The sequence below is a fragment of the Pseudopipra pipra genome, chromosome 6, assembly GCF_036250125.1.
Source record: "Pseudopipra pipra isolate bDixPip1 chromosome 6, bDixPip1.hap1, whole genome shotgun sequence".
Lineage (NCBI taxonomy): Eukaryota > Metazoa > Chordata > Aves > Passeriformes > Pipridae > Pseudopipra > Pseudopipra pipra.
Window position 1 is genome coordinate 61,302,310 of NC_087554.1, and position 143,659 is coordinate 61,445,968.

The 143,659-nt window shown below is 43.8% G+C and overlaps 2 protein-coding genes across 3 annotated transcripts; one reads left to right on the plus strand and one right to left on the minus strand.

Annotated features, from left to right (window-relative positions):
* Positions 1-27,797: 27,797 nt before the first annotated feature.
* On the minus strand, positions 27,798-36,715 carry AP5M1 (adaptor related protein complex 5 subunit mu 1). The gene is made up of 8 exons (XM_064659548.1): positions 36,435-36,715; positions 31,964-32,609; positions 30,571-30,798; positions 29,977-30,116; positions 29,179-29,264; positions 28,965-29,080; positions 28,620-28,716; positions 27,798-27,964 (listed from the first exon to the last, which is right to left on the minus strand). Exons 1-8 carry the CDS (start codon positions 36,500-36,502, stop codon positions 27,882-27,884), a joined length of 1,464 nt encoding a protein of 487 aa, XP_064515618.1. The 5' UTR covers positions 36,503-36,715; the 3' UTR covers positions 27,798-27,881.
* Positions 36,716-36,769: 54 nt separating this feature from the next.
* On the plus strand, positions 36,770-63,721 carry EXOC5 (exocyst complex component 5). 2 transcript variants are annotated; one of them, XM_064659546.1, is made up of 19 exons: positions 36,770-36,916; positions 41,241-41,332; positions 43,946-44,093; positions 44,486-44,680; positions 49,516-49,580; positions 50,015-50,043; positions 50,182-50,291; positions 50,749-50,793; positions 50,893-51,033; positions 52,114-52,196; positions 52,636-52,845; positions 53,081-53,116; positions 53,984-54,131; positions 56,179-56,287; positions 56,994-57,114; positions 57,521-57,607; positions 59,967-60,075; positions 61,071-61,286; positions 61,430-63,721. In XM_064659546.1, exons 1-19 carry the CDS (start codon positions 36,890-36,892, stop codon positions 61,616-61,618), a joined length of 2,160 nt encoding a protein of 719 aa, XP_064515616.1. In that variant the 5' UTR covers positions 36,770-36,889; the 3' UTR covers positions 61,619-63,721. The 2 variants fall into 2 exon arrangements, with proteins under 2 accessions (XP_064515616.1, XP_064515617.1); XM_064659547.1 differs by lacking the exon at positions 53,081-53,116 and having other exon boundaries at positions 36,771-36,916.
* The last annotated feature ends 79,938 nt before the right edge of the window (positions 63,722-143,659 follow it).

A 143,659-nucleotide genomic window follows, 5' to 3' on the forward strand; every position in this document is an offset into this window, starting at 1 on the left:
CATTTGGTTTACTTGCTACAATAAGTGGGGTGATGGTAAAAAAAAATTGTCCAAATCCATCTTTTGCTGGAAGAGGCAGTTTGGAACTGGGAAGCCTGGTCAGAATATGTTCCCCAGGTCTGCTGCACCTCAAAGTAGAGGAAGAAAACATTGAAGAGCACACACAGAGGACATCAACCACCTCCCCTTCATGAAAGGCCCACAGAAACAACTCTGATAAGTTAATACAACAAAAGGTATTCAAAATCAGCTTATTTGAGAAGCCTGATGGAGGGAGAGCCAGGAAACTGCTGCTGCTCAAATAGCCAGGTAGCTTCCAAAATATTCTCTCCTCTCACGTTCTCACAGCATGAACATTCACATGTTCCAACCTCCCACCTATGTGTGTAAGAAAAGGTGATGTCAAGAGCAATGGAGAGATAGGGCAGGTCACTAGTCCCGTTTTGGAGTGGTCAGACAGTGGACCAGGAGGTACCCTGGCCTTCAGATGAGCAATATGTCAGCTGTGAGCAGTCTTGGAACCAAGTGTTTATCTTGGCTGTCTTATTTTGCCTGGATCCCATGCGGAGAAATGGCTGTGTCCAAGTAGGCTGATGCAGATGGCAACTGCCAGCAGAGTTAGGTCTTCATTTGCAAATGGAAAATGACAGGGAGCCATTGCCAACCCGAATCCATCTTCCCCATCGCCTTTGCTGGGAGGGAGATCAGCTTTGCATCAAGCCCAAGACTTGGCAGTTTGGCTTGATTCCTGCAGTGGCTCCCAAACAGCTCCATCTGAATATCCATGGACGTGGGAGTGCTCGGCTCCAAACCAGACCTCAGATATGGGGCTGGGTGCTGTGAATGCTCTCAGCCCTGTGGAGGTCAGCAATCACTTTTATCAGTTTGGTACGTACAGCACCATGAATTTAAAGGCACAGAGCTTTGCTCTGAAGCCCCTGCAGACGAACCCCTCTTGCCTGTGTGTTGGGCCTTGCAGCTGGTGTTGGCTGCAGAAGGTGCCCATCTGTGCGGAAGGAGAAGCCACAAGCACTGACTCACTGCTCCACCACCTCCTACTTTTGGCAGTAACCAGCATGAGCTGATTCAGAGGACACTGGCAAAACAGAGCACTTGCAGTAAGAGATCGGAGTAGATGCTCAAATGATGTGAGATCAAGCCACACTCGGAGCAATCACTGCCAGATAAGTGAGTGATACACAGACGTGAACATGGACTCATGGACTCACTGCGTGGACTCACTGTACCCTCAGTAAGTTGATCTGCAGGAAGGCTCTGCAAGGGGGTCTGGACAGGCTGCATCGATGGGCCAAGGCCAACAGTATGAGGTTCAACAAGGCCAAGTGCTGGGTCCTGCCCTTGGGTCACAGCAACCCCCTGCAGTGCCACAGGCTGGGGGCAGAGTGGCTGGAAAGTGGTCTAGTGGAAAAGGACCTGGGAGTGCTGGTGACAGTGGCTGAACATGAGCCAGAGTGTGCCCAGGGGGGCAAGAAGAACAACAAAATTCTGCCTTGTGTCAGCAGTAGTGTGGCAGCAGGACCAGGGCAGTGATTGTCCCCCTGGGCTGGGCACTGGTGAGGCCACACCTTGAATCCTGGGGTCAGTTTTGGGTCCCTCACAACAAGAAAGACACTGAGGTGCTGGAGTGAGTCCAGAGAAGGGCAATGGAGCTGGGGAAGGGTCTGGAGCACAAGTCCCATAAGGAGCAGCTGAGGGAGCTGGGGAAGCTCAGCTTGGAGAAAAGGAGGCTCAGGGGGGACCTTTTCACTCTCTACAATTCCCTGACAGGAGGGTGGAACCAGGGGGATATCAGGCTCTTCTCCTAGGGAACGAGTGAAAGGACAAGAGGAAATGGCCTCAAGCTTCACCAGCAAAGGTTCAGGTTGGATATCAGGAGGAATTTCTTCACTGAAAGTATGGTCAACCATTGGAACAAGTTTCCCAGGGACATGGTGGAGTTACCATCCCTGGAAGTGTTCAAGTAATGACTGGGTGTGGCACTAAGTGCTCTGGTCTAGTTGACAAGGGGGTGATTGGTCAAAGGGGTGACTCGATCTTGGAGGTCTCTTCCAACCTAAATGATTCTGTGATTCTGTGAAAGCAGGTTTCAAACAGCAGCAACGAATTTCCAAGTAAGTTTTGGCTTCCCTTAAAATAATCCCATAGGTGATACCTTACCCCAAAGTGTCATACAAACACAAAGGATCATATCCAGACAGTGGAGCTGAGATTTGCAGGCCAAATACAAAGTCTACAAGCGCTGACACTTAGACATGGACTAGACACCCTTGACTCCCTTTGTGTGGACCAAACCACACTTTTTAATCTTGCAGTCCACAGTCATCCTCCAGTCACTGTCTGAAGCAGTTCAGATGGATCTTGCCCTAGAAATGCCTATTCATAATAAAGAACTCAAGCAACCAGCTCAGATCGTGGAAATATAGAATCATTAAGGTTGAAAAAAAACTCTGAGATCACCAAGTCTAACAATTAACTCAGCATTGTCAAAAATGAAGTTGGAAGTTAGGAAAACACTTCAGTGTTGGTGAGAAGAACCCCACCCTCCCAGATGCAGGGGCTCTTCTCCAGAGTGTACAGCTTTAAGGAACATTCCTGATGCCCACTGCTATATGCCTGGAAATAAAAATATCCTTGGACAAGAAAACTCCTCCCCAGACACATAACAAAACACAGTGCCTGCTCCAAAATCCTAGTTCTTCTCTCCAGCCAAGGATCATGTTTGGTCCTTAACGAGAGAGGGAGGGGTCCTGTGTGGGTCGGAGGGCAGTGCCAGGACCCTTCTCTTGCAGAGGAGGAGAGGTTTTAACACCATTGCAGGAAAATGCTCACATTATCCCAAAACTGTGGTCCAGGCACACTCTTGTGGTTGGACAGAGCTAGTGCACGTTTGCACGAGGCCATTTCTGCACCCACCAGCTCAGGGGAGCCGAGAGGGCTTTGTGGCTTTTCCTGCCCCACAGAGAAGGCACCAGCTGACACATCCCAGCCACTGCATCCATAATGATCCAGGCTGTTGTGGTAACCCCCAAAATGCTTTAAAAGCCTGCCTGAGTGCTTTTATCCAGCCTTGGCTCAGAGCATGGTGTGTGCCTGAGGCAGTTAATAATTTAGCACTGCGGATATTAACCCTTCCAACAGGGGTGAGCCTGGCTCTGGGAAAAGGGGCACCCCAGCCGCTGGTCTGAGGGGTGAGGGTTTGGGATCCCCAGTCTATTAAGAGAATTAGGATTCATGTCACCCCCCCTCACAGGGCATCCTGTATGACTTCATTTATCCTGGGAACTGCCTCCTTGTCCTCCCCAGGTGAGCAGCTTTGGACACTCTCCATCTCACGCCCTGCAGCCTTGGCAGTTGGCTCTTGGTGCTGGACCTCCTTGGCCTCTGCTGCTTGGGGTTTTGCTGAAGGAGCAGCAAAACCTTCCTAGCTGGCAGCCTGGGTGAAGCCCATCAGCCCTGCTCCTACCTGAGTGAGGGAAAAGGTGTTGGCACTCGGCTGTAAAAATCAGAAAGTCACAAAATGAGGCTGAAAGTGGATTTTTGTGGTTTGTTTTCCTTTTTTTTTTTCTTTGCTGTCAGGACATACAGATCTCATCCAGGAGGTCCCCTGCTGTGCATTGTCTGAGGTCCTGGGATCCACCAGAGGCACAGCATCAGTGACCCCACTGAGTTCTTTGTAGTCTGAGCAAAACTTCCTTTCCCCCTGTTTTTTGGAGTGCCCAGGGTCAGGAGGATTCCCCTTGGCTTGTTCCCTCCTTGTGACCTGCTTGCAACATCTCCCCACCGTGTGAAAAACACTGTGGCCCTTCTGTACCAACTACATGGGCTGTGCCCATTGGGAAGGAATTCTCATCCTACCCAAATCTTTCCCTTGCTTCCCCACTCCTTCCTGGGTCTGGAGCTGCGCAGGTAACAGGACAGATTGTCCTGCTCTGGTGCCATAGGCATTTCTAAGATGATTATCACATGGAAACAAGAGAGTCACCAGGTCCCACTGCTTATGGGAGGTGCTGTCAGAGTAGCACCCACATCAGAGGGAAAATTTGGGTTCCCCTTAGCTCTGTTCCATTTCAGACCTGATCATTGTGATTGCAGCTCTGGCTGGAGTCACCTCCCCAGCTCTTCTCCCTTAGGATTGTTGCTGAATTACAAATACCAGCATCAGTTGTCTGCTTTGGATATATTAAGATATGTACTTCGACAGCACATTGTTGTCTGAGAGATCCTGGAGTTGTTTCCCTGGATCACCTTGTTTCCGTTCTGCCCTGGCACTGGAGAGATCATTAGAGAAAATTACATTTAAACATCACCCCAAAAATAAACTACCCAAATCCAAACGAGCCCTGAACTGTTTGGTGAGGGTGTAGGATGGTGTTACAGGGAAGTGGTTTGAACAAACCACTGGATTGGTGCCTTGTCATGGTCCTGTCAGAAAATCCCGGAGACCCTGGATCATCACAGAATCCTTGGAATGGTTTGGGTTTGAAGGGACCTCAAAGACAACTTAGTTCCAACCCCCTGCCATGGGCAGGGACACCTTCCACTAGCCCAAGTTGCTCCAAGCCCTGTTCAGCCTGGCCTCGAACACTTCCAGGGATGGGGCAGCCACAGCTCCTCTGGGTAACCTGTGCCAGGGCCTCCCCACCCTCCCATCCAAGAATTTCTTCCCAATATCCCATCTAACCCTGCACTCTGTCACTGTGAATTTATTCCTCCTTGTCCTGTCCCTCCAGGCCCTTGTCCCAAGTCCCTCTCCAGCTCTCTTGGAGCCCCTTCAGGCACTGGAAGGGACTCTGAGGTCTCCCCAAAACCTTCTCTTCTCCAGGTGAACAGCCCCAGCTCTTCCACCCTGTCTCCATGGCAGAGGTGCTCCAGCCCTCAGAGCATCTTTGTGGCCTCCTCTGGACTCAATCCAGCAGATCCACATCCTTCTTAAGCTGGGGGTCTCAGGGCTGAACCCCATACTGCCGGTGGGTTTCTAAATATTAATTTTTTTATTTTCTTGCTGATGGGAAACATGGCATATTTGCATTTTTGAGCCTGAATAGTTTTAATTCAGTTTTTTATTTTACAAGCTCAAGAGGAACATTTACTTTGTTTTCACTGATTAGTTATACAATTATTCCTTTCAGATACCACATGAACCATGAACCATAATATTGTATTCTTTGCTAATACATTTTGGCTGAGGTATTTACATGAAAACACAATACATAAATGTAATGAATTTTTCAAATGAACACATTGGTAATATAAAGTAATCTTTTCTTTTCTTTTTTTTTTTTTTCAGACACCAAAAATTCATTAAACTTTTTCTCAATTAGCAAACTGACTTTTCTAAATAAGCTGCTGATTGAGCACGAGCCAGTCACGCAAACGAGCTGGATTTGATAACTCTGGATGGTGTGTGTCACTGGGGAGAGGGAGATTATCTCCACCAGCCCAAGGCAGGAATCTTCTGCTGGATCTGACACAGGTTGAAGGGGGTACCACTTCCAGCTGCCCCCCAGTCAGAAGTCAGTGTTCTTTAATACCTAAATGACAATAATCTTCTGTCTAGGAGGTGAAATGAAGTCCTGAGCCACATCCAGCCTGCAGGCTTGTATCAGCATCCATGCTGTGGCCAGCCAGGTCAGGGAGAGGATGAAGCTGGGAATGAAGGAGGAGAAAACCTGCTTTGTTTTCAGCTGGTTGAGGGCACAGATGTGGCTGCTCACGTCCCTGCAGCTGTGCCAGGAAGAATGAGGCCCAGCTGCACTGCAGACAAGTCACATGTGCTGCAAAATAATTTTTCCTGGATTCAGGAATCTGTAGAAGTGTTGGGATTTTTTTTTTCCCCTCATATGAGTCTCAAACACATGATCAGCTGGATCATCTCAGGTTTGCTGGGCTGGGCCTGGCAGAGCAACAAGTGTTGTGGGAGTGTCCCAGGCCAGGTTGGACAGGGCTTGGAGCAGCCCAGTGTAGTGGAAGGTGCCCCTGCCCATGGCAGGGGATTGGAATGAGATGGTCTTTAAGGTCCCTTCCAACCCAAACCACCCCAGGATTCTGTGATTGTGTTCAGCGATGACATGAACTGTTACAGCCTGGAGAAGAAAACTCACCCTTCTTTTCGAATCAGCACTGCACTCTAGTTTTCATATTCTATTTATTTCACTAGTTTTGTTTTTTCCATACTTTCCAGAGGCGGTAATTCTTTTTTGTGGACCCCTTAAGTATTCTCTGCAGAACCCAGTGAATGATGCTGGAATCTTGGTCTCACTGAAGTTAGTGGGCAGCTTGCTCCTGTCTTTGCTGGGGAGGTTTGACTCTGGTCAAGTCTTTTTGTATGAAGAGGAATAAATTTGTCAGGAGAGGAGTGTCTCAGCACAATGAGCACCTCCCAGTGCTTTTTACACAGATCATAGTTACATCATGTGCCTGACCTACTTTGCTTTAATAAGCTCCTCTGTGTGCAGTGAAAGATAAGCAAAACCACTCTTCCAACACCAGAAATCCATCCTGTCCATCAATACCTGTGTGTTGCCACGGGTGGGGGCTGATCCTGGGTTGATAAGGGCTGGTTTTCCCTCTTGAGCAAGCAAGACTTCCACAGGCATTCAGTTAGACTCAGTCTGGGAGGACTGGCACAGGTTGCCCAGAGAAGCTGTGGCTGTCCCTGGATCCCTGGAAGTGTTCAAGAACAGGCTGGATGGGGCTTGGAGCAACCTGGTCTGTTGGAAGGTGTCCCTGTCCATGGCAGGGGGTGGAATGAGATAGTCTTTAAGATCCCCTCCAACCCAAATCATCCTGTGATTCTATGACTGGACCCCTGGGCAGCGGTGGGAAGGACAAACAGTCAGCTTTGGGGCCTGGGCATGGACTAAGAGCAAGGAGTGGGATCAGTGATGGGATTTAAGAAATACAGCAGGGTGTTCCCTGTGTTGGGGTACACAGGCCTCAAGAGGAAGTTTGGAAAGACCCCAGGATCTGTGTCCACCTCCTCCTGGATGGGCCATGGAGCTGTTTCTCTTTGAAAACTTTATTTTCAGGATACAACTCCCCAGAGCCACCATGGGGCCTCCCAGGGTTTCTGATCCCATGGGACATTCCAGACTCTTGCTCCTGCACACCATCTACATGCTTGGGTTTCCCACCAGGCTCCAGCTGAGCACAGGCAACCCCCAACTCCAGCATCTTTTCCTTTGGATGGGCAGGATCATAGAATCACAGAATATCCTTAGTTAGAAGGGACCCACAAAGATCATCGAGTCCAACTTCTGGCCCTGCACAGGACAATCCCAAGAATCCAACCATGAGCCGTGTTCAAACACTTCTTGCACCCTCTCAGGCTTGGGGCCACGACCACTTCCCTGGGGAGCCTGGATGTCCTATCCTACCCAAACATACTACGTGCCCTCTGAAAATCCCAGCCTTTCTTTGGGAAAGCCTCCTCCACGAACTGTGCTAGATATGTCAGGGTGGGTGTTACGGCTCTCGTTGTCAGAGGCATCCCTGAGACAACTCCCCCGAGTTCAAAGCATTTCAGCAGCGGAGAAAAGCTGGTTTGGCTCCCAAAATAGCTCCCGCACGCGACGTGGGGAATGACAAAGCTCATTACCTGGGTCATGTTCTGGGGCGTAGCTGGTAAATTCCTTTGTGAGACAAAATCCTGCCTGCTATGAAATGCCCTTCACCAGCTTTTCCTGGGCTGGGAAGAGACAGGAGCACAGCCATGGCTGGCTGAGCAGTGTGGAGGTGAGCAGGACCTTTGTCATAAGCAAGAATGCAGAATCAAGATGCAAACTTCTCGTGGTTCCCTTCCTCTTTCTTTTGTTTTAGCTTTGCCAGTGAATCCAAGTCAGTATTTTTTTATTTCTCTCTTTTTTTTCTCTGTTTCATTTTGTTTTCTTCTTTACTTTTTTTTTTTTTAAAAAAAGATGAGAAAATAAATAAATAAAGGTAGCAGTGTGGAGGAGAGGGATTTGCTTTTCACGCGCTCCCTATTTTGGAGGCATGGGGATTTTCCAGGTGTTACTTTGATTGCCTCAGCCTTGAGGACAAGAGGTGGAAAAAAGAGCATCGTTTCACCACTGACAAACATGATGGTAGGGGTCTGCATGAGCTTCATGCCAGCTCTGATCCTGCCTGACTTACACCCCAACTTACCTTTATTTATTTTCTCCACCCGAGGTGGCCTTGGAGCAGCGGGATAACACAATGCTCCTGTAACACTGGCTCAGGGCCTGATCCTGGCTCTGTTGGGACCACTGGATAAGTTCCTGTCCTCAAGCTGTTGTAGGAGGATGCTCCTCCAGCCTGGAGAGCTTCACAGCTTGCACTGACCACAGCTTTTTTACAGGTCTGAGGCTGCTGCTGATCTGTGAGTAAACGCAAAGAGCTTTCCTCTGGATCAGGGGACAAGAGGAGCAGCAGCTTCTGGGTAGGAAGGACACAGGGACATAAATAAGGTCTCTGACAGCCTCTGGTGGAAATAGCTGCTTGCAGGGTGTCATCCACAGGAAAGCTGCTTCTTTGAGCCACCTGGCAACAGCAGCTGTGGCCTACAAGCTGCTTCTGGAGCCCAGCAGTCCAGTTTGGGAGGAAGGATCAGGTTTATTCATGCCAAACCAGTTCAGTGGTTCAACAAAACCCCAAAACGAGACCTGAAAATTAAGCACAGCTCTAAGTGCTTTGCTGGGTGGGGCTGGAATATCCCACCTCACTTACAGGCTTTGATGAATCAAGACCTCATTTTCTCACCCAGCTATGGTGGAAGGTAGTGTGCCATCTGCCTGGTCCATTTTTGGTGTTAATGTGCTGAAGCAGCTCAGAAGATGAGTTTAACCCTTTTTGTGGCAAGATGAGACATTCCAGAAACCACGAGAATCCACAAAGGTTGGTTCTGACTCCTGGGAATGAGATCCCAACATGCCTTTAGGGTCAGCAGCGCCTTTGTTTGCCGTTACTGGTGTTAATATTTGGTCCTGTGGGACATCTTGGGTTCATGTTCTTTCTGGTTAATCACAGCCTTTGTGTTGTCTCCCCTTTGCTGGGGGGGGAAAGGCTAATGCAACACTCACTGTGCTCCAGCTGCTGGCTGGGAATTGTCAATAGGTCATAAATAAACCTACCACTGCACAGGAAAGACAATGAGATTATACATCCTCCTACTACTGCCAATTACAGTAAGAGCAACAATTATAAGGTAGCACTCCTACAGGTACCCTGGGGAGAAAATGAGAGGAAAATGTTCCATTAGCCTAATGAAGAGAGTGTGGCGGAGCTGCAGTCAAATTTTCTCACTATTAGCCCTGCCTGTGTGCCACTAACACACGAGGGAAGCAGGAGTCATAGGGTAACAATTAAACTTTCTGACAATTAACCCCTACAAGGTGCATGCCTCTAATCTGATGAGGAAATTAAAAAGAGGCACGGTCACATTTTCTCACCATTAGTCCCCGGAATGTACAATGTGGCATTTGCAGGTGACAATGAAGGTTTCTCACCACTGAGACCTGGGAAATGCCCTGTGTGTCGCAGATTTGGTGTTAAATGCTCTTGGGAGCGCTGGGGTGACAAAAAGCCGTGTGGAGATGGGTTAAACCCCCTCTATTTAACACAGAGGAAAGAGTTACTGGTACATTTCCTCATTAGCTGGAGGAAAGGATGGATTCGCTGCGGGGAATTCTCTGGTGTCCAGCCCCTGTGATATCCCCAGAGGAGGAAAAAGATCAACTGTGGGAACAGCAATGGGAAATATAGCAAATATCCTGCTGGTTTTATATTGGCAAAAGCACAACTTGAACCCTGACTGGCAGCACCCACAGTCTGCGCCAAGAGCTGCTTCATTTCTTGTGGGGTGATTTGGTCATTGCAGCCCAATATTTTGCAGTTTTACCCCAAATATTGCTGTTTCCAAGACTTTTTAAGGCAAGGGGAAAACTGTGGTATCCTGAAAACCCACCCACTAGGTATTCTGTTGTTTAATGGCATGCTGTAGATCAATTTTCCCACCAAAAGTCCCGGGATAAAATTCAAACCCTTCCCCAGCGTGGACCCAGGCCCGCTCTTCACATTTTTCATTTCTGCTGTTGCCTCTGTGACAAGCTGATATTAGCTCAAGGATCACAGTCAGCAGCCAGATTGGCATCTGGCTGGGGGATTTGGCCTGGGATGGGGATTTGCTTTATTTCCACACCCCATAAAATGTGAGAAGGGGAAAACCTGTTTTCGGACCTCACACAGACTTGTGGTGTTCGAGTATCTCGACACCACTCAAGCTGTAACATAATTATCCTCAAAGAGCCCCTCTGAGGAGGATGTCAAGACCTTCTTGGGATCACTTACAGATCCTTCCCCTCAGGGGAACAACAACCACCCCTTTACCACCAGTTCCTGGCTGGCAGGACTCTGGGCACCTTCAGTCTGGAAGCCACTTATGGAGCAGGAGCAGGAATCAGTCCCCTGTGTTGTCAGATCTGTGGGGTCTTGTAGCTGCCTCCTGCTTAGTCTGCTCAGGATTAGATGCATTAAAGGTCTTGCCCCACATCCCAAGAAGGTTTATGGCACTTTTCCAGCACAGGCTTTTTGAGCTGGCCCTTGCTGGGAGGGTCAGCTGAACCATCCTGTGTCTGCCATGGAAAGAGTTGTACAGGAAGGAAAATGAGCCCCTTGTGCTTGAGCTGGACACAGTTCCCAAGCACAGCCCAGTCCCTGGATCCCTGGAGTCTGCCTGTGGGTCTCCCCATACCCTGTTTAACACCCTGGGCACAGGCTGGGGCCAATTCCCCTTTCACTGACGGTCCAAGCAGTGGGATCTGCAGTGCCAGCCCCTTCCTCACTGGGGCCGAGATAACCACCCTGAGATGGCTGCTGCCTTGCCATTTTGGGGAGTAGCCATGGATTAAGCCATGCTAATTCCCTTGTACAGCTTTAGATCATCCTCCCCTAAGCTACACTGAACTACAGTTTTTGTAGCTTGCTGCTCAGCAGAAGGGCAAAAGCAGTTTTTGCAGAATTGTCATAAGTTTTTGCTGTGCCTACAAACACAAAAAGACTCTCTATCCCTCTCTTTCCCTTTCTTTCCCACTGTAAGTTCTCTGCCTTCCGAGATGTCCATCACTGCTGCAGATTTACTGTATTTTTGGTAACTCATTTCTGAGTGTAAAAGAGAACTTGGCATCCATTTATTTATGTGACATTGGGAATGAGAAGCAGGATGGGAGCTTCAAAGCCAGCAGAGAGGTTTAGAAGCACAAAAGAATGACAGCTAAATCCTAATTACCTGCTCAGAGAGGATGCCCCAGCATAGCCCCTGCATGACTTGCCACCAGAGTGAGACCTGCCTGAGCACAGCTGCTCTTGAACCTCATTTTTCATGGAAGGAAGATGAAAATTTGTAAAAGAGGTCAGAGCCAGGTGTTCCTTGAATTTGGCTCACTGTGGGTGGCAAGGATGACCATGGCACAGCACAGAACATGGGGGAGTGCAGGTCCAACCTGTGGAATCAGCTGGTTTTGGCCAAACTAAGAGCTCCTCTTGCTCTGTGGGTGATGCTGTTGCCCCTCACCTGCTCCTCAGGGCTAATACCTGGAATTTGGGTGCTTTAGAGAAAGCTCTGTTGCTTGACTCCCAGTACCATGGAGCAGAGGGATTCATTGTGAGCAGTTGGAGAAGCACTGAGGCGGAAAAATCTCAAAGACCCACCCAAATACTCCATTCATTGACAAGGAAAATCATAGCAGGATGGGAAGCTGGAGCAGGAGGGAGCTGGAGGAGGAAGATGAGACCATGTTGGACTCCTCCAGAGAATCCTTTCCCCACTTTCCATGAGTTAGAGGCAGCGGGGCTAAAAACTTCACTGCTCTGAGTGATTTGTGTAGTAATTTCAGAGCTGACAGGCACTACATGGCAAATCTGAATTCCACTTTTAGTCCTGTTAAGAGATAAGGAATAGTGATTATTATAATTACGACGTGGTTACTTTATTGGTTAAATTAACATTCCGTTGTTGGGGTTGCTGTGCAATATACAATATTATTTTACCTACTGTGCCTTCAAAGTCATCTTGTCACAGCAACAGCATGGCAGCATGGAAAAAGCCTTTTAACAAGTAGGTAAATACATGCCTTTGGGGAAGTCAGAGCGATAATTATGTCAGCTTCAGTACATTTGATAGTGAAAAAAAAAAGAGGCTAAAAATAAGTTGAAACATAAAATGACAGAAAATATTGAATGCTTGGAATTAAAAAGGTGCAAAAGTATTTAATACACTGGGCTTACTCTTTGGACCAGGTGTCAGGAGTCCAACTATTCAGACAGCTGGGTTGCTTTAGGTTTACAAGTGTGTGTAAAGGGATCTTACAGCCCTTCTCTGGGGATAAAGAGAGATTTATTGCTAATTCCGCCTCAGTGGAATTCTCACAGAATCACAGAATGGTTTGGGTTGGAAGGAAGTTTAAAGATTGCCCAGTTCTACCCCCTGCCATGGGCAGGGACATCTTCCACTAGGTCAGATTGCTCCAAGCCTGTCCAACCTGTCCAGGAGCACTTCCAGGGACAGGGTAGCCACAGCTTCCCTGGGCAACCTGTGCCAGGGCCTCACCACCCTCACAGGGAAGAATTTCTTCTGTATATCCACCTAAACTTCCCCTCTTTCAGTTTGAACCCTTTACTCCTTGTCCTATCACTACAGTTCCTGATGAAGAGTCCGTCTCCAGTGAGACCATGTTGTTCCACACACAACCATGCTTTTGCAAAAGAAAGCCAGGGGACACCTTTCCTCTCCATCCATCCTTCCTTAGTGCATGGGGATGCCCCAAGTTTTCCTGCAGAATCCAATGTATCTGGGCACTGACAGGAGCATCTGCAGATTTCTGCATGAGCAAGTTGTTTGGTTGTGTTTTTGTGAAATTTGATGGTAGCGTTGCACCAGACATGAAGCAAAGCTGGTCCTGGCTTTGGGGCTGCATCATCTCCCAGACACAGGAGGGGAAGAGGGAACATGGAAGGGAAGTGACAGAAAGGATGTTTCATGCCAGTTTTGAATCACCAGAAGGAAAACAAAGCTACACCTCCTTCTAGGCACATGAGTCTTGCAGCAGTAGCTTTGCTGGCCAGAGGGGTCTCCTTGCAGCTCAGTCTGGTGCAGCTTTGGAGATCAAGATGGACCTTGGCCATCACCCAAAGGCTGACTGAGTGTGACATCAACCTCTCAGCATGAGCTGGAGTTGACATGGCTCATTCTTAGTGCTTACTTCCCGGGAAGAGCCAGAGTGAACACCCGTGTGTTTGCTGCAGGATGCACCTTGCTGGGTTGCTTTGGGACTTTCCTGCTGCTTCTGGAATGTGGGGCAGGAGAGATGTTGTGGAGTGCTCCTGTTTGGGATCTACAGGCAAAATATCATCCAATGAAATGCTCTTGTCCTTCTAGAGAAAGAGGTGACCAAGAGGACCCAGCACAGAAATCCTACCCCTGGGGTCTGTGCTGAGCCTGGGACTGAGACCAGCACTTTCCTGACCCAAGGATTAAGGACTGGCTGATTCCCTTTCCCTTGTCTTTCCTGCCACTCTGCCCCCAGATGTCAAGGAGAAGGAAACTACAGAAAAATTGGAAAATTCTCTCTGTGAACAAGCACTCCCTCAGCTCTTGTCCATGGGCCAGCAGGCACGAGCAGCAGGAGAGAGCAATGGGATTTGGGGCTTAGCTTTCCCAAATAATTGACAAGGACAGAGCAGGATTGGAGGTCATTAACTGTGAAAAACATCAACACCAGACCTGCTCTCTGCCGTGTGCCCGTCACACAGGAGCCCAGGAGGAGAGTGGCAATGGGAATTGTCCCTCCACAGCAGCAATCCCAAGATTTCTAGGGCAGAGTCCTGGAGATGGTGCACCCTGCTTGGACATCTGAGGTCTCCTCAGAAACACAAGTGCTGGTGTGGGACCTGCTGCATCAGAGCCAGCACTGCCACACGAGAGGCACTTGCAGCTTAATCACTCTGATTATTCTTTCAGTTGAAATCATTCACTTGGGTCCCAACTGGGCATACTCCCCTTTTCTTTCCCCCAACATTTTATCCTACAGGTGCATCGGTGCTTTATTTAAGTAAAAGCTGTGACATAAGTTAGAAGAGGGAAGGCTCATGATGTGCATGTGATTTCCTTGCTCATCTCCACTGCCCCAGCACAGTTTCCCCTCCCTCTCCTTCTCTGCTGCTTATTGAAAGTGAAAAGGTTCAGCGGAAATTGCAGCACCGAACATGCAATTATTCTCTTTACAAGCTAACGAGCATATATGATCACATATATTCAATTACACAGCCACACACAATTAAACAATACCCACACACAAGTTTGCATCTGTATCAAGCTTTGACTGGACACCTTGAATGGATTGTGCCCTGGTCTCCATGAAGGAAAGCAGCAGGACTTTTGCATAAAGCACATGATTCATCATAATGAATGATCCATTATGCATAAAATGACATTATTTTTCAAGAAAACTTGATTTGGAATCACAAAAAGTCCCCCATAATGTGCTTTTTCCTCAAAGGGGTCCTGGGGGACAAAAGCTTTCTCCTGAGGGCAATCTTCAAAATCTGAGTTTCCTGTTCATTAGCCTGGGAGAGGGAAATATGATTTTATTGGGGGTTTTTTCCCCCCACAATAAAACACTTGTTCCCACTACTCTTCCCTGCAAACGGTGCAGCCCATCCTGAGAGGCTGGAGATGAGACTAATCTGCCTCCAACACTCCAATAAATAAAATGTAAATGTTTGTCATAATAATGCCCCCATTGTCAGCACCATCCCGGGATTTTTCAACCTCTGACTCCCGGCAGTGACCGGCTGAGTAGCAACAGCCGAGTGCTGAAAGAATTTTTCAACAGCAATTTGCTTGTTCCAATTTGCTTTTCAGGGCTGCTGCTCAGGATTGCTGGCCAGGCTGTAAAAGGATCTCGTCCTATTAATTTGGCCCAGCTTCTCCTCTTGTTCCCGTCATATTCGGTTTCTCCGGGAGTTCCAGTGAGTAAGTTAATTGAATTGGAAGTGCCACCGGGAGCCCGCCCGCGGATCTACGGTTTCATGTAGGAAAGCGGCTCCCTTCGCCCGCAGAAACGGATCCGTGCACCTGTTGAGGAGGTGAAGAAATGTCTGGAGATGACGACTTATTCCCCTGATTCTCCTCTCAAGCTGGTCAGACAATAACACTCCCTTCACCTGGCACCGGTTATTCTCCAGCCGGTTCCTTGGACAAACGAGACCGAGGAGCACATTGGGGCAGGGACTGGGAGCGCAGAGATTTGAAAAGTGATTTTGTGGGAATGGGTTTATGTTATTTCACGCTGCTTCTTCCCTCTGTGTCTGTTTTAGCCGTGCAAAGTGTTATTTTTCTAAGTGCTTAGTCTGCAATCTCAGCTCACCCTCTGATGTCAATAAATACAATGGTACCTGGCCTGGATTGTACCGGCTTTCAGTTGAGCTCAGGGTTAAGTATGGACACAGTTTTTCTGCCAATAAGTAGAAAGACGGAGACAAAAATCACAGTTCATGCTTACTATTGCATTTTTAGTGAGGTTTAGGGGTGAAAGGTGCGTATTATTGCACTCCTGAGTCTTGAAAATTCTTCTAAAAACTGGGAGAAACCTTGGAGAAGCCCTGCCAGTGGCAAAGTGATTCCACAGCAATTTGCGGAAATAATTCTGAGTCCGTTTCAAAGCTTTGCCACCACTTGTTGCAGTCACTGGAGGTTTTCTCAGCATGATGGACCTCTGCTCACCTGGAACACCCCAGGGAGCTGCTGTGTCCTGGGATGAGGACAGGTCAGCTCCAGGCTCGGAGGGGAGCTGAGAATGAGCCCAAATATTTGCAAAGGCCAAGCTGTGGTAACAAAGTGATTCCCAGCCCTCTTCCATCCCCAAAATTAAGCTATCCCCACCCAGACCCTGGGGAAATGTGTACCTGGAGGAGCAAAAAATGACAGGATAAAATAAAAAGAGTGAGGACCAGGATGACAGTGGATTCAAGGCAGCAGAGCAGAGGTGGTTGCAGTGCTCACACCAGTGCAGCAAATCAGTCACACCAGTGAACCACAGAATCAGAGAATAGTTCGGGTTGGAAGGGATCTTAAAGACTATCTCGTTTCAAACCCTCTGCCATGGGCAGGAACACCTTCCACTATCCCAGATTGCTCCAAGCCTTGTCCAATCTGATCTGGAACATTTTCAGGGATGGGGCATCCACAGCTTCTCAGGGCAACCCGTGCCAGGGCCTCACCACCCTCACAGGGAAGAATTTCTTCCTTATATCCAATCTAACCCTTCCCTCTGTCACTTTGAAGCCATTCCCTCTTGTCCTGTCACTCCAGGCCGTTTGTGAAAAGTCCCCCTCCCGAAAAAAAACTCCGTGAACCAGTGACCTGCAGACAGCCCAAATACTACATAAATAAATGACACATCCGAAGCCATCCCTTTCCTGCCGGGCTGGTTTTGGAGCGGGAGCGCTGGTTTGGTGCCACCACCGGGGGGCAGAAACGGCCTTTGGAGAACATCAGCCTTTCCCAGGAAAACTGCAGCAGTGCTGAAGTAAGGAAAGTTCTTCCTTTACTAATATATCCCTGCCCTTTATTGAAATTGGGAGGTTGACCTACTGTCCACTGCATTTAAAACAGAGGTCTCTGCAGTGGTTTGAGGTATTTCTCCTCTAGAAATACTGCTGAGGGCTGAAAACCAGAAATTATCTGCACTTCATGGATGTTGGAGATACCTTCTGGTTTTGAACAAACCTGTATTTATTAAGAAATTAGGCAATTAGGCACCAGTTTACTATTATTAATCAGTAAATAGTTTTTAACGTCATCAGAATAGACTCTCATCCTGTGTTATGCATTTGATGAAAATTTGTTATTGCTCAGTTTGGGAAAAACAGCCCACAAAACTGATAAATATCATACAGATATTTTGCCTTAAGATACTTCCCATCTTATTTATATCCTTATGTATTGTATATACAGGAGCACAGACTCACACAACCACTACAAAGCAAGAACACCCCCTCCACATTTTTCATGTTGCTTAAAACATGAGGCATTTTTTTTATCTCATATAAATACAACCCTGTCTTTCTAAATAATTTAATGTAGCCATTAGATAAATCAAGTCATCAATTACCACTGATGAGGCAGTACAGAGATCAACATGGGCTTTATGGGTCTTTGCTCTAACTGCTTACAGTCCCCATGTTTTATTTATTATGCTGCAAGATCAGGCAGACAAGAATTTGGGCTTATTTTCAAATATAAATTTCTCTCCCTCGCTGGCTTGTCATGGAGTTCATATAGCAAATATAGTTTATATAGCAAATATAAACAGCATTTTAAACCCCTCCCTTTTTATTTTTACCAAGTCCTAAGTACGTGTAACATTATGCTTATGAGAAAGACCCTAAAGCCTCGCAGACTATCACGTTACTCCAGATTTTGGCATTTCTTAAAAGGGATTTCTCCCTGAAAGCCACTACACTGTAATGGCTCTTGAGAAGCTGTTACTGTCTCGAGTGCAAATCCTTCTTAGTTTGTGTATTATTGACCTGATCAAGTGTGATGGGGGCCTTCCACGAGCCTTCGGGGGGATTTTGCGGCTGTTGCGGGCGAGGAAATATTCACTGGAAATTAAAATTTCCCTAAACGTGGCGGGGGGGGGGGGGGGTTGGAACTGGATGAAATTTAAGGTCCCTTCCAACCCAAACTGTCCTGTGATTCTGTAAAATGCGAATAAACAACGAGGGGACTCAACTGGAGTGAGGAGACCCCAGTGCAGGCTCAAGCCCCTTCCAATGGATCTTCCTAAAAATCTAAATCATTTAACATTTTCATAAGAAAAACAATCACAAGATATTTGGATGATTTACAGTTTGTCCGTGGAATGTATAAAACCCCAAATACAGCCCCAATTCCGCAAGGATGTACAGACACAGTCATGCTTCGGGAGGTTGATTTTAACAGATCCTACGCGCAGGGAATTTTGTTCAAGTAACAGCCTGATATCTCAGGAAACGGCAAAGTCCTAAAAGTGGAATAAAATAATTTTCCTCCCCTCCTTCAGCCATATTTACATACAAACAACCTCCCCTAAAACCACTGGGTTTGGAGTGAAAATCCTGGCAGCCACTTTAACCAGGAAAAGGATCCCACAAATGATATTGTTCCGCCTCTCCCTTTGCTATAAGAAAATACAGCTTTATGCCCAATCCCGTAATCAGCTTCTCACGGGCTGACCCAGCTAAGCCCTGGATCAGGACCGTGCTCCCGTGGTGCTGTCTGGGTTGCTGCAGCATTTTTGCAGTTTAGGCTTCCACAAAATGATGTCATAATTCAGCAAAAAGAAAACACAAGCAAAGGAAAAAAATATATTATTTCAGATGTCGGGCAGCCCTGGAGGAGCTGCCTGATTTTTTTTTATTTTAGGGAATGACTTCTGTCATCTCTAGTGGTGTGTTTTCCTTCATGAATAGGTACAAAAATGTTGTACTGCGTCTGCTGGAGGTATAAATATACATTTAACAGTATAAATCTGCCCAAAATGATCCCAAAGAGCCCCAGGTACATCAGCAGGTGAGAGCCGGTGTTCCTAAGACAAAGGTCAAATAAAAAAAGGGATGTTAATAAACAGCATTCCAGTTTAAAGGGACTTTTTTTTTTTTTTTGAAGGATTACATCTTAAATTCCAATAAATCAGATTTAGGAGCTACTGAAAGTGAAATGGATCCAACCCTCTTCTGACTTCATTTAAATGGCTGCATTATCAGATTAAAAATATGTAATTTTATAATATGTACAATATTATATGTATTTATAGAATATATATTCTATATTTTCTCTCTCTGTATATAAATGTATTTAAATAAGTATAAATATATATAAAATATATAAGTATATGTATAAAAGTATATATATAAAATATATATATGTAGTCACTGGAGAAGTAGAGAAGGGTTTTCTTTTTTAGCAAAAAGCAAGGTGAATCCCAAGGAATAACACTGAACAGCTTAAAACTGGAAAATATCGTCCCTCATCTGCTTTTTCAAGAGCAAAGATCTTTCACACACGCCACGTGCTAATTTGAAATAAAGAGGCATCTTTGGAAGAGCGAGGGAAAAGCAGGTCCCGGGAAAAATCCCAGGGGGTGGGAATATCTCGGGTTTGGAGGCGACGTCCGCGCCGCGCGTCCCGTCCCATCGGGACCGAGCAGCATTTGGAATTCAATTGACTTTCTAACTTGGGAGACAGGACTTTTCCATCTTCAAATGCTGCAAATAGATTGCATTCTTGGCCCTTCCCTTTGAACGGTTGGGGAGAATAAACGCACACCCTGGTCGTGTTCTAGTGATCTCCCTAATCTCGGTTGCACTTTGTCAGGACGAGGTAACTGGTAGTTAAGTGAAATACCTTAGATCAAAGGGGGATTAATCGCCAACTGAATCCTTGCTGAATAAACCTGTCATTCAAGAAAATTATTTCCACTGAACTTAGCAGAGGATTGAAGGTATTTGCATAACAGGGACCCAACGTACTTCAGCCAGGTTAAAAGGTTCCGAATTCAGGCAGTGTTTAGCTTTTTGGCTCCTTTTCCTTTCAGCGGCCCTGTACAATGGTTTTTAATCTGATAATACAGCTAACTATCTAAATGATGTCAGAACAGGAAAGTATTGCAAAGTTTGGCTGAGGGATGGATCAATTTCACTTTCAGCAACTCCTAAATCTGATTTGTCGGAATTTAAGATGTAATCCTTAAAAAAAAAAAAAAAAAAAGAAAAAAGAAAAAAGAAAGAAAAAAGTCCCTTTAAACTGGAGGGCTGTTTATTAACATCCCTTTTTTTATTTGACCTTTGTCTTAGGAAAAGCGGGTCTTGCCTGCTGCCATACCCGGGGTTCCTTGGGATCATTTTGGACAGGTTTATACCAGCATCCACCAGTGGTGCCCATGGATTCGTGTGCCCACGGATCTGGGCAAACACACACACACACACACACACAGATTTTTCAGGGGTTTTTTTCCCCTTTTTAAGCCCATCTTTCGGAGGTCACGCTGAATTTGAATGTCAGTGAGAGGGAGATAATTAAATAACGGGACCCAACAGGCTCCCATCATTTCCCAGGATCAGCCTTGGAAGAGATTTAAGCGCCGCAGCCTCGCTCGGGGTTTGTTTTGTGGTTGTGGCGAGGATTTCAAGCCACATGAATTGTCCCTGTTTTATGGCTGTGAGTTTTAACGGGGAATTCATTTCTCCAAGAGTGAAGAGGGGCTCTTCCAGACAACGGCTTTTTAATCTGTGCTATAAAAAAATGGAAAGAACAGCTAAAAATACACGTATTTCTGGAGGATGCTTCACGCCACCTCCCTCCCCAGCCTTCCCGGGGTTCATTTGCGAGCGCTCCCACCTCTCCTACCTTTCAGGCATGTGGAATGATGTCAAGCTACATGGAGGACGTCAGGTTTCATAATCAGATTTTGACAATAAATGGAATTTAGGCACTTCTGCATCCAGCCCGAGCCCGACACCATTCATTCCTTGGGTGGGTGCAGCTCATGTTCGTCGCAAACTCAAAGCATCTTTCAAGTCAAAAAAAATCGCAAAGAATGGTTATCAAAGAAAATGAATAAAATCCATATTGAGATAATTTTTTAGAAAATGATTGAAGTTTTAACCCAAGAAAGGACTCTTAGAGTTTCTTATAGCTTAGAATAAGAACGTGTCAATCACGATTAAGCTTCTGGAATTGGAATCCCTTTGAAATGCAGCTGTTTCTTCTTTAATTGTGGCAGCGGACTCAAAAGAAAAGAAAGGTCCAGCCTTAAAGATGAGTAAGGAATACAAAATAGCTCAGGATTAGTTGTGGAGTTCAAAGGTCGCTAATTACACTAAGGAGTTCCCAGACACAGGGAAAACATTAAACAGGTCACCTACCAAACGGGAAACAGACTTTGACTTCAAAAAAATAAAGAAAAAAAGGGAGGAAAAAAAAAGATCTTGAAAAGATTGGTTTCTAGAGAAAATCAAAAGCGACCAGCTGATCTCATTGGGAAGAAAATGGGTTGGGTTTAGTTCTTTGCTGTTACTACAGAAGGCATCAGGCTTTCAAAAATTCATCTAGAGCTCAACCAGGTTTCAAGGAAGCAAAGCAAGAAGGGGAAAAGGGGGCAGGCCTGTGCCCTAAAATACCTGAATTTCAGTCGAATTGTGGGTGGGGAGTCCTTGGAAAAAAGCATCCATGAGAGTAGAGACCTCCCTGTGGTATTTAACTTGGTTTGTTGAGGATGTGGCATCTTGGTGATCAGGTGCATCTTTAATGGGAAGCCTCTTGGGAGAGTCTTATGGCCCCTTTGTGGGCAGCGAGGTGAGGTTTGGGGTGCAGTGGGACATCCCACTCCCCTGGGAGAAGCACAGCTCCTGTTTTCCAGCTCCTCCCTGGCCTCATTGACTTGGGATAGACTGGTGAGGCTGCTGTCCTTCCAGACATCTCACACATGCAGCAGCTCCTTATGGACCAGCACTGAAGTTCCTAGGATGCTCATTTCCTCTGAAATCCTCCTGGGAATATGCAGCTGGTTGTCCTGTCTTTTGGAGGGCTGCTCTAAGCTATGAACCTCTGGTCCTTTAGATCTGGCTGTGGGTGGAGAGAGGCAGTGGTTTATTGCCAGCCTGCTCACAACAGAGAGAATTCCCATTTTTGGGGGGGTACAAAGCCTTTTTTTCTCTCAGATCCTGCTCCCCTGCATGAATTACCAAGTTATTTCTGCAAAAAAGTCAGCAAATTAGTGCATCTTAAGGCAACATGGGATTTGTGGAAATAAGAAAGAAAAATTTCAGAAAATCAAGGAGATGCACTATCCAAGTGGCCTGTGCTGGGCCCATGCAGGATCCTGCTTGTGCCCCTGGAATTTTTAGCATTGAAACTGGGAGCCACTGAGAGTTAAAACTCTGTTCTCTGTTTCCTGCCCCTGAATAACTTCGGGGTGTTGTACTGGGTTCGTGTGGCAAGGCTTTGGTAGCAGTGAGGGGTTACAGGGGTGGCTTCTGTGAGAAGATGCCAGAAGCTTTCCCTGTGGCCTGGGGAGCCAATGCCAACCACATGCAGGACAGACCTGCCACTGGCCAAGGCTGAGCCCATCAGCAACAGCGGCAGCAGCTCTGGAATAACACATTTTAGAAGGGAAGAAAAAAAAAACTTGGGAACCTCAGAGGGAGAGAGGAGTGAGAATATGTGAGAGAAACAGCTCTGCAGATCCCCAGGGCAGCGCAGAAGGAGGGGCAGGATGTGCTCCAGGCGCTGGAGCAGAAATTCTCCCACAGCCTGTGGTGCAGCCCATGGAGAGGCAGCTGTGCCCCTGCAGCCCATGGAGGTCCACGGAGCAACAGAGATTCACCTGCAGCTCCTGAAGGAGCCCGTGCTGGAATGGGTGGATGCACCCAAAGGAGTCTGTGACCCCATGGGAAGCCCACACTGGAGCAGGCTCCTGGCAGGACCTGTGACTCCATGAAGAGGAACCCAGGCTGGAGCAGGTTTTCTGGCAGTACTCACGACTCCATGGGGAACCCACTCTGGAGCAGTCTGGTCCTGAAGGACTGACCCTGTGGGAGGGACCCATACTGGAAGAAGATTATTAAGAACTGCAACCCATGAGAAGGATCCATGTGGGAGAAGTCCCTCCTCCTGTGGGAGGGATCTCATGCCAGAACTGGGGAGCAGAAGAGATGACATTGTGATGAACTGACCACAGTCCCCATTTCTCATCCCCCTGTGCCACTGGGGGGAGGATGCAGAGAAACTTGGAGTGAAGGAAATGTGGGGCAAAGATCTTTTAAGATTTGGTTTTATTTCTCATATCCTATTCTGATTTGACTGGTAGTAAATGAAATTCATTTCCCCAAGTCGAACCTGAGTGATCTCCCTGTCCTTATGTCTCTTGTCCTAATTTTCTCTCCCTGTCCTGCTGAGGAGAGCAATGACAGAGCTGCTTTGGAGGGCACCTGGTGTCCAGCCAAAGTCAACTCACCACAGGGGATGTGAAGGGAATGGAGTTTAGGAACAATTCCAAGGTGCCCCTATGGGATTCCCACTGACAGTCCTACAGGGACTATGACAGCTCTACAGGGACTATGGCAGCTCTTCCAAGGAAGCTTGCACTTCCCAGACTGGGATCCACAAAACTCATCTAATGTCCTCTTTAGGACTGAGGGCTGCAGGGATTTCCTGTCCTGGTGCTCTCAGGATGGACTCTCAGGATGGCTGGGCTTGGTTTTCTCCATTCAAAAAGATGCTGGAAAACACACTTGTATTTTGTCCATCCTCTAAGGGATGAGAGAATGAGGTGGTGGTGAAGGAGTCAGCAGGAGCAGTGAGGGACAAACATGGACTTACTCACAAACTCTCATGACTTAAATCTCAGCAGGGCTTGTACAAAGACGACAAAGTGTGGGAAATTCCTAGGGCAGTGTGAATAAACAGAGGACAACTGCCGTTGATTGTTTAATATCTTGTTGTTTCAATGTTTACTGTTAACAAGGGGCCAAAGTAGTTAGTGCTGGGAAAAACAGTGAAAAATTGCAGCAGAGAGAAGGGCTGAATTATGTAAAAAAAGTGGCTGCTTCCAAATTATCTGAAGGAATGGGGTTTACCCCAAATACTTGAGGGACTGGCATATACCATCTTGGGGCTGTCACCAAGTGCCTTGGGATCCTGGGGGAGGGAAGAGCTTCCAGAAAACTGGAAAAGCACCAAATTACTGATTAGTGATCAGTAAGAGCCGGCACAAATTTGACCACACGGAGCCATGTTAGGTGGACTAAATCCCTCCTGTGGTGAGAGGAACAGGCCCTGGGAATTTGGAGGGGAAATTTGTGTCACACATGGACACTGGTGATAGTTTGACTCTGCCTCCCAACTTGACAAGCAAACTCAGGAGACAAATTGAGGTGACAGTGGAGGGATGGTATTCCCAGGGGCCTGGGAAGCTGTTCTCCCGCAGTAGTTCCCAGTCAGGAAAGGTGGGCTTCCTGGTCCTGTCTTTCTTCTGGTACAGCTCAGGATTTGGAGCAGGAAGAATGCACATGAGACACCTGAAGAGGTTCTTCTGTGTCACCTTGGCACCTTCTGTATCATCTTGTCACCTTGTTCACTGTGGCACCTTGGTACAACCCCTTGGACTCCACGCTTTGAGGGAGAGGCAGGTTACACCAGGGTTACACCAGGGTAGTGAGGGGGTAGGGGTGAAGAACAAGGGAGACTTGGAGATCTTGGTGAGCTCAGGATTTCTCAGGAGCTTCAGGGTCTAGATATTTTCCTAGAAATAAGGGCTGTTTCAGCTGGTGAGGATCACACCAGTGCCAGGTACTCCAGGAGTGATTGCTCTGGTCCTTCTGGCCACAGCAGTGCCCACCTAAGCCACATATTAGGTATTTTTGACACTCCTTGGTCCCCTTCTCCCCTCACCATGTATCATGTATCTTCTTGGATCCACACTTTGGCACCTGCTTGTGCTGGAACATCTATTCCCCCCCCAAAAAAACCCTCATTCAAACCGTGATGGTTTCAACAAGGTTGAAATGGTTTCAGCATTGGCAGAAGCTGCTGCTTCTCAGCCACTGCACCTTCTGGGACTTTCAGTGCAAATTCCCTGATTCCTTCCACAAAGTTTTAAGTAAAACTTGGGGGCTCCAAAACGTGTTTGATCCCCCTCACCACTGGATTTGGAAATCTCAGCCTTTTTTACTGAGATTTGGTGGGTTATACATGAATTTTGCATTACTGTAATTTCTTAGAGGTCTGTTACATCAATTCTCGTTGCCAATTGAACATTCAATCTAAAAAGCTTGATGGTCTGTATTTGCTTTAAATTAATTTTAATTGCCATTTCTTACATTACTCTCAAATTTTAATGAAATGAAACAAATAAATAAACTAATGAAGTGAGTTACATAATATCTTCTAAATATTTATACACATTATTTTATATGGGAAAATGTCAGGTTGGCAACTCAACGTTTATTTAAGTCCCTACATTTCTTGTTTTCAATTATTTCCATCTTAGTTTTCTTCTGGCCCTCTGAAATGCAACATGAATTCTGGAGAACTCTTTGGCCACTTCTTTTTGGAAGTCTTTGAAGTTATCTCCATAGATCTCATACAGTCTATACCTGTGAGGAAACTATAAATAGAGGAAATTATAAATAGAAGCAATCCAAGCAGCAAACACTCTTGTAGAAGAAACAGCACTCTGTACAAAAGAGAAATACTTTTTTTCCCCCTTTAACACATTTTTAAAGAAACTGTTGTGTTAAAAACTAGCAGATTTTATTGAAGAGTTAAAGGAATACCACTGACACTTGATGACCTTTGGAGCCCACCAGAACTACTGTTAGATGCCAGCTCTGCCATGGAGTCCCCAGGCTCGTATGAGCCCTCAATCATATTAATCAATTCCTGATTTAAGTTTTGAAGGTTTTGGGGTTTTTTTTTTCTCTCTCTTAAAACAGGAAAAGTGATCAGACCATGTAGAGAAACAGTGAAATTGTCTGAGCAACTACCAGGGAACAGAGAGAGAGAGAGGCAGACAGGTTTAGTCATTTATAAATCCTTGAACTCTTCCAGTGTCCCCTCTTGTGCCTGAGTTGTGACACACCTGAGCTGTGATCCATCCCATTTGCCAAGCCTACTAAGTTTAGTACAGAGCTCACTTTACCAGATTTCTACCTTACAAATATTTCTGAAGTATCCATGGGAATGGGCCCTTCCCAGAAATGTAGCCAGCAGGACACGGGAAAGGCTTCCTCTGACTTCCCTCCCCGCAGCGTGGGTGTCTCACACTTGTTGCACAAGGCTTTTGGATGAAGGTGGGTACCTTTAACCTGGTTTGTTTTGCTGTCTGACCCGTCCATGGTGCTTCCCAAAGAACAGGGCACGCTGCACACTCACACCTGCCAGAGACAACTCAGCCACTCTCTTAAAACAGGCAGACAGAGCTGCTTTCCCCACTTCTCTCACCACAGAGCTGCCCCAGAGCACTGCAGGAAGGGTGTGCAGGATTCTAATCCAGGGGTTTATGGAGCAAACCCTGATAACAAATCAAAACAGGTGATGGCTTGCATGAAGTTGTAAAAAACTGCTCAGGGCTAGAAGAGAAACATCACCCACTCCCTCTCTCTCTCTCCAAACCTGCACTGATGGGTGTGTGTGTGCAAAGTGACCCAGAGCCACAGCCCTCCCTTCCTGAGCACTGCAACTCCCTCAACCATGAGAGAGCTAGAGGGAAACAAAAAGGAACAGGATTTGGAAGAACCCCCTGCTGTTAAGTGCAAAGGGTCTCCTTTTCTAACATACTGTGACTTTTGGCAGCCCCATTTCTTCCCAGTGTTTTTTTTTGGGTGGCACTTTTTGAGCCAGAAGAGCCATCCCTCCCCAGTGCTGCTGTGCAGAGCTCCCACCTTTTCTCACAGGTAGGTGAAAACGAAACATGAGTGGCCTGGTGGACAGAGCATGGTCTGAGCCCTTCCAGCAGAGACCACCTCTCCCCACTCACATCCTGGTGCTCAAACACACGGACAACTGTAACAGGTAGGGGCTGGATCCAGGGCAAAATCACTAATTCACCTGTCACCTGCTGAGCAAAGCAGACACCCCACCTGTGTGAAGCAGGTTGCAGCACAGCTCTGTTTCCTAAGTTCTGTTTCCTGAGTTTGCACAGCAGTTTCAGCTGGACGGTGTTTCACATGGATTGATCCACCCTTTTTAGAACATTCAACCAAGCAATTAGATCACTATCTCAATCTAAGTATTTTTTAAATTATAGCTTGGAACTTCTCTCCTTATGTAATCACTAATCTGATTTATCACACGGTGTACAGTGAAGCAGGAGGTAGGGCAGGAGCAGCTGGTGCACATGGTTATTACTCAGCATTCTCTGCTTTTGTGCTGCTCTCCAGGCTCTGTCAGCTCTTCACCAGCTTTCCAGAATCTGCACATTTCCTGATGACTCTCCAAAAGTCCATTTCCTGTGTTCCTGCAGATATTATTCTCAAAATCAGAGATCTGTCTCCGTAAATTGAGTCCTTTTCCACCTGTTTTCCCAGGTGAAACAGCTCAGTGATGTTTTTTGGGACCTCCAGCAAACTTGGCTGATTTTGCCTGCCCAGAGCTAGTCTTGTGATTTGAAAAAACATGTTCACACCTCTGAGCAAGCAGCTCACAGGCATGTGGGAAAGGGAGTCACCACTTCTGCTGACAGAGGCAATAAAGACTCTTGTGTCATCTCCACTTTCAGAGGTGCTGCTCATGCCATGCTGCCCTTCTTAAAATGTGGCAAATCATTGATAATTTATTGACAATTTATATTGACATATAAATTATCTATGTATTCTGTAGGCATTTTGTGAAAATAACAGAACTCCTGCTTTTAACTGTCCTCTTAGTCTGGGGTCTGATCAGATTCTTGTGATTTCAGGACAGGAATAAGATACTAAAACCTTTCCCATCCTGAGAGCTCTCTGCTTTACAAAACCAGTGAAGTAACTGGAGTCCTTTGTCTCTATCACCAGGTGCTTATATTTTGTACCAGTTAGTTTTAGAAGGGAAAGTAAAAACAGCCACAGCAAGTACATTTCAAATTGTCTTCCCTAGGGTGTCATCCAGGACTAAACAATATAAAAACCAACTTATGTTTTTAAGAGACTTATGTTTTTTAAAAAAACCCTCTTTTGTTTTTCCTCAACAGAAAATTTTAAGGACACACACAAAGCACAAGTGCTGGAAAATATTTATTTTCACTGTACCATAATCTCATTAACTATAGGCTTTGATTAAATACAAAAAATTATTTGCAAGCAAATTAGTCCAGTGAGGTTTTGTACACCATGGGTGCTGGTGCTTTGGAATTCCAGAGGTAGTAATCAGAAGAAATCAGTTCCCGGGCTAAAGGGGAAAAAAAAGGCAGGAAAAACAAGCATTACAGGATGCCTTACAATCAGACATTCCTTCATCCAACTTAAGTGATTACTAATCCATCCTTACTAGTTTACAGAAAAGGTATAATGGCCTCTTTAAACTGTAAGACTCTTATTATTATTTGAAAATCGTTTCTGATAATGAGACATTTAAAGTCTCAGCTTCAATTACCTTTACTAATGTATCAGTCATGAGCTTAAAATTCAAACAGAGGTTAAGTCAAAAGCAGGTGAATGGCTTGGATTTTGCTTGATGAATATAAATTGCACACTCAGTATAAAACACACAGGAAGAAAACGCTGCTTTTTCTGCGTTACAATTTGGGGCAGAATGTGCCCTGTCACAAAATTAACAGTGCAGACCACAATTTTTTTAAGGCACTTACAGACTTCTGACTTCTGCTGACATGACTGGCAGAAGTTGCAACAGACAGGCAGCTACAAATAAAAATGCTTCCATTAGGCAGAGCTGCTCAGGTTTAGTGAGTGCCTTCTGTGCCCCAGCTAGTGTAATTTTGGAGAACAAAAGTTCGACGTTAGCTCCATAATTTTGGTCATTGTCACCCAGTTCATAACTTCAATATGCAGTTGCAGTTAAATAAATGGCATTTTTAGCAACTCACCTGCAGTAATTTTGGGTTTCCCTGGTACAAAGATCTGAACAGAATGCTGGTCTACGTAACATCCAGTAAGTGTAAAGTCTGGGATCCTAAAATGCAGCTACAGGAAGAGAGGGAAAACATGATCAGGTGCATGTTGTCACCCTTGCTGTGCAAATACTGGCAATCTGTGCTACATGCTCTTGGTGTGAAACAAACTCCAAAGGGACAGGATGTCAAATCCTCCAAGCAGGAAAACAAAACTCCATGCTGAGAATAAAGATTTTAAACCAATGTGTCTTCACAGCCAGCTCAAGGCAGTTAAAAAAGTGCCTACTGAGGCCTCTTTTTCCAGAGCCTGTGACTTACTTTGACATAAGCAGTGTTCCCAGTGCACATGTAATCAGTAGGGTGCTCTTTGCTTGCAGGGCCAAAAGACAAGGTTCCAGTCAGAGAAACTTCCAAAGACTTGGGGAACTTCTGTCCTAAAGCCAGAAACAGGATCTGTTAGAAATGCTGCAGCTGTGCCCACACTGGAGAACTGACTGGGGAGGAAGGAGAGGGCACAGGGTGTGTTTCTTACCGATGACCCAAACCAGGAGGCTCTTCTCCCGGGACAAATCCAGTTGGCCATAACTAACTTTGTACTCCAGCTGAGCAATTGGGCCCCTACGTGGGACAGAGGAGACAGAAAACCATTGGAATAACTACGATTTAATGCCTATTTTGTTAAAGAAAGCAAGCAAATGATGAAAGGAATTATTTATGTGCATAGAGACAAACCACCCCTATGTGAGCACACTGCTGATTCAGGAGGAGAAATTACAGAGCAGGAGGGGATCACCGTGGTCTCAACCCAGGAGTCACAAAGGGGCTGTTGCTGATCTTTCAGCTCACTGATACTGTTTTACTAACACTATGATCAGCATCAGCCACTTTGTATCATCTCACCTTTAAATTTTCATGATGATTATGTGCCAGTGCAGATGTCAGAGAGGCTTAAGTGAAAACTATCGTTTTAATTTGAAATAGCTATGTTTTTGATAAGCTGATCTGTAGCTGGGATTAGCAGCCTTAAGGAACAGGTAGCCCTAGGCTGGAAGTGATCTCGAGGCTTAATCCACCTGGAGGATTGTGGCACGTGAAAACAATCCCCCAGGGAAACAGGATGAGCAAGAGAAGTATCTGGAATGTTACCAAACATCCTGGTACAATTCTGTATTCTGGAAATTACAGGAAATCCAACGGGGCTTCCCAGCATTTGCAAGGTCAGTGTCTGCTGGTGATAGAGCATAACCTGTTATATTGAATCCTCACAAGTTCATTTCGGGAAGATCACAGAGCAATGGAAGGAATTTATTTAGGATTTCTTTATTCTCACCTGTTGAAAAAAGGTATCCGAGCTTCGCAGTACTCAAAAGAATTCTTTATGCTTTCATGGAGCTTTAAATTAACTGTTATTTTTATCTGTGGTCCCTCTTCAACGAGTTGATAACATCCCAAAATTGGTGGAACAGGAACCTGGAGAAAACTGCATTCATTCTCAAGATATATTAACACCATCATCATAAGATCAGTTATATTACTGTTTACATTGCTGAAGTACTTTAAAAACCAAACATATTAGTTACTGACTGTGCCAAACTCTTCAAGGCTGCTTGCAATGCACAGATTTGTGGTACATGCACTTGACATCTCAGCCTGGATAGTTATTCTAATTCAGGCATTTAAGTGGTTCATTTAAAGTTAGAGCAGTGTTGTCAAGAAATCAAAAGTAGCAGCAACTCCTGAACTCAGGCAATTCAAGTCCTGAAGTGCCTTCCAAGCAGTCAGTTATATAAAAAAAAATTTAATTATGTAAAAACCATTTTACTACTTGTATTGGACTCAAATTCATCCCCACAGCTTCAACAACACAGGGGTTTTTATTCCCATTTGAAGACTCAGAAACAATGAGGGTAATGGATGTCCTTACCTGGGAAGTGTAGTAACACAAGTTGAAGGAATCTGAAGGAGGAATGAAGGGAAATTTGTAAGGTCCATTGTACACAGAATCATCCAGTGGCTCAGCACTAAAGGACATGAGCATGGCAGGGTCAATGGAGGTCACACAGTGATGGATCACGATGTCCTGGAGAGGAGGAGCGTTGGTTGGGAGATTCAGGGTGAGGGTTACTTTTGGTGCAGATCCCTCTATGTCACACTTGAAAAGATAAAGTCGAGAAGTTATTCTAAAATACCTCCATCAAGTCATAATTAGATGTTCAAAAATATATTTATAGTTTTAAAAAAATAAAAACCACACTCAAAGTCTTCACCTTAGTGCTGACAATCAGTACTGAGACATTAATATCACACACTTGGTGACAGTCTAACTAATTCAGTCACTTTTACAACATCCACTTAATGGATTCCAGCCTGCTATTAATGGTCATTGTGAGATATTTTAATATTAAACAATGCCCAGAGAAGCTGTGGCTGCCCCATTCCTAGAAGTGTTCAAAGCCAGGCTGGATGGGGCTTGGAGCAACCTGGGCTAGTGGAAGGTGTCCCTGCCCATGGCAGGAGTTTGGAATTGGATGAGCTTTAAGGTCCTTTCCAACCCAAACCATTTTGTGATTCTACATTGAAAACCATTGTCACATATAAAACCATTCAAAATAATTACACAATCCATTTCTTTCACCAGATTCTTTATCAGCTGTTCTTATGTCAGCCAAACAACCAACATTTGTGCATTCAAAATGGTGTTGTAATAGCATAAAGTAGGATAGAAGATTAAACTTTTGTCTGGTAGAAAAATTAATTAGAAATGTTCACGTAAAGATACTTGTGGAAGATATTTAGAAATGCTGTTTCTAATCATTATTTAACACATTGCTTATTAGATAGCTGGAAATAAACTTGGTGTTAGCACCACCATTTCTTAGTCTTTATATGCCAATACTATATGAAATTATTTCTCCCTGTTTCCTTTAAAATAAGAAAAATTTGGGAAAATATATGCAATGTAACTACTGCTGGACACTTAAGTCCTATAAGTAGTTAATGAAAAAAAATGCATGAATTGTAGAACTATAGAGTGGTTTCAGTTGGGAGAGACCTTAAAGACCATCTAGTCCAACTCCCACTGCTATGGGGAAAAAAACCCACAGTAAAAATCGAAATAAAACTAATGCATCAAATTAATGTGTAATATTGGTACACTCTGAAATATTACAGTATTAGAAACTTGCTGGTGAGTATCTTAACTTTACTGAGGAGTAAATAGCCATTTCACTTTACTTTCACATGTAAAATAACAAGAGTATTTACTTTCCCAGTGTCCCACAAAAACTACTTCGGTCTTGCACACCAAACACCCTCACCTTGCAGTTTACAGCTCCATAAACCTGCCACGTGTCCACCACATCCCTCTGGTCATACTGCATGCACTTGACCTTCTCAGTGATGCAGACATTGACCTGAGGTTTGCCTTTGTAGCTGCTGGATCTCCAAGCCGGCTGATCCTTATCCGCAGGCATCTCCTGGATGTCCTCGAAGGAGCTGTTCAGGCCGCGGATGTTTGTGTTCAAGGGGGTGCCCAGGGGGCAGGCCTGGATGAGCAGGTTTCGGAGCTGGCCCACCTTTGTGTTCATCTCAGTTTCGTTCTTCCGGCTGGGAGAGATGTAGTCCATGATTCCCAACAGAAGAGCCAGTCCCTGGGAGAGCCCGCTGACGGTGAGGGAGGGAGGCCGTGGCTCCAAGGGCCCCTCAACCAGCGGAAGACAAGCGTAGATCAGCCCGCTCTTCTGGAAAGCAAGGACAGGCCAGAGGTCCCCTGAGTCGGTGGACACTGAATACACCGAGGAGTGGTCGATCCGAGTGCAGGTGTCCCGATGCTCCACAAAAATGTGGTCGTCCACCAGCCTCAGCTCAAACAGCAGGGCCTTCAGGAAAGCGCCGTCTGAGGGCACCGGCACGTGCGTGGACCCGTTGAAGGTCTCGGCGCGCAGCTCGACCGTGGGGTAACGCCTGGGACAAGGAAACAAGAGCCTCTGATTTACCTGTTTATTTATTTATTCACCCAAAATGTCATACCAACGGAGTTGCCAGGAGCAGAGCCCTCCAATCCCTCTTCTAGCTGTCAGAGAAAGCAAAAACGTTATAAAAATCTTTGGGTTACTGTTAAAATCAAGGATGGCTTTCTCTTCTCTTCTCTTCCTCTTCTCTTCTCTTCTCTTCTCTTCTCTTCTTTCTCTTCTCTTCTCTTCTCTTCTCTTCTCTTCTCTTCTCTTCTCTTCTCTTCTCTTCTCTTCTCTTCTCTTCTCTTCTCTTCTCTTCTCTTCTCTTCTCTTCTCTTCTCTTCTCTTCTCTTCTCTTCTCTTCTCTTCTCTTCTCTTCTCTTCTCTTCTCTTCTCTTCTCTTCTCTTCTCTTCTCTTCTCTTCTCTTCTCTTCTCCAAAACCCACCGGTCCTAAAAATAACCTTGTGTACACGGAAGCCAGAAGCAACTTGGTAGAAACACTGATGGGATCAGAATCCAAACCAATAAAAGTATTTAATGAGTAATTAGGATTCATTCTAGCCCGTGGATTTTTACTGGAAAATTTGAGCAGCTACATTCACTCATTTTTTTAAATAAAATGTGAATCTGCCCCTGCCTGTTGCACAAAGGCACGGGATGATTAATAAACACTAATGAATGACTCCCACCAGTGCAGCAAAACTTCAACACCCAAATATTTCTAAGAGGTGAGATCACACTGAAAACAAGTGCTCAGATATTTAAGAAAATGGAAGTTACTTATATACAGGTTTCCCGTTGGTGTTCTGAGCTTACATAACTGATCAACAGATGAACTAAAAATCTTTACAATATTATAAATCCAAAAATATTTCACTGTACACATGTCCAATTTTTCCAGCAAGGCCTGTATAATTTGGGTGGATGGGGCACAAAACTGATTTCACGCTGCACATGCAACGTATGTGACTTAAAGCTTTTATGCCTATTTCATTTTTTTTCAAGTATTTAAGATGTAATCGTGTCGCAGACACAAGGTACAGCATATTTTAAAACTGCTATGTTGCACCACGTTGCTTTCATTTATTCTGCTTTTTATACCATCTTTTTAAGGTCACACTGACAGTCTGTTTGTTAAATTGCCACGGAACTTGCAACCCCAGCAATGTGGTACTTTGTTATATCTATGACCTCCATCTGTAGCACTTCCCTCCTGCTTCTGAACACTTCCATGGATCTTATCCTGTTGCTTCCAAGTCCCACCTACACCCTCTTTTCTTAACTGAGTAGCAGAGTCTCTGGCTGGAGGCAGCTACACTTCCTCAGGCTTATTTTCAGTGACTGTGCTTTTTTTCTTTGATTCCTAATCAGGCATTTAGGGCTTTTGGGTTTGGGTTTTTTTCCAGTAAGGAAAAAGCAAGCACAGGCAGGGCGAAGCCAGAGCTACAAAATCCGTAAACAGGATACAGATGACAGTAAAACACCTCCCTGCAGTCTCACATCTATTCTGGAGAGCCAAGCAACAGAGTGCTTGGCTTTTGCAGCTCAATAATTTATGAGGCCTTCCAGAGAGAGGTTGCTCATAAGAGGCTGTGTGTAACCTTGGTGAGCAGCTCTTATTTTTGGTGGATGTTTCCAAAACAAGGCAAGAGGAGATATTTCAGTCTGGTTTTGTCTTGCTCAAGTCCCAGTGCCTCTGCTCTGTGTGTCGATGTTGCCCCCACACCTCAGCAACCTTCTCCTCCTCCCACTGAATTTTCCCAGCTGTTGCTGAGCCATGAGATGATTAATTAGCCCTTCAGATCTCCGTTTTTCAGTATTCCCTTCCGGAAAGCGAGGCAAACTTAAAAAGATGAAAGTTTCCAGGGACTTGGCGATTCAAGAGAGACACCATACTTGTTGCCTGAATTAAGTTATGATCAGCTCAGGGGAAAAAAAAAAAAAAAAAGGGAATGCTTTGATGTCCCCGATGTCTTCCCCGAGGTTAAAGATCAGGGCTCACGTATCTCCAGCTGAGTGCGTAAGTCCCGAAACCAGCAGCTTCCATGTGATCCTGCATTCTTTATATTGTCTGTGTGCTTTGTTGAATTTAAGGTCAGTTAGGAGGATAAACTTGGGGCTTCCACGGCCCTATTATTGCCTCTGGGAACTTGAAAGATCTAAGTCTGGAAATCACTTGAAGCATCAAGTATAGTTTGCCCTTTCAAAGGGCAAGGGCTCCTTGTCTCTGCCGCTCACTGTGTGACAAGTTACTTCACATATCCCTGTCACCAGCCCCCCCTTCCTCCCTGGTGATTACACTCCCTGCTTTTTTGGGACAAGGCTTTCTCTTTATCTGTGTTTGTAGAGGGGAGGCCTCATCTCTAGTCCTGTAGGTAATACAAGGACCATAATACTAATCCTAAAACAATCAGAGGAATGTCCAATGTAGAGATCTGTCTGCACCTGAAGATGGAAGATAGTCTACTTGCTCTTTTTTATGTTGTTTTTTCTTTAGTCCTAGGTTCTCTCTCTGGTTTTACTGAATTCAGACTAGGACTGTAGCTCTCTTTATCCAGATTTTTTTTCTTAAACTTTCCCTAGCCTCAGTTATTTTTCCTCTCATTGTTTGGAACTGATTTCCTTGAAGTCACAGAGGTAAAAAGGGCAACAAATTTTGCCAGCCCAACAAAAGCAGCCTGTCCAGCCCTAAGTCTTACTTAAAACTCTGCAAGAGTTCTGAATGAAAACTCCTCCTTTGGAGGGCTCCTTAGTGGCCTCCTCCAATAACTTTAAAAACCCCTGTATTTGTATGGAAAAATCAATATCAAATGAAAAGTTAAATTTCTGACTGAAAAAAAGTCTACTTCTTGTACGGTTACAGAACAATATGAAGATAACGTAAGTAACACGTAAGCAAAAAAAAAAATGTTTTCTTGTTTGCCCATTTTGCTAATTTGATAGTATTCCATAACCATTGCCTCATCCTTTTCCATGTTAGGATGGAGAAGAGCTGGTTAAAATATTTACAGAGACGAACAGAAAGAGGAACAGAGCAAGCAAAGTCAGGTGCAAAATGCAGAAGTTGTACAAAAACCAAACCCAGATATAGTCAAAAGCACATGATCTGAAGCCAGAAACTTTCGAAATCGGGGTCAGAAGCGAACAGTATCCAGCGGCGCTGGGATGAGCCAGGGGACTTATTTATTCAGCATCATAATGTTTTGGCGTTTCTGCATCCGTTTGTGGTCCCGAGGATGCTCTGAACACTCCGGAGCCTCCGCGGTGAACCAGGGGAGTCTCCCCTGGGCGTCCCCCGGCACCGAGGGGAGGAGTGGCCGAAACACGGATTCCCCAAAGCACCGGGACACCCCAGAGCACCCAGACCTCCCCAAAGAACACTCGGACCCCCAAGCACATTCTGAGTCCCAGAACATCTGGACCCTCAGAGCACCCGCTCACCCAAAAACACCCGATCCCCCCAGAGCACCGGGAGCCCCAAGAACACTCGGACTCCCCTCAGAGCACCCACTCCCCCTAGAGCATCGGGTCCCTCTGGGCACCCAGACCCCGCCAAGAACACCCGCACCCCCTGAGGGCACCCGGACCCCCCCGGAAGATTCTGATTCCAAAGCACCCAGACCCCCCAGAGCACCCGCTTCCCCAGAGCATCCCCCAGGGCACCCAGACCCCGCCAGAACACCCACCCGCACCCCCTGAGGGCACCCGTTCACCCCAGAGCACCCTCTCCTCCCCCCAAGAACACCCGAACCCCTCCAGGGCGCCCAGCCCGACCCGCGGACCTGCCCAGCCCGCCGTGCCCGAGCCCTCCTCCCTCCGCCCCGCCGCCGCTACCTGGAGAAGAGCACGGCTCCGCCGGCCGCGGGGTCGTGCCTGAGGAGCCACAGCGCCCGCAGGGCCATGGCGGTGACGCCGATGCTGCCGGTGACGCCGATGGTGCCGGTGATGCCGATGCCGGCGGTGATGCCGATGGTGCCGGTGATGCCGATGGTGCCGGTGATGCCGATGCCGGCGGTGATGCCGATGGTGCCGGTGATGCCGATGCCGGCGGTGATGCCGCAGCCGGCGGTGATGCCGCTGGTGCCGATGGCGGCCGGGGAGGAGCCGCGGCCGGGCCGTGCCCGCCCGGCGCAGCCCCATTTCCGGCGGGCGGAGGCGGCGCCGCGGCCGCCGCTGCTGCTGCCGGGGCGGGGGACACAATGGGCGGCCGCGGCGGGGCGGCGGCGGCGGCCGAGGGGTGCTGAGGGGCCGCCGCCCTCCCTGCTTCCCTGCCTCCCTTCCCCGCGGCCATGGCCACCACGGCCGAGCTCTTCGAGGTGGGTGCGGGCGGCTCCGGGGCTGGGAGGCGGCGGCCGGGCTGGGCCGGCTCGCTGTGAGGGGATGCGGCGGCCTCTCCCCGCGGGGCGTGCGGGGGCACCTGAGGGAGCGGGGGGTGGGTGTGTGGGGCTGAGGGAGCGCGGGGCGCCCGGGCCCTGCCGGGGGGCTGCGGTTCCCTCCTTCGCTCCCTCGTTCCCTGCCCGGGGTGACAGGCCATGCCAGGCCCGGCCCCGCGCTCCCTCTGCCTCCCTCTGCCAGAGGAACACGCTCCTCTGACCCCGGCGCTGGGGTGTCTCAGTGGGGCTCCTGCTGCAAGGAAATAAGGAAATGACTTTGCCCTCCCTCTGTGGAACCGAGGAACGGAAAAGGGAATTGCTCACCCAAGGCCACGCAGGAGCGGGAATGGCAGGAGTCTGTCAGATCCTTCTCGTGGAACCACAGAATGTCCTGAGCTGGAATGGACCTGCAAGGATCATCTCCCTTCTGAAGGGAGCCCACTGGAAAGGTCTAGAGGGACTTTTGGCAAGAGCATGGAGTGGCAGGACGAGGGGGAATGGATTCAAACTGACAGACAGCAGGGTTAGATGGGATACTGGGAAGGAATTCTTGGCTGGGAGGGTGGGGAGGCCCTGGCACAGGTTGTCCAGAGAAGCTGTGCCTACCCCATCCCTGGAAGTGTCCCAGGCTGGGTTGGACGGGGCTTGGAGCAACCTGGGATAGTGGAAGGTGTCCCTGCCTGTGGCAGGGGGTGGAATGAGATGGTCTTGAAGGTCCCTTCCAACCCAAACCGTTCTGGGTGTCTGTGACTCCAGCTCCTGGCCTGGACCATGAGCTCTCATGATGTGACCTGTGATAAACAAAAAGTGTGTCCCCCCCCTTCATGCACAGGGATGTGGTGTCATCTCCAGGTGTCCTGTGTTTGCTCTCCAGGTCTCTCACGAGCCAGTTGTTCATTTGATGGGCTATCACTGGGACATGCTTTGCCCAGCCTGCAGGGAAGGTCTTCCTGTTTCTCTGGAAGATCCTATAGCTGTGGTTTATGATAAATGCATTGTGTGCACTCGAATTTATGAATCACAGTTATGGCACAGAAGTGTTATGACACATCGTTTGGCTTGCGTGGTTTTAAAAAAATAGCAGGACTGAAATGCTGTGTTCCAAGTAGCTGGATGCCAGGTTTTGTGCCCTCTCTGTACCTCTCTAGGAGCCCATTTATTTCTCAACATAATGACAATGCAGTTCTGTTCTTTGGGGGATGTTGGATGTGGGGTAACTTGGATACAGAAAGTAAACTCTTATGTTTTAGCTGCTTTGGGCCATGCAACACTTTGCTCTGTTTTGCAATTAAATTTCAAATTAGGTGAGAATTTTGCCTAGAGACTGGGCTTGAAATTATGTTTTCCAACATGAAATCCAGTGTTTCTGTCTCTCCTGCTTTCACTACTCTTTCAGCAAGAGAAGTTTTGTTGGCGTTCACTAATTTAATGTTTGAAGTTGCTTCCTTATACATCAGAACATGAAAATGTGCTTGTTATGGGAGTAACCCTTTACCTGTGTGCTGAGGGTGGAATTTGATTACCATATTTTCATGACTGTGTGTTCTGAAATCATTTTCATTCTGGAAAATGAAACTGTGCTGAAAATGGACACAGCGTGGACTCCGTTCTCCCTCGCATCACTTAAAGCATAAGTTAACAATTATTACTTCTAAAGTGGTTTTTAATTTGGCTGGATCCAGTATAGTTTCATTTATAAGGACCAGATCAAACCAGGTTATCATCCACTTGAGGCCTATCTCTTATTAAATCAGGAGTATTGGCTGAATGGAGGGGATCACGCTAATTCATCTGGAGCCAGAGGGAAGTTCAAAGCTGGGAAGAAATCGACTGTTGGGGCTCATCTGATAACAGGCAAAGGACTTGCAAATGACATTTGTAATAGCTGATTTTCAGCAATTTCTGCAGGACAGGATAGGAGACTTAAAATAGGAATTAGGCTGTCTGCTGTGGGTTAACCCTGTTATCAAGATAACATTTTAAAAAAGCAAATGGGTGTGGAAGATACGATATACAAACTGATCTGAAAAGTTTTGGATCTGCAGTGGAATCTGGGAAATCGTGTCTTAGAAAGACACTGTTGAACTTCATTTATTCTTTATAAATCAAGTAGATTATTTTTAGCACAGCCTTTGTGGAAATTTGGAAGAAAAAGCTCTTTTTTTTTTTTTTCCTCTGTTGATCAATATTCTTCATATAATATCCACTGCAATTATTGTTCCTTAAGTAATACAGAACATGATTTATATGATATAAATGTGATATATTTATATGAATAAAGAACTGAAGGACAGCTGTCCCATGCAAGTGTTCTTGAAAAACAGGTATCTTCCAGGTTATGCCCCTTTGAGATATTACACCTGCATATGGGGTCAGCCACAGCGTTTTTGGGATGCAAGGGAGGGAGCTGCAGGAAAGATTGTGATTTTCATGTAAAGGAGAAGTGCTGCAAAGAGCCCTAAGGTAACTGGGAAGCTGGAGGACTCCCCTGAAGGGAATGTTACAGTATCAAATCTCTCAGTTCACCTATAATTAAACTTGCAAAAATGCTCCCAAACTTTTAGATGTAAAGGTGGAATAAAGAGAGAATTTATACTGGTATGAAAGCATGGCATTTTGATTTTTGGTGAAGAGGATTCGGGTAAAGGAAGCTTCGTGTTTTGTATCAGGAGGAACTTGGTTAAAGAGATGAGTGACTTGTAGGGAAATTGTTTTTATGCAGCATCAAGCAGTTATTTTTGCAGTTTAACCAGTGAAACACAGTTATTCGAGTCAGTCTGTGCATGAGGAGTTACTGGGTGATCTGTTGAAAGGGTGAAATTTCTGCCCCATCCAGCAGGATTCAGTATATTGCAAAGTATATTTAAAAAACTTTAATCTTTCTCTGTAATGGCTGGGCCTGCCTGGATGGGGCATAATTTGTTTCTGAGAAAACAGACCTTGAACTGGCAATATGTGCTTTTTAACCCTTGGTTTTAGCTATTAAACTAACTCTGTAATGCTGGGTTTTTTTCCCCTCCCTATTACTTGTGACAAAGTTTCAGACATATTGATACCATAACCAATTTTATACTTGTTTATTTTTTATTATTTTCATTTTTTAAGACCAGGTTTTATCAAAAGCATGGTCACATATCATCATCAGAAATGGCAAATACCATCAGTTGTGGCAAATACCTCTAATAGCCAGAGCCACTCTCAGCTCTGTTTTGGGTTGTTTCACACTTTCAAAACTGTTGCTGTGTGTAATTTAAAAGGTTTCTATGAAATCCTGATGGTTGTGGGAATAATTTGCTTGCTGATTTTAGATGTGCTGAGCTTAGCACCTACTCAACGCTGCTAAATTACCGGTGAAGCTGAAGTGATAAATGCTGGTTTTTTAAGGATAAATGTTGGACTGTGTTTAGAGTAATTTTGTATTAACCATGTGAGGAAATGTTTGAGCTGCTGTAAGTATTGTGCCAGCCAAAACAGGAGATGTTGGTTTTATAAATGAGGTTTCTGCCTTCAGGAAACATCGCTGAGTGGAGAAATAATCTTAACTCTTCAGCCTGGAGCGGTATTTTAAGGGAAGAACTAGCAAATATGGAAGAAAACTTGCATAACCTTGAGCTTTTAGCATCCCTCATACCCTGTTTTTCCTTCTTGGGAAGGTCAAGTCCCTCATGTGTTTGTATGATTTGTTTTTCCCTTTTTATCTGCTTCGTTCCTGCAGCTGCAGTTTGATGTTGCACAATGTCCGGTGGCATCTGGTGCTGGTTTTGCCACGGGGCAGTGCCTTGGCCAGCTCTGGGTGTGGTGCCATGTTGTGACCTGCACCAGAGGGTTGAACCACTGTAAAAAAAACCAAAACAAAACAACCCTCATTTTTCCACATAATTTCTTCAGACAGATGAATTCTCCTGTCTGTTGTGCTGTGCAGCTGATGGCTGGTGATGTAACATCCCAAACCAGCGGAGCTGCTGCACGGGGCGGACGCTCTGTCAGGACAAGGCACAGGCTCAGCTGGAAATAAGGTCGTTTAGAGCCAACTCAGAGACCTGCAGCAAATCCTAAAATCTAGACTACATGTTCAAAGTCATCATATTAAGAACAGTGTTCTTCAAATTAAATATGTAAAGCTAAGAGGTGATGGGGTAATTGTCAGCACTGTGCTTCCTCTTGATTGTAATAAGGCTTTTAAACACTTTCAAAATGATGTGTGAGCAGCTGCTTAAGGAAGAACCTGCTGTGGCACATTGTAAGGAGGTTTTTATTCTGTGGCCAGGAGCCTTTTGTGGCAGATGAATACATTGAACGCCTGGCATGGAGAACACCTGGAGGAGGTTCCAGAGGTGGAGAAGCTTTTGATCCGAAAAGGTAAAACCAAACTGCATAATGGTCAAAGTGAATGTGTCTCTGATTGTACTGTTTCATTCCACATGTCACAAAAAGCCTGTATGTGGTGTTGCTGTGTGTCCAAGGAGGTTTTCATTTGGGAGAATTGCTAAAATTTGTGACCATGAGTTAATTATTCAGAACTAATTACTCAGTGACAAGAATAGGGAAAGTCACTTTCCGATTAAGACCTTTTAAATGAAGGAAATTTGGTGTTGTTTGTCCTTGTCAGACACAAATGATCCAAAGCACTGGAGTTGCTGGATTAAAGCATAACATGAGGCTTCACTGCTGTGATAGTTAATTTAATGAGTTTCTTACTTCAGCTCCCTGAGCTACCTTGTCTTAAGACCCCATGGTTGGCAATCCTGGTGCAAACAAACAGCACAAACAGGTAGGGTGGGAAGAAAGGCAGCTCTAGGGATGTGATCCCATGATAAGCTATTCTGACTTCTGGATCTACCTGGATCATCTTTTGCTTGAAAGAGTACCTTTCAAATAGTGCTACTTTTTAGCTTTTGTACCAGTATTGGTAATATTTTTAGAGACACAACTAACTTAAGTGTTCTCATTTTCCACGTGCTTATAACTTGGGAGATCAGCAACTGCAGTAGCTGTGCCTTGGGGACTTCTCATCCACGTGATCCTATTCCAGATTGAGATGGTTTGCAGTAACCTGAGCTACAGAAATTTAGGAATAGCTAACTTCATAGACCAGCTGTTGCTGTTCAAAAGCAAATAGAAAACACTTTATTAGCATGGCCAAAGACATTCCTCCTGGAGCAGTCTGGCTCTCTGGAGGCACACAAGAAGAGGAAGGATATTGTTGGATTTCTAGCAAGGTGCTGGACCCTCGACATTCAGTCTGGGGCCTGTATCCTGTGCAGAGCTTTACATGTGATTTAAGCAGGAAGAAGCCTGGAAAGACACAACATTACTTCCTGGAGCTCTTTCTCCACACTTTTTCCTAGGATCTACTTTAGGGTAGTGGATAATTTGTAGCAGTACCAGTTCATTTTAACAGATCCTCTACATTTCTGCTGGTTTGCCTGTGTTAACTTCTGTGATACACCTTCGTATTTTTCAGGACAAGTAGGAGAATTCTGCAGCAGTTAATATTTTTCTTGTGGCATGTTCTAGTATTGGGAAGGGAGCCAAAATTAATATAAAAAACCCCAGATCTTTTGGTATATGTTTTTTGTTCTGTTTTTAGAAGATGCTGCTTTTGTTTGGTTGTAAGTGTGTTGCAGTCTTTATTTATATTTTGAGAAACCTGACCAGCAGCTGCCTCTTCTGCTTCAGCATTCCTTCCTCTCTCACTATATTGAGTACTGTGGCTGAATAAGTGCTGAGTTGGCACAATATCTGTTTAAAAAACAAACCCAGGTTGAATCAGTTTGTTAAAATTAATAGAAACTCTCTGCACTTCCCTAGGGTTTTGTTTGAAAGTGTGCTGTGTGTCACTATCGTTCAGATTTTATTTTAAATATATTTCTGTAAACTTGGACCTGTTCCTTGTGGTTTTCTGGGGAATCTAATGCAATGTGCTTCCTCTTGGGCTTCTGGCAAGCAGGGAAGGAGTCTTTGAGGGTGGAATAATCCATTCTACTTTTTCTTTCTGGTTGCTGTGAGTCTGTAGCCTGGACTTGGCAAGCCAGGAGAGGAGCAGTGGGCTCATTCTGCCTTGCAGCAGCACCACAGGTTGGAGGGCTTTACATCCACCTTCTGAACAGAGTGTTTGTGAAAATGCAGGTTCCTGAGTAGTCCAGAAATAGCTCCCTGGAAGGATTTCCCATTTCCTCTCCTCTTCTGCTTGGACATTAAACCTGGACAGAGGAGTTCTCTAATGGTTCAGATGTTTTCAGTTACTGAGTTTCATGGCTCTGGAGGATCTGGGAATAATCATTCCCTGAGCATCAGTGACTGGAATGTTTGGAAAAGTAGAAGTGAAAAGATGACAGGAAGGGGACAGAATGGGCAAGAACAGGAGTGAGAAAGAGAGAGACGTTAAGAATGGAATGAAAATAATAGTGGGAATTTAAGAATGCATTGAGGTGTACTGCAATAGGGGAGAGTAAACTGTGAGTCTGAAAGAAAAATCAAAGTGATGGGAAAGGGCAGAAAAAGCCTTAAAATGGGTATAGGAAGAAGTGAAATCAATCAAACCAACATTATTAAACTGTGTATTAATTGCCTATTAATAGGATGCTGATTTACAACTTTACGGTAACATGTACAGTAGAAAATATTTTCCCTTGTAGCCCTTCCATTGAAGGGATTTAGTGGCCTGAGCTCTTTTTGTCCTTCTGAGAATTATTAAGGGAAGGTGGGGATAGAAGGATTTTGAGCCACGTTCTTGAGTGACTGGAATTTAGTTATCCCCCTACATTCCCTTGGCCTACCATACACGGTTTTTATGTAGGCATTGAGTGCTGCACAGCCAGGGGGATAGACTTTAAAACAAAAGAACCTTTTTAAGTTGTGGTTATATCAGCCTTGTTGGCAAGTTCTTTCCTTCAAGGTGTTTTAAACTCTCTGCAGAAGACAGTGTGTTTCAAACTAAAGTGTGTTTTCCTGTATTTTGTTCTAAATCAGATTACTGGAAGAATTCGTAAATCATATCCAAGAATTACAGGTAATGGATGAAAGGATTCAGAGGAAGGTGGAGAAACTAGAACAGCAATGCCAGAAGGAAGCAAAGGAATTTGCCAAGAAAGTGCAAGAGCTGCAGAAAAGCAACCAGGTAAAGTCTGAAGAGTAGAGTCAGTGCCAAGCTGTGCAAGTTTTAAAAGCATCACATGCTCCTTTAACCTTTCTTGGTACATTGTGCTACTCTTTGAGATAAGAGTAAAGAGGCTTTGATGGAAAACAATTTCTCCTGTCAAGGGGGACTTATCTGCATGGTCCATTAATGAGTGTTAGTGATGGTGAAAGTAGTGAATCTTCACAGCAGTTTAAAGGAAGACACTCAACTTTAATGGGATGTGTGTAATTCATTAGTGGTTCTGAGTAGGCCTGTGATTCTGAGACACAGCACCTGCTTTCACAGTGCCTGTTACTGGAGTAAATCTAGTGTTTCCTGGAGTACATTAAATGGAAATCATGGGTTTAGTGTCCATGTCTGTGTTCTCCCAGGTTGCCTTCCAACATTTCCAAGAGCTGGATGAGCACATCAGCTATGTAGCAACCAAGGTCTGTCACCTTGGCGACCAACTGGAGGGGGTAAACACGCCACGGCAACGGGCTGTGGAGGCTCAGAAGCTGATGAAATACTTTAATGAGTTTCTGGATGGAGAGCTGAAGTCTGATGTTTTTACAAACTCTGAAAAGGTAAGAGCTGTCAGCGGGATGAAAGCAGTTCAAAGCAACGAGCGGTGCTGCCCTAATTACAAGCTGCTACCATGACTTACCATGGTCAGACTTCAAACCACTGGGTGACTGACTTGTTAAAGTGGCATTGTTCTGAAATGTAAATGAACAACACTGGGCTGCAGATTGCTGATAAAGCATTTGTATTCAGCGATGCTTAAGGTGGCAATGTTGGCATTTCTCATTTTATGAAATTATCGGAGATTTGAGGAACGCTGGGAGGGCAACTTTGGAGTCCACACAATATCTGCCTTTTCCCTTTGAACCCCTTGCCTCAGTTCCATCCTGTAATGCAGAACAGTTCTGAATGCAACTTCTTTGTGAAACTTTGCTCTGTTGGGTCAGTCCACTGGCCTTGGATACCTTTTTGTCACAGCATGCCTTGGGGCTTTGTGTAGTCCTGTGGTTATGTCTCCACCCTTGGAATTTAGAGGAACCAGGCAGGAAAACTTCAAAGAACTGTTAGAGCATTTTGTTTTTCTTATGCTTCAAGAGTGTGTTCATGAAGCAAATACAAGCTGAATGGTGTGGCAAATAGAAATAAACTGAAGGAAAAGAATCCAGCTGTAGACAAAAGAGCACTAGGTTTCCCTATGCAGATTAAGTAGAGTTGGCTTGGTGGAGTTTTCTTTAGAGTTGTTGGTTTGGTGGTTTTTTGAGTTTTTTTAGGTGTGTCCTGAAGAATCTTCCCTCTCCTTAAATTCTGTGCAGTGGTAGGATTGTAGTCAGGAAAAAATTATAATAATGTGGGAACAGCAAAAACTTGGTTTGCACATTCAGCAAAGAAATATGTGATTGAAATGCAGCTCATAGAAGACTTGAGAACAGGTTAATAGTCACCCCCTCTCTACTGAGCTGGAGGTATCTCAGGGAAATGAAAAACTCATCATTTCATGCAGTTGTATTCCCTGACACTCAGTTCATGGGCTGTGGATAGATGGTAATTACCAGTTGATAGTTTGCCCTAATGCAAGAGGGAGCACAGGAAAAACTTCCTTGACTTCCAAAAGAAACAGAGAGGTTTCAACGTAATGAAAGTTCTTCTCTGAACAACCTTTTCCAGATCTAGGTAAAGTTTTCTGGTTTTTTTTCCTATGTAATAATAAAACATGTATTTTAAAGAGATTTAATGACAGCGTGGCAAATAACAAAGCATAAGTTAGAGAATTATGTGTTGTCTGCTCAGGAGTCTCATAGAATTCAGCTTTCATTTTATTTGTAAATTAGAGTTTCATAATCCACCCTGTTGGAGGATCAGAAAAATCAGGTTTATAAATAGGGTAAAGCTGGAAATTTGTAAACAAATGGATCTTTATACATCCCTGAAGAATAACGAGATATTCAGCAAATCTGGAGGAAGACAAATATAGTAAAGGCTGTAAGTCTTGTGCCAGTCTGTAGGGGAAGTGTGTGGGAACACAAACAAGAAATTCTGGATACAAGTTAGCTTACTAAGGTAATTTCAGTCAAGTGGATTCTGTAACTTTTTGCCTCCTACTTTAATAATAAAGTAGTGTTTGTAAAAGAACCTGCCTAGACATGTGCTGTTACACCTTAATGCATCTCTGAACTAAAAATAGCTCTAAAGTATGAGATAGTAACAAATATTCTTAAATATAAAACCTTAGTGCCTTGTCAGTGTCTTCTGATCTTTGAACTGATGTGGCTTTTAGGTGGTGTTTTGGAGGACGTTAAGATTTTTTTGTGCTGTGCCAGCCCTCGCAAATGTGGATTTTTCTTTGAGACATTAAGAGGAAGAGATACTGTGACAGGAGAGGCACAAAATGAATCATAATGCAGTTATTTCCTAATTGATATTTTTCTCACAAGTGTCAGTTCTTAAAGTCCATTGGATTCCTTTTTTTCCCCCTACACTCAATTTGTTGCTTCCCATATTGCTTTCTCTTGGTCTAACTTCTACCTTGTCACCTCTGTGAAGGTTTTCCCTCCTGTATTGTCCCATCCTATGTATTGTGTCTTCATCCTCTGAATCCTTACAATTTTCCTTGTGGTACCAGCTGACCAATGTTTCTCCTGTGTTGAAGAGTCTTGAAGTGAGCAAATCACTCCAGTTAATGCAATTAAACTATCAAAGTGATCTAGCAGCTCATTTGTTTATCGTGCAATAGCATTGTCCTGCTTAATGTCTTTACTGTTATTCTTATATGTCCCTTTCTCTCTTTATGTTCTGTACTCAACATTATTCCATTATGCATTTTCAGTTGTGCATAAAAATGTGCCATGTTAAAATTCTCTTGTTTCTCCATGATTTCCAGGATGATTTTTTGCCAGATGTGTTCCAGTGGTATTTTATAGAATCTATATTTATTTTGTTTTTAATGGTTTACAGAAGCCTGATTCAATTAAAAATTGAATATGTCCGGGTTTAAGCAGAAACCACAGAGGATTGATTTGTCATGGCTTCTGTTGTGCTTAAGAAAAGGCCTCGAATTCAATAAAATATAAGTTTGTTAACAGCTGTTGTGTGAAGAGGAGACAAAGAAAATGTTGTGTCTGTGGGTTTGTTGTGGTTTTTTTTTTGTTTGAGTGTTTTGGTTTTTGGTTTTTTTTATTTTATAGCATTGGTGAATAACTGCTGATATATAGACTATTTACTGACATCAGTATTGATCACAACTGTTGGGTATTAGGGTTGCTGTAAGCCAATAGAAATAACTGCTCTTTCATTGGATTTATTTGAGGAGCGTGGCTGCTTTTGACTTAAGAGGCTATTGTGAGCTGACAGTTCAAAACATAAGCTGCTCTTAATAATCAGAGTGGATATACTTTGAGTGCCCCTATTTTTGCTGAACAACCAACCTCGTGTGATGCCTGTGCTCTCCATTCTTACCTGTGTGTCTGGTTCTATTCTTGCAAAGTTTTAATCCAGCCCGCTCTGAGTGCTGGGAGAATAGGATTTGGTTGCTTCCTTTCCTCTCACTTCAGCTCCCTGGATCATCACTAACAGGAGGAACAAGATAAACTGCATATTCTCCATGTTCTCCATTGTGTCAGCTTATAAAGGTTTTAATCATAGAATAATTCAGGCTGCAAAAGCCCTCTAAGATCCTCAAGTCTAACCATTCCCCCAGCACTGCCAAGCCCACCACTAACCCACGTCCCCAAGTGCCGCATCCACACGGCTTTTAAATCCCTCCAGGGATGGGGACTCCACCACTGCCCTGGGCAGCTGTGCCAGTGCTTGACAACCCTTTCTGTGAAGAAATGTTTCCTGATATCCAATCGAAACCTCCTCTGGCACAACTTGAGGCCATTTCCTCTCATCCTGTCCCTTGTTCCCTGGGAGCAGAGCCCGACCCCCACCTGGCTCCGCTCTCCTGTCAGGGAGTTGGAGAGACCAAGAGGGTCCCCCCTGAGCCTCCTTTTCTCCAGGCTGAGCCCCCCTGGCTCCCTCAGCTTCTCCTCATGGGACTTGTGCTCCAGACCCTTCTCCAGCTCCATTGCCTTCTCTGGACACACTCCAGCCCCTCAATGTCTTGTCATGAGGGACCCAAAACTGACCCTAGAATTCCAGATGAGGCCTCACCAGTGCCCAGCACAGGGGGACAGTCACTGCCCTGGTCCTGCTGCCTCGCTGTTGCTGATCCAGGCCAGGTGCCATTGTCCTTCTTGCCCTCCTGGGCACACTCTGGCTCACGTTCAGCCACTGTCAGTCAGTACCCCCAATACACAGACCTTTATTCACCAGCCCCTTTGAGGAGCCTTCTAATCCCCAGGACAGCTCAGTAAAGCCTAAAACCATCCCAGAGCTGTGTCCGGTTTGGCCCAGCCAACACTGTGCTTAAATCCACTGAGGTTCAGCTGCAACCAGCTGCGTTCCCCACATTTTCAGATTGGTGTTTTCTGTCATTTTATTCAGGCCAATGGAGCTGAAGTCACTAAGCACTACTTAGATGCACTTCCCGTGCTGATCCATGGTGGAAGAATAAATGATAAAAGGTTTTGCTACCAAGGACAGAGCACAAATTTGCATGCTGTGTTATCTTTATTTGTTAACCTTTGTGTTTATACAGCTATTCTTAATTTGTAGCTATGTAATTAACTGACTTTCATCTTGGTTTTTGCTTTGGACCTCAGAGTTTATAATTTCTAATGCAGCTTCTGTTTCTCCTTCCTTGGGAGAATGCTCTGCTTTGATCCCCTTTTTCCCCTTCCTCCTCTCTGAGTGTTGAGCAAGGTCGTGGCTTTTTTAGATACAGCCAATTTCATCAGTTTTAAAGCATTTCCCAGTGCTTTCCCTGACAGGGTTGACGAGCCATTTCCCTTCTGAGTTCAACAGAGGTCTCTTCTGGTTGGGTGTGAGTCAGTAAGACTTTCATCCCAATTACTGTTGAAGTTTGATGTCACAGCTCTGTGTTACAGTTATATATCTTATTCCCAAATGGAAGGGTACAGATTTCCATGAGACTGCTCTACCCAGGTGTGATCTAATCAGCCCTGAGGAATCTTTTGGTCTTCAAGCTCTGTTTGCCTAGTGCAGTGAAGGGATGTTTGTCCAGGTAGCTCACACACCCCCACAGACCTGCCCAATGGGAACATGCAGCAAGACTTTTCACCATGTTTTGACCTATATAACTTTGTGTTAAAGAAAAATACCTTAAGCATCTTAAAAGTACATACAAGAGCTTGAAGGGGTTGATCTCTTCCATGGGTATGTCAACTCAACCAGCTTTAGAAATAGGAACTATGGGTATGAAATTGGATGGGGGGGTAGGAAAGGAATAGCCCACAATCAGACCTTCTTTAATAATTCTGTCATGTTTTCCTCTCAACAGATTAAAGAGGCAGCTGATATTATTCAGAAACTGCATTTGATTGCACAGGAACTGCCTTTTGACAGGTAAAAATCTATCTGCACATCTTTTTAAGAAACTAAATCTTCACATAGCTGTAGTTTCCTGATGCTTCCCTTGTCTCCCCTTTGGTGCTGTGCTTAGGGATTCATGCAGCTGCTGAGCTGGATTGTGTGCTTATTTCCCTCTCCTCTATTCTCAAATTTGTGTTCACATGCTCATGTTGTAGGATCATCTTTACATACACATCCTAAACTGCTTAACAGACTTTTAATGGGATAATTTTGCTGACTTAATGCTGGATTTGAATTAGATGCTTGTAGGTTTTTAGGGGTATAAAGCGGGGAACTTTTCTGTCGTCTTTGTGTTACATGTTTTCATTTTTAAGTAGAGTGCCTCTTATTCGTGTTCTGGGATGCCTGTGATTCCTCTTGTGATGTGGATTTGAATTTAATCATGCTATTTTTTTTGTTGTTAACAGGTTTTCTGAAGTAAAATCGAAGATAGCAAGTAAGTTATCTATGCAGTTCAATCCATATTCCTATATTTGAATTGTTAAAGATGATTAGAGAAGTAAGCAATACTGTCAGTATTACAGTTTTTGTCAGTGCCTGATGGATTTTTGTTGTTATCCCCTTTCCTCTCCAGGTAAGTACCACGATTTAGAGTGCCAGTTAATTCAAGAGTTTACCAGTGCACAGCGGAGAGGAGAAATCTCCAGGATGAGAGAAGTAGCAGCAGTTTTGCTTCATTTTAAGGTAAAAACTGGGGGGTTTAATTTGAGTACATGAATAAAACAACCCGTGGTACAACAAGTGCCTGTTTCAAGTGAACATCTTGCATGGGAACAGCCACCATCTCAGATGACATGTGTAACTTCAAAAATACCCAGATGTTCCATCTGAAATCAGTTGAAAGAGAATAAAGGGGGGAAATGATGGGGGATTGGAGGCAACATCAGTGGAGAACATTCTAAGCTAATCTTTTCCTGCATGTTTGTGAACTTTTATGTTTGAGAAAGAATGTTGAAACTTGTGTGTATTCCTGTAGACTGGTGGTCAGTGAAGGTATGTTAGATCTGTGACAAAAATGAGTTTGGAGAAGTCTACACTTTGAATGAATCTCAATTTTTTTGCAATAACTTCAAAAGGTGTTTTATTTCCTTGATTTCATTCTGCACTGCTTTAACACTGAGTTGTTTTTCTCCTTCCACAGGGCTATTCCCACTGTGTTGATGTGTACATAAAACAGTGTCAAGAGGTAAAGGAGTTTGTTTTACGTGTATCTCTTTGGGTGCTGATTTATTTAGTCCTATAGGTGGTTGTAAATCTATTGTGAAATGTGCTTTTAAATCCCTAGGGAGCATTCCTGAGGAATGATGTCTTTGAAGATGCAGCCATTCTCTGCCAGAGAGTGAATAAGCAAGTTGGAGAAATCTTTAGCAATCCAGAGACTGTGCTAGCCAAACTCATTCAAAATATCTTTGAAGTTAAACTTCAGGTATTTCACATTCTAACACGTTGAAGTTCATCGAGGAAACTTTTAATAAAAAAATATTTTATCCAGTAACAGCAATTAATGAGAATTTACAATACTTGTAACCTTGTAGAATCATATTCATTGCTCTGTAACAACTCAGACAGATAATCAAGCCTATATTAAATAAAGCTGCTTGTACTCTGGATACAGGGTGACTGAAAATACTCAAATTCAATATGTAAAATTATTAGGGAATATTGTTGGGTAATTCATGAGATGTCATATGTGTATTTGATTTCTTCTCTATGCCCCCTTCCAAGAATATGTCAGGAAAAGAAGTTTAATAAGCATCTTTAATTTGTTCATTCTTGGGATTGGATGTCATGTGTGTTCACTGAATAAGTGAAAATAACTTATGTTGTGAATACTGTCTTGCAGCTAATGCAATATTTATATGAAAATCTAGAATAATTGAAAATGTTAAGTTTTCCATCCTGCAAATACACTCACTTAAGTGCTTAAAGTCAACAACATGACATCCCTTGCAAAAAGCAATTTCCCTGTAGATGTCTTTCTTACGGTGCAGAGACTGAGCTTGTGTTTCAACCCCAATTTTCTGTGTCAGTTTGGACTCAGTATGTTATGGTAAATAATACTTTTGTCCAAATAGTCAATGACAAGAAGACTCTAAGCTTGTATCTGCTTTGTGTCTGTATTATGATAAGCAAATATAGAACCATCTCCTTTGCTTACTGTCAACTGCAGAGATGCCCTGAGGCCTCTGGTGCTTTTGATTCTTAAAACGAGGGGATTTGGTGTTAGTTGGTCAAGCATATTTTCAAAGCCATCTGCCTTTTGTCTTTGCTTCACACATTACTGCCTTTATTATTAAATACTTTTCTTCTAAAAGATGCATCTAACTTTCTCTGTAGATAATGCTGGATGTGTAAATTAGAGATTTAAAAACAAAAGATAGATGAATTACCTCAAGTAAGACATAAATTTTGCAGGAAATTATATATAATCTATGAAGAAGTGGTTAATGATCTAAGAACCTGTGGTTGTCAGTTGATCTTCTAACAGATGTACCAAATTCCACAGGGTTATGTGAAGGACCAGCTAGAAGAACACAGGAAATCAGATGCAGAACAGTATCTAAAGAATCTCTATGATCTATATACAAGGTATTTATATTATCAATGACGAAATTATTGTCGTAGATATTCTCTTGTAATAGATGGATTGATTCTCAAGATGTTGAAAGAGGAACCAGAAATGGAAACGTCTCATAAAAATTGAAAAAAAATGATATGGCCATTAACTTCTGCAGTGGTGGCTTTCCTAAAGAAAACTTCAAATTACCATTATTATTTTTAATGGGAAGTACTGAGTGTACTGAGTGTGCAAAAGCCAGTCTTACCCATTTCACTGGTGACTTGATGGCAGTTGTGCTGTGTGTAGTTAAACCTGAATTATGGGAAATTCTTTCCTTAAATGTAGACTGGCTCCAAGCCTTGCAGGGTTCTGTTGTGCTGTGTACTTTACAAACATGCAGTGCTGTGATTCATCCAAACTCAACCTTTTTTTCCCCCCTCTCCCCTTCTTTGTTTCTTTTGCATGAAGAACCACTAATCTGTCAAGCAAACTGATGGAATTCAACCTGGGTACTGATAAGCAGACTTTCTTGTCTAAGCTTATCAAATCCATTTTCATTTCCTACCTGGAGAATTACATTGAGGTGGAAATTGGTTATTTGAAAAGCAGGAGTGCAATGATTCTGCAGCGCTATTATGATTCCAAAAACCACCAGAAGAGGTCCATTGGCACTGGAGGGTAAGTTCCTTCTGGGAAGTTCCATGGTTTTAAGATGGAAGGGAGGTGGTGAGGGGAGAAATGTCCTATTTGCCCTGTCAGATGTACAGTGATGAGCTGCAAAAGACCTACAACTTTTTATAATTTGCTTTCACTTTATGTTCTGCTAAAAAGTGTGTTACATGTGAAAGGTGATGCATGGTATTTATACATATGGGAAGTGAAAAATACCAGTTCAACCTATGTTTCAACTTAGGATCCAGATCCACAAAAGGACTGAAGCAAAACTAAGGTACCTAAAGCATGTATATGTGTGTATCTAAAAGCATACATTTTTTTTCACCTGCCCAGGTCTTGTGGTTCCCCTCCCAAGACCTAGGAAGGGGAAAAGACCATAGCAATGTCAGTGAGAAAGCTCTTAGTGAGCCCAGAAGATGCAATGGACTTAGAGAAAGGTAAAACAAGACTTCATTATCCTCAGGGTAGAGAAACTAAGAAAGGAGTAGTGAGAAATGGGATAGGAAGGATTTAAACTTGTGTGAAGCAGAGGTGGTGAGGCTACTGCACCTTACAGAGAGCTCAGTGTGTCAGGAGTGAGAAGTGATGTGGAAAAAGCAGCAGCAAAGTAATTAAAAAAAAAAAAAAGAAAATTTAATTTTCTTGGGGAAAATTAAATTTACTGTAGTGAGTAACTTTCTGGGTTGTTTTATGCATGGAAATGTGTCGGAGCATGCTTGGCTAAATAAAGGACTGCTGAGGATGAGAGGATTTGTGGGTGTGGATGAGATGGAAAGCTCTCATTAGTGCTTTGAAAGTGCAGTGTGACAGCGTGTGGAGGCTAAACTTTGTCCATGGAGCATAAGTGCCACAGGATTCCATTGAAATTACTCTTATCCCACAAAGGGGAGTAGCTGGTCCCACGTGTGAACGTGCCCTGGTAGAACACAGTTGATGATGGAATCAGAGGTGGTAGTTTTGCATTTACTGGCAATGTTTTTTAAAGCTTGCAAGACTTGTCTTAATGCTTGCATATCCTAAACTGTGTCTTGGGTCCTGTTTTTTTTTTAAGTTAACAACTAAAATGTCCTAAATTGTTGAGGAATTTCAGTAGCGAAATTTCCATCCAGTGAATTCTTCTTTGGGAATGTTTCTGTTCCAGTATTCAAGACCTCAAAGAGAGATTGAGGCAACGTACAAACCTACCCTTGGGGCCAAGCATTGACACACATGGGGAAACTTTCCTGTCACAAGAAGTGGTGGTTAACCTTTTGCAAGAAACCAAACAAGCTTTTGAAAGATGTCACAGGGTGAGTTTGCTTCCTGTGATCTTCGTTTTGCGTGTGAAATCCTAACTCGGGGTTAAATTTTTGATTGAGGAATAAGAATAAGGGAGGACGTTGTTAAATAAATTATCTTTTGGGGTTTTTTCCACTGGAACAGGGTCATAGTGGAGCAGAGTTTGCTCTTACATGTGTATTTAGTTGTATTTTGTGGGTTTTAATACTGTTTTAATATTTTTTTGGAAGAAGTGAGGATGGTTAAACCTGCTGCCTACATTGCTTTTCTTACTGAATTGCACCCAAGACCTGAGAAGCCTTTAATGTGGTTTTCTTTTCCTGCTTTAAAAATACAGTGAACAGTTCAACACTTGTTTTCCTGTGTTGTGTCATTTCTTCTTGCCTTGGTGAATGATCACTAATGAGAAAAATAGCCTTTAACATTGTTTACCCTCTAGTGTTCTTTAAATGCTTTAGTCTAACAACAAAAAAAAAGTATTTTACTTCTGATTAAATTGCTGCTTTTACTGCCTGTCAGTCATATTTGTCTGGCACTTAGGGTAAATGAAAGCCCTTGAAATTCAATTGCAATCTTAAATGCTAGTGATATTTTTTATTAGCTAAACACACTGATTTCTAACAAGTTTTAATTCCTCTAACATTCCAAATGAGCTGAGGGCAGAAAAACTTAACATTTCAGAAGTTTTAGTATTTTATAAACCTAGCAAGGCCAAAGATAGAACAGGATACAGACACAGCAGTGTTACCTGCACAGCCTGGGATCACCTCCTTCCTAGTGGTGAAACCACTGCCTGTAAGACAAACAGGTGGATCATTAATTTTCTCAATATCCCAGTTGCTAGAAACAGTTGTTAATTCATGATATAAACTAATTTTTTCCACATGTGCACAACCTTTTTTTTCCCTGCCTTCCTGTTGGGATCAGATTTATTCATATTTGGTCTAAGAATAATTGTATTGGGGTGGAAACCCTGATGGATCTTGGCATATAAGGAGATTTTTAGAATTAGGGTTTTAGAACTGAGGGGTTTGTGGACAAGGCAACTCACTTTGCAAAAGAGAAGGTGCACATATCCCTGGCTATTTAATTGTGATATTTATGTCACATAGCAAGTGTGTGCAGATACACTGCACCAACTGTGACTGCTTCAGGAAAAAAAAGTTGCTAGTTTTGAATGTAACCATATATTGAAACATTTCAGTGTTTGTAAATGTCTGTTGTTGGGGGTTTTGTGTTTTTGGGGGGGAAAAACAGCAGAAATATCCGTGAGTGTTGTTGTGTAAATTAACTTGAATTGCAATAGTAATCTTTCTTACTCATAAAAGCCTTCACCTAATTCCTTAAAAACCAAAGCTGTATCTCTTATGTCCAAAAGCCCTGCCACGTTTTCCTTTAGAAAGGGGATTTACTGACAGGTTGCTGTCCCAAATCCCACATTGCTCCCAGCTCATCAAAGTACAGGTGCTGTGTGGAAATGTGGGCATTGCCTCACCTCATAAAAGTGTTCATGCTCCATTGGCTCCAGCTGAACTGGCCCAAATGGAGCTGAGCTTCAGCTGCATTAGTTTTAGTGCAGTGATAAAAGGACAGAAACTGGAGGTCCAGCTTAACCCACTGTCCTGGCTCTCACTCTGGCCTGTGGCCTTTATTCTTTATTAAAAGAATAAAAATATAGGGAATGAAGAAAGTAATTTCTTCTGTATGCATATTCCCAGCATCCAGTGGTTTAGGTAATTCCTAAGATTACATCTGAAAAAATGTGTTTTAAGGACTATTAATTAATATCTTCCTTTATTATTATTATTAGAAACTTTATAGATTTGCTTCTTGTAGCATCTGTGGCAGCTTAAGTTTACTTGTAAATGCTGAAGGGTTTATTGATACTAAAAGCTGTTCCTATAATTCTCTATATGGATACTTTTCACTTAAAATAAAATTCCAATTATTCTGGTATACTTGTTACATTTTAAGCTTATCCCCTGCACCATATCAAATAAACTTTCAAATCTATGTAGAACTGACCTTTAGGATAATTTTTTTCCTTTTTCTTTGAAGCTCTCTGATCCCTCTGACTTACCCAAGAATGCTTTCAGAATTTTTTCTATGCTTGTAGAGTTCTTATGCACTGAACACATCGATTATGCATTAGAAACAGGCCTTGCTGGTGAGTACAGAATTCTCTGAGCATTTCATCTCCTTGGCCTTTTTGTGCAGAGGATCTTTGCAGGTCCTTGCTGTGCCTTATTGATTGGCCTTGTTCACAGAGTGTTGGTTAAATGAAATTTTATGTGTTTGGGAGTCAACATTTAATGTCTTCTAAAGTGTAACTTTCATTTGGGGAATTGGTGCTCAGATGGGAACAGGTTTCTGTCTTCAAAAACATTTTTATCACAGGAATTGGGACATCAGCACTCTCTGCCTCTTTCAATTGTTCTCTGTGCCATAACAAGAGAATATTTTTATATTAAGGCTTAGTGTCTTAATTTTCATAAGAATTCTGTGCTTGTTTGTATGTTTGTGCTTTTTAGAGTGGCAGTAAATAAGAAAACTGCTTTTTTAAAGAAATTAAAATCTTGACAGTGAGAACCTGTCATTTTTACATGACAAAATTAAAGTCCCATTCTGAAGGAGGTTTTAAATTGACTGTCCTTTTGTGCTTTTAGAAATTTTAACAGTGAGATATTTCTCTGTGCCTGTTACCCAATATAGCTGTGAGAAGTACCCTATATATGGCACCACTGTAAATTTTTGAAACTCTTAAGCCTGTGATTTAAGCATTCATGGAAAAATTCTGCATATTTAAAAAGTCATCATGCTAATTATAAGAACTGCATATCTGTAGAATCCTAATGAAACCTCCTTGGCTTTAGGCATTCCCTCTTCTGATTCAAAGAATGCAAATCTGTATTTCTTGGATGTTGTCCACCAGGCCAATACGATTTTCCATTTATTTGACAAGCAGTTCAATGATCATCTGATGCCATTAATCAGGTACCTTTATTTTGATTAATATTTCCAATGTGAGTGATGTTTTTTTGGTAAAGAAAGCAATTTTTGTCATTCCTCATCTCTGTTAAGAGGAGTTTGTGCTCAGAGTAGATCAACTTGATATTGTGGAAGATAAAATGCCCATAATGGGAGGGGGGAGAAGGGAAATTAAATTGGTTCCTTTGAAAACTAATGAAGGAGAGTGAGCTCCAAGAGCATTGATAGGTAAGAGAAGCAATTTTTCCTTGGAGACATCACTGCTGCATTCCAGGTAGGACTAAAGGGGGTTTGTGGCTGTGCCTTGGGGTCCTTTCTGATGGGATGGGAAATCTTCACTGAATCCTGTTGTAAGCAGCAAACCCAGCAGAGAAATTTGTCCTGATATTTTAACACTGTCACACTGTTGCAGTTCCTCTCCTAAATTATCTGAATGCCTTCAGAAGAAAAAGGATATCATAGAACAAATGGAAGTGAAGCTGGATATGGGCATTGATAGGCAAGTAGAGATTTAAACTTTCTCTTAATTCTTAATTTGTATAAAACTCCTTTGTGATGCATGTTAACTGTCCTTTTAAGCATGAATTATTCCTGAACGCAAAATTGATATTTTAATATTTTTTTAAAATGATAAATATGCATTATTGTGCATAGGAAATTCAGATTTTATATGGTTAGAGGGTCATCTTTTCTATGGCACATTTCTGACCCATAAATACTTCTGGAAGGATGTTAAAAGATGGTTATGCTGAAAGAGTGCAATAGTTCAGTTTTACCTTATTGTCTCAAACTCTTTTTTTCTACTTTAAAAGAGGGAGAAATGATGATTGAAATAGGTTAAACACTTACAGGATTTCCATTAGGAGCAAAGTTTGACAAAAATAGGTTAGATGATTTGCTGGAATCTGTGCAGTGCTGTGGATTAGACCCAGTCATAGAAGTCTGTAGACCTGGAATAATTTTGATTCTGACATTGACTTGCTTTGAGGTTGTGACTCATTTAATCTTTTTTCTATTTCTCAGAATATAAATGAGGGGATAGCTATAAAAATTGTAAATTAAAATCACAGCTGTTTTGCAGCAGAGGCAAATAATAAACTAACAAGCTTAATGTTAGGAAATGGAGCTGTTGTGTGATGCCCTACTTTTGATTTGGTGTATTATTTTCTGGAAGTGCAGAAAGAAAGGTGGAAACAGGGGATGTGTAAGTGGCAATTGAGATTTTGAGCTGCTCCTGCTGCAAATGACCTTACAGATTTAAACACAAAGTTTGAAATATTTCAAGCACTGAGGCCATGAGCTTAGATCTAGACAGATACAGGTTGGTCATCAGCATTAAAATAGTTTGGGTATAAAATAATTAATCTTTTAAAAGCGATAGCAAGACCTGTGAGAACAAGTTGGAAACCAGTATGTTCAGAGGTTTGTGGATGGAGAATTCAAAAAAATTAGTGTTTCAGCCATACAAAAGAGATTAATTTTGAGATGAACATTACATGTGAGATGTGTCTGTGTGCCTCTTTCATGCTGCTTTGTGGTGCCACTGGTGGTGTTGAGAATGGATTGTCTTGCTTAAAGGAATTGAGTTTAAAATATAAAGCAATTTTTCTAAACATTGGTGCTTTTTCAGCATTATCCAATCTGGAAAAGTCCAAGTGCAGCTTCTTGAGTGCCATTCACAGCAATTGAATCTACCTCTAAAAGTGATTTATTAGCCAAACAAAATTAGTTCAGCCCGTTTTCTTTCAGTGTGTGTTTTGTGTAAACAGCCTTCTGGGAGTATTTATTGCAAATGGAAATTGAGGAGAACGAAAGATATAATTTCCTTAAATTTCTGTGTGGATTGTTGGATGAAGTGCACCTGAAATGCAAGTCTGAGCTCTGTGCATAGGAAAAAAAGGAGTTTGTTCCCTCTTTGGATACATATATTTGTGTCCCCTCCACCCCACTCCAGCTTGAATCCTTCAATGCCTGTAATGGCCTTGACTGTTTTCTTCAGGGAAGTTGGAAGGGTGAGGGAGATGAAGGAAAGGGAAGGGGGGGGGAAAAAACCAGAGGGATATTCCTGGCCAAGGTAGGCACTGGGAGAGGTTTGCAGCCTCTCTCAGCTGCTTTGCTGTTTGACCTTTGCTTTGGACTTAAAGGAAACCAGGGCCTTGACCTTAGATAATGTTCTGAACAGATAAATCCTATAAGGGAGAAATAAATGACACTGTAAAACTCCATTAGATTTGTGAGAACAAGAGAAATACCAAGCTCTGGCAAAGGAAGAGGTTTTTCCTTCCCCCTCACCCCTCCTTCACTTTCCAAGTGTGTTCTGATGCTTCTGACTAATATGCAATGTGATCTAATTCTCCTAAACCCTTTGGAATGCTTCCTTCAGCTTTCTGATTCCCTCTGCATTGAAGGATCCTCTCCAATTTCTCTGAAGAGCTGGATTTGAATGGATTACCTTCCAATTAATGTGTCCCCTTTAAAAGCAGCTGGCCAGTGTGCTGTGTGCTGTGCTCCAAGACACTGAACTTGGAGGGGAAGAGTTTTTAGGGATTTTTGGGCTGATGCTTCTTTTTTCAGCTGCTCACTAAAAACCAAGCATATCTTCTCTATAGAATTACATTGCAACTCTAGAAAAGAGTGTGTATTTGTGCATGTTTGTTAAATGAAATATTTCCTTTGACACACTAAAAGCATTTATTGTGTCTTCTGTAAATTACTCAAGTATTAGGTGCTGGGCTTTTTCCTCATTGCTTTATGCTGCTGACTTTTGTACAGAGTCGTGTTAGTTTGTGTAAATATAAAAATCCATGAAATGAAAATGTTCCCTTCCAAACCCAACCTGTGTTTGTAACTTTTTAAAGGACACTGAATTGCATGATTGGACAGATGAAGCACATCTTGGCTGCAGAGCAGAAGAAGACAGATTTTAAACCAGAAGATGAAAACAATGTTTTGATTCAATATACTAATGTAAGTAACTGAAGTCTCAGCTCAGGAGTGTCATCAGGTAGAGGATGTTCCCTGCCAAACATGCTTCAGACAACATGTGCACGTGCTAAATTTACTTCCATTCTGAACCAAGCACCTCCAAACTCTCTCATGGGCTATTTTCTCAAGCTGAAAATGAACATGAGCAGTTTTGTCTCCATTGTCAGACACAAATCAGTAGGTGCTGGAGGAACTGGCACATTCTTTCCCGTCCCAAGAGGCCCAGATTTGGAACAAGGCTTTTAGCTGATAATTAGCTTTGAGCTATCAGTTTCAGAAAATCAATTATCAGGTACTCTCTGGTTGCTGGGTGGTTTTTCCCCTCAGAGTGGCAGGAACATGACAAAGCATCACAGGTACTGCATGAACATTCTTTGCTGCACAATGCTGTCTGGACCACCAAATCTGTCTGAATCCCAGCCTGGGGGTTTCTGAGGAGCTGTAGGGCTGCCTCACATTGGGCTCTTGTTAGGGAACAATGCAGGGAGGAGTAGAGAACAAACTCACTGGGAAGAAGTGAGAGCATTCCCAGATGGGAATGGGAGAAGTGGAACAGTAGGATGTAGAGCCTTTTACTATGTGGGAATGGTGAAGATGCCTGTATGGTTGTTAATTTGAATTTATAACTACAGCTGACAAAGCTTTTAATCACTTCCCCCTCCCCACTCACCCCTTGGTTGATCATTGTTTGAATTAAAAGTCAAAATGAAACTGTTCTATTCTGAACTGCTCTGAACTATAACTTAATTGAATATTGTCTTGCATCCATCTTCCTACTCACATTTTTGCATCTTTACGTGGCAAATAAAAAACTGTTGGAAAATTGTTAATTGGAGAATGATTAATTTCAGTGCTGTGCTGTCAGAGTTTAAAGGTTAGTGGCTGATGTTTGGCTTATGATATGGAAACCACTTTGAGAAGAACAGATTCCTAGAAAGTAAGTTACCTAATCATTCTTAATTTTGTTTTAAATTTAGGCTTGTGTTAAGGTCTGTGGCTATGTTAGAAAGCAGGTGGAAAAGATCAGAAATTCCATGGATGGCAAGAATGTGGACACAGTTTTGATGGAGCTTGGAGTTCGTTTCCATCGGCTCATCTACGAACACCTCCAGCAATACTCCTACAGCTGCATGGGGGGCATGTTGGCTATTTGTGATGTGGCTGAGTACAGGAAGTGTGCCAAAGACTTCAAGGTAAGACACGAGGAGAGGATGATGGATGTGAATCCTCTGTCAGGAAGGAGTATTTTGAAGATCTAGGTGGACAATCTGTTACAAGACTTCAAGCAACTCTAATAATTTATATCTGATTTTTCTTTCTTTTCTCTTGCCCACAGATTGCTCTGGTGTTACAGCTCTTTGATACCTTGCATGCACTTTGCAATCTTCTGGTTGTAGCCCCTGATAACTTAAAGCAAGTTTGCTCAGGAGAACAACTTGCTAATCTGGACAAGAACATCCTTCACTCCTTCGTTCAGCTGCGTGTCGATTATAGGTCTGCTCGTCTCGCCCGTCACTTCAGCTGAGAGCACAGCAAGAGAACCTGTACCTTTGGGCAGGCCTCAGTTGTCAGAAAGCACAGGGAATGATTCCTTACCAACCGTGGGCGTAACTTTTGTGGGACAGTGACTGTTCAGAATAAAGCAGCAGCCATATCTAAACATGACAGTGTAGGAGGTGAGCAGGTAAAACTCGGGGTGGTGTTTCACGAGAGCTAAAGTTCTCCCAGTGAAGAATTTCACAAATCTACTTGCTACTGATTTCTTTTTTTTTTTTTTGGTTTGGTTTGTTTTTTGATTGGAAACACGTTGGTGTAGGAAAGCAAGTGGTGCATTGGAAGTATTTTAGTCTTCAATATTGAATTATGAGATACCGTTTGTTAGACTTGAAGTACAGAGCATAGCGTAGGTAATGGATTACATAGACTAGACCAGTGTAAAAACATCCTTCATCAATTTTAATGACTTAGACTTCAGCACAGCTAATCATAATCAAATTATCTTTGATTGGTGTTTCTAAGTCATTTCTTTCATTTAAAACCTTATCCTGCTCAATGTAATTTCTTGCTCTAATTAATTAGCTTGGAATTTCTTTCAGATGGAGGAGCAAAAGCAACACTATCCCAGAAAGATGTAATTTATTCATTGTGTAGCATTCTAAACAGAACTAAAGTGGTGAAAAGTTTTGGAATTTTTTTTTTTTTTTAGCTCTTTGACTCTTTTTTTTTTTTTTTACCTAATAGTCAAAGGCCCACTGGAATGTACTGGCATTGTATGATCTGACATTATTGTTTGTGTTTGATACCAGGACACTGAATTTTGTACATGCTCCTGAAGTCAATGTGGCTGCCTTGCCTAAGGCATCCTTACTACAAGGTGAAGGTGCCCATTGTTGGGTTAATATACAAGAACTTTCTCCTGTCTTACTTTTTATGTAAATAAATTCAAATTCTAATGAAGTGAAAGGATAAAATGTAGCCCAGTTTTTCCCATGTGGCTCTGGCCAAAACCTCGGGTGGAAAATTCCTGTGCTGAAGGTAATTGATCCTCAGTGCCTGAGCAATATAAAATGTTGAAGTGTGCAAAAGCTGCTCTTCCACTGCTCATAATTTTCATACTGGACACAGGCTGCTCTGTGTCCCTTGTGCTCCAGTGTTTATTCAAGGTGTTTCTGACATGGACCCACAGTGAACTGAAGGAACAGTGATGTTTGAAACATCCGGGGTGGCTTTTCCACAAGCAGTTGAAAATTGATGTAAATAAACCTTTTCTCAGCGCAGACTCTTGTGGAAACGAGGTTGGAAGTGCAGTGGTTTGTGTCTTCAATCTGACCTACACCATCCCTGAGCAAATCCTTTCTAACACATTGTTTGTACTGTTATGGAAACTTCTCTCTCTCCCACCTTCAGAGCAGCATTTCTATCAATTTACTTTATGGGTTGGTCAGATAATTCTGTTTTCCTCTTTCCTTAATGAATTCCCAGGTGTAGCCAACATTGACAAGACTTGTGTGGGACTTCTCTTGGTTAGTTGAGGTTCTCCTGCTTCGTTTTATATTTAGCAGAGCATTGTATCAGTAAACAAGAGGATGGATGCCAGAGTGTCTCCAAGTATTCCAGGGGACTGGCTGCTTTGCTGAGCTGCACTGCTCTATTCCTTGGCCATGGCAGAGCCACAAAGAGTTTTGGACACTGGAGGAGGCACATGCTTGTACTGCTGCCATTTTTTTTCAAAAGCTCTGATGTGAGTTCAGATGATACCTCTCTGTTACCTCTGTAACCGAAAGCCAACAATTTTAAGGCTGTGGTTTTATTAACCAATACAAAAATCTTTCTACAAAAAAAAAAGAAAAAAAAGTGTCAATTTGTAAACACCTCAGAACAGTGAACATCATCTTGAGATTGCAGATCACAGAAGTGCTTCAGAATTTGTTGTATGATTGTTTGAATTTTTTTAAGGTTGTATGAAATGTATTTACCATATTCCTCGCTTTCTTAGCTGTGTTTTCCATGCATATGCTCAGTGCAATATTTCCATTATGCCTGTTAACAGGAGGCAGCAAAAAGTAGGTGAATACTTAAACTTAGATATGTAAACTCTTCCTCAATAAAAAAAAAAATTCCTTCCAGACACTTTTTTTCATTTCATTTCCATGTTCTTCAAAGATATTTATACTCAATTGTATAAACCCTTCTATTTAAAAAAAAAAAAAAAAAAGAATAAAAGTAATTTTACTGACCAAATTTATCACTGGTGTGAGCTTTCCCCTTCCTTTTAAAAACCTCCCCCAGCACGTACTGAAAGTTTTTATTTCTGGAGAAGGCTGCATTCTCAGTAAGTTTATTTTATAATACAGGTTGGATTGGGATGGGGCGGGGAACTATAATTTTCACACATTTTTAAGTTTAGAGCTCTTATAGCAGGTAATTTAGAAAAATATTTCCAGTGGCTTCTGAATGCAATCAAATAGTATCTTAAAATACAAATATGCCTTTTAATGTTCATATAATGAGTTAAAGTACTGCCTGTCTAATGTTCCCTCCTACAACGTGGGCATTTATTTATCAGGCTGGCAGCCAAACAACTGCCTGAGAGGGGGAGAGTGTGTGTGTGTGTGTAATTATGTTGTCTACAATTGGGGAAAATGGCTTTGCAGCAAACTGTTGTATGCTGGAAAATAAGCTGTGGTTTTTTTTTTTACAAGTCCTATAATTTATTAAGATCATTTGGGTTTGTGTTCTGTTTGCGTGTGCACAGAGGGGCAGGGAGGAGTTGGTGTTCTGTAAGAATACTTCACAAATAATGCAAAAAAAAATGGGAAATGGAAGTGCTTGGAAATATGAGGGTAAGGAGTGAAGAAGACATGAACTAAAAGGATGTGGAGAAGGAGCAGTTTGAAATGAAGAAGCACATGAAGGAGGAGGTTAAGACAGGATTAATGGAAACCTGACACACACATCAACCTGGGAGAATAAGGAGGATTGGCATTAAATCTCCCACCCTGAAATGAAGTGAGCCTCTAGAGGAAGGGGACTGGCTCAAATACTTTGCTGTGCAGCTGTTCATTCATCTGGAGACTTGGATTCACCAGGAAGAGGCTCCAACCCGGCTGTGGGTCTGCTCTGCAGGACAGGTGGTGATGCTGAACCTGAGCTCTGTGAGGAGCAGAAATGCCTCAGCACTGTGCAGCCTGATGGGAGGGAGGGAGAACTTGCCAGAGCTGAGCTTATTTTTTTAACTTGAAGACTACAGTGATTTGGAGGATGGTAAGTGACTGCTGGATTTGAGGATGGGGAGTGGGTAGGGTTAGCTCGTGATCACTAAGAAAACTTTGGGTTTGGTTTTATTTTCCTCTTCACAAAGTCATTTTAAATCGTCGGTGGTGTAATTGAGCGTCCTCTGAAGCGATTGCTCCATTTCTGCAGGAAATTTTGTGTCTTACAAAGTGACCTGAAGAGCGTGAGGCCCGTTGGGTCCCTTCATGGATTGGGTACACCTCGGCCTGTCCTTCAGAAACCCACAGTTCCAGGTTTCTCAATCCGCTATGTGCATGGCACTAAACCTAATGGACTCAGTTTTAGATGCCATGAAAAATTCCAAAACACTGGAGTACTCTTTGGATTAAGTTCTCATGGCAATAACTACCTTAGTTCACGTTAGCACTTGAGTTGAACCACTCGTGGAATCCAGTCTGAGGTGACGATTTTTTTCTATTCAAAGGAAAACATTATCTAAATAATCACTTATCTAATTTTAAGTCCAGGTAGCAGCTCTTCTCCTTTGCCCTTCTTGTCCCAGGAGCAGCAGGGTGGATAAGCCAGCCATCAACACTCTTCCAGAGGACAACAGAAAGGTAGGAGCACCTTCCCTCTCCTGATGTTCTGCTGGAAATTTTTCTTCTAGGCATTATTTCTGCCACCACCTCCTCTGTGGTAGCTGTAAACAGAGACAGATTTTTGTTTTACTGTCTGCATTGGAGTATTTTCTCTCTGGACATCAAGGCTGGCATGTTGTTGATTTATTTTTTTTTTTTTTCCCCTTGGTGTTTCTACACCTGTTTCAGGGAGGGGAGGGAGCCAGACCTCCTGCCAGTTATGTTCACTGCTTTGCTTGTGTTTCTTCCCCTCCATTCTGATTTCTTTTGGTGGTAGTAGGTTTATTTCTATACCACCTCTTCTGCTTATCTTAGAGTGGGGAAGCAGCTGTGTTTGCCTCTCTTCTTTTCTCTTGTGTGGGGCACTGCTTACTCTGTGTCAATACAGCCCTCAGTGTGTGTGGAAACCTTGGTTTCTACTTTTATTCTATTAGCTTTATGTCCCTGTGCCCTGTTTTCCTTTCAGATCTCAGGACTGCACCATCCCTTCCCCTCTGTTACCACACTGCCAAAGAGAAAAAAATCTTTTAACTTTGCAGTGTGGCTTCTGGAAGACCTTTACATGTTACATAGTGGTTCTTCATCCACATGTAGCCCAGTAGGAGGAGTTTGGCTTCATTCCTCTGTGTTTTTCTGCCTTCCCCATATTCTCTCACCTCTGCAGGGCTCTGTTTCCATATTCTCTCCCCTGACCTGGCTGTGCATTATGACACTTCATGTAAGGGGCCAGCCATGGGGCAAAAAGTGTTAGATATCTCAGCTGATGTCCTTTAGTTAATGTGCCAGGAAAGCAAGATGAAATGCAAAGTTGAGCCAAAGTTGAGTATCTTTGAGAACAGCTTAATAAACCAAAATTAATTGTTTTATACTTGAGGGTCAAGATATCTTGAAATTTTATTTGTAGTTTATTTGTTTGTAACTGAAGTCCATCCTGATATGGGATGAAACTAAATCTGAGGCTCCCTTGCAGCAGTCCCAAATCCTGCTCATCTGCACTGCTGCTTCCCCTCTGTGAAGTGAGAGGACCTTGGAGCTGAGGCTGGAATGCTGGCTGAGCCACAGACTGTGGCAGTTCCCACCCTTGCCATGGCAAAGCCTGTCCTGGTCCCAGCTGAGCAGCTCATCCCTGCTGTGAGGGGTCAGCACCCATGTCCTCTGCCTGCCTCTGCCCTCCCCTGGTTGTGTGGCCTCAGTGTGGAGTAATGTGAGGCTTTTGTGTCACCTCTGTGCTACAGAAGAGATCTTTGCTTGTCCTGTGGCCTGTATGGGAGTTTGGGTCCAAGAGATACAGGGTCCAGTAGCTCTGAGCTCATGGAATCAGAGAACAAGTATTATCAAGTCCAACTCCCTGTTCCTTGCAGGACTACCTAAAACTAAATCATATGACTAAGAGCATTATCCAGATGCTGCTTGAACTCTGGCAGGTCTGGTGCCCTGACCACTTCCCTGGGGAGCCTGTTCCAATGACCAACTGCCCCTTCAGTGAACAACCTTTTCCTGATGTCCAGTCTCCTTGGGGGGATCAGAATTGTTCCACCCCAGTAATGTAATTTTAGAGCATGTGTGACCATCTCAAGAGAGTCACAGCTGCCAGTGCTGGTCTGTTCAGCTGATCTTCCAATATACAACATTCTTTGAAAGTCGACATTTTAAAATTTTTCTTCTTGAAGTGTTAAACCTACTCTCTTGTCTCTCACTGAAATCCAAAACTGTCTGTGAGGCTGCTGGAGCCAGAGTGGGAAGAAAGAAATGCTGTTTGGGAAATAGGCATCACAGCAGCAGTGGCTGTTGCAAAAAAAGCTTCCTCACACTGTGTTTTGTTGTTCTTAAACCTGGATTTAGGAAGGATAGAGGGGAGAATGGACTAAGAGGTGTTGGTCTTTTTAATTTGTCCCCTTTGTGTGCACAGTGGGGCTCTGCAAGTTTTGGGGCTGTTTCTTCTCCCCAGAGGAGGCTGTTTGCCCCAGAGCCTTCCCTTGACATTTATTCACCTTAACCCCACCTCTTCTGTTCCCAGGGCTGTCCTTGTCCTCGTTATCCCTATCCCAACCTCACTTCTAGTCAAGAGCACAGAGGAGCCCTGGCAGGTCTTGGATGTCCATCTGCTTTTCCGTGTTGATCATCAGTCTGGCGGGGACAGGAGCTGTTGTTCTACCATGTGTCCAACCTCATCAAGGTTCCTTCTTTGCCTGGAAAGAAAGGAACTGTGGAGAGATGTCCCAGAACCAATTCCTAGGTAAACAAGCTCCATGGTGTCAGGATAAACAGCTCCTGCTGGAAGACACAGTTAAGGTTCACCTGGGTTGATGTTGCCAGTTGAAGATGGTCATTGTGAGCTCTCCACTGCTTTGACTGTGGCATTTGGGTGTTGTAGAGAAGCCAGAGAACACCAGCTTGCATTTGAAACGTTTTTGTAACACCCATTTTGCTGTAAACAATTCATTAAAATGACTTTCTAAGTCTTAGGCAAGTGGATTTTTGGAGGTTGCTCATTTTACTTATCCACCCAAAGTCAATTTGAGTATGAATATATAACATTTTACTCATAATAGCAAACAACTTCAGAGAAGAGACATTTATTCTGGAGGCAGAGATTCAAACTAGACAGCAATGATGCATTACAAATATATAATTATTTGCACTAATATTTGAGCAGGTGGAATGGATTAGTACATGGTCAACATTGCACTGCTGATAACATGTATTTTTCTATATTAATATGTACTGTGCAACATGTATTAAAATTGTCAATAATTCATTTTAACAGAGATAGCAATATTTATATTGCTGTGTTCTACAGACAGCAGAGTGAATTGGTAAAATGTGTAAAGCTGAGCTAGATTTAACTTAACTTTGTTTCCCAGCGTGTGTGTTTTTAATTTCTCATTAAGAAAAAAAAAATTAACCTTTCAACCCAGAAAGATTCTTGTTCTTCTGTGGAATTTCTGATCCAACTCCATTCCTGCTATCCCTGGCTTGTTAAGAATTAGCTTGAAATGAGACCTCCAAGACCCAGCCCAGCCTCTGGTAATAATACTGGGATACAACCTCAGTTTAGATGCTTAATAGGTGGATTCTTTCTGTGGATGTTCCTGAATTAACTGGAGACTGCTTTTTAATATATATTTTTATTTTTATTTTTAGGACCTGTTTTGTCTTCTGCTATGTTACTTGTTTTCCCTCCTTAATGCATTTTTGGAAACCTCTGGGGGTAAAATTAGTCAGTTTAACCAGTGAATGTATCTTTTTATAAAGAGGGATCAAGGGAATAGGCTGCACTCTGGGCCTTATCACTGGAAAATCCAGGGATATGCAGAAAGTGCAACACAGGGTGATCCACTAAGTTTTAGAGGGATATCTTAAGCTGACAGAGGGCAGGGTTGGATGGAATATTAGGAGGAAATTCTTGGCTGTGAGGGTGGTGAGGCCCTGGCACAGGTTGCCCAGGGAAGCTGTGCCTGCCCCATCCCTGGAAGTGTTCCAGGCCAGGTTGGACAGGGCTTGGAGCAACCTGGCCTAGTGGAAAGTGTCCCTGCCCATGGGAGGGGGTTGGAACTGCATGGTCTTTAAGGTCCTTTCCAACCTACACCAGGCTATGATCTTAAATTGTGCTGTCTGCAAGTGTCTCTTTACAACTGTTCTGTTCTGAGATGCAGAGCTGGGGTTATATTCAGGGAAAAAAGTGGATTTTGTTGCTTTTCCCTCCTGGGGTCACCTGTCTGCAGGGAGGCAGCTGAATTGGATGCAGCAGCAGTTCAAAGCAGCCAGAATCCTTGCATCCCTCTGAAGGTTTTAAAATAATGTTCCTGACCAGCCAGACACAAGTTAAACCGGGCTAGTGAACCTCTCCATTTATTTGTCCTTTTTTTTTAATACATGCTGAGATATATTAATATCAGAAGTGTCTGTGGGGGTGGATTGCTCCTTCCTCTTGTCTAGGCAACTCCTTTATTCTGAAATAGCAATGTTACATTTGAAAAGCTTCTTGAAATGTGTAAGGACATCCTTCTGTGGTGTCGGAGCATCTGCCATAAATGTCTGCGTGAACCGAGCCCCCAGTCGAGACTAAAGAAAAGAAAGTCTAGCTTAGCTGTTGAGAATCAACTTGCTGGTTTTTAATTTACTTTTTTTTTTTCCCCCCCTTCCTGCAACAGTGAGAGCCTTAAATAGTAATTTTGAGGCAGAGCTTGAAGTCCAGGTCTTCTGAAGGAGACCAGAAATAGCTGGCTTATGTTGGCTCAACGTACAGGGCGCTGTGCCAAATTCACTGCTGGTGTGAGCAGCTGTAACTTTGCCAGCTTCAATGGAAATATGAATTTTTAAAAGTCCATAAGCACGTTAGACACATACCTTTGTCTTCCCACAATTAGTTTTGTTGCTTACATAGCATGAGGCTTTCTGTAGTGCATAATCCAATGCCTAAATATAGTAATTCCAATGCACTTGAGATCAATTAGATTTGTACTTTTAAACTCAGTTTTGTCTATAAAGATAATGTTATGTTGCTGAAGGGATTTGGTATTTAAAGTGTCTGAACAAGTCTAAGTGGCTCTTGGGCATTATAATTTTTATTTAGCTGCTTTTAGCCCAATCACTAATCAAATTAAAACCTACCATGACTGGTGTATAACTCAGAGCAGACGGTGGAGCGTGTTTAGCTGATGGCACTTAGTTTTTTTGATGAGAGGGGTGCTAAGGTGGGGCTTTTGTTAGCAACAGAAGAATGCTTTTCTCTGAAAACTGAAAAATAGGTAAAAGTGACTTCGGGGGAACAAAAAGATGTAAGTTCAAGGTTGTGGTAGTCACTACAAAGGTGGGCAAAGGCCTCTTTGAAGTCTTTACACGACGAGGGCGCTTTGCTTTAAAGGAAATTACTTTATTTGGTCTTTATAAATAACAACCCTGTAAGAATAATGCTGCTGGTTGTGTGTGGGGAGGAGGGGGGGAGGGTGTGAAAGAGCTGTCAGCTTCCCTCTGGGAAATTATTCCAGAATGTACCCTCGGATCAGACCACCAGAGGGAGAATTCCTCGTGTGGCAGCGACGTGATCCAAAACGTGGTTTGGTTCCCATTTAAGAACGTCAAGAAAGCCCAAACTGTTCTTTGTGCAACACGTAATTCCCTCCACGTTGGTGTTTTCCATTCAGACCCCACTGTATGAGGTAATGAACAGGAAGGTGGGCAGTTTTCTGTTTTGTTTCATGTGAAAATGGTACATTTAGCAACGTTAGGGGCCTTGCTTAAAAAGAGAAGGCAGGAAATAATGATTCAACGGGAGTGCTTAGTGCTCAACTGTTCAGTCACGTTGTGAGGGCAGAAATCAACAGCAATGTCTGCTAAAGAAGAGAGTTCATCCTGGTTCTTTATTTCCAGGGCTGAATAAGGTCCTAATCAGGCTCAGGATGTCTGCTCTTTGAAACTTGTAAGAGTCTGTCAGCTCGGTTTAAAAAAAATGGCATGAGTTATATATTGTGCTGTCAGACACCCTCTTACACTTGTCTCCAACTTTGAATTGAAGTGCACTTGTTTTTAATTGTCAGTGCCAGAAAATTGCTTCATGCCAAAAAAAAAGACAAGGAATGGCTCTTCTTCTTGAACATTCTCTGCATAAAATAGGCATAGAAAGAACAAGATGTGCTGAGGAAGCTCAGGGGGAGTGACATAACACTTGCAAATTTTTTGCTTTAATTTAGCGGGATGTTATTTTTTTGGATGTCGATCAATGTGGACTCCAAGGGGAAATGGAACAGAGCCAGTTCTGTGATGAAATAAGATTGTAGAAGACAACAAAGCTACTCTGCACTGCCACACAAGACGCAACTGGAGCCAAACGAAGCAAAAGTGGAGCAGTTCTCCAGGCATGGAAACATCATGGGGGACTGATATCACCAAAGTCCCATTCTGTGAGTTTAAATGGGTACTGTGCTAGTTGAGTAGGCTCCCTAAGTCATGGACTAAGAGAGAAGGGAACTGTTCCAAAGTCTGATTCATCCTGGAATAGAACTAAAGTAGGACAGATGATTTGCTTCCTAGAAGAGTCTCAGTTCTGAAGTGACCCAAGCCACTTGTTTCAGAGCAGCTAACATGAGATGCCTGATGAGTAAGACAGCTCACCTACTTGTAGAGGCCAAGAAAACCATGGATGCTTGCTATTTTGACCCCTGAAAACTGTCTGTGATGAATTCAGCCCTTTCAGCTTGCATGGCTTATTGGGATTCCCTTTACCTGTCAAATGGAATAATCTAGAGCTGATGTTGTTTTACTGGTAAGTCTGGTGGTGGACTAGAGAGCAGAGAATTTGATAGCAGGCAAATGCTTCCTTTCTCTGTTCAGGAGTTGTCTTTAGGAATTCTGCACAGTCCCTCTGGCTGCTGTGGCAAAGCACTGCTTGTGGATTTATCTCCCATGGCAGTGCTGTGTGAAGAAGCACGTTGGTGCACATGAGGATGCAGCCATGAAAACTGTGCTTCCTAAATTGCTTTGATCTTGGTCTCTTTGGGGATCTCAAAGCCAAGGGATGAGCCTCTTCTGGAAGAACCATTCTGTTGTGACTGATGAAGGAAACGGGGAAATGGAGGAGCAAGAGAAAGGAGGTTAAACTGGACAAAAGGCTTGGACTGAAATCTGAAAAATGCTTCCTTTATTTCTCTTTGCTTTACTCTAAACAAGTCTTTGATTTCTTTAATCTGACAGTGGCTAACTTCAAACAAAATGAGTTTTCTTCTAGCTTGGTTCCCTTCTGCTTGGCATCTCTCTCCTTGCACACCTGCTGGTCCTTGGCAGAGCAGAACAGGCCCCCTCTCACGTTGCTCCCCCTCGGATCCCAGCTCTGCCTGCCTGAGTGGCAGCTGCTGTCTGACCATTTGCTCCACTGATGATTGTGCACTTGTCTGAGGCTGCAGGATGAGGTACAGTGCAAGTCAGACAATCTACAGATGCCATCCATCTGTTCCAGCACTGCCTTCTTGGAGAAATGGACTTTCTTCAGATGCCCTTGACAGTTTCTTTTCTGGATCTCTTTTTCCACGCCGAACACAGTGAACTTCCCCTCACAGGTGGAAGGTGCAATGCTGGGGCTGCTCTGAGTGACTTCTCAGGTTTTTTGGTATTTCAGAGCTACTCTGGTAGTCTGGGGTGCATCTCATGTCTGTCTGCTTCCTTCAGGGCTCTGTTTAGGACCTGCCCTCAAATGTCCTCACTGTTTTCACCCTCTTCTTTTCCGGGATCCATCTTCTAGCTGAGGCTTATCAGGTCATAACAGAAATCATGTCTGTTGCCCTTCACAGAGCAGCTGAAGAATTAAGAGATCTTTTTCCCCTGTGCAGCAGTGAAGGGCATTTCCAGCCATCATGTTTACCCTTCTCTGTGTTATGAACCATGAAACACAAAACATCTCTTTGTCCCATCAAAGGATCACTTGGGCTTCCCGATCAATTTGTTTTTTCCTAAACCAGTTCCCTCCAGGTTTAGGAGTTTGAGAGTCTCTGAAGCTGAAGGCTACCACCAACATTAAGGAGAAATTATTTATCTCCAGGAAATCCTGGGTTTGGCTGGACATCCTCTCAGATGCCCAGTCTCTCCCAGGGTGCTTCCATCTGACCTGCCGTTCTCTTTCAACTCTGCCTTGGGTCGGCCTTACCTGGAGGGAGTTTTGATCCTCAGCACTCCCTCACTTTTCTTCATCCTTCCTCCCAAGCCACCACACACTCCTCAGCCAAGGCATTTTTGGCAGGATAGACAGGAGCTATTCCAAGAATAGGATCTTTATCAGTCCAGCGGTTGCTTGTCATCTTGTCCCCTCCTGATTCACAGGTGGCTTTGAGCTTCCCCGTCTGGCAACACAGGAGACAACAGCTAACAGAGCCTCATTGACTGAACTCAATAGAACAGCAGAATTTGGAATGACAGGATGGAAGATCACCTTTTTGCAGTGAGGCAGCCTTCTTATTCTGCAAAATCCTGGAAACTGTGGTTGACATCAGCCTTGGTGGAATGAAACAGGGGTTGTGTCCAACCCAAGGCTGCCTTGTTGTGTTCAGTGTTGTTGCCATCACTGTCTGTCTCCCCTGCTTGTTGAGGGTGTGACATAGGCTCACTGTGCCAGTTTGTAATCTGTGAGTTTAATCTTTCCTAACTGGAATTTTAATCTTTCCTAAATGGAATTTTTCTTTAGAGTAGCCTTTGCAATTGGAATATTCAACCAGGGCTGCACTTGCATGGCAGGTGTAGGTTTCACTGCTTGTGTTCCCAGATATATGATAGACACAGGATAATTCAGATTGAAAGGAACCTCAGAAAGTCATCCACTTCCCCCCACACAGCTACTTTTAAAGCAGGATCAGCAGAGAATTCAGGCCATAAAGAACACTGCATTTATTTACTGACTGTGTGTATCTAAGCCCTGTTTTGTCAGGGTGGGTGTTAATTGTTTTTATTGTGCAGCTTTTTGAACACTGGAATAAACCAAGTTTGGTTTCCTGGGGAATAATGTCCAACAGGTTCCTCCCTCTGCTTGATGATCTTAGAGGTCTTTTCCAACCTAAATGACTGTATGTTTCAAAACTCCTTTAAATCACTCTGGAGCACCCTCTGTGCCATGCCATGTCCCCCAAATTTTGGGTGGTTGAGTGTCCATCTGTATTGTGGATCCTTCTGAGATACACACAACATCCCTTATATCTCCCATATATTAACATATGATCTAACTGGACACCGGTTCACACATTTCAGGTGATCAACAGGGGGATAAACAACAAACTACTGCTGAGCTCACTCTGTAGCCTTTGTTTAGTGATAAACAAATTTATACTTCCGAACTTTGCATTGAACTTTTCCCACAAAATTTATCAGAACATTTTTTTCTTTTAATCTATACCTTTGCCACTTTTGTTTAAAATGGACTAATGGGCCATCCCTAGAAATTAATGGGACCCTAGAACGGTTTGTTGGAAGGGACCTTAAAAATCATCTCGTTCCAACTCCCCTGCCACGGGCAGGGACACCTTCCACTAGACTGGATTGCTCCAAGCCCCATCCAACCTGGCCACGAACACTTCCAGGGATGGGGAAATTCAGAGAGAAGAATCAGTTTGGATACATCCACGGCAAGACCCTGGACTTAGATGCTGGTTTCAGTTTAGGAAAAAGCTTTAGCTTTAGTCCCTAACAGAGGAAATAGTGAAGTTGTTTTCCACCTGCCAGCTGACATCACCTGCATCTCACCTGGTTTAAAGCTCAGCTGGTCAACTCTGCTTGTAAGAGATGTTCAGTCAGACACTGGCTGAAATATTTGGGGTTTGCTTGGCCAGATGAGACAGAGACACTGATCTCCCCAGGGAAAGTGGCCCAGGGTTATCCTGTGCAGAAGTCCAAAGGCATAAATCTGAAGTCACTGGTTGCCAGGCTTGAGGGATTAATCTTTATTACAGTGTCCTGGAGCAGCACAGAGCTCAGTGTGGATTTGTTATGCAGATTTTTACCTGAAATTCTTCATAAGAGCGCTCTGCTCTATGGCTACCTTCCCAAATGTTATTTATATTCCTCTTGTCCCAGCACAAAACACAAAGAATGTTCCCCAGAAGTCAGAGGATACCATGAATGAGGGGTTTGTTTGGTGAACAGGCTCACGTGACAGTGAAAGATGGTTTTGGGAACTACACCATGCAGAAAGGGAAGTGTTGTTAAGCTGTAAGAGTAGTTGTGCCCTCTAGAAAGATTCCTGTGGGAGTGGGACACTGATGGGAATGTCTCTTCCCTCTTTCTCCTTGTCCAAGTGGATCTCCTGCTTTCTGTCCATGTGGTGAGTGAGGCTTTCTTGGTCTGTGTTTCTGATATTCAGGGTAGCTCAGGTATGACTTGTATGAAATATATTATATATATTCCTTTTGTATAGGAATACAAAAATAGCTTTAAATCATATTTAGAATAAGTTCTTGGTCCAAGATGGACACTAGTCATTTTTGATGTTCCTAGGCAAGGAAGAAAAAATATTAAATACTGCCCAAGCATTTTAGCCATTAAGTTTTTGATTCTCCAAGGGAAGCTTTTCTTCCCCCTCCCCCATCCTTCTGTGAAATTTGGGGTTTTTTTGCTGAGGTCAATACTCAAAGGAAGGAAACTGCCTTGCTCACAACCCAAGCAGAGAAACAGTTAAGCATCTTAAGCTGTGTAAGCAAAAAAAGAGGGGAAAGAAGTTGCCAACATATTATTGACAAAAGGCAGGAAAATGACAGGCTGTTTGGGGTATGCAAAAAATTTTTCCTTTCATACATATTGACAGCCAGAGGGGGGTTATTATTGAGAATATGGGTAAAGTTACTGCCAGTTTCTGCTGGTACTCATGTTTAAAAAGAAACTATGGAAACCAGGAGTAGGAATATTAATTAAGTTCAAATTTGGAATGCCTTTGCCAGGAGTGGCTGCATGAATTCAATGAAGTGGCCTGTTGGGTTGCAATTCACTATGTTGTTTGCAATTTAATAGAATGCTGAACTTTTCATAAATTAACATGTTGTTTCAATAATCTGATTAAAAGGTTATATGTTGATAAGATTAGCCTTAGCTGAGGTTTTTCCCCTTCTTGCTTAAAGAACCAGTGTATATTTTCTTTAATCAGTTTGCAGCCATGAGCTGTACCTTAGGGGCAAGATCACTGGCTCCTTTAGATTTTGGAAGTGCAGATGGAGTCAGTGCAGCTTCATACCAGCTGAGGGTATGACCCCTGTCCTCAGGTTCTGGTGAGCATCTCAATTACAAAGATATTCAAAAAATATTCATTTTGAAGAAGGTTTTAAGTAGCTGTCAAAGTTGATTTAATCCTATTTTTGTGCACTAGGATAACAGTGATACTATATTCTCTTCTAGTTTATCTTTTTCTTCCTTATGACTTGACTGCTACATACCATATGTTCAAAAATGTTCTAAAGGTGTACAAATATATATATGTGTATAAATATATATATATATATTTATATATATATATACAGAGAGAGAAGGGGAGACACAATCATAAACAGAGGCAGGAAGAAACCTTTGCTTGGGGAGGATCACATCCAAGGACACTTGAGGTATCTGCAGTGGAAACCTGAGTAGACTCAGGGGAGATTTAGACTGGACATTAGGAGAAAACTTGAATGGGGCTGTGCCATAATCTGGCATATTTTAGTGCTCTGCAAGCATCAGCTGAGTCCACAAGGATGGACGTGAAGGATGGGATGGATTCGTGTTGGATTTGTGTTGTCTCTGGCAGTAGCCAAAGAAATGGAAACACAGAACACCAGCTGGAAATGCCTTCAAACAGAGCCAACAGGTCCTTGTTTGTGTAGACAGGTACCTCTCTGCAGGATTCCTTGTGTAATTTCTCTTTTACATGGGGCGAGTCCCAGAGCTGTTCATCCGTGTCCTGCTCTCCACAGAACTTGCATGTGCAGGTACCTGAGTTGGCACAGCAGTTGTTGGGCAGAAATAACCAGAAGCCTAAGAATGGCCTGAATTTTACATCTGATAAGGAAAAACCACATACCTGGAAAATCAGGTATTAAGTTATGAGCCAGGGCCCAAACAGCAGCCAGGTCTGCTAACTATCTCCATAAATTATTCCCAGTTTATGGCCCAATCCTGAGCTCGGCTCACTGAGCTGGCACACACATTCAGTGTTAATATTTATTGACCAAATCTCCCTGTCCCGTGGTCTGTTCTGACAGCAAAGAAGAGACTTTTTCTCACTTTGCCCAAGTGTCTTGTAGCTCAACCAGGAGAATGTGGGAGAGGTGGGGAACAGATCTGGAAGGCTGAGTGTTGACTGTCTTGTGTGCAGAAGGACAGGTGAGTTATCCATGGGATACTGATCCGTTTTTAGGAGCACAATGAAATGCATTCCAGGCAATTCCCTCACAACCCTTCACGTGGAAGTTGGTGATTCAGGGAGGCTGCCAGGTCTGTGTACAAGCAGAGCAGCTGCTCTGGTTTTTAACTGCCTTACATCTTTGTGATGAGAACGAGGACTGTGTTCAGAAAGCACTTATTAAGCCAAAAATAACCCCCCATTTTTCTGTGAAAAGCAAGTTATAAATATAATCACAGTCAGCAGTAGATCTCAAATCTAAATTGCATGCTTTGCTGAGACTTTTTTTTTCCTCCCCAAACAGAGGCTAACAGATGGCAAAGATGCACTTCCCGGAGATGGCAGAAGGGAGGCAGCCTTGTTTCAAGTAATGCTGCTTCTGGGCTATAATCCAAAATGCACAGTAGGCAGAAGTTAAAAGGAAGTGCTTGCTTTTAGGTTTTTAAACTATATCCCTTAATCCTGGGTGATGATTGACAATCATGATTTAGAGTATGAGGTGCCCCTTTCTAATCCGGCAAGTTTGATGTTATTTGCGTATCTAGTATGGCTTTATTCAACTAAAACTAAATGGGAGCCTGTGCAATTGATGCCACATTTCAGAGATGAGTCCTGGACTGGGAGTCTATTTACAGATTAGTGGATACACAGCTCCCATAGTAGTGGCCTTTTTTAATGCTCATGTGTGTGTAATTTAAAGACTCCAAAAGGCAAATTTACAATTAAAATGTTTCTTGCTGGGTAAGAATACTAGTGGGAGACTTTTTACATCATTTAATTCACCATGAAGGGAAGCAATATATGAGATTATATTAATCCCAGTTTGATAATTACGGTAAAATAAGAATACATGTTTGTATTTAATAGTGATAAAAAAGCTATCGTTTATTGGCTTTGTGTTTTTATTATAACATATGTGCTTGATCTTAATTTCAACAGAAATGCCTCTCCTCTTGCTGAAGTTTGCACTAAGTGAATGTAAAATGAAGAGGACAAAACAGTTAATGAGTATTTGCCCAGGGTTTGTTATTTGTAAAGGTGAGGTGACACTTCTTATCTCCTGCGATCAGCAGCTTTTAAATCAATTTTGCTTAAAGAAAAGGAATAATAGATCATGATACATTAGAAATGGCAAATAGAGGAAGCATCTGGGGGGGGGGGGGAGCTGGATATAACTTAAGCATGTAGAGCTTTGCAGCATCTTCTGCATTTTATAGGGTTTTCTGTTGATTTACCAAATGCAGACTAGCTAAGATGCACACTCTTGCTGATTGAAGCTTGGCATGTATACTTAGCATTAATCACAAGCAGCTGTGGTGGAGGGAAACCTTCTTTCTAGCCAGCCAGATTATATTAGATTAAAATGATCCATATGTAAGGTGTTGCAATACCTACTACTGGGGCAGGAGGGAAATCATATTATACTTGCAACTAGATTAACACAGGGATTGAGCTGACAAATAATTCTCTCCTGCTTTTTTTTTTTTTGTCAGGTGGGAGAAACAAAATATTGCTGCACTGATGACCTGCCTCCACCAGGCCCAGCTCTGCAATTGCTTTGGCCACACATGTCAGCTCCTTGAGATGATGGAGGATCCCAGAGCTCAGTGTCATGGGAATCAGAATCATTTAGGTTGGGAAAGACCTCTGAGACCATCGAGTCCAACTGTTCACTGAGCACTGCCAAGCCCACCACTAACCCATGGCCCCAAGTGCCACATCCACACGGCTTTTATAAATCCCTCCAGGGATGGGGACTCCACCACTGCCCTGGCAGTGCTTGAACACCCTTTCTGTGAAGAAGTTTTTCTAATATCCAGTTTAAACCTCTACTGGCACAATTTGAGGCAGTTTCCTCTTGCCCTGTCCCTTGTTCCCTGGGAGCAGAACCTGACACTCACCTGGCTCCCCCCTCCTGTCAGGGAGTTGTAGAGAACAAGAAGGTCCCCCCGAGCCTCCTTTTCTCCAGGTTGAGCCTCTCCAGCTCAGCCTGCTCCTCATCAAGCTTGTGCTCCAGACCTTTCCCCAGCTCTGTTCCCTTCTCTGAAATCACTCCAGCACCTCAATATCTCCCTTGTCACAAGGGACTCAAAATTGAACCCAGGATTCAAGGTGTGGCCTCAGCAGTGCTGAACAGAGGGTCACTGCCCTGGTCCTGCTGGCCACACTATTTCTGATGCAGGCCAGGATGCTATTGTCCTTCTTGCCCCCCTGGGCACACTGGCTCATGTTCAGCCACTGTCACCAGCACCCCCAGGTCCTTTTCCACTGGGCCGCTTTCCATCCACTCTGCCCCCAGCCTGTGGCACTGCAGGGGGTTGTTGTGACCCAAGGGCAGGACCCAGCACTTGGCCTTGTTGAACCTCATACTGTTGGTCTTGGCCCATCGATGCAGCCTGTCCCAGATCCCAGAGCATTCTTTATGAAGTGTTTGAACCCCGGTTGCAGAATCCCATCTGCAGGGAACACGGCAGCCTGGAAACTGCAACGGGGCCAACTGGTGGGTGATGTTGGGTGTGTAGTTTTGCACCTTGGATGCTGGAGAAGCCGCCTGTCACCTGCCTGAGGGGAGATCCATTGTTCAGAGTGCCTGGGGGTAACACCAGCTGGGGAAACAGGCTGCCTGGATGATAACTGGTGTACCAGACCTCGTGAGACTGTGCTGCCACGAATGGGGTGTAAGCACGTGCTGTGTGCTTGCAAACCTCAGCTGTGAGGGCAGGAATGTTTTCCTTTGTGGCTGGAGACTGTCAGCAGAGAACAATATGTGATGTTTTCTGTACTGTCCCGGAGAAACAATAGCTCAATAAAATATTGTACAGAGCTGAGGAGTGGGGGGGCATGGGGGGCTGAGCTGGATTTGCATAACCCCAGTGTAGGAATTTGGCTGCCAGAGGGACAGGGGGAAGCAGGGGGCCATAGAATTCACTCTCTTGATCATGAATAGCACCGGGGGCTCCACGCTGAACTACTGGGATGGAGCCATGGTGGGCCTGGGCATGCTTCCAGTGCGCTCTGTCGCAGAGAAAATTCCTCTCCTCAGTAGTTTTGTCTGAGCAAAGAGGACAGGGCCGGGATCCTGATTATGTGGGACTCCTGAGGAACCCATCTATATTGTCATCTTGTTGCTGGTTTTGCTGAGTTTTTAAATTTTGGGTTTTATTTTCACACAGCCTCTAACAGCATCGGATTTTGGGACACCGTTAGACAGTTTCTGAACCAGGTATGAGGCTGTATGCTGGTATCCATTCTTTCCTACTCCAGAATCACCTCCTTACTAATTTACTGGTCTCGTTTATTGAACATGAAGCTCAGAGCTGGCTCCTGCTCCCTGAAATTTAAATCTGGTGTCTCATACTCTTGCAGTGCTGTTCTGCCGCCCTGTGCTGCTCTCCTACCTCATGAACCAGCTGTAGTTGTCTTGAGAGCAAGGTCTTGGAATGTGAGAAGCGTTGTGGTGCTGTTGTGTGGTTTGGGTCCTGTGTCCCTGCAGCAGCGTGTGCTGTCCCTGAGGGAGGCACATTGCTGGGCTGCAGTTGAGTGTTTGGCTTTTCATAGTCCTCTGACTCAGTCATGGAGATGTCACATGTTTGGAAAGTCCTGAGAGGGCTAGTCTGTTACTTGGAAATCAGATCCAAGAAGTGAGTGCCTGTGGAATGGGTGTTTGCCACCCACACTGAGGCGCTGGGGTGAGGACAGGGTGGCCACAGGAGCAAGGGGGCTTGGTCAGAACATCCCCAGCTGCAGTTTTGATGTTTATTAACAGGTCCCTGCATGCAGGGATTGGACTAGATGGTCTGGGATTGGACTACATGGTCCTTAAGGTCCCTTTCAACCCAAACCATTCTATGTGTCTATGATTCTAAGCAGGGTAGAATGAGGCTGTATCACTACCCCTGGCCTGCTCCTGGCTCAAGGGGAGAGTGTGTTTGGGCCTCAGTCCATCAGTTCTCTTTTGTGCCTTCCCTCCATGCTGCTGGTAACAGCCTTTCTCCTCTGCTCCTTTTCTTTCCCACTGGTTGGCCAAACATTGACCACTCCACCCAACAGCCCCGTGCTTTTCTTTCTCTGCTTCTTGTGTGCACTGTGCCCCTCTCTCATGGTCAGTCCATTTCCTTCACTAATCTGCTGCTCAGATTGTTTTTCTTTCTCCACCTGGCTCGTGTCACCTAAGGTCTGGTGGCACAAGAAGTTGGAGTCCTACCTGTAGTGGGTTTATGTAGTTAAATAACATAAACACTAACATAAATAACATGAAACTACCACACTCAGAGAGCTCTGTCTGCAGACATATCATTGTACCCTTTATATCACAAGACTTGTATTATGTATTTGAAGAATGGTAATGTCTGAGATTGTCTTTATGCCTGCAGAGCTGGTATGGTCTCCAGCCAAATTCTATGGGTGATAATGCTCCAGTAGCAGTTTATTTTAGCTTCAGTATTCTATACAGTAATGCATTTAATTGAAGTGCCCAAAATGGCTGGGAAGGAGTTTTTAAAAATGAGGCTCGCAGAGGAAGGTTCACTTGGAAGCTAATCCAGGTGGACTGCAATCTCAGAAGGATTCTGGCCATCTTCCTACCCAGTCCTGTTAAAATGTCAACAGGAAAAGAGGAAATGGCCTCAAGCTGTGTCAGGGAAGGTTCAGGTTGGACATCAGGAAGAATTTCTTCTCGGAAGGGGTGGTCAGGCATTGGAACGGATTGCCCAGGGGAGTCCCCATCCCTGGAAATGTTCAAGTAATGACTGGATGTGGCTCTTGAGTGCTATGGTTTAGTTGACAAGGTGGTGGTCAGTCAAAACTTGGACTCAGTGGTCTTGGAGGTATTTTCCAACCTTAATGATTATGTGATTCCATAAATATGATACCATGGGACCATGTTTGATGCTTCAGCCCATTTACATGTTAAGAATACAGGGAATACTTTGGTTTATACCAGGACTTAGAGGTCTGCAATTTATTTTTTTTAGGCAGTGACTCCATTTTCTATGAGATCTTGGGCTGCATCTGTAGCTTAATGTTGCAGTAATGCTGTTAAGTAAAAAGGATGCAGGGCAGGGACTTGGAAGCACTTCCAGTGAGTCAGGAGTGGAGAGATCTGAAAGGCATCGAGGTTTGGACTCCTGGTTCCACTCAGGAATCCTTGAAAATTAAATCTGAGCCCAGTTAAACCCTTTTCTGTTTAATGAATACTCTGGGTACCTGAAGCACATGCCAGTACACCTTAATAACATATTCCACAGCTTCTTATCTTTCCTTGCATCTCAGAGAAGGCCAGAGAGCTGTTATAGGAAGGATGAGCAGAACAACTTTGGGGCAGAAGCACTGTTTAGGTATGAAATCAGAATTGAAGTCTGTAAAACCTTTGTCCCTGCAATTACTGTCTCTCCAAGATGTGTTTCTCAAGCAGAACTGGTGGGAAAAAAGCTTCCTATTCCTATTTGAATTTGGGCTGGTTTTAAGGATGTGCCTACCTGTAAAGCCACGTGTCCTTATGCCATAGGGCAATACAGTGGCATCTTCCAGAGGATGGAAATAACAATTACAAGTGCCCAGAGCAACTTTTACAGGTTATAATCTTACATATTCAGGAATCTGATCTCTCTGTTCATAAGCTTTGCTCATATGTCGAGAAAGGCCAACTCTGTGATGAAGAACTGCTGTTTTCTCCAGATGTAGGTCACAACTTGAACAGGGCTTGTCATCACTCTAAGATTAAACGCTGCTGCCATTCTTCCAGGATAACTCTGTTTTCTACCCTGTGTGTAAACCATCTGTTTCTTGTGAATTTGTAGATATAAACTGTGGTTGTTTGGACAATTGATGTCTTTAAAAGATGTCTTGTTCTGTACGTCTCAATGAGATTTAAAAAATCAATCAAAGCCTGAAAACTATATACTTTCCCCAACCCTAATGAATGCATGTCTCTAAGCAAAATTGCAGCTTGCATTATATTTTGAATTAATTGGCAAACAGTTACATAAAGAGATCATATTAAGGTCTCTGAAGAAGGAAGCTGGGTTAAGAATGAGCTTTCATCTCTAAATCTGCTTTTTCTGACTTTTTAAAAGCTTCATTTGTCAAGATGTAGTTGACTTCTGTTTTGTGTATAGATTTTCTGTCTTTGTTTTTCTTTTAAACAAAACATGTCGAGGGGAAGCCAATATAACATCAAAGCACTGAAATAAAGAGCTTTAAAGGAAGGAAAAGAGAGATGTTAAGATTAGGTGAAGGAGGGAAGGCAAAGGTGTGGAGGAGATATAAATCAAGTAAATAAAGACATGGCAGTGAACTGCTCTAATGAGACACAGGCTAATTAAAGAAAAGGAACAAATTTAATTATTCTCAGATATTTTACAAGGCATGAGAATGAGGTTAACTGAAATCTCAGTCCTACTGCAAATCCAAATTTTTTTTCTTTTTGCTGTTTTTTAATATTCCCTTATGAAGGCATTGAAAGCCTCCGTGAGTTCTGGCCTCATGACTCACGTGCTATTTTCCTTCTGGTGATGCTGTTCCAAGTGAAGGATCTGTAATGTTTTCCTGGCCCTGCTTTCCACTTGATGTTCAAGGAATCATGTCTGAGACGTGGGTTTCAAACAAGAAGAGTAGAACTCTGGGTTTTACCCTTGTTCCTGGATGAGGCCTATTTTAGGACTCAAATTTTGGGCCATAGCATCAATTCCTATTAATCAAAACCTACCTAGAAAGTGTAAATAGGACAATGGAGCTGGGGAAGGGTCTGGAGCACAAGTCTTACAAGGAGCAGCTGAGAGAATTGAGGGTGTTCAGCCTGGAGAAAAGGAGGCTCGGGGGGGGGACCTTTTTGATCTCTACAATTCCCTGACAGGAGGGTGGAGCCTGGTGGGGGTGTCTTTTCTCCCAAGTAAAAAGTGACAAGACAAGAGGAATGGCTTCAAGTTGTGCCAGGGGAAGTTTAGATAGGATATCAGGAACAATTTCTTCACAGAAAGGATGGTCAGGCATTGGAACTGGCTGCCCAGGGCAGCGGTGGAATCACCGTCCTTGGAGGGATTTAAAAGCCAAGTAGATGTGGCACATGGGGACGTGGGTTAGTGGTGGACGTGGCAGTGCTGGGGGATGGTTGGACCTTGTGATCTCAGATGACTTTTCCAGTCAAAATAACTTTGTGATTCTGTGACCCATTCCTGCTATCCTGTGGGGGACCCAGCAGCTTGGGCCCAGTTTGCATCTCTCAGGCTATAGAGTGGCCTATTTGGATATTGTTCCTTGAATAATCCCAGGAGAGGATGGAAAAAAATTGAAGCATGAGTTGTTTGGGCCATGCTGAATAAAGGTGATGGTGTTACTGTTTCAAGCATGAGCTGCAAAAACTCACCAGCCAAATTCAGAGGTCTCCAGCTTTCCCTGTCCACTGATATAAGTACAGAGGCATGCACCATGAACTGGGGGTGTCTCCTGGGACCAAGCACTTGGAAGTTTGGCTTTGCAACCCCTGATTCATCAGTGCTTAAATTCTTCATTAGGTTAAACATGTGGGTTGGAAGGGACCTCTAAGACCACCTAGTTCCAACCCCCTGCTGTAGGCAGGGAGACCTTCCAATGGACCACGTTGCTCCAAGCCCTGTCCAAACTGCCCTTGAACACCTCCAGGGATGGAGCACCCACAGCTTCTCTGGACACCCTGTGCCAGGGCCTCACCACCCTCACAGCAAGAATTTCTTCCTAATATCTGTTCTAACCCTGCCCTCTATCAGTTTGAAGCCATTTCCCCTTGTCCTGTCATTCCATCCTGTTGACCAAAGTCCCACTCCAGCTCCCTTGTAGGCCCTATTCAGGAATCAAAAGGCTGCAGTAAGGTCACCCCTGAGCCTTCTCTTCTCCAGGCACTCTGGAGAAGAGGATCTTGACCTGCTTCACCTGAAAAGGAAACAATTTGTACAGATTTTATTTTGAAAATCAGGCACATTCCCACTGAAGGCTGAGATGCCACATGGGCCCAGAGGCTGGAGCTGCCTCTGTAGAAGTTAATGGCAAACCTTCTGTTCCCTTCCATGGTCCAGATCATTATGGACCTGTTTTTTTCATCACCAAAATGAAAGAACCATATGACAGGTTCAGATTTCAGACAAGATGCCTTTCTCCCCCTTCACACTTCTCACCCCCTCCTCCTTCCCTTCCCCTCATCCTCCAAAGGAAACTCGTGTGCGCTCGCCTCTTGTGCCCGCCTTGGCACGGCATGAGAATACTCAGAGCAAAAGGAAAGAAAGGGAAAATCCTGAAAGCCATGCTTTTCCCAGTGGGTTGGCACCATCACTCCGGCTTTCATCCACGGAAGCAGCGTGCCAATCTCCCAAACAGATGTGACTCTAGAGCTTTGAGTGTCCAATGAAAGGGGCATTGCTCTCCAAACCGCGCTCTGAAAGCCGCCAAATGTACCAGCCTTCGGATTTTCCGTTCAGACACACACGGTTTTCTCAGAGCTTCGCTTCAAGGTGCCTGGATTTTTGGGCTTACTTATTTATTTCCCCCTTTCCCTTTGTGAACTGACATTATTCCCACGTTCAGCATGTGATTTCTGCCTCGGAAGAATGTTATCAGACCAGGGTAAGTTCATGGCGAGGCCGCTCGCTGCTCCCTGAAAACCACTATATACATAACACAGGGCCGAATGTATGGATGGGCTGAAATGTATTCCACATGCACTGGGAGCTCACGTGTATTGAAAACTCGTGCAACAGATAAAGTGCATTTTAATTTTCACAAAACCAGCCAGTGTTTTGTGCCGTTTGAAACACATAAAGCAGGAAAACGCGGGCGATTCCGTGCGCTCCGCTGAATCGGAAAAAGGAGGTGCTTAGTTGGCAAAACCACTTAATCCAGACATCTACAAGGGAAATCGTGTAAGTCCGACGATGCTTAGTGGCAATGAGTGCCACTTAATAGGGATTGTGGTTCTGCTTAACTGGGACACCTCCAGACGATTTAGGAGGCTTAGTGGAATGGGGTGAACAATTTGCAGACTCTATTCTTCCAAACACATCCCTTTTCCTCATATGCAAAAAAAAAAAAATTTCCCTGAATGGCCTGTGATATCTGGGGTGGTATTTGCTCCTCAGAATTTTGCAAAAGTTTCCTTGTGGCTACAACTTGTATGGCCTGTGGGGGTGTAAGGCGCAGGTTGCCCAGAGAAGCTGTGGCTGCCCCGTCCCTGGAAGTGTTCCAGGTCAGGTTGGATGGGGCTTGGAGCAACCTGGGCTAGTGGAAAGTGTCCCTGCCCAGGGCAGGGAGGTTGGAACAAGATGGTCTTTGAAGTCCCTTCCAACTCAAACCATTCTGTGATTCTGTGTGTTGATCACTACTTGCTCATGAGCCTGAGCTGAGAGTTGGCCACAGTGGATTAGCCAAATTTTTGTAAGAGTAACGGGATTTACTGTGATCATCTGTCCTGACACTTGGCAGATATTAGCCAGAGAATTTAATCCTGAAATCTCTCCATCAGGCCCATCAATGTTAGGTTGAAACACAGTTCAATTTTTTGTCACGGTAGGAGTCACAAAACCGCCTTCCTTCCTCGGTGATGCTCTCCTGGTGCTCAAGCATTAAATCAGAAATTAAATCCCTTCAGACCCAGAAGCCCTGTACCAGGGTGAGAGAAGAAACAGTTCTTAACTAATGAACCCCACTGAGAAGCAATGATGTAGCTGAACCATGTTCTTCAAGACAGGAGCAATTCTGTTTAGAACATTCTGGAGAGTTCTTTTTTTACTAACCTGGCTTGGAAAACTGGACACACCATGATATCCTTTGGCATAATTTCACCAGCTTTCACTAATATTGCTTAAGGGCTCCAATGGCATTGGAAGGCCTGCTCCACAAAGCAAAAAGTAGATACATGTTAAGAAACTATTTCCTAAAAAACTTGGGATTTGTAAAGACTTAACAGACAACCAAAAGGAAGCGGTATTATTCCCATCTACACACGGAAAGCTGCACCTTGGAGGGATTAAACAAGTTATTCCAAACTCAGAAGCAGGATCAGGACTTGAACTCTTGTGACTTTGCTGGCTAGTCCTGTCTTAACTGTGAGTCTAGCTCCCTCCTGAGATAAGGAATGCTCAAGGTAAGATTAGACTCAGAGGCTGGGAACGAGCTGAATGCTGAGGCGTACGACAAGATGTTCTTGTGAATTTTTAATCGTTGGCTGTGTGGACATGTGTGTAAGGCAATAACCTGAGGAATTCTGTCCTACATTTTGGAAGCTGAAGTGGTTTTGCAGCTCTTGGAATGAGTCTCAAGTGAAAAATCTGTAGTGCTGCATGTTCGCTGTCATGTTCCCTCTAGATAAAGCTTTAAACCCATGAACTTAGTGGCTGTTATTCCAGGAATTTTTCCTTGGAACCAGCTGACAGTATCCCTAATATTTGGCTAGAAAGAAATCTCTTCTGGGAAAGACTAAGATGGTACAAGTTCACCACAAATTGAGAGCCGTCTGTTCCCTTGTTATACAAATTCAATGCTCTGTGGTTTTTCTACCAGAAAAGAAATCAACATTTAGCAAATCCCTTACAAAATAACATCGAATCTTTTAGCAGTTTGAAGATAAAAATTTCTTTTCTCTTTTATCTGGCTCATAGGTATTGGTTTCTTCTTAAAACTACCAGTGTGAGTTTAAATTTCAGGAAATTTAAACTGTGTTCAGTTGTTTTAAAAAAATGCATAAAATTAAAGTGGGAGCAAATAGAGAGCTTTCTGTTCTCCTAAGGAGAGGCAGGACAGGGGAGAAAAGCATGAGTGAAAACTAATTCATATTTCTCTTATAAATTTGGTCTAGATCCATATTGTATAATACTTCCTCCTATTCTTTTATTCATCTCAGGCTTGAAATGTTCTTTAAAGAGTATCCAGTGTGAGGTTGAAGTCCATATTTCTAAAGAAGGATTTTTACTTTGACTGATGTGTCTCAAGGGATCTGCTGCTGAAATAGAAGGAAAAGTCAAATGTTGTGCATAGCAGTCTGCAAATTCTTGCTCTGTAATCAGCTGCCTTCACAGCTGGCACATACAAATCGGATGTTTTTTGGTTTGTGTGATTTTACTTTGCCCCTTGAGACAAGTCAGGAGCTGGACCTGGCTACCAGATCCTTTAAAATTGTGTGAAATTGTGAAACTGGGGGGAGAAATAACTGAAAACTTGGGAGCTGGTGTGTTGGAAGTCAGCTATAAAAAACTTGACTGTGTAAGCTGTTAACTATGTTGATGTAACCCCTCCTTTTGGAATGGTGTGAGTCATTTTATCTGCGACACCGCAAATATCCGAGGTTGGACCAGAATAATAAATCAGTAGTGATTAATAGTGCAGCATACTGGCTGTTTGGCTGTGAGGAAGCCTGAATCAGATGTTGATTCATCAACAGGACGTGGAGACCCCTCATGGGACTGTAGCCACTGCATTAGTGCTGCCTGATGAAACAGAGGGAGGGAATCTCCGGAGGCTTCCACTTCCCTCTATTTTCATTCTTTTGGTGACTAGACCAGTCTCAGCAAAGTTACTCAACACCTACAGTGTGAGTCAACACACTCTGGTGGGATTCTTGGAGTTGTCCTGTGCAGGGCCAGGAGCTGGACTCGATGATCCTTGTGGGTCCCTTCCCTCTCTCAAGATGTTCTATGACTCTGTGATGATAACACAGTCCAGCTGGTGGCAATAGCAAAATTCCTATGGACTCTGAAGGGCAGAAATATTCTGCATCCAGTGGACAACTGATAGGGTCCTCATGGTAAATGTAATGCACAGAAGGGAGGGGCACACGGGTGGCTTGATGGTCTGAAAACTGCAGATTTTCTTACCCTTCAGTGGAATTAGTCCTGATTTCCACAGTGAAGTGAGGGACAGATGTGTGCATACGTAAGACTCCATACATATGTTCAGATGTGCCTTTGTCTAACTCTTAGTCCACATCATATCATGTAACATGCAATTGGCACTTGGTTTGACAATGAAAACAACGTTTTATGCCATGATGATTCTAATCCCATAGTTGACTGTGTGGTCATTTAACAAATCTTTCACAAGCAGGTCTCTGTAATAAAACTGTCCCTTTTCTCTCCCTTTTGCTGTTGCATTAATATGCTGATGAGACAAACTGAGCAGTCGAAACATGTGAACTTTAAATCCCTTAAAGTCGCTGTGTTTGAAAGTCAACTGTTTTCCAAACCATGATGGCAAAAGGTCTCCGGGTTAGTCCAGAGAATTTTTCAGGGTGTTTTTTTTTTTTGGTTTTGTTTTTGGTTTTGGTTTTTTTTGCTGTCATTTCTGTCCTGTTAATTTGAGCAGAAACTGTAATTAGATGTAAGTGGTCTTGTTCCCACAGAAATGAATGGCAGCATCTGGAGAGAGACAACCGTTCCAAATGCTCTTGGCTCCCAGCTCTCTACAAGTTACCAGTATGGAGCAAGGGCCGGAATCCAGACTTCTGTCGGCCTAATTTTATATCTGTGGAAGCACAACACTAAATCCAATATTCAAATGCCTTGCTGTGATGGGTGTAGGACAGAGTGCATTCCAGACTTTCATGTTGCCTGCTCCTCTTGGGAGGCCAATCCCCACTGTGTCTCCGGGTGGGATTGGATGCGCTTCCCCGAATGACCAGGGCTCGGAAAAGGAGGGAGGTTGGGCAGAGGCTTTTTGGAGGGTTTGGTTTTTTCCACCCTTTTCCTTTTCCATTTCATTATCCAGTTTGACAGTAACTGGGCTCTGCTTCCCCAGACAGGAGCACGGCTGTGTTTGTAAACAGTAATTGAGCTAAAAGATGTTTTGTGTCAGAGCTGAGCTCCTTTCTTTTCTTTGCTTTCCCTGCTCCTTCCAGAGGTGCTGCAGGTGTCTGCCTGGGAGTGCTGGGGCTCCACAAGGTCACACAGCTCCTTATCACCACCAAAATACGTCTTCAATGAGCATTTATCCTAATCAGCACCAGGGTGCTGCATTTTTATCAAACTTTCTGTCCCTAAAGGAGAATCAGACTTGAAGCTGATAGTGCTCTTTGGAAGTAAATATTTCCATTCAGCCTTCCCAGTTAATTGAAACAGAATGAATTCTTTTTCTTTCTTCATATTTTTAAAATCATCTTTCTTGTTATGTTCAGGAGGAACTTGCAATCTTTCAGAAGCATTTTCATCTCTGGCCAACCACTGCATGCAGCCAACTCTGCCTCGTCCTACATGGCATTGCAGCACCACTCATGTGATACTGTGTGTGAGGCCAACACGTGCAGGACAAACATGTTGGCACTTCCCAGAGCCTTTTATTAAACTTTTATTAGACTTTTCCACCATGCAAAGCCAATTCTCTTGCTTTACCTTGCTAACACTGATGCAGAGTCTCCTCTCTGCTTGCTGCTGCTCTCCAGGGCTGAGTCTTTTTTCTTTAAATTATGCAGGGGGAGGGGGAAGGAATCTGGACCAAAATTTTTTAGAGCTGCCTGAAAGATTTATAGGAATGGTTCTCATGAGTCTAATGGGGCTTGTGTCTCTAAACCCTTTCAAAACTCTCAAATCTCTGACTTCTGCTGTTGTGGAGGCATCAGTGATGGCCCAATAAATGAGGGGAATTGAGATTTACAGCTGAAGGGTTGTCTCTAACTTACTGTTGCATACAAAAGCAAATACAGTGTTTCTTCCCCAAAGCCAGGGTGCTTACCCTGAGTGCAGAATGAAAGGCTGAGCATTTACAAGTAAATCTGTTATTCAGTGTGGGAATTAAATTAAATTATTCATCCTTTAAGAAATTTAGGAACGTCAGACTCTTCCTTCCTTGATAATTTCAGTAATATGATGGTAAAGTAACTTCAAACTCATGACATGGCTGAGGTTCAGTGACATGTTTTTTTCTGTACATTTGACACTGTGGACTGTTTACATAAAATTATTGTTATGCACTCACAAATAGGTATATCCTGTGCACAACAATTCTTAGTGTTGGATTTAAAGAATAAGTTTTCTACTGCAAATTATTTATACTCCCAGCTTTGCAACCACTGAGAAATCATTGTTCGCTGTTAAAAATTGTCCTTTTTTGTCTCTGTCGAGAGCATGCTGTCAGTTCTCAGTTCTCATGGATCTCTGATTTTTTTGTAAATGTTTGATTTTATTACTCTCTCTTCTGGTTGTTCACTGGGACAAATGCCTGTAGCATGGCCTTCCCAGAGGTGCCTAACTGGCTTTTCTTCAGTCACACTCATCATTTGCATTCTGTTGCTACAATCTGGGTTTCATTATGCTCACTATATTTGGCTGTTCCTTTTTTTTTTTTTTCCATACTTTCCCATTAGGCCATCTACAGACACAGTCTGAAATCAGGATTCCTATCAATGCTACAGTTTGAAAGGATGGGCTTTTTTCCTTCTATACATCCAGATACAACCATCCATGTAGGAACAAGGTCCCTGCTGTGTTCCAGCTCGGTGTTTTTCTAATGTTACTCATGGCATCTGAAGATGCCTCATCTTGACTGGCAGTTGCAAGGCCTACTTAATGATCCATCATTAATGGTCACAAATAGGAGGAAGAGTAGTAAATAATTTTATTTTATTGCTTGGTAGGAGACTAAGAGTGTTCTTTTAAAATTGTTGCCTTGCACAAGTATCACTGGCATGGGGATGGAAGCTACCTTTAGTCAGTGGAAGCTAGATAGGCTTATCCAAGCTCTGACCTGTCTCTTGCTGTTTCTTCTGGCATCATGTTCTGGTGGAAGCTGGTTGTGAAGGGCGGGAGAGGATGTTTGGTGATGATAATGTAGATTACAAGAACAGAGAGATGGTCTAGGTGACTAAACACTTAATTATTTATTTATTTAATGATACGGTGTGAAGTTTTCCATGAATGGATTTCTCTTCACGTTCTTTGCATCCCCTCAAGTGGCTCCAAGAGAGATGGAGAGGGACTTCTGATAAGTGACAGCACAAGGATTATTGGTTTTAAACTGGAGGAGGGTCAATTTATATTAGATATAACAAAGCAGTTTTTTAACAATGGTGAGACCCTGGCACAGGTTACCCACAGAAGCTGTAGCTGCCCCATCCCTGGGAGTGTTCAAGGCCAGGTTGGAGGAGCTTGGAGCAACCAGGGATAGTGGAAGGTGTCCCTGCCCATGGCAGGAGTTTGGAATGAGATGGTCTTTATGGTCCCTTCAAACCCAAACTGTTCAGTGATTCATTAATAGGATACTATTTGTCTGTCTTTCCAATAGCTTGCCTGGGAAGGTGGAGAACCAGGAGAAGGCATGTCAGGGATCCCCCAGGCAATTACTCTGGAGGACAGCAGCTGTAAGAGTCCTGACCATTTGTCCTGTCAGAGCAGATGACAGAGCCAGAGGGCCACAGACGTGGGAATCCAGATGTTCCTGCTGCAGAGGAGCTTTGCCAGGCTCCAGTTTAGTCCTGCACAAGGGAAGCAGAAGGTGGCCTGAAGCCCTGTGAACCTGTGCCTGGGCTCAGTTGTACCATCCCACCTGCCAGGCAGGCAGGGGAGAGGAGGAGTATGGAGAACACCTAAACTGTCATCTCCAAGAGCCTCTGAGGCTTCACAAGGGAAGTGATCTGAACTCACTTCTGCAAATAACTTGCCCCTGATTAAGAACTTCCTGAGATACCACAGGTGACATCTCTAGCAGCTAGTACTGCTGTATGAAGCATTGCTTTGCTTTCAGTCCTATGTCTATTAATGATTTGAGACAAATACAATTAGTGGTGATTTTTTCTACATTGCTGTGAAACCTGCCCAGTCCATGATGTGTCTTAGTCCTGTTTGACTGTCCCCTTGTGTTGTGACTGTGGCACAGCAAGCGTGAGGGAGGCAGGAGAACAACCAGGAGGAAGAAATATCTCCAGTCATTCTCAGCTATGGACTGTACTCCCTACAAAATCCTCTTCCTTAGTATGCAGCAGAGCTGGGCAGTAGATAAGGTGCTGCTGATAACTGAAGAATTGAAGAGACCTCCTGGGTCACAGCATTCGGTCACCTCCCGACCTGTACAGTGATGAAGTGCCATCCATAAACAGATCAAGGTCCATTTTCATCGTGTTTGGGGTTTGTTTTCTTGAGTGGAGAGCAAGAGCTCCCCTGCTAGTCCACTTACCCAGGCTGCTCCATGCCCTCTCTGATCTTACACTTTGAAACCTTCCTCTAATTTCCAGCCCAAATAAGATCAAGGTTCTCTTGTGCATTACTGTCCTTTAGCATCAGTAGTTTCTCCCTCCAGGAATTAAATCTCCAGAGTTATTTACAGCAGATCTGTCCCCTACCAGCCTTGTTTCGCTAAGGCTGGAGAATTATTGTTTATGTGCCATCTTGCCCCATCAATCCCTGTGACAAAGCACGATCCCACTTCTCAAAGAGCTATTGGATATCTGAAGCTGCTTTAATAAGAGGTCACTCAGCTTTTCCCTCCACCAGCTCTTGCATTATTCCCTGAACAAAGCCACTCTGGTCTGTGGAAAGCCTGGAGTTCGGCTCAATGTCAGAGTGACATCCAGTGGAAGAGCAGTGGAGCATCCCTGTAACACACCCACCTGGCAACATCTCACTTGTCACTGCTTTAAATTTATTTTCTTCTTGCTTCACTGAGCAGGGCAAAAACTTGCTGAAGTCAACATGTGATGATTGAAATGGCTTTCGTTGTGAGACCTGTCAATACTCTTCAGCTTCCTCACAATAACAGGGTGACTCCTTTGACGTCTGGGAGCTGCACCTGTCCTGCTTCTGAAAGGAATACACTCTGGATATGCTGAAATGCCACTCACAGGAAATCAGCAGAGTTAATCTACTGGGAACACTGAGGTCTCAGGGCCAGCTGTTCAACCTTTCTTAGTACCACAGCTCCATGGATTGAAAGCGGCTCTGATGATACACACGGACTGCTCGGACCAGATAAACCCCCTTTTTTGAGTTATTTTGTGCAAGCAGAATAGTGATTAAGGCTGATCTGGGAACAGAACAAAATGGATTATCATAATAAGTAATAACTGGGAGAGGAGAGGTCCCTGTAGTTTGGCCATTTAATGCTTTACTTTAAGTGGGAAGGGGTGGGGAGAAGCAAGAGATGCTCTGGGGTTTCTCAGGCCGTGTTAAATGTGGGGTGGGCAAAATGCACTTTTCGTTCTCACTTCCACGTGGTTCCCACACGGCCTTTTTTTTTTTGTTCCGTGAGCCACCAGCATCAGTGCCTGGGACTCATCCCTTTCCCTTCCCCTTCTCACAGGGTTTGGTCATCAGCACCTTTCATCCAAGGGTTGTACTGACTCCTGATGGGGGACAGGCAGCAGTTGCTGCTTCAACCCCACGGCAAACAGAAGGAGAAATTTCAGTTATTGACCCATTAACCGTGATGAGTTTTTATCACCGTTTTAATTCTCCAGAGGAGGTGCTGATCTTGTGGATCCCGGAGAACTTGTGGGATGCTGGGAGAACCTTTGACCAGGAAGATTTTCCCCGTCTCCAAATGTCTTACAGGCAAACGAGAGAAGAGCTTAATTCACTTGAAGCACCACCAAGCGTTTAAGGTAATTTGAAATCCTTTATCTGTCAGCGTTCTTGACAGCAATCAAGCACAATAGAAAATAAATAAATAAATTAAAATCCCGTAGCCATGGAAGCACACTTTAGATCAGATTTCTATTTGCATGCTTCATACATATACATAAAACATATTTCATGTACCAAGTTAAATAATGCACAATGCTTAAACTATTCTTACTTTTTATCCTTTGGTTATTGTAATTACAAGTAATTTTGTGAAGGATTTTCTATTTTTAAGAAATCACACTTTTGTACTTGATCCAGCTAACAGGATTTTCTTACATTACTTCATAAAGAGACCATCTTTAAACTTCTAATGTTATTTCTTATTCATTAGTACATATGCCTGTAGGGTATGTTCATAAATGGGTTAAAGTTACAAAGTTATGCTTATAAAAGCTCATGGTAATTTGGAGTATCAGGAGGATTTATTAATTTTGAAATCTTAAAAGAGCAAAAGCTAAAATGAGATTGGATTAAGTATATTCTTGCATGCAGTTATTCTAAACACCCTTAAGGACCGCAGACTAACTTACAGAGGACATTATGCAAATATGAATATATCTCTAAGTGCCTCATAGGCTTGCTGATGTAATATTTTACATGGTTAGTTAAGTACATCAAGTAAAAGGTTTGACCTTGATATACTGTAAAAGGTACTTATCCCACAACACCCAATTGTTTTCGGTGCCATTGTGAAATACATCACTCAAACGTGCAAACAATTTCGTGCATAAATCTCATTAAATGTAGCTCCAGCAGCCAAACAGCTGTCCACAAAACCAGATCTCTTTAGGAGACCAAAGAGCTGCTTTATAATTTATCTTTATCAAAATGCTGGTTATATTTATCGACGGCACCAGGCTGTACTTATGTAGTGAGGAGACAGTTTCTTGGGAAGACAAATAGAGTTTCCAGGCTTTATTTCTGGCACCTGTTCCCATTACACAGTTCAATTTTGGTTTTTTTGAGGACACATAGAAGGTGCAAGACTACAATGCCCTGAAGTCAAAAGATGTTTTGGGAAAGGAAAACAAGCTCCAGGTTTGACTTCAGCTCAGAATTTCTGCAGATTCTTGCCTTTATTTGTCTCTTTGGTTATGCAGAAATAAGCTTGACTACGGAGACTTAAATGTTATTCTTTTTCCTGTGTCTTCACTCCACTCCATGTATACATATATATGTGTGTGTATGTGTGTGTGTATTTATATATATATTCCATTGAGGTGGTAATGAAACAGAATAGAAAAATGGATTGCTAAATATTGTGTGTTATCTTTTTTGTGTGGTATCTGAAGGGGAGATTGGCTGATGTGGCACCTGCAGATCACTTTAGGGTAAATTCTTGTTTGTTCTGTTTAGCATTTCTGTGGTTATCACTGACTGAACTGGAGGGAGAGACTCTGTAGATGGATGGGGTAGGTGTGGATTCCTTACATTAATCAGATGGAATAAACAGATATGCAGTCCTGCACACCAGGACATCAGCCCCCTTCCAAATCCTGTCTCATATCAAAAAGTTCCTGTGGGGCTCAAGCAGTAAATTGTATAATCTCCCTCAAGTCCCTCCAAAGTGACCAAAGTGCTCAAAAAAACCCCACAAAAAACAAAAAAAAACCCAAAACCAATTCTAGTATATTATGCTGGACTGTAAATACCCAATTGAGATCACCTTTATCGTGCTGTGGTTTGACAGTGATCAAATAGTTGGGTTTATAACACAAAAAAAAAAGGAATTAAATCATGTGATTTCATTGGGGTGATGGTGGTGGTGTGGGATATCACACTCCAAGTTGTGTTCTTCTGTTAGGTCCATCTTAGGAGGATTAATTAGCTGTAAAGTACTACTGAGAATATTTCATTAGCATTTGCCACCTACCTGGGAAAACTTGACCTGCTGGATGTGGCACAGAGTGAAACTTTATCCCAGAAAAACCCCTGGAACAGTGCATCCCTGTATGAGTAAGGGCTATTTCTGTGCCTGCCTCCCATCTTGGGGTTTTGCTCAGTGGAAGAAAAACAATGGAAAAATAGTTGTTTCCATATGAGATCAATGTCTCTCAGCTTTTCTGTATTGTAGGATGTTCCTTTCCAAAGTGAGATTGTATTTTGGGGTGAAACATTGACTCTCAGACCCATTTGGTTCTGGGTTCTCCTTTTTTGAGGTTTGTGTCTCCTGGGAGGAGATGAGGTTGGAAGCAAGATTAGGTTTCAGAAATTATATTCCTCTCTGAGCCTCTTCTGTAAGGAATCCTATAATGGATATATCTAATAAATCACTCCTGTTTGGCTGGCATCTAAAATGAACCCATTTCCATGCTACAAAGACACATCCAAGAGCGTGTGTTAGGTGGGTCCTCAGTAAAGAATAGATGGAATAGAGCAACCAAGTATAAATACTCTTTGCCTTGCCTCTCTCCCTTCTTCAAACTAACATTTCTGTGTTAGTACAGGTAATTCTGGATATCCATTTCTTCCTTTGGCTGCATCCCACCAGGGCAAGCCTTGCTACAGGATAACTAAAGCAACCACGTTTTTGTTTCTTTTGCTTGGAAAATATAATCACTACAAAGGATGATTTTACTAAACAGGGAAGTCACCACTGGGATCTGTGAGGACACAGTGGCTCTGAACAGAAGGTTCCACCTTTGCAGGAGTGGACCTTAATAAGGAAAGGGACTGCTCTTTAACCAAGCCTGGCACTCAAGGTAAAACGCCACCCAAGTTGTAATTTAGGACCTGGTCCACACAAATGAGATATTTGGGTAAGCAGCTGGGTGCCTCATGAATTTACAAACACAATTAAACAGATTAGGTTAGGCTGGGAATGCACTGAAAGTGTTTGTTGGTTCCTTCTGGCATCTGCCTGAAACACTGGTCTCTGAAAAACCTTAGTGTGCCATAATTCTGCAAGGTGTTTGAAGGAGTTGCTCTTCTTAAGGTGAGTTAATTAAGTAGGTTTTTAGCCATGCATTTTTATTTTAATCCCACTGTACTACCACGTATGAGCACACTACGTTTATCCTTTCTATCTACTCAAACCTCATAAACAACAAAAAAAAAATCACTATTCATACATCCATAACACACACATATATACAAAACCTGCACATGCAGTGTAGTATGTATGCACATAAAGCAGCAAGTGGCATTCCTCCATCCAAATCTGGCTCATTTTAAATTCAGATGGGGGGAAAAAATATCACTGGAAAGATAACTTATCACACTACTGAAGACAGCTTTCCTTTTCTTTACTTTTTTTTCCCCCACAGTGCTGAGTGTGTTTGCACACGAGCTGCAAAAATCCAACCCAAGCAAAATGCAGATTTCTTATAAGCACAATGTTGTTCTTTAGGATCCTACAGATTTGTGTTAAGGGTTTCCATGTACATTCAGTTTCAAGATGATTGGAGAAGTAAAGATCTTTGTTTTGAACTGAAGTGGAAAAGTGCAGAGTGGAAGAATGAGATTCTCTCACCCCTAGAAAAATATTGGGGTGCTGAAGCATGTCCAGAGAAGGGCAATGGAGCTGGGGAAGGGTCTGGAACACCAGGAGCAGCTGAGGGAGCTGTGGGGGCTCAGCCTGGAGAAAAGGAGGCTTGGGGGAGACTTTATTACTCCCTACAACTCTCTGAAAGGAGGGTGTAGCCAGGTGGGGGTCAGGCTCTGCTCCCAGGGAACAAGAGACAGAGCAAGAGGAAATGGCCTCAAGTTGTGCCAGAGGAGGTTTAGTTTGGATATTAGGGGAAATTTCTTCACAGAAATGGTGTCCAAGCACTGGCACAGCTGTCCAGGGCAGCACTGGAGTCACCATTCCTTAAAGTGTTCAAAATCATGTGGATGTGGCATTTGGGGCCATGATTTAGTGGTGGGCTTGGCAGTGCTGGGTTAATGGTTGGACTCGATGATCTTAGAGGTCTTTTCCAACCCTAATGGTCCTACAGCTCTACCAATGTCAGCTTAAAATTCAGGGGCTTGGGTGAGCAGACAAGAGGTCTGGGGTAGATTAACCCCAGACGTGCAGAGAGGAGCAAGTGAGCCCATGGGTTTTGTGCAGCTCTTTTTTTTGTGCAGCCACCCTGTGGTTTTAGTGAGGAGCAAAGACTCTTTTAGGGCACCACTCCTTTGACCAGGTGCTGACAACCACTGGAAGAAAAAGTGAATTGCACCCCTACACTGCACAGATTTTATTGGCTGGATCTTCAGTGGCTTTAGAAAGAACCCAGAGTGATCAGCTCAGATGTAGCCATGCTCATAGGGCAGAGGAAATATGTCTCTGAAATCTAATGCTGGCTGTGTAACTGGCTTCTTTTTATAATCTTATAGTTCCTCCCATCTTCTGACTATCCTTTAGGTTGTAACTTTGAAATAGAATCATAGAATGGTTTGGAAGGGACCTTAAAGATCATCCAGTTCCACCCCCCTGCCATGGGCAGGGACACCTCCCACTAGCCCAGGTTGCTCCAAGCCACATCCAACCTGGCCTTGGACACTTCCAGGGAAGGGGCAGCCACAGCTTCTCTGGGCAACCTGTGCCAGGGCCTCACTGCCTTCACAGTAGAGAATTTCTTCTTAATGTGTGATCTAAATCTCTCTTTTAGTTTAAAACCATTCCCCCTCGTTCTATCACTATCTGCCCATGTCAAAGTCGCTCTCCCTCTTTTTTTACAAGCCCTGTTTGAGTACTGGAAGGTCACAATGAAATTAGGGTTCACCTCTGGCCCTATATAAAATACAAAACATGACATAATCCTGATTCCAGATGGGTTTTCTTGGTGTTGCTGCAATGCAAATAACATTTTATGGTTTTTTTTCAAGGAAGTGTAGCAAATATTTTGCACAAATTAGAAGAACATTAGATTTTTCCTGGAAGTGGAAATCCAGTATCCTGGGACATGTGGAGACTATTAAAAGTGCAAAAAAATAAATTAAAGCAAGAACTATGAACCCCCCAATAAACAGCCACTTTTCAGGAAAGCCAAATTGTTTATTCACCTTGATGCTGTGACATTGTGTATCTGCCTTCTGATCCTGTTTTTGGGATGCTTCTGTGTGTATGGGCAGTGTGGGAACTGGTTTATCCTTCTTGCTGATACTCATTGGCCTTCTGTCATCAGAAGGGGAAAGCAGAAAGAAGCTGGTTGGTTCTCAGCCTTATTAAAATTAGGGTGATACTGTAACACAGTGCAGCTGCATTGACTTTCACCTGTTGAGACTCCAGAATCTTTATGGAATAATCACTGGGAATATATTAACAATTAGCTCTGGTGGAAGGAAAGGGTCTGTAACACTAACAGGTCAGGTCATGCCTGTGCTTCTGAGGAAACCAATGACAAATCTTTCTGATAATCAGCCTTTGGGGGCAGGGAGTGTCAGTGATGATAACTGAAAAATGGGAAAAATTGGTTCCAGGCATACAGATATTTTGAAAAATTTCAATATTTCAACAACAACAAAAATCTCTTTAGCTGGAATTAAATTTCTTTGAGGCCTAACTGACATATCTCAACGTGCTGTGAAGGTTTTAATTTTTTAACTCATATAATTAATTTTTTATTAAAATTTAAATACGTTTTGCAATGGAAGCATTGGCTTCAAACTGAGGGACCAAAATATTTAGCTTACAAAGCATTTTTTATCAGAACACTTTGTGTTCTGTGCAGTTTGCTTGACCACACTTTGTCTTTCATGAAAGGTGTGCTGTGCACAAACATCCTCTGGCTCTGCTCATTTCTTCTGTTTCCAAGGTCAAAGACTTCAGATGTCCCTCCTTTTTCTGATTCTCTTACCTATTTTCCATGCTTAGATCCTCTTTTGGCTGTGTCCAAGTTAATAAGCCCTGATGAACAGGTCTCTGTTTTCTGGAGCAGACCTGGCTTATACTGTGTCGAGCGTGGATCCACCTACACCAACCTACATAAGAATATAATATAATTCTATTTTTTTTTTGAATCTGCCTCAGAAATTCCTTATACTTCTTACCTGTGCTGTTGGGAGCTCCTGGTGGGTTCTGCTCCAGCAGGCAATCTGTTGTGTGCAGGAATGGGGTTGGTGCCTCTTTCTTGGATAAGAGTAAGAGAAAAAGCCCAGTGGTTGCACAACAGCTCATCTCTGACGTCGGTGAGCACTGAAAATGTGCTTGTGGGTGCAGGACATCATGAGCTGGTCTGAAGAATTGGCAGGTGTAGGAGTGATATGAAGGTGCAGCTGAAATTTAATTTCCTCCAGAACCACTCTCCACAAGCTGTGCAAACTTCCCTTGGCTAAATAAACACACTTAAAGACAAAGATTTCCCATTTTCCTAGAAATACTCGTGGTAACAACTGCCTGCGCCTTCTCTCCTGGAGCCTTAACAAACAGTCTGCACATTTGCATTTTCTCTAATAGTCTCAGCAGTAAACTTCCTTCCAGAAAGAGGGGGGAAAAAAGGAAATCTTGTGTTCCCTGAATGCAGAAAGAAATTACACATTCTGTCTCTGTCTCTCGTACACACAGATACACGATTTAATACTTTACATCTTCAAAGCACTGCTCAAATAGGGACTAAATTGTGTTTGTAAACTCTCGCTTTGGGAGACAAGTTCAAATGGGGCTTAAGTCCCAAATGGAATGTTGATGGTCTCAGTCAAGTTCCTGGTGGACATTTGCCACAAAAGCACAGCATTGTTTGCCTGTGTTGATAACAATTAGCATTATTGCTCTGTGATACAGCACAGCCCCCTTCAGAGCCGCATTGTGCGATGCACTGGGCACACACAGAATAGAAGACAGGCCCTGCCTCGAAAATGTGAGCAGGAAAAAAAAAAATGTATAAAAAAATAAGAGACATTATCTTTTCCTCTTTCTGTTTTGCAGAGGAGAACCCAGGGGCTGCAGCCCACGAATACAGCTGAAGTGATGGTTACAACTGTCCCAGTTTATTGCCTCCTTTGCTGAATTCAAGGTAGAATTATGAAGTGGGGTGACCATGGTCACAGGGGGAGTCTATGTCAAAGCCAGGAACAGAACCTAGTGCTCGTGAGCCCTTAGAAATTGTGTTAACTGGAAGGTTACCCTTCCTCTCCAAATGGAGTTTAATGAATATAACACACTTCAATAGGTGTATTCATAAGAAGTTACCCATTATGGATGTAATGCATGAGTTTTTCTCTCTTGGAAATAGGTTACTCTTACTGGCCATTTCCTGGTCAGGTTTTGATGAGTCCCTTTCAGGCACAGTTCCCATTGAAACAGGTTTGCCTGAATGAGGACTTAAGGAACAACTGAATAAAGACCTCTATAATTGCTCTATAATGATTAAATGGTTCCCATGAGCAAGGCAGTTCAGAAAGACGTGCTTTCACTTAGCAACATTCATGCTGCCAAAATGAAATAGCCACATCTACTGCGGGCAGAACTTAATTCAGTGTTGTTGCTGCTGTGATTGTGGCAGAGATTGTGCAGGGTCAGTCCAGGAGAGGGGCAGAGCCTGTACAAACACACTGTGCGTGGCAGTCTGTGTCCACGTGCCTGGGGGTTCTTGTTCTGCTCCCCTGTGTGCTGCTGCTGTGCACATTTGGAACAGTTTCTTTATTTTGCCTTTATTTTTTGTCCCATTTGTTCTGCTTTTGAAGTGGTATCTGGGTACAGATGTCATGATGTGTTTTAAAAGCAGTGTTTCTTCAGAAGGATAGGGCTGGAGACAAAATGAACTTTATTTTGAGGCGAGATGCAAACCATTCCCACAGGAGAGACCAGTTCTTCAGGTCCCATAAGTTTAACCAAAAAACTCCACCATTTTATTCCTCTAGTCTCTCAGCGTGTTGTTCCATTATTTATTTGTCTTTAAATCTATAAACCATGGCTTAGGGAAAAGGACAAGAACTGCATTAAAATTTTGAAAATGAAAAAGAGAGAAGAAGCCTGAGGAGTTGATCAAAAGCCCACCACAGAAAGTCTCACCCTTTGGATCTGTGGATGCTGGACTTGGTCCTAGGAGCACTGTGGGATGGGAGTGGAAGGTCGGAGATGGCAAATGATGGTCTTTTATAAAGCAGTAAGAGGCCACAGGAACAGAGCAATCCTCTTGGGGTTTCCAAGAGCATCCCTTTGTCGTGTGTGGACCTTTCCCCAGATTTTTGAAGCTATTTGTTGGAAGTCTAGAGGTTTCCCCAGCTTGTTTTGGAAAACTCAGCCCCGGTTTGGGCACAAGGGCCACAGTGAAAGTGGAAGTGGTGGAAATGGCAATGCTCAATGTCAAACCACCTTTGGAGTTTCTCCCTTGAAATTGCGCCTGTTAAACAATGGAATTGAATCTCTTGAAAATGAGGAGCTCACAAAAATCAGCTCTGCATTGTCAGCTGTAAAGGGAGAGGAGCGTTTTGTTCCTCAGGGCCTTATTCTAATCTCCGATGCGCAGCGTGCATTACCATATAGCTTAAAAAAGCAGATATTTCAGAGATGATATGTGGGATTCTGTGCAAACCTCTCAAAGAACCCAAATATCCTTCGGGAGTTTTTCATGCGCTCGAACATTCCCAGCAGTGACGTGGGCCCCTGGTAGAGCATTTTTGGTTAAGGGGCGAAAGAGGAGATGGGGAAGTCGGAGAGAAGTGCAGGTGAAGAAGCAGAATGTACCAGAATTGGAGCTGGAACTTGTGAGCAGCCTTTCACTTCTGAGAGGGACGTGTGATAGGTTGTCTGTCTCGTGATTATATAGTAAGATATCCCTAGAATATAAGACTAGAGGGTGTATTGAGTTTTACAGTGGTACTGAAGCAGTAAGAGAAGGTAACGCATTTTAAGAGGTGGTGGATTCTGTTTATTTATTTTGTTTTGGGTGGTTATTTGCTTTTGTTGATATTGGTAGTCTTAGCCTGCAACATGAACAGGTCACTTGGGCCATTCAAACCAGAACTAATTGGTGTCAACAACCACCTGGTGCCTGAGCTCAGCCTGACTGCTGGAAAACATCTGCAGTGCCACAAAACCATCCTGACAGCAGGAGGTGGTGAGCAATCACAGATAGGGCCAGAAGGAACCATGGGAGACCATACAATCCATGGACAGGCATCTCTTCTGTCCCTATGGGCTGACTGTCAGGTAAAGAATGCCGGCAGGTGTCCCTCACGCCTTTGGAAGTTCAAGGAGCAGGGGTTTCAAGAGTGGATAGCAATGATTCCCCATAGTGCCATGCTGCAGGATGGGGTTGGGCTGGGCAGGTTTGGGGTGCAGTGGTGTTTGGCAGCCTGGTCAGCAGTCTTTGCAAACTTTTCTCCAGAAAGTGCAGAGTAGGACTGCCAAGCAGCCCTTGTGCTGGCACAGGCCTGGCTGGCAGCCCTGGGATGCTGCCTGCCAGGGGAGCTGCTCTCCAGCTGGGAGAGAGCCAAATGCCTGCCTGTGGATGCTGGAACATGAAATCAAAGAATCACAGAATGGTTTGGGTTGGAAGGGACCTTAAAGACCATCTTGTTCCAAACCCCATGCCGTGGGCAGGGACACCTTCCACTAGGCCAGGTTGCTCAGAGCCCCATCCAACCTGTCCTGGAACACTTCCGGGGATGGGGCAGCCACATTTTCTTTGGACAACCTATTCCAATGTCTCACCACCCTCACAGTAAAGGATTCCTTCCCAGTTTCTAATCTAATCCTGCCCTCTCTCAGTTTGAAGCCATTTGCCATTGTTTTGTCACTTCATGCCCTTGTCAAAAGTCCCTTTACTGCTTAACAGCTGGGCTTGTAATAGTTAATAGGTGTCCAGCTTAAGTGAGGATATTTATGATCATATGATAGCATTTGTTGTTTAGGAAAACATTTGCAAAACACTGTATGGATCTACATAAAGATTGTGAGACATCTCGTGTAACAGGATGGGTAAATCTCAAGCCAGAGTGCAGCACCCTCACTTTTCTTTGCCTGGGTGCTCAGACATGGCTTTGTGCACCTGAGAGCTGTTTCCTCACTTTCACACTGCATCTGGGATTACAGGGGTGGTGTCTGAAACAGGGATCACAGAATCACCTGGGTTGGAAAAGGCCTCTAAGATAAATGAGTCCAACAGTTCCCCCAGCACTGTCAAACTCACCATTAACCCATGTCCCCAAGTGCCATGTCTACACAGATTTTAAATCCCTCCAGGGGTGGTGACTGCCACTTCCCTGAGCAGCCTTTTCCAGTGCCTGACAACCTTTTCTGTGAAGATATTTTTCTTATATCCAACCTAAACCTCCCCTGGTGCAACTTGAGGCTGTTTCTTTTCCTATCACTGACAAAAAGACTGACAGGATGTTTTGCAAGTTATCACCTCATTAAAGGGGTGCAGAAACCTTGGGCAGCAGCAGAATGTCCTTTCTGCTGTATGTTAACCCACATCAGCTTCCCCTTGGCTTTTGGCAGTCACCCTCGGGTGGGACAGGAACCAAACACAGAGACAGCACAGTGGAGGCAGCTCCAGGTTTGTATCTGAAAGGAAGTTTGCGTTTCTTGGATAACCAAAGTGGAGGGGAAAAAACTCTGTTCCACTTTGCATAGGAGCTGTAGCAAAGCTCTGTTGTCCCGATGGCACGTTGAAGGGGTTGAGAATTTAGGGTATTTCCTTTGCATGTCTTCCTCATCCCGACCACAATTTCCCATGACCACGAGCTGGGCCTTCGCCAGCTTCTTTGTCTTTCATCTGTGAGCTTTTCTTTTAGGGGCACTGGGACAGCTGGGGGAGAGGAGACAATTCTGGCTGTGACAGGGAAGTGTCACAGTTTGGCAGGCACCAGAGTCAAATAACATCTCTGAGCCTCGCTCCTGGAGTTCTCACACAACCTGGGAGGAAGAAGACACGAGTCCGCCTTGTGCATCCTCGAAGAGACAGAACAGATGCTGGATCTGACCCTCCGGGAACTGTCTGAGAGGGAGAAGCAAAGCCAACTCCACGGCTCCGTTATCTCCGCCAGGCCTGTAAGATGAACTCAGCCAGTGTCAAAAATTGCTGTCAGGTCTACGAGATGAATCTGGATGTTTGTCATCTCCAGGGCTGGAGGCTCTGTTCGCCCCAGCAGAATCATTCCTGTGCCGGTCAGTGATCCAGTGCAGCCTACCTGGTCCTTGGGAAAGGGATGCAGTCACAGTTTTGTCTCCTGACACCCCTCAAATTCTTCCCTGCCTGCAAGGTTAAACTATCATAATCCTCTATAAAATAGTTCACACTGTGGTGGCTTCTCAAGCCTCGGCCAAAGCACTGCACGGCTTGAGGAAACCTCTTCAACAATCTCTTAGAGGGGTCCTGACCTCCACAGCCAGCAGTGACCTTCTGCTCTGCTGTTCCCCAGCCAAAACTGGTTTTGGGGTAGTTTTGACCTTCAGATCCTTTTCCATCCTTACTGAAGAAGTCTGGAGAAAATAAGAAAGAAAACCAACAACAGTGGGCTAGATTTTGACAGGAGCTGGGGTTCTGCTCTTCACTCAGCATTCAAGCAGCTCTCCAAAGTCTTAACTGTGCTTTTCCACGGCTAAACGAAGCCGTGACAATGAATTTGCTACAGCTGTGCTCTGCCAAGCCCTGACCCAGCAGAGTACTTGGACAAGAGAGGACAAGTACTTGGACAACTCAAAGCCTTTGGAGTGCAATGCAATCACTGGCACACTTGGGCTGGAGCACATCTGTAGCACCTTGCTGGAGTTGGGCTGGTGCTCAGCACTGAGACTCCAAGGCAAGGATTGCTCAGGAAGGGGCTCAAATAACAGGAAAATAAGGACTAAAAAGCTGCCTGTTCATTGCAGCCTCTCTGGAAACACAAGAGATGGGTTTGGGGAATGAGGACAAAATAAAAGGGGCAGAACAATAAGCTGTTTCAAGCACCTGAGAATATATTTCAAGCAAGAGAAGGAGAGAAAAAAAAAAAAAAGACTGAAGCAGCACTTGAGTGCCTTTTTTTCTGCTGCTAGTTGATGTATCACCTTTATTATTGATTTTTTTTCCTTTGCACTGAAAATATACATTATCTTCCAATCCTTCTTCAGTGAAGTAAATCTAAAATGAAAACAAACCACATATTTGGCCAACCCTGCCTTAAAATTACACATCAAGAACATTTCCAGTGACAAATACTTTCAAGGCAAACAAACTGAAGAGAAATTAAAAAATCTCTGTGGGGCATAAATATGTAATTACACTCACACAGGGAGCATTTTATCAGGTAAACCATCCTACTTTGTTAATTGAAATGCTGCAGCACAAGGTTTTTTGACAAAGGGGCTGAATATGCATGCATATTTCTCACTGCTGCTGTTCCATTTCTCTCTCTCCTTTCCCTGTGTGCTCCAGCGATGGGGTAGTGATCACTCCTGCTTTCTTTGTTCAAATATCCTCATTTCTACCACCTCCACTTAATTGTGGTAGGGAAAGTTTTCCTTTCACTGGAGGCACAGGTTTGTGGAGGGTTTTGTTGATTTGAAAAAGAAACCAAACCAAACCCCAGAAAACCAGGAACCAAGCTTTTGCTTAAATTAAACTCTCCAGAAACAATAAAACCTGGAGAATTAAAAAAAAAAAAAAAAAAAAAAAGCTGAAAGAATAAAAAGAACTGCAGGAAGTAGGTGGAGCTGTACTGACCTTATCCCACTAAAAGAATTTTACCAGGGTGAGTTGTGAGAGTTGATGGGAGCAAGGCTGAAGTCTGGGACTGGAGGGGTTTGAGGTCCAGATCCCAAGCTTTTGTTACAGAAGCATTTGTCAGTGTTTAGTGGCCATGGGCAGCACTCAGTGAAATATTTACTGTGCCATCCCTTCCAGGACTGGCTGCTGGCAGGCTGTTTAATTGTCTAAGTGCAAGCTGCAGTGCCAGCTGTGGTTTCGCTCACCCATCTGCGATGGCTCTACCATGCCAGTTCTCCTGCCCTGAGAAGGGAGCAGGGAATATCCTCCCTGGGAAGGAGGGGTACAGGGTAGCCCCATACACAGACCAACTGCTAACCTTGCTTGGCAGTGGTGACCAGCTGTGACAAGGATGAGACAGAGAGGAGACACAATGCCCAGCCTTCCTCTAAGGAAGGAATCTGGGACTCCTTCCTCCTTGTCCCTGCAGATGGATGGAGAATAATAAGTTCTCTTTCATCACCTGCTGCCTAGTTGGGTCTTTCTCTGGCATTTTCTCTCCCTCTCCTGTGCAGTGCAGAAGGTGCTCCAGTTGCACAGCCTTTAGCCATCAGCTGAGGAAGCTCAGAAAGGCTTCAGTGCTTTTCTTAATGAGTTTTATAGGTTCCACATTCCCTTTCTCCCTCGTGTCCATATACTGCTTTCCTGTATACATCCTTCTCTTTCACAGTGTTTGTAATGTCCCACGAGTATAATCTTCACTCCATTTCTGGCTCTTTTTCCAGGCTCTGTTGGTTTGTTGTGAGCAAAAGAAGGTTGGCTTGAGGCATAGGGGGGCTGACATTTCCAGAGAAGGAATACCGTGGTATTCATCTCCAGGTAAGTCATGTTAAAAGCCCACGGACATGTAAACCCCTGGAAAACATTGTAAAATGGCCAAAATAAGCTTGGGTGACCTCTTAGTCTCTGTTTCATTCTTTTGGCTTTACAACAGGATAACCACAGTGTCCTCTCCCAGGAGTGATGTGATTTGGTAGCCAAGGAATGTGAGTTGTTTAGAAACTAAACCACTGTGGTTGAAGACCAAGAAGTTGCCAGACATGGTCTTCTTTTTGTCTGTGACTCTGAATCTTGAATAATTTTACAAAGAGAATCAAGTTCAATACAGGACACGCGAGAATCAGAACATCTTCACCACTAGCATGTCATTTCCCTTTTATTTTTGGTTAAGTAGAGCCTCTGTGTTTCCTCTCTAGAAAAATCCTTGTAAGAATCCCACCAGTGCTGTGCAGGATGTGAGTCGGCACGTGAGTGCCCAGCAGCTGAAATTCACATATTATGGAGATTTTACTCATGGAAACTGGAGCATCCAGAGAATTTCACCATCTTGAGAATTAAGCACCAATTTGGCAGGGATTTTAACCAGACATCCAAGCCCACTTGTGGTTCTAGGTTTTGGTACACCAGGTGTTTTACCTTTGGTCTATTTTGTTGGAGAAATGCTTTTGGCAACAGGATATTTGCCATGGACTCTTCAATGCCTTTGACTGGCTTGTGTCCCTCCTCAGTCACATTCACGGGGACACTTCCCCATATTTTTCTCTCCCCTCCCTTTGCCTTTTGAGCTGTGGGGTGGATGTTTGCTCAATAAACAGTGTTTGAAGTCAGCAGTCTCCAGGTATCTGTGTTGACTGAAACCACTGTACTGTGGCAGAGAGAGCAAACAGAGCAGCTTAGTAGATCCTGTTATGGTTCATGTGAAGCCCTCGAACATGGCTGGTGAGGATTTCCTTAGTGACAGATCAGTGGCTGCTTGGAGGAGTTTGACACTGCATTATTTTTCTGTTTTATTACCATTATTTTCCTAAAATATAAGAATGGCTTACCTGAGTTTATATAAAAAAGCAAATAAGGCATCTTAAATCAGTTTGGCTGGAAAGCTGGTTTTTCTGACATTCAGCTCTAACACCTGGTATTCTCACAGGAACCTCTTTCTTGGACATTTTGGAATCCAGAAGATCTGCAAAGCAGAGCAGCCACAGCGCCCAGTGCTGAATTGTCAGGGATGGAAAGGCAGGGGTAAAGGCTTATTGAAGAGCCATTCCATGGTACTGTGGGTTTGTTTATAATTTAAAAAACAACTTGAGACCATCTTCAGCCTGTGGTAATGCCATAACAACATCAGGTGGGTTGGCCAGAAATGCCCGAAAGTTTTGATTGTTAACTTTTCCTTGCATTTTGGTAAAATATTTTGCTCTTGAATTTCCTGTTGGGACTTCTTGTTATTTTTAATCTATGGCTATTTCAGTGCCTGCCTTTTCCTCCTTATAATGTTAATTAGTATATTCAGCTTGGTTTTGCAGAGAGCTGTAACACTTGCTCCTGCTGGTGGATAGGGCATCCATTAATCCAAACTGTGATGCCAACCGAAAGTCCACCTGCCTGTGATTCTTTAAAATCCCTCAGTGATTTTGAAAAACCAGATGATGAGACCAGGAAAATGTTTGCCAAACTCAGATTTAGTCTGTGGTGCAGTTGTAATTGGATAAAGTGTTGAAATACCAGTTGGATCGTAATATTTCCTGGTAAGGCTGCCCTGACCCTTCTGAAGAATAACAGGAACACCTCAAAAAATGGAATATTGATTTCCCTTTTTGTGGAATTTTTTTTGGGTTTTTTTTGTTTGTTTGTTTGGTTTGGGTTTTTTTGTGTTTTTTGTTGTTGTTGTTGTTGTTGGGGTTTTTTTGTTTTTGTTTTTGGTTGTTGTTTTTTTTTTTTTAATACTGGCATTCTTTTATAAGACATTGTCTTGTCATTTCAATTAGTCATTTTATCTTTTTTCTTTTATTTTGTCTGCATTTATCACCAAAACAGACTGCCCAATTATCTTCTTCTTTTCACTGCCTTGTGTGCTGCAGTCCAAAAGTGGATGAAGGCAGCAAGATATGGGAGGGTTCCACGGTAAAACAGGCTGCAGGGCAGAATTTCTGTTAGCTGGGCTCCATGGGCAAGGTCACAGGGAATCCTGAACATGGAGTCTTGCCATAAAAACCTATGAGGAATAACTACAGTTGTTGGAGGCAGGAGGAAAAAGACATTTGTGTGAGCATCACACTGGACTGGTTGGATAAAACCCCTTGTCTTCTCCTTTCTAGATTCAGTAGAGATATTTCTTGACTAGAAGTCCCAGAGAGAGCTGAGGAAACATCCAGACAGTTTCCTGGCCTGCACTGTCCAGTGCCTTTTTTTTTTTTTAACTGAACTATCACATATATTTAAAATATTTTTCACAGTTTTTACTGAGCCTCAGTTGCCTGGGAGTAAACTGTGGTGATTCTTAAAGCAATTACTATATTCAGTTCCTTTGAACCTGCTGGCCCCTATTTTGACTGCAGAAGCAGTTGCAAAGCTTTGCTGGCACACATTAACTCTTGCTCAATAACCCATGAGCAGGTACTCACACAGGTTCGTGGTGAAAAGCCAGACAACAGATTCCTTGGAAGAGCAACCTTTGCAACGGCCTGACTCTCAAACAAGGCTTTGATGGTTCCATCTGATGGACCACACCTCTCATGGAACTCAACCACCCCATACAAACCCCATACAGAACTTGATGCTCTCTAAATTCACCTGGAGCAGAGCAGAGTGCCTGGCATGGGAATGAGCTTGGAGGATGATGGAAGGCTCAGGTGCTCATCTCAGGTGTATCTCAGTGTGGGTTGTGTGTGTATCTCAGTGTGGTAGCAGGACCAGGGTAGTGACTGTCCCCCTGTGCTGAGGACTGATGAAGCTGCACTCAAGTCCTGGGGTCAGTTTTGGGACCCCTGTGACACAAAAAGACATTGAGGGGCTGGAATGTGCCCAGAGAAGGGCAACGGAGCTGGGGAGGGGTCTGGAGCACAAGTCTGATGAGGAGCAGCTGAGGGAGCTGGGGGGACTCAGCCTGGAGAAAAGGAGGCTCAGGGAGCACTTTGTCACCCTCTGCTACTCCCTGACAGGAGGGTGGAGCCAGGTGGGGGTTGATCTCTTCTCCCAGGTGCCAAATAACAGGACAAGAGCAAAAGGCCTGGAGTTGCACCAGAAGAAGTTTAGATTGGACAGCAGGGAAAATTTCTTCACAGAAACAGTCATCAAACGCTGGCACAGCTGCCCAGGGCAGTGGTGGAGTCCCCATCTCTGGAGGTATTTAAAACCTGTGTGGATGTGACACTTGGGGTCATGGTTTAACAGTGACCTTGGCAGTGCCAGTGGTTGGACTCAGTGATCTTGGAGGTCTTTTCTAACCTTGGTAATGCCATGATTCAGCCTGAATCACTGACGAGCCCAGCAGCACAGCACATGCTCTGCACATCTCAAGGAGCTGTTACACAGTTTCTTTTTGCTTCCTGATCTCGTAGACAAACTTTTTCACTGAACAATATAGATGGTAGCTTTGAAGGCAAAATAAGCCCCCAGCCCCTTCATAAGCAAATCCAGCATTACTTTTAAACCTCGTGCATCCCTTGGCCCTGCAGCATCTGTTAAAGAGCTGCTTCAGCACCTCAGTGCTCAGAAATTGTAAGTTAACTTCCACCCTGAAACTATTTGGCTTGTCCTGATATATTCCTGTTCCAATGCCAGTTTTCTGTCTAAGCAGGCTTCCTTGCTTTGTTGTGCTTTCTTCCCTGCCATATTTCTACAGGGAAAGCTGAATGTTTTTCCATCTTTTCTTGGAAGATCGAAATTCCCATCTCCCTGATTTCTCTGTACTGGTTGGCATGGGAGGATCTCTCCTGAACAAGGCACCTTCTCTACCAGTGTCCCTGGAGAGGGTCAGTGGTACTTCCCCACCTCCATTGGCTATATCTGGCTGGATACACCTTAAGACTCTTGGCTTTTCCACTGCCTCAGGATGCCGTGGTCCTGTAGACACCTGGTAATAGCACATCCCAGTTTTATATGTCTGGCTTTTTTCAGCCAAGGGGCCTTCATTAAAGTGGACTTCCTTAAACTAATCTTACATCTGGGATCCTCTGATCATCATCACATTTTCACAGGATTTCCACTTCTAAATACCCCTCAACCTCGTGTCTTCAGCAAACTGAATTTGCATCCTCCCATATTTCTCCCTCCTCTGAAGAAATACCTTTCCATTTCTCTTTACACTCAGACAAACATTTGATGCTTCATTTCACTCGGATTCTTTTGTCTGGGCAAAACCTGGAGTCTCCCAGGGAGGCTGGATAACATGGTGTGGCAGTGCAAAGAAGTGTCCTTGCTTGACCATCCCTACAAGGACTTGCCTGCCTGAGCTATGCAATTATGTGATTTTAATTGGCTTTTAACTTGGGGAGATTATATAATATACTTAAATGAAAACCACAGAGGTGTTGTTAATACGTGGGTTAGAAATTGCAAACAAAATGATAAGTGGCTGAATTGCTTCTGAGCTCATACAGGCAAATTCACATTTTCTTTCCCATGTATTTAATGGGAAATATACCAGAAAGTTCATAATTAGAAAATTATAAGGATTTAAAACCTATATTGTGAAAAATACATTTTTGTGGCTCTGAAGGTTCTAAACATGCTTTCCATGTAGAGCTGTATGTTGCATTTATGCTGATTTAATCATTCATTAAACATTAGTAAGAGGCCAATTATGCCATTCAAGAATAAGATGTTTTACGAGAAAATGACAAAAAGATACATGTAATCATTGAAATGCCAGTTTACAATCAGATAGGATGGGAAATAATCCCTTTAGCAAGCTTAAGCTTTTACATATTAATGGCAACATTGGGGAGAGTGGAAAGAGGGCTTTAACAGCCTTCCGGCCTCCCGGCCCTAATCAGAAAGTGAGTGCTCAGGATGCTCTGGACTGAGATTTAACTCACTGCTTTATTCTGTGGCAGAGATATCGTGAGAACATGAAACACACTCTTTAAGTGCCCTACCTGTAGTTGGCAAGTGTGTTTCTATGTTTAAAACATAAACATAGAAAGAAAAGGTTGGTGAGACCTTAAAGATCATCTCATTCCACCCCCCTGCCATGGGCAGGGACACCTTCCACTATCCCAGGTTGCTCCAAGCCCCATCCAACCTGGCCTTGAACACTCTCAGGGATAGGGCAACCACAGCTTCTCTGGGCAACCTGTGCCAGGGCCTCACCACCCTCCCAGCCAAAAATTTCTTCCTAATACCCCATCTATCCCTAGCCTCTGTCACTGTGAATCCATTCCCCTTTGTCCTGTCACTGCAGACCCTTGTCCAAAGTCCTTCTCCAGCTCTCTTGGAGACCATTTAGGCACTGGAAGGAGCTCTAAGGTCTCCTTGAAGCCTTCCCTTCTCCAGGCTGAACAGTCCCAGCTCTCTCAGCCCTTCCTCATAGGAGAGGTGTTCCACTCCTCTAATCAACTCTGTGGACTCCTCTTGACTCGCTCTAAGCTGAGATGTTCTGGGGAAAAAAGAGAGCAAAGATCCACTGGGACATTCCCATATTTATATTTTAAAGGTCCATGTCAAGCACTTCACGGAAAAGGGAGGAGGATGGATGGAGGACACACCAGTAAAATTGTACCTGTGAAGCCATGGCTGCTGAAGAAGCAGGGAGGGGCAGAAACTCGTTTTCCCACCTGTCTTCCAACACAAGACTTAGGGACACCAGGCAAAACTATTGGGTCATAGGTGTAAAACAAAGAGAAAGAAGTGGTTCTTCACACACGGAGCTGTGAGGTGGTGGAACTCCTTGCTGCAGCATCTGGTTTGCCCAAGTGCAAAAACCAAGCAGAGAAATTCATGGAAAGAAAGTTGTTTGCAAAGGAAGTTGTTGGGGAACTTTTAAGCACCATCTTCTTCTTGATCTGGAAGTTTCTCAGCTACAAAATTTTGTGGACTGGGAAAATGAGTTGTGGAAAGAAGACAACATTCAACAAACCATGGACTGCACTGCTGGAAGAACTGAGGCTGTTTTGGTGTGTAGGAGATCAGAAAACCAAAAAGATTACACAAGGCCAAAACCCACATGAGATAAGCTAGAAAGGAAAAAACAAGACAATTGTTAATTTTAATGTTCTCAAGATTTACTCCAAAGTGACTCACCTGTGAATTGCTCTGGGTGCTTTCTGTGTCTGGAAATCTCACAGTTCCCAGGTTTCTTTGGGATCTGAGCTCTCCCGTCTTTAACTCTAGGCATGTTTGGACAGAAGTCTGAGTAGGGTTGGGCAAAGAAAATTCATCATGGTTTGAGCAAACACTCAGTCCTTATGAAAAATCAAGGACAGGAAGCCCAAAGGTGTGGTGACTTGTCTGCAACGAAGAAAACGGATACGGGACCAAGGTGTCCCGGGGCAAGAAGAGAAAAAAAGAGGGAAGACCCAGGTGAACAGAAGATGGGTTCCAGCTAAACTTCAGCAAAGCACCACTCCAGCTTCCCAGAGCCATGCCAAGCCTTGATGTTCTCCGACTGCTTTACCCACTCGTACATCTGGCTGCCCAAACCACGCAGCCCCCTTTTCCCAAATCCAGTTGGTCAGCTGTCCCCGTTGCCATGCCGGCCCCTGGGCAACGGACCCGGGCGATGCTGTGGAGAGGGGGAAAAATGTATTCCAGCGATAATATTGGAAGGGTTACAGCTGCCAAACACACTGTGTCCGTGGAAACACCTGTTGAGTGGCTGTTGCAGTGGGAAGAGCAAGATGAAGAAAGACAGCTGTAAAAGTGCCAGCAGCAGTAGGAAGCTCTACTAAGACTGCTTTGTGCCAGTTAGAGATGTGCCAAATTATTTGGCTGCATTTCAAATATCTGGGTGTCCACTACATTTGCCAGCTCACGCTCCCAGGGAATACTTCAGCATTAACACCACCACTGCCACGCTCCCGCTGCTCTCCCACTTTGATTTCAGCCTTCATGTTTCTGTGTGTTTCTTTTATTTTTGGTTCCTTCTAGTGGAAAGGAAAGCCCAGCATTGCAGTGCAGAGCCCAAAATAAGGGCTGGGATCTGCAGCTGGTGGGAAGACAAAGCACCACTGTAAAGGTTTTTGGCAATTGGCTCGCGAGATCTGCTGGGTTATTATTTTGTGTCTCTCCTGTTGTTGCTGTGGTGGTGGTTTTTTCCCAGAGAATAATAATTTTATCTTTTACAAACAGTTTGCTAACCTGCATGCTTCTCCTGCCTGTCCATCTAGAAATCCTTGGAACTGCAGAGCTCAGCTTTGGGAAGTTTACAATGGGAATGGAGATTAAATTTGGAAGTTTAGATGGGTGGTAAGGGTGGAAAGACAACAGCAGGATGCTGTAGGGAAATATTTCCATATGTGTTGTACCTAGAGATGTGGCACTTGGGGACATGGGTTAGTGGTGGGCTTGGCAGTGCTGGGGTAATGGTTGGACTTGATGATCTTAAAGGTCTTTTACAATCTAAATGGTTCCATTATTCCATGAATTAAAGATGCTGCCTTTACAAACAAAGAATGTAGAGAAGATGGAGTTGTAGAGAAATGAGAATCTGTTTTAGACACTCTTCCTCCTGAAGGGCCCAAGGAATGCAGGTTCATGTCCAGGACCCTCCCAGTCCCTCCTGACTTTCCTTTAAGACCGTCTGCATTGCCAAAACCCTACAAAAATGTCCTGGTGTAAATCCTTCCCTTGTCCACTGTAAGACTTAAGAGTATGCTCAGAGTTAAGCTTGTCTTTTTAAGAGTTATGAAAGCTAAAATGAGCAACTAAATCTCAAAGAATTAAATTCTTGGTCAAATAATTCCTGTTAGCTCTCCTAACTCCTCAGGTTGTCCCAGGGAACACCAGACATGCCAAGAGACCCTGGAATTGCAGAGCACTGCTGTGCCCATACTGCTGCAGCATTTCATTGCTTTTCTGTTTGACACAATCATCTGTTGTCATGATTTCTTTAAATTCCAAAATCCTAAGAATGATCAAAAACTCCCCTGGACTGAGGAGATAATACTTTTCTCAGGGAGCTTTTTTGCTTCCCAGGAAGGTTTATCTGTTAAGTGTTTGTGGGGAAAATTCATCCTCTTCTGTCTATTTATGCATATTTCCAAGACATCCTTATCCATGACAGTTGATTAGCCCTGGAGGTGGTATTTCTCTGTGAGGTATCGTTGCTTTGCTGGTTGCAGACAGAGATGGAAAGGTCTGAGCTCCCAACAAACAGGATTGTAGCATCCTACTCCTTTTGTGTGCCTTCCCTCACCTTGTGTTACACTTCTGGGGCACGGATTCATTCTTATTGTTTGGGGTTTTTTAGCAAAAAAAGGATCACGTTTGAGCTTGGGTCCCTGGGACTGACTGTAATGCACAAAACAACGGCTAACCCAAAAAAACTTTCACACCCCTTCACTCAGAACAGGACCTTTCTTGAGAATAAAACTCCTTTATTAAAGAAACACAAGCCTCTGCTTTTTGAAGGAGAGAGAGAAAATATCACACTGTAAAAATTGGCAGAAGACCAACTATGTCCAGGACAATTTATCTTTCCCTTTTGAGTTAATTTTCCAAGCAACCTTTTCTCTAATTACCAATTTCTTTTCTCAAGCACCAGTCAACCTGTTCTCTTTCTGGATTGTTTAGTATCCATATGCTTGACATTTTCTGATTTTACCTGCAGGTGAAGTTCAAAGAACCAGTGGTTGTACTTAAACAGGTCTTGCAAGACTCCTTGGTTAAACTTTCCTCCAAGATAATGGGAGAAGTTCTCATTGTCTTGGAAATTTTACAGGAATTCTTGCCACTGTGTTCCTGTCTCTGTGCTAACCAGTGAGGGGAGGACAGAGCTATTTTTCCCTCAGCTTTGAAATGTCCAGTGGGACAAGAAAGCTACAGCCTTTTGAAACCCCTCTGCCTGGATCTCATAAATAATGGTGAAAGACTCAGCCTGTTGTCCTGGCTGTGTCTAACTTCTCGTCAGACAACCAGAAAATTCATCTTTCCTGTTAATCTTCTTGACTTTGATGCCAGAGTCATGGGTTATGGTCTGCTCGTCCTGAGAAAATGTTATCCGAGTCAATATTTAGACAGAATAAGCCTTAATCACAACATAGTTATGCTTCATTAAAGAGGTTTTCCATTTGCTTCATTTGGAAAATAATGCAGAATGTATCAGGAGCAAACAAATGGGGGGGATTTCCTATTCATGAAACCCTTTCTTTCTTCCACAGAAATAAAGGACTGATTACTTGTTCGGAAGCCTCTCTTTTTCTTCCTTCAGAGGAGGCAGGGGGACACATTTCCTCCACCCACCGTGCTTGTTGGGTGGTGCCCAACTCCTCCCATTGCTGGTGAGCAGACCCAGAATGACACAGACTGTTGCCCCCTTAATCCTTTCTTTAGGTACCACCCAAAAATGATGTTCCCTGGTCACAAAAACCATTCTGAACAACCTACTTTTAGGAGCGTTCCCAACCTTGGTGTACTCCCAGCTCTCCCAGGAGTGTAGCTCAGACTGTCAGCAGATCCCACCTCACCTTCAGATGAGAAACACCCAAGGAAGAGTCACAGAATCACTAAGGTTGGGAAAGACCTCCAAGATCATCCACCCAGCCTTTGACTGATCCCCACCTTGTCAACTAGAGCAGAGCACTGAGTGCCACGTCCAGTCATTTCTCTAACACCTCCAGGGATGGGGACTCCACCACCCTCCTGGGCAGCCCATTCCAATGCCTGACAACCCTTCCACTGAAGAAAGTCAAGTTTTCAGTCCCCTGCCTGACACCTCCCATGTCCCCAGGGCTCATACCCCGTCTTTGGCCCCATAACAGAACCACAGGGGCAGAGAAAGTAAATGGGAGGTGCTGAGGCTCATCCAAGCAGCTGATCCTTTCCCAGCTGGGCACATGCTAAAGGGGCAGAATATGTAGAGCACAGACACGTGGAGTGGAGTGTAGGCATGGCAGGTGTGGCCCCAAAGCCCCTCCACACAGCCAGGTGGCCACATTGCCATAGTGAGTGACCACTCATCTGCCCTTAGTTCATTTCCTTACCCTCACAACATCCCCAGTGAGGTAAAAGAAGTGCCTTTTGTCTCCGTGCTGCGGTGGTTCACCCATGGCACGCAAGAGTGATGCTGCCTTGTCTCCCCCAGCCTGGGGGGGCAGCAGAGAAATCACAGCACTTCCCTTCTTTCTTGAACCAGGGAAATGGGCTGCAGCTCCTTCTTCCTTCGCTGTTCCACTCCACCCCTGAGCACAGACCAGACTAACTGGGGGAGGTTGCAGGGAAGCTGGTGGTGGAGGGAGGCCAAGCAGCGTGTCCAAGTCCATTTCCTTCTCCAGGGCATGGAATAGCAGACGATTTTTCCTGCGGTGCTCATAAAAAAAAGAAAAAAAAATTGATTTCTTTCATCTCTTTCCTGAGCAAAGGCCAATGCTGAGCCTAGCAGATTATTCAATAACATCCCATAAAAAATATTAAACTTCTATATCGGAACCAAATTAAAATTGTATTTCATGATGTGAACAAAGGTACCCAAGTCGATTTCGTCTCTCTCTCCCTCCTTTTTCAAATTTAATATCACACAGAAGAGAGAAATGAAATCTGTATTTAAATGGCTGTGGAACATTGTGTATTTAAAGTGCACAGCAAGTCACTCCCTAAAGCACTCCATATGATATGTAAATCTTTTGATCTTTCACAAAATGCATGATTTCCATAAAGAATAATGAGTACTAGCTTGGGAAGTACAATATTGACTGTCACTGTAGTGCACTTAGCCACAATTATCATTTGCATGGCTTTTGCAACATAACTGGAGGGGACAGTCCTGTGAATATTTTTAATGCATTCTAATAGCTAGTAAAAAGAGATTTTATTTTATAATAGATGCATTCTTTCTTTTGGGTCTACAAGCATTTTTTTTTTCAATTTATTCATTACCTTTTTTGCTCTTTATAAGGAGGCATCTATGGGGAAAAGCAGAGGAGCACACAAGTCCTGAGAAAAGAAACAATTGACATCCTGCCCTGCCATTAGCTGCAGTGAAGCAGAGGATCAACAATAACATTTATTTATTCTCTAAGCCAATGAGTAAAGTTTAACTTGATAAATGATCTTAGCTATGATCTGCCTGAGGGAGCTCAAAGTGTTATTCTCCCTTTGAGGCATTTCCAAGACCTGGATGGATACTCTGCAGGGTGTAAATGCATGGAGATCCCACGGGATCAGTTTGTCAGTGACCACTGAGGTCAGGGGAGCTCTTGGCACCAAACCAGCACGTTGCCTTTGACTTTCAGCATGGAAAGGACTTAAATGCACTGACCCTGTGACAGTTGTGCTTATTTCCAATACCAGTGATGGGAAGGGAGAAGCTGAGCCATGGCACCCTTCATGCTGAGCTTTTCCCATCTTTTTTCCCAGCTCCCTAGAGATGCATCAGCATAAACTCCTCCTGGAAGTGGGGAGCTGAATCCTGTCTTGCAGAAGAAGAGAATTCTCCCATCTTTCTCATGGACACAAACATCCTGTCTGTTAACCCAGGAGATGAGAAGACCACAAGCTCGTGGTGCAGGAAATTGAGGTAGGAATAAGAGCTATCACAAACATCACATTAAATAAAGTAAAATTAGAGAATTAACTTATTATACCTCTGTTTTGTGGTTTCCTTCCTGGTGGTTTTGACATCTCTCTGAAGGTCTATGCCAAGTAGCTCAGTGCATTTTTTACTTGCATTACAGCAAAGCCCAGGAGCTACAGAGCAAGGACAGAGCTGGCTGAGCTGGTAGAGGGATGGTCAATGTTCCCATGAACACAAAACACAGCAAAGGGGCATGGAGAGCTCTGTTGTTCTTGGGTTAGGCAGGAAAAAGCAGATTATTGAAGATGAAAATTTCTCATAATGCAGGAATGATCGAGTGTTCCAGAGACCCTCAGTGAAGCCAAGGGCTGTTTCACCACTGACTCTGCACAGATGTGACAGGTCCTGTGTGTGATCAGGCACTGAGCACCTCTTTGGTGCACAGTTCACTCAGCAAGACACATTTACAGCTGAAAAAACAACACACAGATCAAAATCAAACCCCAAGATGGAGCTGAGTCCCTGGTTACCACTTGCTGCAGAGATCGGACCTCTCCTTGCACCAGGCAAAATAAGTTCTTGCTAATTTACATTGATCTGATCTCAAGGTCCAGTCTACAAGGAGAAAGTAATGTTTTGTCTTTTTTTTTTTGCCTCAGTTTCTCTGACTTCGAAGTAGGAATAGTGCCATTTTCTTCCTTATTAGAAGTGCTTTCAAAACCAGGAAAAAAAATGTTGTAATTAATTGTATAGGTGAACAGTGGTAGAGCTGAACTGCAGTAGAAAATTGGTGCTCTGACTTGAAGGAGGCTTCAGGAGACCAAGGCTGTAAAAAACACTTTCTGAGCTCACTGCAGAATGAAAGCCCACTTTCATCCAGAATAGGATTTGTGATTTTTTTTTCAAGGTATTCCAACTTCAACCCAACCTAGAAAGGACTCAGGGCTTGAAAAATTAATTATGTCCATGGCAAGAAAGCATCAAAATCCTTTGTCTGTTTGTTTGACTACTTGGTTTGAACTCTGACACATCACTGGGACACACTGTTCCCATTTCTTCACTGCTCTTATCCTTGGAGATTTGACTCCTGCTCAGTGTTGGTCATTCAGTTCATCTGTAAAGGACCAATAAGACTAGTGCAGAGGATGCTTTAGATCTTGTAAAGTGAGCTAATTATTTCTGGTTTATTTCCTGGTGATATATATATATACACATATATCATATATTAAATGCTGTTTATTGCCCCATCTTTTCTGGTATAATTTTTATTTTCCCACCTTAGAAACATTGTTCCATGCACAAACCCCTCTTTAATGGTAAAAAAAAAAGAAGGCAAAAAAGTTTGGGTTGAATGACCACATTGCTGTTTGCAGCACAAGAGCCAGATTGTTGATTTTAAGAGTTTCTTTTTAAATCCTGGACCATCAGGATAATTTTTAAATAAAAAGGATTCCTCTGTGAAAACACGTGTCAGAAATAAACTGCACTAGTTCCCCAAAATCTACTGAACTTGTTTACCTGGTAAGACTTGCAGTAATTTTCCAGAACATACTGCCATTTATTATGCTCTGGAAAGGCACTATAGTGATTTCAAGAGGAGAAAACCAGGAAAGATTATTCATTTCACATCCTCATGCAATTCTTTTGTAGGTGGCTTTCAACAAAGGGTGATATTGGATTACATTCATTTTGGTTCTTAATAAACTAGTAAATCTCCCATTGTTCTATGTTGTCCAATTATAAAAGCAATGAATATGAGACTAAGCACTTCAAGATAACCATAGCTTTAAAGATAGACAAAAAGCTTTATAGATTAAGATCAGAATAAAACTGCCATTTTTGTAGCGTTTTGATGAATAATATTTTGTGAATTAAAGCTTTCTCTCTTAGGAATGTCAATAAATTACTCTTTAAGTGGGAACCACTGCAAACCTCTGGAAGAGTTTCTGAATATCTGGGATACTGAAAAGGGAAGGAAGTAAATCCTTCCTAGAAATCATTTCCTCGCTGTGTGACGAGGTGATCAGGAAGGGTTTTTCCTGAGGTCTGTTTGCCTGTGGGAATCATCTGTTGGAATTTTGTTGAACCATTTCTGTTGCCTTCCCATTCAGGTATGTGGTGTCTTTTCATGCTTCTTAGCTACATTGTGTTTCAAGAATTGAACACTCAGTACTTCCTAAAGGCTTAACTGACAATAAAAATCAGCATTTTGAAATCAGGATTTGCTTGTTTTGCTCACTCCAAAGTTTCCAAAGCTGTCCAAGAACTGCTTCTGCAAGGTCTCTGGAGGTAAGGAGGAAAAACATTGGCAAGTGGATTAAATACACTGGGCAGGAGCTGGGCCACTGTAGTAAAATTTTAAGTACTGAAAGCTGTGGAAACAAAAAGAGTTGCAAACCACAGCCCTAAATACCCCAGAGCGCTCTGCGGGCTTGTGAACTGGGATCATCGCCTTCCTCGACTCCGAAATAATTCACGAGACCTTTACAAAAAGATCTATTAATCTATTAATTGCCAACGGATTCTTTGTTCAGCAAATCCTTAATGGAAAGTAGAGCCCTCCACCCCTTTAATCCTCGTAATCCTACCTTGCATGCAACTTCCCAAAACTGTGATATGGAATGGCTTAACGCCGCAAATTTGTCTGCTGGCGGAGAAGCAGCAGCGAGATATGGCTCTGCCCACTGGTGACAGGGGACAAATGTCCCATCTGGTTGCTCATCCCAGTTGTATGTTAAACTGGAATGGAAAGGGAATGTTCACCACAGGTGTCAGTTTGGTAGAAAGGAGAATACACAATGACGAGATGTAGAGAGGTGGGCAGATGTGGGGCATGTTTAGACACCTGAGCCCAAGAATTAAGCCTTTGTCTTGTCCATGTGAAGGTCCAGCACCAAAATCTCTTTCCTTGGCTTGGGCAAGAGTGAATTTTCGCACCAGGAAGCTGCTGCAGCCCCAGGGAAAGCCTGAACCCTCTATTTGAATGCAGCCTGGGAGGGACCAGGCTTGGCAGAACTGGCAGCAGCATCAGTGGCACAGCTCAAAGGAGAAATGAAGGGGAGATGAGAAGATGCTTCCCCGCCGTCAGGCCTCTCCTCACATCCTTACCCTCTCACTGCTTCCCAGGATTTCAAGCATCTTCATCTCTTCCTGGACGGTTCTTCCATTCCAGAGGGAGCTGCTGGGTAATGATAATTCTTTCACTCAGGATTGTCAGTCACATCATGGGACCGTGCCTGGAGCAGCAATCACACTCTTTGATCAGTTCTGCTGAAACAACCTGTTGTCTTTTATAATAACATTTCCATTGGGAATATTCAGACGTTGAGGCTAAAAGGAACCATTTCATAGCACGCAGACAACTACACACGCAGTGACTTTGCATTTTTATCTTTTTGATTTTCCAGTGGGTGTATTTGCCTGGGTTTTTTTTTCAGACCACATCCATCTGCTTCATAGTTCTTACAAAAGCTAGTTTACATGCAATAATTGCCATTAAAATGTGAAGAGAAAGGCTCATTGCACAAAATGCATTGTTTTGCTCCTTTTAAAGCACACAGAAGCTACAAAACTAGATGAAGCTGAGTGATGGATGGGTTTATTTAATTATTACTTTCAGAAACATGTTCTCTATCTTGCCCATAGCAGGTGCAGGCTGTGACGTGGCATTTGCTCTGGTAATTATGCAATTTTTTTGTAAATAGCAGAACAAGTCAGGATGAAAGATAGCACTGCCCTAAGGTTGTGGGAAATTATTCAGCTTTCTCTTTACCAAATTTCAAATGATACATTTAAATGATAAGGTCGCTTTGATTCCTGTTGCACCTCCCACCTCCCCCCACTTGTGCTCCTGTGACATGAAAATGGGAGAGAGGGAGAGGGGGAGTGGGACTGGAAGATGAATATGTGGAAGGGGCAGTTTGTGGTGGGTGCTGTTATTGAAGTGAGTGATTTAATAAACCTGGTTTGGGCACCCAGCACTTCAATGCAGCATTAAAGAACACTGGGATGCAGGAATTAAAGTGGTTTTTTGGTAAGGCACTGCAGCTCACCTTCCAGCCACTTGCCCACAGCCTCTCTTGCTCAGGTCTCCTTCAACATCCTCCATCCTGTCCTTCATCCTGCTCCTCTTCTTGTTTGAAGGAGTCTGTACTCAGACTGAGGCCATTCTCCAACATCCTCATCCCATATTTATTCCCCTAAGCGAGGGATAAATATCAGGTGCAGTGCAGGGGATGGGTGTTCTCAAATTCTTCTCTAAGAGGATGGCAGTCAACAAGGAATGCCAAGGCAAACGTCCTGCAGCCACCAGGAGATCCTTCCACAGAGAAATGGGATCTCTGGGGAGCCTTTGTCATCCTCTGCCTGTAAACTGTTCCCTTCTGCTGAAGGGAAGGTAGGTTCAGAATAGATATTAGGAAGAAATTGTTCCCTGTGAGAGTGGTGAGGCCCTGACACAGGTTGCCCAGGGAAGTTGTGGCTGCCCCACCTCTGGAAGTGTTCAAGGCCAGGTTGGACAGGGATTGGAGCAACCTGGGATAGTAGGAGGTATCCCTGCCCACAACAGGGGCTGGAAACAAGATGAACTTTGAGGTCCCTTCAAACCAAACCATTCTGTGATTCTGTGAACATCCCCTCCCCTTGGGGTCCAAGAACACAGCATGTGGCTGTGCCAGCTACACTCAGATCTGGAGCTGGGACTCCAAAGGAGTAGCTGCTCCCTTTCATATCAATTTAAGATATTGGGGGGTCAACAGCTAAAACCTATTTCTGCAATTTACTCAGAGTAGATCCAATTTGCTCAGTTTACTCAGAGCTGCTCTTCTGCAGTAGTGTTGGGCTTGTATGGCTCCCAATGGCCTGAGCAATGTGAGGGTGTAGAATCACACAACCATGGAATTATTTCAGTTGGAAAATACCTTTAAGATCACCGAGTCCAACCATTAACCCAGCACAGCCAAGCCCACCACTGAAACATGCCCCCAAATCGTATAAAATCTCCAGGCAGTATTTCCAAATTTGTGTGACTAAAAATTTCCCTCAGGGCCAACATTTTCAAAGCCAGGAAATTATCTTTTTGACCACTTTTGAGTACTCAGTTTGGCTCCTTTGAAGTGGCCAGAACCACTAGTCACCCTGGGCATGTCCTGGGTCCAAAGCCACATTTAGGGGATTTGGTATCTTGCCATCTCCATTCTCAACTCATGCTGCTGTGAGCTATCTGCTGTTTTATCAGATGTACTGATGTACTTGCACTTCACATTCAAATCAATAGGTATTGATAGGGTTGGGCAACCAGGGAAGACACAGTCCTGCTTATTTACGGCACTGTGTAAATACCAGGTCCTGAAATAGGCACCCTTTGGAAATCTCAGCTCCTCTGCTCTCCACCAAGTGTACAATGAAATGAGAATAAACCTGACAATGAAAATATCAGAGCTTATCTGAACAATCTAATGCTTCAATGGAAGGTGCACAGCACGTATATGAATGAAAATCAGTTGATTTTTACCATGTGTCTATCAAAATTAAAATAAGGTCATTCACAAACCTTAATGTTTTATGGAGGGGAGGAATTTTATTTTTTTTTTTTAATTAGGATTAAAAATATTATCTACTTAAAACGTGTCCATGCATATAGTTCTAGCACAGCCTATGGCAACACCTATGATTTAAAAATAAAACTGTTTTTTTCCAAGAAGGAAGTAATTTTGAGTGATAACTAATTTAGATAGTGCTAATTATATTGGTTGGAACTTGCAAAGGAGTCAATGGATAAAAAGTTGATTAAAGCAAAGTTATAAAACAACAATAGAAAGCTCTAACTCTGCACTTCAGGATGTTCTGAGCATTTTAATGTTTGTTCCTGCCACCTCTCTTAGCTGGGCTGGAAAGTGGATGTTTCTGTTCACCTGACTGAAATTAAATGAGAGGGAAAAGTGAGAACTTCTCAGTCAAAGGACAATGGGTGTGTTCTACACCCTGAAATAGCTTCAAGGTGATGTAATTTATTTGATCTTTTGGTTCTCTGTGTTTTGAACCCCTGGTCAGTGATAGTGTGGCTGAGACAAGCAAAGAGGAGCAGCTGGGAGGATTTGGGAGCATTTCTCTCTCACAGCAATGCAAGACATCTCCTGGAGTTGCTCTCGCTGTAGGTCCTTCCAAGTGCATTAGGTGTCTTGGAGTGTCATATAAACACAGCTGGAGCCTACACTTAGGTAATTTTTTTGGGAAGTACTTTTCCAGTTTGGATCCAAGAATGGATCATGTCTACTTCCAGCTGTTCCACCCTTGGTTTTACACCTGCAGTGAGCTCTGCAGCCTTGTTGGGTCTCAGATGGACACGCAGTCTCTGATGTAGGAGTGGACAGATCCATTCATGGCTTTGTGGCCATGGAAAGCACAGGTCTGACAGCTATGGTGGAGGCACTTAGAGTTCCTCTGACCAGGCTAAAATTCCATCTTTCTCCAACTTCAAGTTCTTCTGCTGGAAAGCTGAGTTTAACTGACTCCAGCAGTGAGCAGCCAAAGCACAGACCTTCTCGAGAGGATGGGGAGAGACAAATAATGAACAAGGTGTGGTTAGTTCTTGCTGGTAACTAATTCTATTGATTGCCTCACTGTTTCTCAAGCCATGTGTTCCCTACCTTCCTACCTGAGTGCTTTACACGAGGATCCGGTAAGATTAGTGAGTTTTCCTGAGAAACCAAGAAGATCTGACTGAGCTATGAAGAGAACCAAAGAATCACAGAATGGTTTGGATTGGAAAGAGCTCTAAAGACCATTTCATTCCAACCCCCTGCCATGGGCAGGGACACCTTCTGCTATCCCAGGTTACTCCAAGCCCTGTCCAACCCGGCCTTGGACACTCCCAGGGACGGGACAGCCACAGCTTCTCTGGGCAACCTGTGCCAGGGCCTTACCACCCTCACAGGCAAGAATTTCTCCTAACATCTAACTTAACCCTGCCTTCTGTCAGTGAGAAGCCAGTTCCCTGAGTTCTGTCCCTCCAGGTCCTTGTCCAAAGTCCCTCTCCAGCTCTCTTGGAGCCCCTTTAGGCACTGGAAGGGTCTCTAAGGTCTCTCTGAAGGTCTTTTCTCCAGGCTGAACACCCCAAGCTCTCCCATAGGAGAAGGAGCAGCTGAAGGTTTTATCCTACCTGCTGGATCTTGCCTTTCCCCCAGCTGTATGTGGTGTCTCTTCCCACCCTACCATTGCTTGTGCTCAGAAGTTTCTCCTATAGGAGCTCTGCTTTTGTGCTTTCCTTTGCTCAAGTTTTGCTGTTTCTTAGAAGCAGAAACAGCCCAAATCCTGGAATTGCCTCACTTTGTGCATAAAGCTGGGGTGCTATTGGATGTAAAGGGGTGGCCCTGAATCTCTGCTGCTCCTGCACAGTGGAGCATCCCAGGGCAGGGCATTGCTGTGAGGAGGCAAAGGGAAAACAGCAGAATTAGTAAAAGGCAATATAAGTGCTCCTCATGCTTTATTTGTGTGCTGCTCCTCTTAACCAGCTGCATTAAGGTTATTTTTTTTTTTTTTGCATTTGGGGCTGTTTTCCTACCCAGATAATCATCACTGTGCAATAGTGAAGCCTGTGTGTGCCCAAAGATTTTGTATGTAACACAAAGTTTTGATTATGAACTGATAAGGTAATTTTACCTTTCTGATTCAAATTCAGCATCATTATTACTATTACCTTTATGGTTCAAAATAATAATAATTATTATTAGTGTTTATAGGGCTCTTATTTTATTTTAGCACATATTTTCTTAACGTACAATCCAGGGCACTCTATGAGCACTTGGGAATTTTGAAATTATCGAAATAAAGCATAGATGCTAAAAGAAAGGGCAAAACAAATACGAAATAGAGATATTTAATATACATCAGCTAGGCTGTAAGCAGCCTGGCATAAGTCATCCTTTAATAGAGCTGTAAGAATAATTAATTTTTCAGTTCAGTGGACAAACTGAAAAAACTGTGAGGGAGGAAGCAGAGGAGGTGAGTGGAGTGGTAAGAAACAAGGAGAAATGTTTGGGTCAACCATAAGTAACAATTTCTCATTTTCTCTCACTGAAGCGAAACAAACACTTGTATTATCTGTTCCTTTGATAAACGACCCTATCTGGGCTTCTGAACAAAACCTTCCTTCTAGAAGCAGAGCCTGAAGATCCTGCCTAGATGGTGGTGACACAGAACATCTTTATTTTTCTGAAATTTCTCCTTCACCTCCCCTTTCCTGGCGAAGATCACTCATTAAATTTGCCATTAGTGTGCAAAGACCTTTATTAATCATATAATTCATCAAAACCTGCTACTCAGCTTCAGTATGCATTGTTTTCCAACACTTCTTAAACCCTGGGCCTTTTAAGGTATTTTCTGCTGGAAGCAAGACCCTGCTTTTAAGTCTATTAACAGTAAGGTTCCTTCTTAACAATAAGTTTACTTGTCTGGCTTTAAGCAGAAGGAGGGTAAATTTAGATTGGACATTAGGAAGAAATTCTTGGCTGGGAGAGTGGTGAGGCCCTGGCACAGGTTTCCCAGAGAAGCTGTGGCTGCCCCATTCCTGAAGTGTTCAAGGTCAGGTTGGATGGGGCTTGGAGCAACCTGGGATAGTGGAAGGTGTCCCTGCCCATGGCAGGGGGGTGGAATGAGATGGTCTTTAAGACTATTTCCAACCCAAACCATTCTGTGGTTCTGTGGTTCTCTTAATGAACTTTGCCAGGATGTTCTAAAAGGATCTTCCAAGCCCCCCAGGAGTACACGGCCCAGGGTGGGGGGATGTACTTTGGGTAAGGGCACGGAAGATCTCAGAAGACCTGGAATTTCATGGTGCCTTTGCCATGAGTTGCACCACAGGCTTTGTCCTGTCATCCTCTTCTTCCCTCATGTAGGATCCCCTTGTTTTCACTGTCTGCAAATATTAGACCCTCCAAAAATATATATATATATAGGTGCCTGGCTGACAAACTCATAAGGGTAAATTTCTTTGTGGGTAATCAACAGAGAGCCTAAAAACCAGAGACACTTTAAAAGCATGTGAGCAAAAGAGGTTGCTATAAGAAAAAATCTTTGAAGGGGTATTATCCAATTAGTACTGATAGCTCTGCTAATATGGCAGCAATTAAAATGTTGTTTGTGAACTAAATAGGAGAAGACCTAAATATTCTTTGGACTTACATATGAATAATGTTCTAATATCTGGTGGAATAATTATAATGAAGCTGTAAGTATTCTCTCACGAGTTGTTTACTGAAATAGCAGTCTATTTAATCAGTGGCAATGCATTCAAGGTGACTAAATATTAAATATGATTGGCAGCTTGCTGCTTGGACTAAAACGATTAAGTAACATGAGAAAGAAAGTGACAGGTGACTTCAGTCCCCTGGAGGAAACATGGCCCAGCCAGGAAATGGGTTGAGACTTCTAATAATATTGGTAACAAATAAGTGCTGAAATGTTTGCTTGCAGCAGTCAGTCTGGAAAGGAATGCAAATCCTGTTATACATCTTTTTCATCTCGGTGAGGTTGCGGTGGCAGCACTCGCCAGCTCCAAGGTGCTGTGCATTTTAACCATCCTGCAGAGGCACACACTTGGCTGAGGTGTGTCAGATGTGCCAGCAAAGCCACCAGAACCCTCAGTGCTGAGCCAAATCCAGTCACCCCTGGGCAGACTGATGGAGCCCCTGTGGCCTGATGTACCATCAGTTGCATGGTCTGTCATGTTCACCCTTTTTGGAGTGTTTCCTTGTTATGTATCCCATTGCTCCTGCTTCCAGGAGCCTCTGAAGGTCAGTGGGAATTGGATTTGACCCAGGCTCTGACCTGGGGTTTCTGGTTGCAGCTCTGGAAAGGGAACACAGCAAGCCCAGCATTTCCAGCTCGCTGTTTCACAGGGGGATGCCAAGTGTTGTTTTTCTCTCTCAACTTCATATCCAGTGAAGGCATTTGCCACTTTGGGTAAGTCCATATTTCTGGTTTTAGAGGGATGAGGTTCCTAAATCCCTGCTCTAATGCAAGCTTCCACTTTGCTATACACCATATCCTAGTTGTGTGTAAATTGTACTTAATGTTAACTCAAAGCTCAGGTAAAAACAAACATGTGCAAGATGTCCACTCCAGAACATGAAGTAGTGTCACCTTCCCCTGAACACATCCTGACAACCTCACTGGAGGTTTTACTCCCTAGCAGGTCCAAATCAAAGCATTACTCTTCTTTACTTGGCATGACAAATTCTCATCCTGATGCTGGCAAAATTAAATTGAAACTAAGAAATTAAGGCACAAGTTGAAATAAGAAACTCCCCAGGGTCATGCAGGATTTCTGAACCTGGATAACTGAACCAAAACAAGTCCAATTCTTCTATTTTTCTGTCTTCCATCCCAACACTCTCTTCTAGCTGGTCCTTCCAGGTTCTCGTGAGCATCTCCCTCCTTCCTGGTCCTGGGCAGTAGGTGTCAAACCTTGAATCCTCTGCGTGCCACGCTGTAGACACTGCTGCTGTTCCCTGCTTCTACCACAAAGTAACCTGAGTAAAGAAGTTGGGGAGCTCAGGGCAGCTCCAAGGGCAGGAAAAGAGACTCATTTCTCACTCCGTGTCCCTAATGGATCCTAAGTGTAGTATAGACATGAGTGTCAATGCCCTTTTACACAGAAAGTAGAGAATGAATTCCAAACAGTACTGGAGACAGCTGACCCTTTTAGCACAATGCTTAAATATTCTAGTGCCGTGCCAAGGCAGCATGTGCAGAGTAAATATTTTAATCCCTAATTAATCACTTTGGTTAGATTGGTAAAACAGAAGTCTAATGAAAATAATTTGAAATTTCCTTCATGAATAATTGCATTGTTCAGGGGATTCTGGGAAGAGTCAACTGGCTGACCTTCCATTCTTGAGCTGCTCTATTGCTATGAGACTTAATTTGTGTCCTTCAACCCTTTTCAGTCACCGTCACGAGATTAGAAATACCTTTCATGCAGTTTAGCAGCAACTATGCAAAAGGACAGTGCAGTCAGCAGAGAGGTAAGAAATTAGCACATGCTTCCCTGTGGTGAAACACATACAGTACAGCACATAGGACAGGGGTAAAGCTTCTTTTCCACTCCCTGTCCCTTTATTCTGTCCTGAACATGATGGATTGCGTTGTTTATTGAAGTATTCGTGGCCATTTTTAATTAGAGATGTGAGGTCTGCCAGGGCTTTGGGTATTTGCAGGATTGGAAAAGAATTTGCTTGTTGTTACATCCTGGTGACTGGCACCACAGTTGGTCCCGTGGTTCCAGGGGAATTTATTTCCTCCTGCAGGTCCTATCTTTCCGGTGGCCCAGTGTTAGGCACCAGTCCTGTCTGGACAGGATGGGTTGGTTTGTAGGACCAAGCCTGACTGGTGCAGTGAGGGCAGAATCAACACCCTCCCCACTCACTCCAGCTTGCTTTTCTCTACAGACAGGCTGCAGTTTGCTGTGCAGGGAGGATTTAAGCACAGCAAGGCCTGTGGTCCTTCCACAGGCTTTTTCACCCTTGTGAAAAAATACACATTAGTACCATCCTCAGTCTCAGTACAGTTTTTCCTGTTCTTGATGGCTGCAATGAAGGGTTGTGCAGCTGGGAATGTTCATGAGAACAAGTTATGTTGTGCAGGCAAGGGTTTAAAAGCACATCTTAAACTGATGGACTTGTGAGTATCTTTTCCTGGGGGGCTCATTCTGCAAGTTGTTGTGGAGAAGAGCTGCAGCTGGAAGGTTTTATCACTGTGGATCTGCAACTAATGTGTCTACTAAAGGTAGAGCCTCAGTGGAAAGGCAGTGGCATCAGACACTACAAAATTGTGGGGGTTTTCTATGGTTTTTTGTAGAGTGGCTTCTTAGAATCATAGAATATCCTGAGTTGGAAGAGATCCATGAGGATCTTCGAGTCCAGCTCCTGGCTCTGCATGGGACAGCTCCAAAAATTCTTGTCCAGGATGGTATATCCAGCCTTTGAAGTGGCCTCTAAAGCCCATGGGATTTATGTGAGTGTGCAGGTGAGGGCTTTACTTTGCCTGCAGTAGTGTTGGAGAACAGGGAGTGGGATTTGGGCTGTGTTACGTGGCTGCTCTGGATGCTGCTCATCCACAACAGTTGGGTTGGGCATCATTTGATCCCAACTCAACCCCAAACTGGGCTGTGTGCTCCTCAGAGCCTGTGGTTGAGAGCACCAGTGGAGAAAAGCAGGATGGGGAGGAGAAGGAGCACAGGGGCAAAGAGGATGGGCAGGAGCATCATTGATAGGGGCTGGATTTCAGACTTAGGGGGTGAGTAGGATGTGGGGGAGCAACCGTGTCATACGTAGTTCAGGGAGGGAATGAAAAGGTTTTACAAGCAATTGGTCATGAAATATGGGGCAGGAGGATTGCAAAGGGTGAGGTGGTTTGATTTGGGAGTTGGCTGTCTAGAGGTGAGGAGTAGAGCTATGGATACGGGTCAGGGCACTGCATTGCAAGAGAGAAAAGTGTGGTAGAAAATGATTTCTGGGGCCGGGAAACACTTCTGTACTCGCCAGATCCTCTACCGAGATGGGGCTGTGTGTGAGCACAGCTCTGAACAGGGGCTGGTGAAAAACTCCACAAGAGAGCATTTTCTGTCTATCAAGAGAATGATTTTTGACACGCGCAAACAATTTTAAACCTTTGATTTTTCCTTTAGAGGACAAATAGTAGTCACTGTTCTCATGCTAGAAGAAGAGCCAAACTTCTAGCAATGATTATCACTTCATAGCATCTTGCAATCACCACTTTCATTTGTGAGGGTTTTGGGTTTTTTTGCTCCAACATTCACTATTTTACTTTTCTACTCGTCTGCGCAGTTGTTGCTTATCAGCCACGGAAATTTACAGATATTAAATTAGCTACAGGAGGGCTCTGATATTGTTCCCTCAACGCTAGAGAAACCTATTGAGAACTGAAGGAAAAATTATTAATGAAAACTGAATGAGAAGGCTATAAAGTTCAAACAAAGTGTGTTCCCTACCTCACAAGATCTGGATGCATGCAAAATTTCATGAAAATTACTCATAAAATGGCATATTGTGTTTTGCTTCTTGAGCCAAAAGCATTATTAAAATATTTTCTTTCAGTACAAAATATATTGGATGATAATGATAATTAATGTGCTGAACCATTTAACAAGGAGATAATAAAGGATATGGAGGGTTTATTATAAAAATGTGACCCTCACCACAGGACTTGAACTTGCTGCTTTTGACAACATAAGGCAAAGCTTCTACACTGTAGGCTAGAAAATGTCCTCTCCAGTTGAGGTGCAGATCATAAGAGAGTGTCATGAAAATCAACCTTGGTTTTATGTGCTGAAAAAAGGGTATGGGGAAGGAGACTAAATCTGTGTCTCCAGTGATAGGACAAATATTCAGCAATTTTGGGGTTTAGGGTGATAATGTCTGGACCAAAATGAGGCTAAATTCTAAGGTCTTAACCTCTCCACTGTGACACTGGTGCTCAGGATGGTGTGGTCTTTTTATGTGATCATAAACCAAAGCTAAATAAAACCAAGTCCCACTTGTGAAGGAAACAGTACAGAGACATCTTTCAAGCTTTTGGATGTGTGGGAGCTGCCTACAGACTTCCAGGACAAATGGCAATGGGAGCTTGAAAGGCAGAAGAGGAGACTCAATCCCCATTATGCAGTAAATCAGCCTTTATTTTAAACCTGTGCCTGGTTTCAGTGTCATCTCATGATGGATTCTGCACATTGCCCATTAAGCAGGACATGGGCAGTCTGGAAGTTCAAGGGGAAAGTAAAGAAAAACAAGGTTAAAATACATGTCTGCCCATGGGCAGAGCCTGACAGGAGGAGTCAGAAGCTTCTGAGTCTTTGGGCTTGCTGGGGAGAACTGAGATTTGCTTCCTAAACTCAGATTTCCCCCAAGAAACAAACAAACAGAAAAAAATATACTGAAAAAATCAAAAATATTCCGATTCCTTTGCAGTTCTCTCATATATTATTATTCTGACGCAAAGGATGTAAGAGAGACAACACATAAAGCTGTTTTTTACAGGCCGGATTTCCCAGGTCATGCCTTTGCTCTATATTGAAGGAGAATATCTAGAAGTTGCTCAATTTTGCCACAACATCTGAACCAAAATGACAGTGAATCCAGGAGGCTGCAATCAGCTTCCAAACCCACCCTGCATTATGATCTGAGGATGGACAAACCTGCACCCATCCAGAAGGCAGAACTGAGCATCCACAGGCCCAGAATATTAACCCAGCATAAACAAAGGTGGACCTGATCAACACAGACACAGGGAGAACCAAGCCCTGACCTGAAAATCAGACCAAATGCCATCGCTAAGACTGGAGAGGCCGGAGCCTTGTCCAGAATATTGAACAGAGCACTGAAACCCATCTGAAAGCCTGGGTGAAATCCAGACAACAGTTCTGCAAATTAAAAACTGGCATGGCAGAGAGTTACAGTCAGAAACTACAAAGGCAGGGGAGGCTGGATGCAGCCTGCTGACTCCAACTCGCTGCTCGGAGCGCGTCGCTTTAATTGAAAGCGGGAGCGTCCGCGGCAAAAGGTTGGGAAGTTCCTGCTCTAATTGACTCTTTTTCTGGGGTTATCCGTGGCAAAGTACGAGCCAGGTCCCAGCACCAGGAGTCAATCCTCCCCCACCATTAATTACTTGGGTTGCATTTCTTAATCAGCGGCGCTCGGATCTATCGGAGAGATCCCTGGCGCTGCGCCAGCACCGCCACTCCGGCGAGATAAAACACACGGGGAAGGGGAAGGGGAGGAGGGCAAGCTCTGCTTGTTATTTCTTCTCCCTTTGATGCTGAATGAGTTTGGGGTTTCTGACACAGACCTTTCTGTGCAGCTCCTTTCTTTAACAGAGACACGGGGCTGTTGTCCTCGTGGCTTCTGGTTGTTCCTTTAATTGACCTTCCAGCATCTGGGGGGTTTGTGATGGAAATGAGCCGGTTCCTGCCAATGGCTGTGTCTGGGCACTTTTCTGCCCCAAATGCCAACTAACCACAGATCTTGATGTAGCTGTAAATCAAGGCAAAGGTGAGGACAGGAACTCCTCCACTCTAATTCTCAGCTATCCCTGCCCCTGGAAGGGGGGTTGGAACAATCTTTAAGGTCCTTTCCAACCCGAAACATTCTATGATTCTCTCTGCCTACAACGCTTGCCCTGCAACAGCTGGAAGTGAGATTCCATCTGCACCTGCACATTTAATGGAAAATTGGGATCTTCATAGCCAGAAAAGTAAGTCACAGACCTGGAAAGGCAGGCTTGGAGAGTCCAGGTACCAGCAGGGCAGCAGGAAGGGAGCAATTTTTGCCTTGAAGCACAGAGCCTTCTTGTCCTGCCTTACTCAAGGCTTCTGCCCAGAAGTTTTCTCTGGATTCTTCATCCCATTTTCATCCCCTTGCCCCACTATACTTTTTTTTTTCAGCTGAAGACTTAACAGTTTTGTCCTCTCCAAGTTAAGCAGGGGGCTTCCAACCCACTCCATGCAACTCCTCACCAGACATCTAGGGATTGAAGGGGATGGAAGAAAAGATTTTATGACTCTGTGTTGCACTTCTCTAGTAGGGAAGAGGGTAAAACCAGAAGTTGTCCTTTGCCATCATGCTCCTGGGAATCATAGTTGGTTGGACAGGGTTAATGGTTGGACTCCATGATCTTAGAGGTCCTTTCCAACTTAAATGATTTTATGATTCTAAGGGAGGTTGCATAGAATCATCCAATGGCCTGGGTTGAAATGCATCTTAGAGATCATTCACTTCCAACCTCCCTGCTGTCTATAAGGATGCTTTTCACAAGACCAGGTTGCTCAGAGCTCCATCAAACCTGGACTTGAACACCTCCAAGGATGAGGCAGCCACAACTTCTCTGGGAAACCTGTACCAGGGCCTAACCACCCTCACAGGCAGGAATTTCTTCCTAACATCCAATCTTACTCTGCCCTCTGTCAGTGTGAAGCCATTGCCCCTTGCCCTGTCACTCCAGGCCCTCATCCAAAGTCCCTCTCCAGCTTTCTTGGAGCACCTTTAGGCTCTGGGAGGGGGTTTCTATCAGGGAAGGCTCCTTGCTTGGATCAAGCAGGTCACATCCCCTCCGCTGCCATTTGCTTTGTTGAAGGGAGGATGAAAACCAAGCGTGGCTCGTTCCAGCTTTTTGATCTCTCAGATTATGTTGTCCCACCGTGAGACCAGTCAAGGGGGAGAGGAAGGGCCAACCCAGAACAATCACAGCACATTTACTGTAAGGGATTACAGGTTTTTTTTCTTGGAAATCTCACAACTGACTTTTAATTAAGTTCTTCCAAACCCAGCAAACGCACGAGGCATTAGAGAGGGGAAGGGTACGTGTGCGCGCGTGCGTTTGCTGGATGGGGTTTTTACAAGTTTTGATTCACCTAATGAAAATTTACTTGGCTGTCCCCACTAAAATAGGCTGTAGCCAAGCTTCTGGTGGGCTAATACCCCTCTAGGGTGGCCGTGGAATCACACACTCATGCCACGTGGTCATAACGGGCAAGAGGGTAGGATTTGTCTGCTAACGACCCTGCAGACTGTGCAAAATGTGAAAAAAGGTATAAAACTAGTAAGATATATATATTTCTAAGACCTCCCATGACTTAGTTGCATTATTTCTTTCAATATACCCTTTGGATTACTGATGGCATCTCTGTTTTATACAGCCCCTGGCACTGTGGGACCTGCCTCACCGCCAAAACCCCAAAAGGTGCTGATTTTGTTACCTCTGGTGCTTGTAGAACGTGCTATCTGAAACCACCTCTTCCTCAGCAGGATATTTTCTGAGTAGGTCGCTCAGCACCTCTGCAAAATGTGTGTTTCATTTGTCTGCACGGGGGTTGCTAATCAAGGATGTCATGAGCTCTCAATGAAACAAAGTCTTTGGACGTGGGGACCCAGAAAAATGGACACAGTGTACTCGCAAAATGTTCTTAGGAGCACATGTGAATTTCTTTGCACTCAAATTAAGCAGGATTAAAGCAGCTAAACTGTTGTTGCTCAGTTCTCTTGGATCATGTGACAAAGCCTGAATCGCTTTTAGTCACTGGTATAGGCCTAAGTCAGTCCCTTGATCTCCAAATTAATTTTTGAATTGAATGATTGTGTGGGGTTTTTTTGTCCTAATTGAGTCTTCAAGTGAAAAATGCTTAGCAAACAGATGGAAAACTGAGGACAAAAGGCTCTATTATGTAATAAAAAAAAAGGGAGAGTTCACTACCACAGTTTGAAATTAGTACTTGGAGGCTCTATTTATTTTTTTTTTTTTCCCCTTCATAAAATCCCAAACAGTAAGCGATATGCAGAGTGTTTGGCACAGCTTGGGGGAAAACCATGGAAAAGGAAGAAGGTGAAAAATTCGTACCGGCAGCTCCAGTAACAGACAGTACAAAGCATCTGAGTAATTTATTGATCCACTCCTCATTTTTCTTTAATTGATATGGCAGAAGCAATAATTTTCCCAGGAAGGAAAAGGTTTCAAGTGGTAGCAGCACAAAACTCGAAGGTAGTTCATGTGTGTGTGTGCTCCTGAAAATCCCTGAATGTCCCCTGGGAAATGCACTGGATTGTTTCGAGTTCTGTGGGACCCTTGGGGCACCCTGGGGTGTTCTTGATGTTCCCCAAACACTGGGAATTAACTCCCTACAGGTCTGGCTGTAAGTTAACGAGCTTTAAAGTTATACTGAGGTCTGTATGAGGTCAGGAGGCTGCTGTAGGACACACTCCACATACGTTGCATCCCAAAATCTTTATTTTCCATGGCAAAATGAAGGGTGGCAGAGGGTGAGCACTGCAGGCAGCTGGGCTGGTGAACAGAGTTTGGTGTCAATCTCATGTGTCTTTGCTGCTGTTTTTAGTTTGAGGGGGGTGCTTTTTCTTTTACTTTTGAGGTGCTGAAGAAAGGTACTTCAAACCAATGTATTGTCTCAGTGATTTTCTTTCTGCCAAACTTCTTCCCAAAATATCAAGTTTGGCCTAAGGAAAGAGTTGGTCCTGGACCACCTGAGACAGCAGGGGACTGAAAGGAGAGGGAAATAGCTGAAGCTTCTTCAGTTGCTCTCTTTCATTCCCAAGTGCAGAGTTAATTAATATCCCTCTCTGCTAATGAGCAGGAGTAAATGGGGTTTATTGACAAATACTGAGTAAGTGGGATTTACTGATGACTACTGAGGTCCAATTAGTAATCCAGGTTAAAATAGGCCACCATTTATCCAGCTGCCTCCTCCACATACAGTTAGTAGGTGACATTGCTCCTCACCCATAAAATCCTTGTTGTTGCTCACTGTAGTTTAACACAAAGCTCATCACTTTAGTTGTGCTTCTGCCAAGTATTTTCATTGATTAGAGCACATGTATTTGCTAACTCTTTACTTCCTGTTGTCCTGGAAACTGAATATTTTTAAAGCTATCCCAAGTATCATTGCTTGACAGAAAAAAAGGGAGAAACCACCCAAATAGTAATTGATGTTTGGCCATGATTATGGGAAGACCATCAGCTCTGCTGAGGTGTAAAAGCAACCAGCAGCAACAAGAAATCAAAGAGTTGCCTTTTTATACCTTCTAGGGGCTGTTGCCACATTTAGTGGGAGTTTCAGAGTTTTGTGCTTGGATGGAGCTTGGACAGAAACCATTGTTTGTGATGGACTCTTCCATGGCCCTGTATGTGTGTATGTGATCCATGGAGCTGTTATGTTCACCTGGGATTGTCAGATTGCTTGTAAATACTGTGCAAAAGAGTTTGATTCTGCTTATTCCAAGCGTCCTCAAATTTTGTGGCATAGCTTGTTGATGAATGATGGAGAGAGTCTGGCTAAGTGTGTCCATATTTGTAAGAAGGGGATGCTGTGAAGCATCTGGAATCTCCACAGAAATCTGCGTGGCATCAAGTCCTTCTGCTGGCCCTCATGTCAGTGTTAGCATTTCTCTCTCATTTGGATCTTATCCTGCTCCAGTTGGAGCAAAGGGATAGTTCTTGCAAACGGAGAGGGAGCAGGAGGATCTGGACTACAAACTCTAAAAGGAAAAAAATTGAGAGAAAAGTAACTGCAAACAGAACAAGTAACTTCAACTTCTTTCATCAGGTGAAAATGTGGCACTGAGTTCAGAACAAATAGGATCTGGCTTTGTTCAGGCAATTAAAGTGACAGAAGGCAGGGTTAGATGAGATATCAGGAAGAAATTCTTCCCTGTGAGGGTGGTGAGGCCCTGGCACAGGTTGCCCAGAGAAGCTGTGGCTGCCCCATCCCTGGAAGTGTCCAAGGCCAGGTTGAATGGGGCTTGGAGCAACCTGGGCTAGTGGAAGGTGTCCCTGCCTTTCACTGCTTCCTGCCAGGGGATTGGAACAAGATGATCTTTAAGATCCCTTCCAACCCAAACCTTTCTTTGGTTCTTTGATTCTGATTAGTGAAAACGGGATATCAGCTGAATGGGAGTGACCTGTTGGGTCTGACTCTTTAGTGGGATATTTCCATGGGCCCAGGGCTATAGTGGTACTTGTGGATGATCCATATTGGACTGTTTCCATGCACCAGGAAGACCACCAGCGTGGGATGCTTCCCACAGCAGCTGCCCCCCTTCCAGGCTGAGCTGGGCACATGGGAGCCCAGTGGGTTTCCAATGCCACCATTAACAGGTGCCACTCAGCAGAGCAGAACCACAAGACCAGCTCTGCTCCCTCGCTGGGCTGCTGCTCCAAATCAGAACCTGCAAATCAACTCTCCTTAGTTTCCATTATTTTCCTGAATTAGAAGTTTGGGGAAGGCTTATTCTCATCTTGCCTGAAATAGCAGCACATGAGCTGGGCAGGAGCAGGTCTAACCTTTCAGCAGAGTTCAGGCCCTGCAACGTCAGCGATTGTTTCTTGCCATCACAGTGTAAAACCCTTTTCCCTTTCACTTCACATCATTTCTTTCTGCAGGACGCTTTCAGTGCAGATAATGCACACCGAGGTACAATGCAGCCAGTTGTCTGAGAAAAGAAACCCAGTTTTCTTCTAGTGGGTGGTAGGTAAGAATTACTAATCCAATCTGCTTGAGTTAACGCAAAACAAGGATTAGGGTAAAGTTCCCGAATATGTTAATCTTCCTTTATAGAGGCAAACTTTAGCACCGCTATCAACCCCGTGGTTTACAGTTCATGGGAACAATGAACCAATTAAACTGGAGCAGGAAAAAAAAATCTTGCACAAGTTTTCTGATTGTTACCTAATACTTTGAATTCTTTTGATTCTTAATTATTTGCCACTGTGTCATAGATGGGGGGGGAATAAAACGTTGTTTATTATTCATTAGGCTGTTTCTAAACATATCCATAATTAACTGCATCTTATTGTAGCTGTTCTTTTCATCTCTCCCTTTATGAAAGTGGGTATTAAATGACATGTAAGGGCCTGAATAACTGATATAATTGTTGGCAGTACAAATGGATGGTTTTCTGGAATGGTTGTGCCTATTCATAGTCAACTAGTCATGAAAAAACCCCAGCTTATATGAAAAAAAAATGGGTGAATTCAGAACCATTTCTCTTAGATTTTGGGAGAGAAAGATCACCCTATTTCATTTTTTATAATGAACACTTGCAACATGTGGCTTTAAAAAACCAAGCTCATTTGGAAAAGTCTTAAATGCTGCTCAAGTCCTGTTGATATCCAAAATATTCTTACTTATTGCTGGATCATATTCGCTGTTCTTACTTACAGCAATCCACACAAATTGGAAAATTCTACTGTGTATTCTGGGTTTTCTTCTGCCTTTCAGATTTCTGACTGGGGAACAGAGCGAAAGGAGGATAATTGGACTTACTGTTTGAGACAGAAATGTCAAGGATTTCCTTTTAAATGCTAAAGGGTCTATTCTCCTGTCAATACCTGCATGTGGCTCTTGGGCACATCAATTAGAGAAATGTAGTCCTAAAGCAAATGTTGCACTACAGGATTGCAGCAGCTTCTGTGCTGGTGAATCAGAAAAGGCAGTTTGATTTCAGAGTACTAATGTAGATGTTTTACCTAACCAGCCTTTGATCCTGGCAATAAGCAGACAGCAGGGTTGTTTTTGCAACATCACTGTGTACCTGTGTTTGTTACAGATGGAATCCCACAGCAATCCAATGGAAACGCTGTTTCTGGGAGATTCTGATGTCACCACAACTTCTGAGAACCTCACTAATTATCGAGGATTCAATTGGCCCTTAAAAAGAAGGGAAGCAACCCTCTACCAAATACATTTTTGTGTACGATTCCACAACCAAAATTCCAATGCAATGTGCTTTATTAAAAAAAAAAAAAACTTGGGAGGAGACGTGCTGGACACAGGATGCAATGAATATTGCAATCCAAGCTCCAGTTTGGTCTATTAGGTCACATTTATAATGTTCTGAGCAAAGAGAATTGCAGTTTAAGGAATACAACAGGGCACAGCAGGTCAGAGTACAGTCTGAGTTGTGAAAGGCTTATTTTATTTCATAAAAATTCAGTCACCTTTCACATTTCCTTGGTGAAAAGGGGGCTCTTGTACAAGGCACTGAACTGACCCATTCTTGCTGGAGTTAAACTTCTCAGCGGGGAGCAAGGACTCCTCTGGGGCAGTGACCCAGTGTCTGCTTTTCAGTCCTTTGGTTCTGTTCCTTTTATTTCTGCTTTTTACCTGAGAGGAGCAGACAGCTCAGCTATCACCCTCCTCAGGACCGGCTACTCCATGTGTTGACCCCCCAGTTCATCTCTGTGCCCCCCTCTATCCAGCAAAAACATATGGAAAAGTGCAAGTGAGGCTGGGGGGCTTTTATGGACCGACATGGTGGCATAAGAATGTTTGATGCTCAGTGCATCATCACCTTCCAGCACAGATAATCATAGCACCCTTTAGATTGGAAAAGAAATCTCAGATCGTCGAACACAACTGTTCCCCCAGCACTACCAAGCCACCACTGACCCATGTCCCCAGGTGCCACATCCACATGTCTTTTAAATCCCTTCGGGAATGGTGACTCCACCACTGCCCTGAGCAGCCTTTTCCAGTGCTTGACAACCCTTTCTGTGAAGATATTTTCTCCCAGTATCCAACCTAAACCTCCCCTGGTACAACTTGAGGCCATTTCCTCTTGTCCTATCACTTCTTACCTGGGAGAAGAGACCAACACTGATAATAAGGGACTCCTTACATGGACTTTATTAGAAACAAAGTGAACCAAAGTCTCAAACGCAGCCAGGACGTCTCTCCCAGTTTCCAGTGCACTTGCTATTTTCTGAGAGCTGAGAGAAGCACTTGGCTGAGGGGTGACAGGTTAAGTGTGGTCTGTCTGTGGGCCAGAGACTCCGAGGTGTAAACTGGGAGCGCTCCCAAGATGCCATGTTACATCTTCTGGAGAGCTGCCCCGCTCCATCAGGCTCTGCCACGCCGGGGCCCCATCCTGTGAGCTCTGGAGCAGCCCCATGGCTGCTTGGAGCCAGGGGGAACAGATGGCACTCAGCACTTGGTAGCACTAGACCCCCAAATCCCAGGTCCTGGGTCTCTTTTTTTTTTTTTTTTTTTTTTTTTTTTTGCCTAACCACCAAAAATCTCTTTCAGTTCACAAGTGGCAAAGCAACAGCAAAAACAAGGTGGAGAGAGACGCGCCGGGCAAACTTGCTTTGCTGCTTCAATAAATTCCCAAAAGTAGCAGGTCTTCTTTGCAAGTCCCCCAGTGCACAGCAGAAATAGTCCAAGTTTGAGGCTGGGGGACTTTTCAAGCTCGTTTCCCTGCTGTGGCACATAAGGGACAGACAAAAACCCCTTTCTGTAGCCTCCGCTGGCTGCGACATTTGTTGGTGTCTGTGGATCTCATTCACAGCGCTTTGTGCAACACTCGTACTAATGTAACTGTATTGTGGCAGGAGACTGCAGAGGGCAGAGGATCACTCACTCGAAAACATGACCTTTTAATTTAAACAAAAGACTCGAAAAAATGAAAGTGGGTCTTAAATGCAGTTTAATCAGTCAGGTGAAAGATGTCTAATGAAGCTGCCAGACAGATTTGTAGCCAGACTGTCACTTTACCCATCATGTTTACAGCCTCCAGTGGTGAGATTAGGACTGGGTGAAGGCACAGTCTATCCAAATTTCCCCAGTCTGCTCCTCTACCATGTCTGTTAAGTTTTGACAATTTGACAAATTATTTTGTTGTGTTGTCTCTAGACCTGGAGGAGCTGAGCACGTCGCTCCCACCTTGGAGTGCAGCCGATGGAGGGATGAGAGACCCAAAGGGATCCTGCGATGCTTCAGAATCAAGGTAAACCCTCTTAGACTTTCTTCTTTATGACGTTTTCCTCTGAAGTGATCAGTGCTAAACCACCTGTCTCTTGAATAAGGACAGCTGAAAAGTTTCAGAGCAAATTTTAACCTCTTGATTGCCTCCCCTGTGGATCGATGGGCTTTTTTTTTACTGGGATCTGTATTTTTTTCCTTAAAGCTGCTGGGACACTGCGGTGACAAATAGGGCAGTTGTGGAAACCTCTAGGCAGTTGTTGCTACATTAGAAGATGCCTACACCAAGACAGGACCTGCTCTAACGAAAATCAAGCTAGAAACCTTCCCCAGAGCTAAAATTCCCGGCTATGGAACCATCACGGCAGTGTCGATCACGCACTTCTCACCAACACCAAATCGGTTCTATTTTGAATTTGTGGATGTACAATTGTTATTCCTTTTG

What these genes read in the sequence shown, in the direction of transcription:
- EXOC5 (XM_064659546.1), top strand. Translation starts at nt 36,890, where the DNA reads ATGGCCACCACGGCCGAGCTCTTCGAG. An exon ending in CCACGGCCGAGCTCTTCGAG is followed by an intron (nt 36,917 to 41,240) that starts GTGGGTGCGGGC and finishes TTCTGTGGCCAG; the next exon opens with GAGCCTTTTGTGGCAGATGA. An exon ending in ATTAGAAACAGGCCTTGCTG is followed by an intron (nt 56,288 to 56,993) that starts GTGAGTACAGAA and finishes CCTTGGCTTTAG; the next exon opens with GCATTCCCTCTTCTGATTCA.
- AP5M1 (XM_064659548.1), bottom strand. Translation starts at nt 36,502, where the DNA reads ATGGCCCTGCGGGCGCTGTGGCTCCTCAGGCACGACCCCGCGGCCGGC. An exon ending in GGAGCCGTGCTCTTCTCCAG is followed by an intron (nt 32,610 to 36,434) that starts GTAGCGGCGGCG and finishes TCCTTGTCCCAG; the next exon opens with GCGTTACCCCACGGTCGAGC. An exon ending in CGGATACCTTTTTTCAACAG is followed by an intron (nt 29,265 to 29,976) that starts GTGAGAATAAAG and finishes TGTCCCACGTAG; the next exon opens with GGGCCCAATTGCTCAGCTGG.